At 50.0% G+C, this 138,529-nt stretch overlaps 5 protein-coding genes, 1 long non-coding RNA gene and 1 pseudogene across 19 annotated transcripts; 4 read left to right on the top strand and 3 right to left on the bottom strand.

The window, feature by feature from the left end:
- Positions 1-23,328: 23,328 nt before the first annotated feature.
- Positions 23,329-24,187, bottom strand: LOC110284348 (mitochondrial import inner membrane translocase subunit Tim23 pseudogene; annotated as a pseudogene).
- Positions 24,188-28,722: 4,535 nt separating this feature from the next.
- LOC147000462 (uncharacterized) lies at positions 28,723-33,152 on the bottom strand. Of its 2 annotated transcripts, XR_015045896.1 has the most exons (5): positions 33,013-33,152; positions 32,590-32,782; positions 31,405-31,580; positions 29,640-30,870; positions 28,723-29,152 (listed from the first exon to the last, which is right to left on the bottom strand). It is a non-coding gene; the product is annotated as an uncharacterized LOC147000462 (long non-coding RNA). The 2 variants fall into 2 exon arrangements; XR_015045895.1 differs by lacking the exon at positions 28,723-29,152 and having other exon boundaries at positions 29,340-30,870.
- A 7,698-nt stretch (positions 33,153-40,850) lies between these two features.
- Positions 40,851-58,668, top strand: LOC110283992 (kinesin-like protein KIFC1). The gene is made up of 11 exons (XM_085833276.1): positions 40,851-44,071; positions 47,482-47,610; positions 47,693-47,792; positions 48,480-48,533; positions 49,194-49,244; positions 49,426-49,823; positions 50,568-51,347; positions 52,001-52,291; positions 52,388-52,461; positions 52,789-52,864; positions 58,569-58,668. The coding sequence occupies exons 1-11, from the start codon at positions 44,054-44,056 to the stop codon at positions 58,611-58,613; spliced, it is 2,016 nt and encodes a 671-aa protein (XP_085689402.1). The 5' UTR covers positions 40,851-44,053; the 3' UTR covers positions 58,614-58,668.
- An 877-nt stretch (positions 58,669-59,545) lies between these two features.
- On the top strand, positions 59,546-64,390 carry Phf1 (PHD finger protein 1). 3 transcript variants are annotated; one of them, XM_085833277.1, is made up of 15 exons: positions 59,546-59,730; positions 60,670-60,850; positions 60,936-61,017; positions 61,113-61,208; positions 61,535-61,635; positions 61,726-61,874; positions 62,018-62,113; positions 62,255-62,323; positions 62,423-62,546; positions 62,628-62,695; positions 62,791-62,895; positions 63,014-63,182; positions 63,273-63,367; positions 63,555-63,635; positions 63,781-64,390. In XM_085833277.1, the coding sequence occupies exons 1-15, from the start codon at positions 59,561-59,563 to the stop codon at positions 64,067-64,069; spliced, it is 1,875 nt and encodes a 624-aa protein (XP_085689403.1). In that variant the 5' UTR covers positions 59,546-59,560; the 3' UTR covers positions 64,070-64,390. The 3 variants fall into 3 exon arrangements, with proteins under 3 accessions (XP_085689403.1, XP_029327249.1, XP_021041842.1); XM_029471389.2 differs by lacking the exon at positions 59,546-59,730 and adding an exon at positions 59,769-60,016 and having other exon boundaries at positions 60,676-60,850; positions 63,558-63,635; XM_021186183.3 differs by lacking the exon at positions 59,546-59,730 and adding an exon at positions 59,769-60,016 and having other exon boundaries at positions 60,676-60,850.
- An 80-nt stretch (positions 64,391-64,470) lies between these two features.
- On the bottom strand, positions 64,471-66,090 carry Cuta (cutA divalent cation tolerance homolog). 2 transcript variants are annotated; one of them, XM_021186513.3, is made up of 7 exons: positions 65,934-66,060; positions 65,800-65,851; positions 65,375-65,583; positions 65,214-65,273; positions 65,059-65,104; positions 64,905-64,954; positions 64,471-64,674 (listed from the first exon to the last, which is right to left on the bottom strand). In XM_021186513.3, the coding sequence occupies exons 2-7, from the start codon at positions 65,839-65,841 to the stop codon at positions 64,548-64,550; spliced, it is 534 nt and encodes a 177-aa protein (XP_021042172.1). In that variant the 5' UTR covers positions 65,842-65,851; positions 65,934-66,060; the 3' UTR covers positions 64,471-64,547. The 2 variants fall into 2 exon arrangements, with proteins under 2 accessions (XP_021042172.1, XP_021042173.1); XM_021186514.3 differs by lacking the exon at positions 65,800-65,851 and having other exon boundaries at positions 65,934-66,090.
- Positions 66,091-67,917: 1,827 nt separating this feature from the next.
- Syngap1 (synaptic Ras GTPase activating protein 1) lies at positions 67,918-97,497 on the top strand. Of its 8 annotated transcripts, XR_003835301.2 has the most exons (20): positions 67,918-68,001; positions 71,104-71,225; positions 73,076-73,181; positions 78,972-79,063; positions 79,440-79,561; positions 81,280-81,433; positions 81,627-81,725; positions 83,328-83,951; positions 84,081-84,225; positions 84,424-84,568; positions 85,952-86,188; positions 86,276-86,477; positions 86,686-86,864; positions 87,415-87,456; positions 87,776-88,838; positions 89,254-89,427; positions 91,185-91,396; positions 93,157-93,247; positions 93,954-94,033; positions 96,751-96,887. XR_003835301.2 is itself a non-coding variant. In XM_029471476.2 (19 exons), exons 1-19 carry the CDS (start codon positions 67,935-67,937, stop codon positions 96,895-96,897), a joined length of 4,017 nt encoding a protein of 1,338 aa, XP_029327336.1. In that variant the 5' UTR covers positions 67,918-67,934; the 3' UTR covers positions 96,898-97,497. The 8 variants fall into 8 exon arrangements, 6 of the variants coding, with proteins under 6 accessions (XP_029327336.1, XP_021005176.1, XP_085689398.1 ...); XR_015045988.1 differs by lacking the exon at positions 87,415-87,456 and having other exon boundaries at positions 91,191-91,396; positions 93,144-93,247; XM_029471476.2 differs by lacking the exon at positions 93,954-94,033 and having other exon boundaries at positions 91,191-91,396; positions 96,751-97,497.
- A 1,929-nt stretch (positions 97,498-99,426) lies between these two features.
- Zbtb9 (zinc finger and BTB domain containing 9) lies at positions 99,427-103,596 on the top strand. 3 transcript variants are annotated; one of them, XR_002376880.3, is made up of 3 exons: positions 99,427-99,601; positions 99,800-101,631; positions 101,720-103,595. XR_002376880.3 is itself a non-coding variant. In XM_021149268.3 (2 exons), the coding sequence occupies exon 2, from the start codon at positions 99,867-99,869 to the stop codon at positions 101,262-101,264; it is 1,398 nt and encodes a 465-aa protein (XP_021004927.1). In that variant the 5' UTR covers positions 99,427-99,601; positions 99,800-99,866; the 3' UTR covers positions 101,265-103,595. The 3 variants fall into 3 exon arrangements, 2 of the variants coding, with proteins under 2 accessions (XP_021004927.1, XP_029326707.1); XM_021149268.3 differs by having other exon boundaries at positions 99,800-103,595; XM_029470847.2 differs by having other exon boundaries at positions 99,437-99,556; positions 99,800-103,596.
- The last annotated feature ends 34,933 nt before the right edge of the window (positions 103,597-138,529 follow it).

Raw genomic sequence — 138,529 nt, 5'->3', positions numbered from 1 at the left:
GAGACATGGCTCTAGTAATCTTTCGTTTGTTTGCTTGCTTTTTGTTTTTCGAGGCAGGATCTCTCTACATAACCTGGATGTCCTAGAATTATGTGGACCTGGCTGGCCTCAAACTCACAGAAACAGGCTTGCCTCTGCCTCCTGAGTGCTGGGATTAAAGGTGTGCACTACCACACTTGGCTCTCTAACAATCTCAAAAATAGGGTTTCATTTCTTCTTCCAATACAGAATGTACATACATACATACATACAATATAACTTTTTTTTAATAACTTTTTTAAAAGATTTATTTATTTATTGTATGTAAGTACACTGTAGCTGTCTTCAGACACTCCAGAAGAGGGCGCCAGATCCCGTTACGGATGGTTGTGAGCCACCATGTGGTTGCTGAGATTTGAACTCTGGACCTTCGGAAGAGCAGTCGGGTGCTCTTACCCACTGAGCCATCTCACCAGCCCCACAATATAACTTTTTAAAAAGATTTATTTATTTAATTTATATGAGTACACTGTAGCTGTCATTAGACACAATGGAAAAGGGCATCAGATCTCATTACAGATGATTGTGAGCCACCATGTGGTTGCTGGGAATTAAACTCAGGACCTCTGGAAGAGCAGTCAGTGCTCCTAACTGCTGAACTATCTCTCCAGCCCTAATGTAAGTTTTAATATTTAATTAAATTTCTATTTTCTATTCATATTTTATATAAACATCATATTTCTTTTTATAAATATATATAAACATGTATTTTATATAATGTAGTTTTATATGTAATTAATATATAAAATATTTATTTAAAACATGCTTTATTTTGTTATTATTGTTTTTTTTAAGTCTTTTTTTTTAAGATTTATTTATTTATTATATGTAAGTACACTGTAGCTGTCTTCAGACACTCCAGAAGAGGGCATCAGATTTCGTTATGGATGGTTGTGAGCCACCATGTGGTTGCTGGGATTTGAACTCGGGACCTTTGGAAGAGCAGTCGGCGCTCTTAACCACTGAGCCATCTCACCAGCCCTATTATTGATTTTTTAAAAAGGTTCTCACTATGTAGTCCAGGCTGTCCAGAAACCTGCAATCCTCCTGCCTCATCTTCTGAGTGCTGAGTTTCCATGCCTGTATTTTGTGTGTGTGTGTGTGTGTGTGTGTGTATGGTATTTTGCTTAGATGTGCCTATGCACCCACTGGGCCAGAAGAAGGCATCAGATCTCCCTGAGATTGGATTTCCGGATGGTTCCAAGCCTCTCTGTGAGTGCGAGGAATTGAACCCAGATCCTCTGGAGGACCACAAGTGCTCTTTACCGAGTAACCGCTCCAGTCCTGAAAGTTTGGTTGAAAATATCCAAACCCTAGTGTAGCTTTTCTTAGCTCTAGGCTGTTTGTTTTTATCTAACATATTTTTCTTTTTAATATGTTACTTGAATGGAGTCAGGCTTTTCTTTTTGATTTGATATTTTTAAAAAATATTTTACTCAGAAGGCAGAGGTAGGTGTATTTCTGAGTTCAAGACTGTTGAGGTTTCTAACGCAAGTTCCAGGACAGCCAGGGCCACACAGAGAAACCCTATTTTGAAAAAAAAAACAACAACCACCACAAAAACAACAAAACAAAACAAACAAAACAAAATAAAACAAAACAAAAAGCCAAACAAAATGAAAAACTTAAAAAAGAAAAACAACGAAAAATGTATGATGTACATGTGTATGTATGTACTCATTGTGTATGTGAATGTATGGGTGGGTGTGTTGCCATGTCTTGTGTACAGAGGTCAGAAGACAACTGGTGGAGGCTGGTTCTTAGTCTTTCCTTGTTGGGGCAGGTCTCTGCTCTCTGTGCACTTCAGGCTAGCTGGGCATAAACTTCTGGGCGATTCTCGTGACTCCACCTCCCATATGACTGTCAGGATCCTGGGATTACAGCTCCTCACTGCCACATTTGGCTTTTTATGTTGGTTCTGGGAATTGAACTTGGGTTGACAGCCTGGGGACTGTAGTGTCAGCCACCAAGCCATCTCCCTGGCCCTTTACTGGAAATTTTATTCTAGCCTTGACCCACACAGTTATAGCTGAGCAGTTATAGTCAAGGCAGAAGTGACTGGCAAGGCTCCTCCGAGGAACTCACGTAATGGGGACTTCATGTCAGTGACTATAGACTTAGCAACTAGTAGAAAGCATAGGTCGTGTTTATCTGAGTGAGGTGCCCATTGCTCTCTGTAATCTTTCTTTAAGTCTGTTTTACTTCATCGAGGTCATATAAGCAGTTTTGTCCTGCGTTTTAAAATAGAATGTAATAATTTGGATATAACGTCATAAACATTTGTTCCATGTCATTAAATGTTTCTTTCAAATTTGACCTTGAGGGTTGAGCTTGCTCTGGTGACCTATGGTGACACCCAATGTCATGGACCCTCTTTGGACACAGCCTCTATCTTCAGAGGGCTGATGGGATTCTGAGACTGGCCAGCTGTCTGCCCATTTGCAGCTTGCAGCTTGGGGCCCTGAGCTTTGTGCAGCTCATGTTTGCTTTGCACCGGATACTTACAGTCTCATTAAAGAAAGAGGGCATGGTGGCTCTCCTTTATGCAAGGTTAGGAAACGTGTATCTGATAAAATTATATGAAATGTCACGAGCACCCCAAATCCAGTGTTGTGTATGTGTTGTGTATGTGTTGTGTATGTGTTGTGTATGTGTTGTGTATGTGTTGTGTATGTGTATGTGTTTGTTAGTATGCTCTCCTCAGAATCAGAAAGTGGCTTGTCAGAAACACATCAGGGGTCTTGTTCCATGACACTCCTAGACTTCATGAGGGTGACAAATGTTTCTTGATCACGTTCCTTCTGGTTTGTACTGGGCTGTTCCTCTCACTTTCCCCAGACCTCCAGAGGCTTCTAACAGATTCCGTAAGAGATCAAGTATCTTGGGTGTTCCCAGGAGAAATAATTCTGTGATCCAGATCCCATCCTGCTTCTGCACTCCTCGTGGGTGTGCCTCAGGATATTTTCACGCTGCAGCTCTGGCCAAGCTGCTCCATGGCCAGCCATGATGTCTGCCCTCCTTGTCTGAAAGCGTGTGGCTCAGGAGGGACTTGAGTGCTCAGAATGCTTTTGGGAGCACAGCTGGGCCGTCAGGATGAAGCTCGGAGTGTGTGAGGAAAGACACGCGCTTCAGCTGGACATGGCTTGTCCATCACCGGCAGCTAAAGAGCTAAAGGGCGCACGAGCAGAGCAGAAGCTCCTGAGCATTTGTGCCAGCCTGTGAGCCCTCATTAGATGTTGGTTTGAACAAGATGGCTGAGCACAGCCAAGCCTGTTGGCTTCTTCCAGAGGGCCGCAAGCCATCTTTGGAATGCCATGGGTTAGCACTTTGAGTAGGCGGGTCACTAAAACCGAGCCTATGCGCTTGGTATTGGCAGCCACGGATGGACCATCCCTGTCCTCAGTGCCACAATGACACCTGGTTGGCTCAAAGCTGGAAGCCAATGATGTACCAAGTGTGACTATTAATATCCAGAAGCAAGAGGCACAGGTAAACTCCATGGGCAGGACTTTTTGCTGCTCAAGCACGAGGACCTGTGATCGGATCTTCGATATCCACCTAATGAGTCACATTTGCCTATGACCCCAGCACTGGGGTTCAGAGACGGGAGGATTGTTATGGCTTGCTAGTGTTGTGGCTTGCTAGCCAGCCAGCCTAGACAAAAACCACGAGACCCTATCTCAGGGGACTAAGGAGACACTTCCTCTGGTCTCGATACACAGAGTTAAAAAAAACAAGCCAACCAGCCTCCAAACTTGGATCAATGTGGGCTGTATCCTCACTTGTCAATGCTAAGAGCAGGGAGATCCAGTTCTCGATGGAAGCTCAGATTTTTCATAGGGCTTCTAGAAAAATCATCTTTCTCCCAGAAGAGTGGTGACTAGAGGTGTTTTTCATCAGGTCCCTTTCTTCCAGTTGCTCTTTCTCCTCCTGCTTTATTCTGGCTTAGATTCTCAGCCCAGGCCACCCAGGGGCAGTGGGCCACGGATGGGGGCAGCCCCGCAGCTGCTTCCTCCAAATTCTCTGGGATTCCATGCCGGGCGGGCGCTGGGTGATTACACCACTGTTAACTAGGATTAGCTATTTTCACTCCCTGTATTTATATCATGGAAGCTGCTGTGTGATGCTGCCAGATGCCAGCGTGGGCAAAATGCCCTTCCTCCTGCATGCACCTGCTGCTCTGCTAATGCCCAGCAAGGTGGCAGTTGGTCAGGAACAGACCTGCCAAACTCATATCCCCCTTCCCAAATGTCCGGAGTGGTGACCTGAGTCACGGGCCTAGTCCCAGCTTGGTAGTGACAGACAAAGGCTGCAACGGACTTGGGGGAGGTAAGGGTGGAGGGCTGGCAGCAGTCCCTGCAAAAGATGCCTGTCACCTCCCTAATCCCCTGAAGTCTTCAAGTCTAGGAGCCCTCTTGCCGGTCTCACCCCTGCTCTACCCTGACACACTCTTTGTGTGTCTTCCAGTTTGCCTGTGAAACCTGGAAAGGCCAAGTGCCTCAGAGTCCTGAATGGAAATCTTCCGAGACCATCCTGCCTCTGCTTGCCTAACCTTTGTTAGGTGGAGACCTCTCTCTTCTACCCTGCTTGTCAGCTCAGCTTGCAGGACATGGAAAAGTTTTCTGGAAGGGGGACCTTGCTGTGTGAGGACTGCATGGCACAGCCCAGGGAGGGATAAGCCAGAGAATGGCCTAGAGAGCAGGGCGCTGTTTCAGTGAATCTGAAGCCAGCCCCACCACACCAAGCCAGGTGTCTTCTTTGTGCCCGAGAAGGCCGCTTGCTGATTCTTTTTCTTTCTGGCAAAAATGGATAATGCTGAGCCTTACTATATCAGGAACCACTGCAGATGAGCCTCAGGACTTCCACAGATCCACTTGGCCCCAGACCCAGAAAACCTGCTGAGGGTTTGGGGTGGGTTTCTGCAGTGGCCTGCCAAACCTCTGTGCTCAGTGGACTCTGTCTCTCCCAGAGTCCTTCTCTGTTGTCATCTAATTTATTTCCATATGTGTGTAATGGTCACACATATGGGAATAAATTAGCCTTCCTAGGTATATTTTAAAATGAAAAATTTTAGGGGTCAGTGAGGCTAATAACCTGAGCTCTAGTTCCAAGGTGGCAGGGAAGGACCGACGTCAGAAAGTTGTTCTCGGACCTTAACACATACTCTCTCCATTCTCTCTCTCTCTCTCTCTCTCTCTCTCTCTCTCTCTCTCTCTCTCTCACACACACACACACACACACACACACACACAAATTAAGACATTGTAATTTAAAAAGTTAGGGCTAAAGACAGGAACAGAGCCCTCATGCAAAGTGTTTGAGGCCAGAAGCACTGCAGACATTTTTGGTGTGGTGATGGTGGATTTTGGAATGCTCACATAGACTTTACTGGATGGACATTCTTGCGATAGAAAATGCCCTCAAATCTGAAACTATTAAAATATAATAGTTTTGGATTTTGAGGCATTTTTAGAATAAATCCACTCAGCTTCTTGAATTTAGAGACATATAAAAGTAATAAAGATAAACATTAAATAAACACACTTATTGAAACATGATTTTTTTAACCCCAAATGTTTATTTTCCTTGTCCCATTGAAGATAATCTAAGAAATCATGGATTTGAGGTTTAGATTAATATAATGGACTTAATAGAATTCTTCAAATGCAGCAGAAAGCATCTCATGGTTCATCATGGTGGAAGGCAGGGAGGTGCCACACACGGTTCCATTCCTCTCCTCTGGTACTCGGCTATGCTTCCTTCCCACCATGAGCTTTTCCGACCCTAATTCCTCTCCTCTGGTACTCGGTTATGCTTCCTTCCCACCATGAGCTTTTCGGACCCTAATGCCCCCCAAAGGAAACCTCTGAACACCACAGTGCAATTACATTTCTGCCTTGGTATCTCACAGGGCAGGGGCAGGGGCAGGGGAGATTTGACTCTGGCTTGCTTTACAAGAGGAGCTATGTCTAAACCACAACACCCTTGTCCACAAAGACAAAGACCGTGCCTTTGACAAGTCACCTTAAGTCACAAACATGACTTCCTGGCCCTTTCTGTATGAAGGGGGAATTGGGGAGGAGTAGGCTGAGCAGAGAGGCCACCTGGTCACCTTTGTGGCCTCCCCTGGCATGCTGGGAGCCTTTGCACTGCCATGTGTGCACCAGGGGGTAGCAAGGCCTGAGCTGCAGTTGTGGGTTCCCACACAGACAGAGGAGAGCTATTGGACCAAAGGGCTCATCTTGCCTGGTAGTGCAGCATGCAGGGGCCACAGCTGAGTCAGAGCATCTATGACAGTTCTTCCCTCGAAGCCTTTGGACACAGCATGAACACTTTCATAACTTGGAGTTTAAAAAAACTACATTATTTCTTTGTATGTCTAGACACACATGCTGTAGCATGCACGTGAAGCATGACCTCCCCCCGCCCCACCATGTATGTCCTAGGGATTGAACTCAGGCTGCCAACCTTGGCAGCAAGTGGGCCAGCCCTCTGAGCCATCTTGCTGGCTGTGGGAGCATGTCACACAGCTGAGAACATTCCTGGGCTGCATATACAATGCCTACCCTCCTGGGATGGTTAGCACTGTCTATGAGATTGAGAACTGCTGTGGAAACAGGTCTCTGGGGATGTCTTAGTCAGGGTTTCTATTCCTGCACAAACATCATGACCAAGAAGCAAGTTGGGGAGGAAAGGGTTTATTCAGCTTACACTTCCATACTGCTGTTCATCACCAAAGGAAGTCAGGACTGGAACTCAAGCAGGTCAGAAAGCAGGAGCTGATGCAGAGGCCATGGAGGGATGTTCTTTACTGGCTTGCCTCCTCTGGCTTGCTCAGCCTACTCTCTTATAGAACCCAAGACTACCAACCCAGGGATGATCCCACCCACAAGGGGCCTTTCCCCCTTGATCACTAATTGAGAAAATGCCTTACAGTTGGATCTCATGGAGGCATTTCCTCAACTGAAGCTCCTTTCTCTGTGATAACTCCAGCTGTGTCAAGTTGACACACAAAACCAGCCAGTACAATTGACCCCTTGTCAACTTGACACACAAACACATCACTAGTAAGCCTCAACCCTTACATTCTTATTCATCCCCAAGATCTAAATAACTTTAAAAGTCCCACAGTCTTTACATATTCTTAAAATTTCAATCTCTTTAAAATATCCATCTCTTTTAAAATCCAAAGTCTTTTTACAATTAAAAGTCTCTTAACTGTGGGCTCCACTAAAACAGTTTCTTCCTTCAAGAGGGAAAATATCAGGGCACAGTCACAATCAAAGCAAAAATCAATCTCCAACCGTCCAACGTCTGGGATCCAACTCACGATCTTCTGGGCTCCTCCAAGGGCTTGGGTCACTTCTCCAGCCATGCCCTTTGTAGCACACACGTCGTCCTCTGGGCTCCAGATGCCTGTACTCCACTGCTGCTGCTGCTCTTGGTGGTCATCTCGTGGTACTGGCATCTCCAAAACACTGCATGACCCCTTCAGTCCTGGGCCTGCAATTACAACTGGGGCTGCACCTTCACCAATGGCCTTCCATGGCCTCTCACAGTGCCGAGCCTGAGCTGCTGTGTGACCCCTTCATGCCTTCAAAACCAGTACCACCTGGGTGACCCTTACACATTACCAAGTCCCACTGCAGAAGGAGTACAACCTTGCCTATCTCTGGAACACAGCCTCTTTGTGCTTTCAGAAAATACTTCCCAGAAGATGTCACCTCAACGATGCTGGTCTCTTCTTAATCACCGCTAATTTCTTAGCTCCAGCTAACCAGCATCAATAGTCCCAGTAATGCAAAGTTTTTGCTTTAGTAGTTCTGGTATCTTGTTAATCACAGCTGATTCTTCAGTCCCAGCTAACCAGAACTACAAAATCTTCACAATAAAAACAGCAATGGCCCTGAAGAGAGTCTTTAATTTTCCCCCTGAAATTTCACAAACCAGGCCTCCATCTTCTGCACTGTTCTCAGCATTATCTTCCAGCTCCTACACAACATCTGACAGAGCTCTTAACAACGAATGGATCTTCAAGCCCAAAGTTCCAAAGTCCTTCCACAGTCCTCCCCAAAACATGGTCAGGTTGTCACAGGAATACCCCACTCTGCTGGTACCAATTTGTCTTAGTCAGGGTTTCTATTCCTGCACAAACATCATGACCAAGAAGCAAGTTGGGGAGGAAAGGGTTTATTCAGCTTACACTTCCATACTGCTGTTCATCACCAAAGGAAGTCAGGACTGGAACTCAAGCAGGTCAGAAAGCAGGAGCTGATGCAGAGGCCATGGAGGGATGTTCTTTACTGGCTTGCCTCCTCTGGCTTGCTCAGCCTACTCTCTTATAGAACCCAAGACTACCAGCCCAGGGATGATCCCACCCACAAGGGGCCTTTCCCCCTTGATCACTAATTGAGAAAATGCCTTACAGTTGGATCTCATGGAGGCATTTCCTCAACTGAAGCTCCTTTCTCTGTGATAACTCCAGCTGTGTCAAGTTGACACACAAAACCAGCCAGTACAGGGGATGAGCGTCTTTCCAGAAGGGGTTAACAGAGCAGCAGAACCCCATCCTGGATGTGTCAAGATCCACTGGGGTCTTGAACCAAATACAGAGGAGAGACCAATGGAGCTCCAGTGTGATCCGTATGGCCAGCCACCTCTTATCCCTGCCGCCATGACAGACTGCACTTCAGGCTGTGGGCAGGGATACACTCTCCCTCCAGGAGACTGGAGTTTGGTCAGAGCAAGGAGAAGAACAACCAAGTCCCCCCTTCCAAACTCTTTTTAGAAAATTAATCAAGATTGCCAAGTTCCCCGTCTTGATGCATTAAGAGTTCTTCTTTATTGCTAAAAATAACATTGTTTTTAATATCTTAGTCCATACAGAAAAATGTTTTCTAAATATAGATTCTCAGAAGTAGGAACACTGGGGTGACATGTCAGAGATGGAATGCTGGAGACCGCCTTTTGTGTAACTGGCAACATCTGTGTACACACACACACACACACATGTATGTATGTATGTATGTATGCATGTATGTATGTATACTAACTCAGAGCATTCTTTACCTGAAAAAGACTCTTTTTGTTATTAAAGGGTATTTGTTTTATTTTTACATTTTTCTTTTATGTGTATGGGTATTTTACCTTCATATGTATCTGTGTACCGTGTGTGTGTGTGTGTGTGTGTGTGCATGTGTGCGTGTGTGCGTGCGTGCGTGCGTGTGTGTGTGTGTGCGCGTGCGTGTGTGCGTGTGTGTGTGTGCGTGTGTGCGTGTGTGTGCGTGTGTGTGTGTGTGTGTGTGTGTGTGTGTGCATGCACACATGCATGCGTTGCCCATGGAGGCCAAAAGAGGGCACTTGATATCCAGAGCTAGAGGAGCTAGAGTTGTAACTATTTGTGAGCTGCCGACATGTGGGTTCAGTTCTGGAAGAGCAGCCGAGGCTCCTAACTGCTGAGCCATTTTGCCAGTAGGATTTTACTTTCGAGAGAGGGCACTGTGTAGCAATGGCCATCCTGGAACTTACTATAAAGAGCAGGCTGTCCTCGAAGTCACAAAGATACGACTGCTCCTGGAGTGCTGGGATCAAAGGCGTGTGCCACCATCCCAGCTTTTTCTTGGTCTTTCTGTTTTTGTTTTGTCTTGTTTTGTTTTTGACTGCTGTGACAGCCCTTTTCCTTTCCCTATCCTTGCCATTCTGAAATTCAGAGTCGTGTTTCTTTCATTTAAACGTTGAGGATTATAAAGTCTGGAAACACACTGCGCACAACTTCATGGCGTTTTCTTGTGTTGTCTACTATCATGTCCCTTAGACCTTCTCATCCATCCTCAGATGAAAACTTCTGGGACTCCCAGTGCTTGGATTTTCCATTCAGTTTCCCAAACTGACAGTCTGACTTCTTTTCAACCGTTCTTCACTCGTGGTCATTTCTGTGACTTTTTATTCTTTAATCCTTTGAAATATCCTGTGTCCATTCTTATATTGAAAGATTTGTTTACTCTAGGGACAATTAAACAAGAATGTTTGCTGGGGTGACAGTGAAGAGAAACTTAACATTCTCAACACCCACTGAGCAACTCACAACCATCTATAACTCCAGCCCCATGGGTCCAGTGCCCTCTTCTGGCCTCTGTGGGTACTGCATGCACACAGTGCACAGACATACACAGAGCAGAACAGCCGTACACATAGACTGAAAATAAATAAATATTTTTAGAAGTTTTTTTTTCTGAATAAATTCTTGTTCATGGCTACTTTACTTGTGTTATGGTGTGTGACCCTGGTTCAGTAGGAGCAATACTGTTCCTTCCTGCTCACACATCAGTGGCTGTAACTCAGCATTTTCCAGTGAGCCCTGCATTGTGTCTATCTGCTGGGTCTCATTCTCCAGGAGACATGTTCTGGTCTCTTTCATGGTGTCTAAAGGGGCCAGCAGCCACTGACTTTAGGTTCTTACTGAGAGCTCAGGAAGTAGATTGGAAGCTCTATTTATTTTTAAATAGTAGATAATTCTCATTCCATTAGGGCCACCCTCTCTAAGGCACACACAGTTAGGTGACTTTCTCTAAGTTGTATGACCACTGCTGCTGCCTAATGTGGCACATTTTCACCGTCCCAGAGACAAACACGTACCATTAGGCACCCCTCCTGGCTCCACCCCTAGTCACTGGCATCCACTTATCTACTCTTGGATTTGACTATCTTGGAATTCATATAAATAGCGTCATATGATACGCGCCTTTGTGTTTGGCCTTTCTCTTGGCACATTTTCAGAGCCCATCTCTGTTGTGGCACATGGTCAGTGCTTGGCCTTTTAATTACTTCATAATATTCCATTTTAAGTATATATCAAATTTGGTTCATCCATTTAAGTTAGTTTTTGGGGGGTGGGTGGGGAAATATTTTTAAGCTTCACTGTGTGGGGAATTACAAGAATAATAAATTAAGTCATATATTGAACCAAAATTTCCTTTGTACAAAGTATTAAAATACAATTGCATTTCTAAAATGAAATCCTAGCTATACAGTTGCAGTCATTAAGTAGCTAAAAGCTACACAGTAAAGAGAAACATCAGTAGGGCAAATGAGCGAATGAAGGCACTCCTGAATTCCCCAGTTCTGTTGAGCATCAAACCCACCAATCTTTTAGTTCCTTTCTTGTATGTTATTCTGAACCCACTTTCTCTACATCTGATTAAATTGCTGATTGGGTTTTCTTTAATTTTTGATATGACACTCACCACAAATATATATCATTGACTGATGCTTTGGGAGTTGGATGTCTTTCTGGGTGCCCACTGTTAGTGCCTCTGCAGCTCAAAGAAGCATCCTCTTTCCATGCACACAAAAACTTCTCTAAGTTAGTTAATTTTTATCACTGTTGTAACAAAATACTCAACAAAAAACACTCCAGGAAGGAAGGGTATTGAAAGGTATTTGATCACACTGTGAACCCCAAGATTGCATTATTTATCGAAAAACCCTGTTTAGTTGTGGTATCATTCAGTCCTTAGCACACACTTCTAATCCCTCTGGCTGGAATACAGACAGGTCCTTAGCACATACCTCTAATCCCAAACAATGAAGGTGAGGTTAGTTTAACCATGTTTAAAAGTGATATCTAATTGAGTGTCAGACAAAGTGATGAATCAGTGAAAGATTTGACAGAATAGGATACCCCCAACCCTCAGAGAAGAGAGAGGAAAGGGAAGCTACTTGAGAAAGCAGTGCAGAGAGAGAGAAAGGAAGGAGGTAGTTTTAAGGAGAGAGTTTTACAGAGACAAGTTGAAGAGAGAACGAGCTAGACACAGCTAAAGACAGAACAAGCCAGAGAGTGGGTAGGAGCTAGAAGATTAGAATAGATTGCCAGAGTTAGTTTGTTGGGAAGGCCTGGTAGCAGGCATGGGAGGCAGCTGCACACACTGAGTCCACAGTTGGGGAGTGGCAGGAGATGAAGGCTGACCTTCTGTTTGCTATTTTCTTTTCATCCAATCAAGGGGCTCAGCTAAGGAATGGAACCGCCCACCTTCAGGGTGTGTCTTCCATGCTTAAATAAACCTTTTCTCAAGGGCATGTTACTATGGTGACTCTAAATCCAGTCTGGTAGCGCAGGCCTTTAATCCCAGCACTTGGGAGGCAGAGGCAGGCGGATTTCTGAGTTTGAGGCCAGCCTGGTCTACAGAGTGAGTTCCAGGACAGCCAGGGCTACACAGAGAAACCCTGTCTCGAAAAAAACAAAAACAAAAAACAAAAAACAAAAAAAAAAAAAACCAGTCAAATCCATGGTCAATATTAGCCATGATAACCCTACCCCTCCACACTTAAACATCACTTCATGTCATGATCTTCTGCCACTTTGGGCTCTGAGAGTCTTTTTTTCATTCAAAATGCATATGCGTTTAGTTTGGCTCTAAAAGTTCTTGGAATCTTTGACAATCTCACACTGTTGAGAAGTCCAAAACTGAAGGCTTCTTCTGAGCCACAAGGCGATCTCTTAGCTGGCCGTGAAGCAGTTATACACACCTAAAGACCGTGGTGAGGAATGCACATGGTGCATGTGCATGCCAAAGGCGTTTGCTCAGCAAATATTCCCCTGCTACTTTGTCTGGGTGCTGCGCTAAGCCCTGGGGGATCCTGTGGTATAAAGGCACCCACTCTAGGGATCTTAACCATTAGTTAAGCTTCACTCGTTACTACTGAAGCTAGTCCTGGGCACTGTTCTTCATTGGCTTCTGGGAGGGAGGGAGGGAGGGTGAGAGGGAGGGAGGGAAGGAAGGAGAGAGGGAGGGAGGGTGAGAGGGAGGGAGGGAGGGAAGGAGGGAGGGAGGGAGGGAGGGAGGGAGGGAGGGAGGGAGGGAGGGAGGGAGGGTAGGAGGGAGGGACAGTCTGTTCTGGGACAGCCCTCTGGTTCCTTATTAGTTACTCTGGGACAATGTTCCTGACAGAAAGAACTTCAGGGGCAAAGGCTCATGTGGGCTTATGGTGGAGAGACATCTTGGTTTATCACAGGAAGGAGGAATGACACTGAGCACCCATAGCAGGGACTTTTCGGTGACTCCTTTTCTCATGGTGGCAGGCAGGAGGCAGAGAGCCTGGGTGGGAACCAGAAGTGGGTCTGCCCCTCAGGGGTTAGTTTCTATTGATCCACCTCACCAATCAGGTCATATCTGCAAAGGCTCATGGCCTTCAATGGAGGAAACCTGGTGTTATAAACTGTGATTTAAACTTTTTCCAGCAGATATTCATACCCGTGGCATAACACACTCTCCACTGCATCCTACGCCATCTCTGTGTTGCTTGGAAAGTCTGGGTAAATACTTATTGCTTTGTATTGTTCAGCCTTGTACATACTTAATGCAGACCCAATTTCCCCAATGTCCTTGATCCCTGCTTGTGAATTTGCAGATATTGGTTTGATGTGCAGACCTGGGACCTCTAGCACAAAAGGTTGCCTGAGATTGAGACCTGGGGAATAGGGAGCTGATGGGGTGGGGGTGGGGGCACTTAGCTCAGACTTGGAAGAAGGCTGAGTTCTCCAGAGACCCCCCACATGGTCCCAGACCACTAAGTTCAGAGAGAAAGGTGACCTCACATTTTTAATAATTTCTGTCATGGAGCTGGTTCCCTAGGGCCCGTGAGAGATGGATTGTAAATCTTTGGGCCATTGTCCCAATGCCTGGCTTTGTCTGAGTCATGGACACTATTCTGTGATAACCACTGGTATGGGAAGCCATGGTACTGGGCTAAGGCTTCAAGACAGGCTCACATGGGAGTGTTATGACTCGGCCTTGTTTTCTGGGTAATTCTTAGTTCCAGAATGTACTGGGGAAAAGTCTGTTTGGTCCAGGAACCCTGAGGGCAGAAACCAGGACCAGACATAGGAAAGGCTAGGCTAATGAGTCTAGGAGAGAGATATATGAAATGTCACCAGTTCATCACATCACAAAAGGTTACAAACTCATCTTGTTTGTTTGTTTGTTTGTTTGTTTGAGAAGGATTATGCCATAAAGCCCAAGGTGATCTTGAACTTGGCATCCTCCTGCCCCTAGTCTCACGTGCTATGGGACTCCAGGCTATACCACCACAACTGGTTTTCAACATACACTTTTATATCTTTTCTTCCTGTCCCATGTTCTGTCACCGTAAGATGATAGAGGTCCAACCAAGTCAGGGAAGTGGCCTGACCCAGCTGGGTGCCTGTGTCCTCTCTGGATTCTTGGGATATGCTGAGTGGTGTTGAGACACAGGGGCCAGGAAAGGGAGGATGGAACGCCCTGGGGATGTTAGCAGGAAAGGAGGCCAAGGGCGGAAATAGAGCCGGAGGAGGATGTGTGTCACAGCAGCTGGACTTAGCCAAACATTTTGGGAAGCCATTTCTAATTATGAATGTCTTCATGAAAGAACAAGCCACCTGGTGCAGCCCGGGTGCCATTTGCAGTTTAAGCTGAGGCTGGGAGTTTTAGAGATGTTGGATTAAGTTGTGCTTGCTTGGGTGTCAGTGTCAGTCTTAGTACTGAGAAACCACGTGACTTCTAACCGCTTGTTTAAGAAGGATTATGCTATAAAGCCCAAGGTGATCTTGAACTTGGGGTCCTCCTGCCTCTAGTCTCATGTGCTATGGGACTCCAGGCTATACCACCACAACTGGTTTTCAACATACCCTTTTATATCTTTTAAACAAGTCTGAGTCACAAACCGCTCTCTGTAGCCTTGGGGTTCATGCTTGAAAGGTGAAAGGCGCCACCTTCTAGGCGTTAGGCAAGTCCACCGGGTGACGCTGTGTGTCCTGTGATACTGTGTGTCCTGTGATACTGTGTGTCCTGGGCTACGCTCAGCATCTAATTAACCAGACTGCCTAACACAGAGCAAATATTTACCATAGGTCACAAGGATCAGGGGACTCAAGGCTGTACAAGTAAAGGCCTGAGACTTCGAAAAGCTCAGGAGCGCTCTCTCTCTCTCTCTCTCTCTCTCTCTCTCTCTCTCTCTCTCTCTCTCAATTGCTCAGTCTCTCTCTCTCCACTTTCTCCTCTTCTTTTCCCTCCCTTTGAAATGCAAAATTCCTATAGTCTTTTTCCCAGTTACCATCCCCTGGGAGCCCCTGGAGACCATTTGATGGATGCTGACTCACAGGGTTGTCTTCTGCACACACAGGGGCACCCTTGCCAGCACAGCGGGCACTGTAATGGCATCATGGGCAACCCTACACTTCCTCCAGACAGCGAAAGGATGCTGTGAGCTTAAAGCAGAATCTAGAGGAAGAAATGCCCCTGCTATTTCCCTTAGCAGTTTGTTTTGTTTTTCAAGACAGGTCCTCCATGTTTAGCCCTGGCTGTCCTAGAACTAGCTCTGTAGACCATCGAACTCACAGAGACCTGCGCACCTCTGTCTCCTAAGGGGTTAAGGGTATGCGGCAGTACTGACTGGCCAGCAATTCAGCTTTTATTGCTACCTAGCCAGCATATCCCAGTAAGCCTTCCTCTCGGGGAGTGTGTATTCTCTAGATAGACACACTTCCCGAATTCTTCCAGCCACTTTCCTCAGTGTGCTACATCTCTTTATCATTATAGCGTTAGATACTCCAGTAACCACGTTTGACTTACCTACCTGTGTCATTTATTTATTTTAGAGACAGGGTCTCCTGTAGCCCAGGGTGGCCTCCATCTTACTGTGTTGCTAAGGATGAGATCTTGTTCTGAGCTTCCTGACTGCCCCTCCCGATTACCACTAGACCCCGTTCACTTGGTGCTGGAGACCAAACCCAGGGCCTCTTGCATACTGTGAGCACCATGCCCAGTAAGCTCTCTCTCCAGTCCCTTGTGACCTTTCAACTTCCCTCGCAGGCCGGGGCGGGGCGGCTCCCTCAGGCAGTCTCTGCCTTAATGTTTGGCAGTTTACTAGTTTATTTCCAGGAGCCTGCTTGTTCCCAGCCAACAGCATTCTTGGGCTCAGAGAATTTCCCATCTTTGTTTTGCAATGAGGGAGGCGGCGCGAGCTTTTCCTTTCTCTGGAGTTGCTCTGTGGGTGTCAGGAGCAGGCTGGCTCAGTTTATCTAGGATTTGACAGTCAAGGCTGGGAGAGCCAAAGACAGGTTGTCGTCCAAAGCACAATGTCGCCGACCTGTGAGAGCGTGTAGGAACTGCAAGGCTGGGAGGCGGGGCCTGTGCCACGGGGAAGGCGTGGCGATGAGGAGAAGACCGCTGTCGCTATCCGTTTAGAGATGGGTCTAGGATAGCTAGGCAGCAGTCCCCAAGCTGCTGCTGGTCTCGCTTTAGTTTTGTTTTTAAAAATTCTACTCATATCTCTAGTTTATTTCGTTCTGTGGACAGGGAAGCCGGGTGGGGGGGTGTAATACCCACCACATGGCTGTCTTTTGCTGGATGACTTAAAAGCATCAGTGCTAACTTTCATAGCAAAGATCTTGCAACTGCTGTCTAACAAATGGAAAACCTAAGGCCCAGAGATACCCAGTCCCTGGCCCAACGTCACCCTAGTATCAGATACAGATGGTTTGAATGGAGCTTTGGTGCTTTCTAACCTTGTCCTGTTTGCTATGTCAGGGCCATCTCCAACAAGTCTGTCAGAAAAATGAGGACCGGAGCCCAAGGTGATTGGAACATCCTTTGTGACCCCAGGACCCTGCTACTGTTCCCAGAGCTCTGCCCCTTGACCCTACTGAGGCTCCAACAGACTGGCACCCGGTAGGTACCAAGGCGGCCAGGGCCCCATGCATCCTGGTACCTCAAGGGCAATATTAAGCAATCACAAGGTGCCTGCTGTCCTGTGGCTCAGTTGTGTTTCCCACCCCAGTACCGAACTATCCTCTTGGTAGCAACGTGTGCTTAAAAAACTCAGAAAGTAAGCAAAGGAAAGGCAAGCAAATAAAATGTCCATATTCTTACATCCCAGATATCATCACTCTGTCGCCGCCGCCGCCGCAGTCATCATTATCAGTAACAAATGATAGAATGCATTTAAATGGCAAAACAGTTACCTCAATATCACAGCAAGCAGAAAAAAGAAATAACTTCCTGGGAGTCCTTCCAGAATTTTCTTCAGTCATGGACTTGGGGACATATATTTAAAATATGCCTGTTGGACCGCACTGAGAGCACCTCGTGTCTTCGGTTTTTCTCCCGCGACGTTTGCGGGACCCTGTCCCAGCACAGTTGCCTGGGAAGAGCATGCCACATCGGTTTTCCCCATTTTCTTCCGCATTTGCCGACACATGAGTTCCACGCTCAGCACGTAGGTCCTAAGCAGCACTGCTAGAGAACCAGTTCTGAAGTCCGGGCCCTGCAGTCCAGCTCTGGCGCTGGGGCTGCGGACTGCTGCCCTCTCGTGGCCAGTCAGGGGAACGCCTCGAGAGTCTCAGCCCTCCAGAATCCCACCCATTCCCTCCAGCGGCAGCTCAACAGCCTGCTCTTGGTGCCCGAAAAGGACAGGAATCTTCGTTCTTCATCTCTCATGCTCACCCAGGGGCCAAATCTTGCCTCAGTGTGGCAGCTGTGAAAATTAGTTGGCGCAAGGATGCTTGGCTGGTACTCCTAAGTTGGGGAACTCAGATAGTGCCAGGTACCTGCTGGGTGTCCCGCACAGTGCTAAGAGACAGGGAATTCCTTATGCTTGAATTGTACCAGCAAGGGCAGGCGCACTTGGCTTTGCCGCGTGATTAGCTAAGCTGAATGCTAGCATCTATTACCTTCCCTTCATCTACCCACCTAACTAACTCACCTATCCACTTATCTATATATCTATTCAACTACCCATGGGTCCTTCTTCAGTCATTTACAATTCTTCCCTGATTATCAGCATCCTGAGTGCTGTGTTCTGTCACTTTGGATACGTTTGATGTTCACTTTCCACAAATTTAAACTGCATGTAACAAAAGCTAAGTTAAGAGGTCAGACGAGAAAACAAAATAATGTCCATGAAATCCCTCGAGTACGGGATGCTCTGTGAACGGCATTTATTGGATTGTCACCTTATGGAAGTATCTGCTTTTGTGAGGAAGGCGGGATGCAGGTTCATGCAGCTGGGGCACACACTGTTGTGTGATTGTAAGGCACATAGGAGTAGAGCCATTGTGTGTAGGCCGAAGGCTAACGCAGTGTGAAGGGAGGGCTGAGGGCTTGGTCTGGCATCATTAACCTGACTCGCAAGAGATGGGACTGCAAAACAGAAGAGGAGGTGCCTGGAGAAGGGATATCTCAGCAATGATGATTGTCAGCCATGGAACCCCCCACAGCAGGTGGGCCCCATTCCTGTTGAAGGCTGTAAAACATCAAGAGACCTGATTTGTAAGTTTTTAAAATGATATTATCCAGGAGTCCTCTGTGAAACCAGACAGAAATGACTATCAGCTATTCTCAACCTGTGGGTCGAGACCTCCTTGGAGTCGAGCCACCCTTTCCCAGGGATCACTTAAGGCCACCTGCACATCAGATGCTTGCATATTGTGATTCATACCAGTAGCAAAATTACAGTTATTAAGCAGCAATGAAAATAATACAGGGGTCACCACAACCGACAGCAGAGGAGGAAGTCAAGATTGTGACTGAGCCGGGCGTGGTGGTGCACGCCTTTAATCCCAGCACTCGGGAGGCAGAGGCAGGCGGATTTCTGAGTTCGAGGCCAGCCTGGTCTACAAAGTGAGTTCCAGGACAGCCAGGGCTACACAGAGAAACCCTGTCTCGAAAAACAAACAAACAAACAAACAAAAGAAAGATTCTGACTGAACCAAGCAGGCACCTTCTGCTTGCCAGTGATTATGAAGTGTCCTCTTCTTCATGTGCCTGTGAGGTGGGGCCATTGCACATGTGTTTGAGGAAGAGTCTGAGGGTCAAAGAGGGTAAATAACTCACCCAGGACATCCCAGACTTCTCTCATATTCTTCTTGAAGGTTTAACTCCAGGCAAGAGCTACCTTGCTATGCCTGAGTCTTTCAGGCTGGCCTGAGCTCTTGCTTTCCCAAGACAAGACTTAAGTGGCCCCTCTTTGTCAGGAGTGACTGTCAGGATTTCCTCTCTTTAGAAGGGAACCTGAGCCTCAGCCCAGGCTCCCCCAGCTCTCAAGTCCATTGAGTAAGACGATCCCTGGGGAATTGAGAGGGACAGAGGCATGCTTCCTGCCCTGGGATGTCTGCTGGAGGTTTACTGGCTTTTCTTTGTAAATAACTCTCTGGAAAACTTTAGTATTTCATTTGATTTAATTGCATGTGTGTGACTCATGTGCTGTATGCATTCTGGGGGCCATGCACATTCCTGGGGCCCGTGGAGGACCGCCACATGGACGCTGGGCCCGTGGAGGACTGCCACATGGACGCTGGGCCCGTGGAACTGGGCTCCTCTGCAAGAGTAGTGAGTGCTTTCAGAGTCGTGGCTCCAGCCCCCTTAAAGCAACTCTTTAAAAATCAAAACAATTTGATTTTACAAATAAGAAGTTAAGAGCTCAAGCCGTTATTGCAGATAGATCTGTGTTCCAACAAGTTGTCACGAGGAAGGTGACAGCATCTACATCTAGGCAGGCTGGGAATCTACCTTCATAGGGGTCCTTGGGGGAAGCAGAGGCACGGGGAGTGGACTGCTCTGCGAACCAGGGGGTAGTTGCTGCTCTGTGACTGAGTAAGAAGGCAGGGGCAAAGCCTCCAGCAGACAGAGGGATGGGCACATTGCAGGGAAGGGCTGGGCAGCCTTGATGCAGAGGAGGGTAGCTACAGGAAAACTGGCTATACAGAGGGAGACATTTGATATCTGGGCCTAGGGTAGCAGGGAAGCCACGTGGAGTGAGGAGAGTATGGCTTTCTTAGGGTCCCAGGCAGGCTGCACAGAGGCTCCACCCACCAGCATCCCTAACCCACACATGCCAGGTGGGAGGCATTATCTGACACCCCCACACTGTTTACTTGTATTAGGTAAAAAAAAAAAAAAAAAAAAAAAAAAAAACTCAGAAAACAAAACCCAATGGTTCAGCCCTTCAATTCAGTACTCCTTTCCCTAGAAATTGGTGAAAATTAGTCTCCCAGGTCTAGCGCAGGAATGCTCAAGAAGCTGTGGCAGAAAAGGAGGTGGAAGGGGTGAGGGAGAAAAATGGATCAATGTTTATTTATTTATTGCCCTAGTGAGGAGGACTGGACCTAGGCCCTAAGCATGCTAGGCACACTTCCTGCCCCTGAACTATATGCTTGCCCTTTCTGTCTTGTTACTTTTAGTGTTTTGAGACAGAGTCATTACTAAGTTGCCCAGGCTGGCCTTGAACTTGAGATACTCCTGTCTTAGCCTCCCATGTACCCGTGATTATAGGCCTATGCCACAAGGCCCAGCTAATGTCAAGAACAGAGCCCTCTGTATTCAATGAAGGAAGTCCAGGAGGTAGGTGTGGGTACATCAGACTCTTGTCCCATTAGAACACACCATGAACTCCCCTTTGGGAGAAAGAGTAATGACTCAGCTGAATTTTCACCAATTTATTGATGGGGCTATCAAGATGGAGGTTCTCCTGGTTTTGAACCTAGGAATCCTGTACTATAGAAGGTTGCCTGGCAGTGGCTGATGGACCACGTGGTTGTCCTCCCTCTGAAGGAGCATCAAGGAGTCAGGAGACACCTGGAATGTATGTACAGGCTCTGGAGTGCGAGATAGGAATATGGAAGTTGGAGAAGTGATTTGCTACATGGAATCGGGGTCCTCTTCTTTCTGTTTTTCTGTCTGTCAGTTTGTTTTTTATTTTGTTTGTTTGTTATTGTTTTATCACAGGGTTTCTCTGTGCAGTCTTGAGTGTCCTAGAACTCACTGTGTAGAGTAGGCTGGCTTCGAACTCACAGAGATCCGTCTGCCTCTATCTCACGGGTGCTGGGATTAAAGACATGCCCGGGGGCTGGTGAGATGGCTCAGTGGGTAAGAGCACCCGACTGCTCTTCCAAAGGTCCAGAGTTCTAATCCCAGCAACCACATGGTGGCTCACAACCATCCGTAACAAGATCTGGCGCCCTCTTCTGGAGTGTCTGAAGACAGCTACAGTGTACTTACATATAATAAATAAATAAATCTTAAAAAAAAAAAAAAGACATGCCCGGTATGGCCTATTCTGAGTTTCCTGTAAGTTACCAACAATAGCAATCAGATTTTATGTTGCTATGGTTTGTGTGTCTGCGTCTGGGAACTTGGTCCTCAATAGAGCGGTGTTGAGGTAGGACCTTTGAAAGGTGATGCGGTCCCTTGGGAATGGATCAAAGTATGGATGGCTTATGCAGACACTGCTTTCTGTGACACATATGCAAATCTCACTGTGTGATGATGGCCTACCTCATGATGTGCTGCAGGCCCGTGTCAGAGGCTAACCCCATGCTCCTGGGCTTCCCAGCCTCCAGAGCCAGGAACTAAATATGCCTCTGTTCACAAGATACCAGGTCTAAGCCCCTTAGATACAAGATCATAAAATGAATTAAGACAGGTTAAATCCAGACAGAACCCTCATTTCTGCCATCCCTCAGTTTATGGCCTCCAGGCACCATTGTCCCACGCTCCCTTCTGTCGCTTTCTGCACAGCTTCACTGTGATGTGAAGAGGTGAAATGGAAGTGTCATGGAGCGCCCAGTCAGAACATCCATGCTTCACCTGCACCCCCTGGCTATGTGATGTGGCCAGGTGAGCTGACTCTCTGCTATCAGTTTACATTTCTGAAAAATGGAAGCAACACTAGAGCCTGCTCCAAGGGCCTAACCTGCTATGACTGCTTTCCAATTTCAGGTACAGTTAGGCTGCAGGTAAGTGTTTGGGTCTGTGACAGACTGCAGTATAATGGTGAGCCCCTAAAAGGGCAATGGAAGCCATCAGGACCCAGAGCTAAAGAAGGGTGGGGACACAGTGAAGGCCTTGGCCAGGCTCTGCACACTCTGTGTGCTCTGTCAGAAGTGCAGAAGTGTGCACTGTGGGGCTAGCAGTGTTCACAGGCACATCAGGATGGGCAGAGACCCTGGCCGCCGAGAGCACAGCTCCTATTCAGTGACAGGAGCCTCAGCAGGTCCCCGGGTTTTTGAAGGAGGTGGCTTTCCAAGCACGTTACTGTCCCTGGCTACCTCAGGGAGGCAGACCCTGCCCATCCAGCTGCCCTGTGACCCTGTGTGGAGGGGAAGTCAGCCTGCGCAGCTTTCAACCAGAAAGCTGAACAGGTGGAAAAAATACAAAGTTTCCAAGTGAGGGAAAGCCTGTGACAGAGGAAGAAAGATGTCTTGGTACAGATGCGCAGTTTGTAATTTAGGGTGTTATAAAGCAATCAAGACATTTTAACAAGTAAAACGTTCATGACCTAAAAAACGCTGTAGTAAGTTAAAGGTCACTTGGGGCTAAAGAGAGAGACTTTTTTTTTTTTTTTTTTTTTTTTGGTTTTTTTGAGATAGGGTTTCTCCGTGTAGTCCCGGCTGTCCTGGAACTCACTCTGTAGACCGGGCTGGCCTCCAACTCAGAAATCTGCCTGCCTCTGCCTCCCAAGTGCTGGGATTAAAGGTGTGCACCACCACCATCCAGCTGAGAGAGAGAGATACTTTTTCCATGTGCTTTGGGGTCCAGGTGTGCAGTGCTTTTGATCATTAGTGTTAGCAGAGTCTCGGGCCTGCCCTGCCCTCCATGCTCTTGAATGGACTTACCCGTAGCAGCTCCAGCCCAGCCGTGGGCTCTATTCACTGTGAGTGCCCTAGGTAATGCATCATTTGAAAATCTATCAGTCAGTCAGCTAGTCAGTCTCTGTCTTTCGGTCTGTCTGTCTGTGTGCACAGGACAAGTGTGTCTTTGCCTATTGCTTTCTGTTTTATTGCCTTTAGAGAGGGTCCTCACTGACTGGAAGGTTCCTTGTTTTTGTTAGACTGGCTGGCCAGCAAGCTTGCAAAAGCCACTGTTCTCTGCCACCAACACTGGGACTCCAGGCACGTGCAGCCATGTTTGGCTTTTTTGTGGTTTTGTTTTGTTTTGTTTTGTGACTGGGTCTCCTTATGTAGCCCTGGCTCCCTGGCACTCCTGAAGCTTGTTATGTAGACCTGGCTGGCCTCAAATTTACAAAGGTCAAGCTGCCTCTGCCTCTCAAGTGCTGGGATGAAAAGCACGTGCCAACCACACCTGGCCTTTGAGAATGGCTCTCACTCTAGTTTTACTGTACTTAGGTATGGCTACTACACAGATACAATTATTTTACAGTTACTTCCAGCATTCTTTTTTTTTTTTCTATTTTCACCCTTTATTTGGAAAACAGGGCAACATTTAAGTTTTAGATTTTTTAAATGAATTAACCTGGTAATAAAAAGTATGGCCTGAATTTGGAGAGTAAGTGGTTTTCCAGTTTGGGGTGCAAGATCATCTCCAAAGGAGAAGAGAACATATACTCAGTGAGCCACCAAGGGGTTGGCTTCCACTCACTGAGGGCAAGCAGTGCAGTCCAGGCTAACCATCCATGATCTTTTTCACAGCAAATCAGAGTCTCCAATTGTTCAAAATAACTGTAGATACAAAACAGAAAGCAACTCCAGACTGGCTTATAAATTGATCTGGATGACTATGAAGTGTCCCCCATTCCTGAGGTGCCAAAAATCTTCAGAGTGACTGTTGGAGCAGGGAACCTTTCATGTGCTCCCAGTTGTTATACAGTGCATAGAGACTGGTGTCAGTCCTGCCAGGCCACCGCGTGCTATTCCTCGAAGACCACCTGTACATTTATACAACATCCCAGTCATGGTTCCAGCTGCTACTGTGTTGAGGTCATCTTCTGCACGCCGTGTTTTTTCAATGATAACACCAAAAGCACTATAGAGCAAAGCCAGGGAGCCTAGAGTATTAGTCCAAAGTGCCCCTTGCCTAGTCACCATATTCAAAATCTGTACATTTCTTGGTTTGGACCAGGCCATGCTCTGGGTTTCCTTCAATCCTAAAGGAAGACCGTTCATTGCCCCGAATGCGGCCCCTGTCATGCAACATCCTCCAATGTAAAGAAAGCTAGTTCAAATCTGCCTCGGGTTTTATTAGCTCCAGTTGGCAAAATAAATTCATCAGTATCGCGGGACGCCGGCCAAATCAGCGTTCGAGTAACCCGCTCCTCCCACTCCAAAGAAGCCAGCTAACCCGCTGGTGGATTTGTTGCTACTTCCTCCGCCACCCTCCATGAGGTCGCAGCAAACGGTGGTGGGCTCGCCACCACCACCACGTCAGGCCGGGGACTTGGGGACTTGTGCTCGGCCGTGGCTGCGACAAGCAACAGCAGTCTACTTCCAGCATTCTGTACAGAAACATGCTATGCAGGTTTGGAGCCCAAGTACAGTCCTGGGTCAGACCGTTGGACCTCTCTATCCAGCTTGTCTCCTAGGCTACAGCATGGAGCCTAGATGTACAGCACACTCCATGATGGTTACATAAGAAAGAAAGAATCTTGCAAGGCTAAGGGAAGAGTGCTGGCCTAGCACCCATGAGGCCTGGGTTCTAGTACTGAGAAAGGAAATGCAGTGAGGAGAGAGGGAGGGAGGCAGGAAGGGAGGGGAGAAGGGAGGGAGGGAGAAGAGGAGAGATGGAGGGAGAGAGGGAGGGAGGAAAGAAAAGAGGGAGAGAGGGTGGGAGAGAGAGAAGAAGGGAGGGAAGGAGAAGAGAAAGAAGGAGAGAGGAAAGGAAGATAGAAGGGAGAGAGGGAGGGAGAGAAGGAGGGAGAGATGGAGAGGGGGGAAAAGAAAGGGAGGGAGGGGAGGAAGGAGAGAGGGAGGAAGAAAAGGAGGGAAGAGGGGAGAGATCCTTTACTACAGGATGAAATCTGCCAATTTGCTAACCACAGTCCTCTCAGAGTGTGGACCCATGGAGGATACATGACTATTTGTGTTTCTTGGCTGTGGGACTCCCTTCCAAAATGACCTGTTCTGGCAGATACAAGGTCTGCTGAGAGGGTGAGCATGTCAGAAGGCTGGCCAGGGGAGGCCAGGGGAGGAGGGTCTGGGACCTTTGCCCTCAGCTGTACCTTTGTGAGTTCTGCTGGCTGGGACCTGCCAGGCAGCCTGTCTCTCTGGTCACCAACACCTCAGCCTGTCAGGAGGAGGCTCATTCCCTCTGCTGAGTACAGACACTGCAGCCCCAGGAGGGAGGGAACACAAAGGCCATATCTAGCCCTAGTCTCCTGCTGTGGAGCTGTGTCTACAGTCTGGGCTCAGATGACAGAGACAGAATTGAGCTCTGGATGACAGCTGGACTCGGAGCTGTCAGTCTGTCGGCCAGGGAGGGTGGACACACTCCGGCTTGCTGGTTCTGCCTAGAGAAGCCCGCCCCTGACGCTATGCAGAACCTCTATTTATAATTTCCCGTGATAACAGGCCCATTCATCCCCTCTGCTGGCCCTAATTGCACCGGAGCGAGGGATGACAGCTTAATTATGAATCTCACAAAAATTGAACTTGGGCTGTATCAACAAAGTCCAATTGCTGTCACTCAGGGGTAGCTCTTTGCCCTTCATTGTGGCAAAGGGCACTTGGAAAAAAAAAGAGAAAAAAGAAAAAGAGAAAGAGAAAGAGAAAGGAAAAGCTTGGCCGAGTTCCATTTCCAACAGACTTTTATTTTTCTGGCTCCAAAGCATCGGAGTTTGGGAGACAGAAAGAAGCCCTTTTCTGTTTGCTGGGGGTGGTAGCTGCTGGTCACTGCCTGGTTGGAGTGGTGTTCCCCCGACCCCTGGAGATTCGGGATATGAGGGGTCTTGGGGACTGCTTGTTTGGGATTGAAAACTGGGTGCAGTTCAGCCCACAGATGTTTTATTTGGCAAGCAGAGTTTTTCTTTTTAAACTTTAAAAAACGTTGGGATAAAGTCCACATCACACAAAATTAACCATTTTAGAGCCCGCAGTTCCCTGCTCTGTGACATTTACAGTATGGCCACCAGCTGTCTCCCAAGTGTTTTCACCACCTCAGAAGAAACCTCTGTACCCGTTAAGCCCCAATTTCCTGTTCTATCCCTACAAGGCCCTGGTCAAGGCATTCTGGTCCTGATGTTGTGGATGCAGCCACTGTGACCCTCGGTGTCTGGCTTGGCACCACATCTCTCCCTCCCGAGGGAGGTTCCTTCACACTGTCTCAGCACAGGAGAGGCTTTGCTCTGGTTCCCGGCCGCCTTATGGAGACACAATTCCTGGCTGTGTCGCCCATGAAGCCTTCTCTACTTTCTCTTCCTTGTCCACTGTCATCCATTGTGTCACCATGTCAGAATCAAATGAGTTGTCAACAGCGAGCTGAAGTTCACAGAAGAATGGAACAGCTTTAAAAGCCTATGCATCGCTGTTACCCAGCACTGGGAGTCTGGCTGCCCTGGCTAGACATGAAGGAACAGAGGCTACCCAAGCCACTGTGCTCGTGAAGATCACAGGGTGACAGTGTCTAGGGAGAGCCACCTTCTTGCTCCCCACCACTGTTGGCTTTTTCTGGGGGGGCGGGGGAGAGACAGTAAAGATCAGGATTTCTGTCTTAAGGGAGCTGTGACCACTGCTCATGGGAGGCCCTGCCCTGGCGTTTGGTTATTCTGTGCTTTGGGCCTTTGTGTTTCTCTTGAGAGACACACCAGATACTTTCGTGGTCTTGGTGGGCAGGGCCTGTGCTATATTCTCTTAGGCTGAAGATCTGGCTGTGTTACATTAGGTGCCTAGATCAGGCCCAAAGGACTCCTGTGGGAAAGCCTGCCTGGGCTTCTAAGTAGGGAAGGAGGGATTTGAGCCCTTGATGTGGCTGCACCTGAAACCCTGATGGTTTTCATTTCCTGCTGGAGATGGCAGCCAGGGCCTCACATGCATTGAGGAGCAGTCTTTACTGAGTTGCACCCCCAACCCAGATCTTTCTGTTGTATAACTCAATTTGGCAGCACATTGTGTTGGGAATGTGTTCTGAGACATGCAGTTAGGCAGTTTCATCACCATGGAAACATGCACTTACACAAACCTAGATTGTCTAGGTCAGGCACTAAGCATGAATGACTCCTTGATGCTTCTAGGGAGTGTGCAGTAAATCCAAATGGCTGGGCTGCTGAGAGCATGGCGTGGTGTTATGCACTGGAAGCCAACAGCAGAGACAGAGCTGTGGCAGCCACTTACCAAGCACTGTGTGCAGACCACAATCACAGTGGCTGTCCTTTATAATCCTGCCACTTATGCAGGTTTGTTTACACCAGCACAACTACAAAGTGCAGCCTTGCACTGGCTGTATCCCAACAGGCATGGCCACAAAGGGTGGTAGGGTTTTTTCCTCCTCTTCTACTATATTCCTATGGGACCACCATCACATATATGGGCTTCTTTTCTATTTCTGTGGTAAGACACCATGACCAAGGCAATTTATAGAAGAAAGAACATATTGAGGTCTCTCAGTTTCAGAGGCTGAGTCCATACATAGCATAGCGGGAAGCATGGTGGCAGGCAGGCAGGCATGGTGCTGGAGCTGAGAACTTACATCTGAGAGCCAACCATGCAATAGAGAAAGCTAACCAGGCCTAGCCCATCCTCAGTGACACACCTCCTCCCACAAGGCCACGCCTCCTAAGCCTTTCCAAACACTTCCACCAACTGGGATCAAAGTGTGTAAACCCATGAGAGCTTTCTCATTAAAACCACCATATGGTCCATTTGTCACCTGGAGAACAAGCATACATTTTATCTTTTGTCCCCTTAATGTAGTTTCACTAATCCCCTGAAGTCTACAAAACACGGCTTGCTGTTGTCATAGTTACTGGTCATTTATGGAGGATGGGATGGAGGTTAGGGAGGTGACTCCTATTTTGAGTAGCTGGCCTTGGCATTTAACAAGCATAAACACCTGTGCACTGTGTTTAAAGTATCCAGGAAAGCTGGAAACGTTGGAATACGTAGGGGAATACACTGAGAATCCCATCACTCACAAATCACTATCCCTGAAGCTGTAAAAGAGTTTAAGGTCCATTCACATTTTCTGTAGTTCTGTTTCCCCCTGGCAGAAGTGGAGAGCCGTTCTTAGCATCTCCCTGAGTCCAGGGACATGGGGAGGCCACAGGCTCCAGGCCACTCTGCTGCTAGAACTTTTGTCCTGAAGGCTGCTGTCAGCCTCCTCTTTCACGACGGCCCCCCTTGTTCGTGCTACCACTAGGTGGCGCTGTGGAATACTGACCAGCTCCTCTAGCTGGATGAGAGAGGGAGACTACATGGAAGGACACCTGCTGTGAACACGCAGCTGCTTAAGGTGTGGGTACCACTCAGGGCAAGTAAGGAGGGTGTGGGCCCTGCAGAGAGAGGGCTGAAAGTCGCAAATCAACAAAGGGGTGATCATGGAGAGCTGATAGGAAAGAGGGTGAGACAAGGAGATGGTGGGAGTTCTGGAGTTGCCTGGGGAGGGGTCAGGGGTGAGAGAGGTGAGGTGGTGGGGGCTTGGGTCAAAACTCAGAACAGTAGTATAATGGCAGCAAAAAGCTACCCAGAGGCTGGAACCTGAAGAGGGACTTAATTCCTGTCCTCAGCCTAAGCATGGAGTCTAAGAGACTGAGGCAGGAATGGGCTATTGGGGTAAGCTTAGGGAGTTCACTGAAATAGAAGCATAGATGTGTTTGTGTGTGTGTGTGTGTTTTTTCTGTTTCTGTTGAGTTCAGCATGTCCTGAAGGCAGTGGCTCTTTCCTCCTGTGATGAATTCTAACACACCCTGTGAGGAAGCCCAGATTTATAGGAACCAACCCTGGTTGCCTTACTGTGGACACACAAATAGGGTGGTTAAGTAGGGACCAGTCAGGAAGAATGGTGGAATCTGGTGTGGGAAGGGGGCCATCAAAAGTTGCTAAAATTAAATAGTCAGATCTACAAGGCCATTTGCCGTTTCTGTCCACCCTGGATCCATGTGGCCCCCACCCACTACTTCCTTGCTTTTTGGGGGGTGGATGTGGGAGGGGGTTGTTCTTTTATCAGCTCCTGCTGCCTCACAGTATCAGCAGTCTGACTTCACACCTGAACGTGCCACTCGTCATACTGGGAGCCCTCCCAGGTCTGAAGCCTGAGTGGTCCCTGTCTGTGGCGCTGATGAGGATATAAGGGGGCCTTCACACTTCCTTTCACACTTCCTTGGCTCCTTGTATCCTTCTCCTCCATGGCTCACACGCCTGTGGAGAAAATATAAGATTCAATGCTGTGAGTCTTAGTGTGGCCATTTTTGCATCTCTCCTCTCCGCCCAATACTTTTTGGGTAGCACTGAGATGTCCATGCACTGCAAAGCACCATGGGATAGGAACAGAAGCAGAATGGGGTCAAGAGGCTGGGAAAGCTTTTTAGAGCAGGCAAGTCTTGAGCTGGCCTTCAGAAAACAGGTATCCATCAAAGGAAAGACTAGAATCTGAGAGCTCGGGCTTGGGGTATAGCCTGAGCAGATTCTGGGAGGGGACTTCCTGCCTCCTGGTGCAGGGAGGAGAGACAGAGGAAAGAAGGGCATCTAGGGAGGAAGGGCACCTTCCCCAAAGCTGGGAGAGCTCTGTCAGACTATGCATGTTTGTTTTGTCAGAGAGGCGCTGGGTGCTCAGGTCCAAGAGGCCTGACCAGGGGGCAGTTACCAGAAAAGCCTGTCTTAGAGCTCAATGTTGGTAGACACCTACCAAGTGCAGAGGCTTTCAGGGCAGGCAGTGGACATGGGTACATCTGCACAGGCAGTAGATCTGGTTGCCTAGCTCAGAAGGACGCCAGTGTGGGCACTGTAGTCTACATGTGTAGCTCCTCTTGCTGTTAAGGTTGCCTCGCTGTCATCTCTTAGCCGGGGTGTGTCTGAGAGGTGTTTCGAGAGATGACAATGGCTTATTCCCTTGTTGGATTCAAAATTTGAGGGAACTGAGAGGCAGTGGGATTGTTGAAGGTGAGGCCTGGTGGGAAGACTCAGTCACTGCCTACAAATGCTTCTAGAGGGCTTCCCTTGCCCTGGCTCCTTCCTGTTGCCGTTCTACTGTTTCCTGTCCATTATTGGTAAGAACTCCTTCAGTCATGTGCTCCGGTGGCCATGATTATCTGTCCCAATGTCCTTCCTACCCACGTGCACAGGAAGCAGTGACAGAGCGCTTTGAAAACATCAGCTAAAGCCAACTTTCTCTCCTGGACTTGTTCTTGTCAGATATTTCACTTCAGTGATGTGCAAGTGATGAATCCGTCCTCCATCTGCAGGGCCCAGCAACTTCAACAGAGAGTGTTTGGAAACAAACTGCATCAGTGAAGAGTGCTTGCAGCCTTTCCAGCCTTTCCTCCTGACACTCCTTCAACTCAGCATGGCGGCTGTCTGCAGGGCATCGTAATATCTGAGATAAGCGAGTCATCTAGAAGCGGTGTAAAGTGCACAGGAAGTCCTGCTCACGCCTATGCCTATGTCCGTTTTATAGAAGGAATGTGAGCATCCTACGGTTTGGTAGCCTCAGTTTCCCTGGAATCTATCACATCACATGCATCCTGAGAGATAACCGTGTGTGAATCCAGCCGGGGTGGCCCCCAAACACAAGTACTGAGCATTTCTGTTTCCGGGGATTCCCCACTGCCATACTGAACACGGGTCACACTCAGGAAAGGCCAGCGTTGTGCTGTTAGTTAGGCTGCTGCCATGCTGAACCCGAGGCTCTTTCAAGAGAGGCCCTTGGCACTATCCACAGTAGCCACACTATGGAAGCGGCCTGCGTAACTAACCATCGATGGGCAGATGAAGAGGGTGGACTGTAGATACATAGTAGAATTTATTCATCCGTGAAGAAGAAGGAAATGATATCATTGCAGGAAAATGGGTAAAACAGAAGAGCAAGATGAAATGTCTTACCACAAATGTGGAAACGAGAGGTTGAAGAAAAAGATGACCTGGATATAGAGGAGAAGAGACTTTTAGGGAGCGGCAGGGCCTGGACCAGGGAGCACATGGACAGAAAGAATGTAGAAAGATGAGAAGACATTAATCAATGCTCAATGCCTGTATGAAGATGCAAGAGTACATCCATTTTTGCATAATTAATATGTATTAATAATCATGACAAAAAGTATGGTGGGTCAAAGGTCATAGCATATGCTCATTACAAGGTTTCTCAAACTAGCATATCTTGGTTTCAGGTTCACTTAAAACTATTGAAGAGCCCAGTGAACGTGTGTGTGTGTGTGTGTGTGTGTGTGTGTGTGTGTGTGTGTGTGTGTAAGTATGCTCACAAGTGCATGTGTGCATGCTGTGTGTCTTGGGCATATATCTCAAATAGTTGCCATGTTATGAGAGAAGTTAGAATTTCTATGTACAAATTGTTATTGATTTGTTGCATATTAATTGAATTATAAAAATATACCAATATTAAACATTAACATGGTGTACTATATGAAGAATGAAGGCTCGTTTGGTAAAGCACTCACCTTGCAAATGTGAGGAGCTGAGTTCTATCCCAGCATGCGTGTATAGAGAAAAGCTGGATGTAGCAGTATGCCTGAGATTCCATCAATAGAGAGGCAGAGACGAGAGAGAGGGTCCTGGGGTTCACTGGCAAAGCCAGTCTAGCCAAACTGGCAAGCTCCAGGTTCACTGAAAGAGACTGAGCAAGACCCTCGACATTGATCTTTTGCCTACTGATAAACACACACACACACACACACACACACACACACGTATTTAAAGGATTTTTTTAAAAAGAACTTGCCCTTTGGTCCAAGTCAGGGGTTTTTGCTGTATCTCTGTGGAGTGCTACAGCTTTCCCAGGATTCCTGGCCCCTCCCAACCTGCCCTGTGAGGTGACTGGGCTCAGCCTCTGTCCAGCAGTGGCGTAGTTCACTTCTGTGCTGCCCAGTTCACTGTACTGCCAGTGTGTGGTGAGCCTGTCACCAATCCAGTGACCCCAGGGGACAGTGGTTCTGTGAAGATGGTCACAGTATGAGTGTTCTTGGCTTCTGGACTCTGGCTTGCCTTTATGCTATGGGTTGGATGTTCCCTCAAAACATGTGCTAGAATATAATTGCTGCTGTATAGTGAAGAAGTGGAGCCTTTGGGAAATGATGGATTAATGTTGTTGTTGTGGGAGTGGTTCCCTCTGTGTTTCACATGGGGTCTTTCTCACCACAAGATATCATGCACTAGGTGATGACAGAAGAGGGGAGGGTCCAAGGCCAGCACCACCTTGGCCTTCCCTGCTCTGGAATTCTGAGAAATAACTTTTATCTTTGTAAGTGATTCAGACTTAGGAGTTCTGTGACAGTAGCAGCAGGACAGAGACACCCAAGTTTTTCTCCCAGGAGGATTCCCTGCTGAGTCTGTCCTGAAGGTGTGTGTGTGTGTGTGTGTGTGTGTGTGTGTGTGTGTGTGTATGTGATGACTAAGGAGGGACCAATCCCAGCAGATGTTCATTCATGCAGAGACACAGCTGAAAGACTGTCAGCTTCCTTATCCTGTTTCTGATGCCTGGCCTCTGATTCAGCCTGTCTTTCCCTCTATTCTAAGCCCCCCTGAGCTGGCTTCTGTCCTGAGTTCTGTAAGCTGTGCACACAGTCCTGTCTTTCTGCAGGGTGCAGGCCTGGCCTCCATTGTTGGCATAAGCCTTATGACCTTACCTCACTGGGACTCCATAAAAGCCTTCTCCATCTCTCCTCCCAGATGTTGCCATAAGCCCCACATCCTCCGACAGCTCTGAGGACTCCACACTTTCAGATCTTGTAGGATGGTGCAGGCCGTACAGTGGTGGCTGCTCTCTGCTCTTTCCTATGTAACTCCAGCCTGACAGTGGGCGCTCCTGGGACCTCTCCCCTGCAAATCAGACATTCTGCCTCAGAGCCTGTGTCTAAAGACCATAGGGTTAAAGAGAGTCTGTCACAGGCAGGCATCTTGGCCAGCTTCAACAGCAACCTCTTCTAGGTCCCATGGCCTGGGTCTCAGACCCTGTGATGAATTGTATATACTTGACCTAGGGAGTGGCACTGTTGGGAGGTGTGGCCTTGTTGAAGTAGCTATGGCCTTGTGGATGTGGGCTTTAATACCTTTGTTGTAGTTGCCTGGAAGTCAGTATTCTGCTTGCAGCCTTCAGATGAAGTTGTAGAGCTCTCAGCTCCTCCTGCACCATGCCTGCCTGGATGCTGCCATGCTCCCACGTTGATAACAATGGACTGAACCTCTGAGCCTGTAAGCAAGACCCGATTAAATGTTGTCCTTTATAAGATGCTTTGCATTGGTCATGGTGTCTGCTCACAGCAGTAACACCCTAGACAGCCCCGTCTTGAGCATGGTTCACACTGAGTGCACGCCCTGGGACTGCAAGGAGGGACAGGACCACATGGACTGAGCAGAGTTGCTGGCAACTGATGTGCTTGAGAAAAGATATCAAGTTTTCTACAAAGAAAGGAGGTTGGACAACTAAGGATTTTTTTTTTCTTGAAAATGCTGCCATTTTATTATAACACTTAAGCTCACTGACTATGATACATAACGAAGTCATTCACAGAGCTGCCTAAATGCTCCTTGGCAAATCCCTTAGGACAGCCAGCATAGAGCCAATGAAAACAAACTCGCTCATAGCAATAATACTTCTCAAAAAAATTGTCGAGCCTTTTCAAATATTTTAAAGAACCCTAAAGAGGTTTTCATAAGTAGATTTTCTTTTAGCATCCAGGAATTAACTAGATAGTGAAAGTTTCAGTTTTTTAGTTTTCACCAATAAGTGTTAATGTTCTCACTCTATACAACACTTAGGCTATCTAAACTGTAACCACAAAGGTCTCCTGAGTTCCCAAAGTCACTTCTATCTAAAATTCAGGGCAAGGCTTTATTTACCATGTCGTAACATCCTAATCTATGAAACAATGGAATATTTTAATTTTTTTCTACCTGATAAATACTTACTGGAGTTTTGAGAAATAAAGTTAGCTCTAATTGTATGTTTAAGTGAAACAAAACTGTTTTGTAACCAATATCAAAGACAGTTACTCCCCTCCTTGCCCATAGAGAAGTCTGTGATATAAATATTTATACTTACTGTTCATTTCTTTTAAAATCATAATATTAGTTAAGAGTTCAATCTCAAAAATATTGAAGATTTTTCTGCAAACAGGAATATTCTGATGTGAAACCCAGAAAAACAAACCTCTCCCCTCTGCTCTGCCCTCCTTGCTTTAGCTTCTCCCTCTCTGAGTACTCCATACTGTGACCATTATTCATGGTTTCTAGAAGACAAAGGTTAATATATTCCATTATTCGGTTAATATTTAGTATCTGTTATGCTCTCAGATACATGTTTTGAATCCAATATATTTGTTGTCCAACGAAACATATATTTCTCTTTTTTAAAAAATTAATTAATTTATTTATATTCCAGTCATTGATCCCCCTCTCACTCCCCCCTCCCACAGTTCTTCATACCATTCTGCCTCCACTATGCCTCTGAGACGGTGTTCCCTTCCCTCCCAACATCCTTCTCAGGGGCCTCAAGTCTGTACAGAATTAAGCACATCCTTTCCTACTGAGGCCAGACAAGGCAGTCCTCTGCATTATAAATGTGGGGGCCTTGAACCAGCCCATGTATGCTCTTTGGTTGATGGCTTGTTCTCTTGGAGCTCTCAGAGATCCAGGTTAGCTGAAGCAATTGGTCTTCCAATGGGGTTGCCATAAATGTGAGAAACTGCTATTTTGACTCAAGAAGCTATAAAAGAAAGGAAGGAAGGAAGAGAGAAAGGAAGAAAGGAAGGAAGAAAAAATAAAAGAGCGGGGCATGGTGGCTCATGCCTTTAATCCCAGCACTTGGGAGGCAGAGGCAGGCAGATTTCTGAGTTCGAGGCCAGCCTGGTCTACAAAGTGAGTTCCAGGACAGCCAGAGCTTCAGAGAAACCCTGTCTTGAAAACCAAAAACCAAAAAACAAAAAACAACAAAAGGGCTTGAGAGATGGCTCAGTGGTTAAAGACACTGACTGCTCTTCCAAAGGTCCTGAGTTCAAATCCCAGCAACCACATGGTGGCTCACAACCATCTGTAATGGGATCAGATGCCTTCTTCTGGTGTGTCTGAAGACAGCAACAGTGTACTTACATATAATAAATAAATAAATCCTTAAAAAAAAGAAGAAAGAAAGAAAGAAAGAAAAAAGGAAGAAAGAAGAAAGGAAGGAAGAAGAAAGGAAGGAAGGAAAGAAGGTCATAGGTAATAAAAATGAAACAAAAACTCTAAACCCAGGTTCATAGAATGCTGAAGCCTTGCTATATGCAAGGAGAAAATAAGAATTTTCTGCTAAAATGAAGGATGAAAGTAGTATGATAACAAAAATTGAATTACTATCTTGTATTTTTTGGTGAGAAGTCTGGTGACAGAAATCATTTCAGAGAAAGCAAACAGAGCATCAAGCTTCTGTCTGTAATTCACCCTGATTGTAATCTCGTGAGGAATTGGACTTTCTGGAGTCTAGATGGTGGTTAGTGCTCACTTGTGGAGTATAAGCATTGCTACTACCTGAAGGAACAATGAATCCTTGGGCTACTTTTCATATTCTCTTTGAATAAATCATCCACAGTGAAATCGGTAGCAGAAGTAAAGAGAGGCAGAGTCCTCAGCAATCAAAGGTCATTACTGGGGCTTATTAACCCTCACCTAGGAACCAAAACCAATAATTTACAATATGTGTGTTTACTAGCGAGTTTTACTCTGATTAACAAAAACGAACAAACAAACAAACTTTTTTTGGGGGGAGAGGGGTGTTTCTCTGTGTAGCCCTGGCTGTCCTGGAACTCACTCTGTAGACCAGGCTGGCCTCGAACTCAGAAATCCGCCTGCCTCTGCCTCCCAAGTGCTGGGATTAAGGCATGCGCCACCACTGCCCAGCTTGTTTTAATTTTTAAAAATTTTTTATTTTACTTTATGTGTATGTACCTGAGAACGCATGCAGGCACGCGCACATGCACGGGCACTGGATCCTCTGGAGCTAGAGTTACAGTGGCTTGAGGCTTCTGACAGGGATGATGGGAGCCAGGCCTGAGGTCTGTGAGATCAGCAGGTGCTCAGCCTGCTCAGCCAGCTTTGTGGGTTTTGATAATTTTCCACTGTGGCTCACATGGGCCCCCTAGTGCTCGGGGACAGGTGTGTCCTAGGTCCTATTTGTCCAGCCTTTAACTCCATGTCCATTCTACTTCTCTAGTGCTGAGGAGCCAGAAGCCAGCTCCCGCTGCTCCTGCCCAGAAGCCTGGCAGTAGGTGGCATATAAACCTTGGGTGAGAGGTGGGGGTGGGGGGAGGGGAGGTGGGAGTGCCCAGGAAGCTTCATCTTCTATCTTCCTGTCAGGAGAGAAAAGAGGTAGCTGAGGGCTGAAGACTGAAGGATAGAAGGCCAAGGCTCCTGACCTGTGTTTGCCCGTTGTGTGCCCATGTTAGCATCCACTGCTCCTGTGGTGGTAGGGAAGAGACCTGGCAAACGCCCTGCCTGGGACCTGAAGGGCCAGTTGTGTGACCTCAGTGAAGAGTTGGGAGAAGACTCAAACGCTGGAACTGGAGAACCGGGGTCTTCTGGAACAACTCAGAGAGATCCAGGAGCAAGCCACGACCCTGGGGACAGAGCAGAGCACCCTGGAAGGGGAGCTGGCCAGTGTACGCAGCGCAGCCGAGCTGAGCAGGACCAGCAGAGGCTGGAGACGCTGAGTGCCCGTGTCTTGGAGCTGGAGGAAAGTCTGGGTACCAGGGAAAGGCTGCTTCAGGAGCTTCAGAGAGAGCGGCTGCAGTTGCAGGAGGAGCGGAGCACACTGAGCACCCAGCTGGAGGAGCAGGAGGTAAGGCCAGCCTCACAGGTGACCCTCCCTAGCAGGGGCTAGGGAAGGTCACTCCCTACCCCTCACTCGCTCACCTCGCGGATCCTGTCTCCCTCCCTCTTCCCATGTGTGTGAGCTCTGCTGAGCACCAGGAGGCTGTGTGGTTTGGCTTGGCTGCCTCTCAGGCACTTGGGAAGAGCATGCCCGCCTTACCTAGCTCACTCCTGTGTCTTAGTGTTGCTCTGAGAGCGCTTCCTAGATGGCCCCTTCCCACTCCTCCTAGTGGTGGGACTTTGTTTTCTTCTCTTTCTCTCCTGGCAGCCGGGCTGGGGATTACCGAAGCTCACTTCTCTGCCTGGGCCAGCCAGGTCCCGGGATCTTCCCGCCTCTGATCCTCAGCTCTGGGATTACAAGTACACATAGCCAGGCCTAGCTTCTTTTTCTTTTTAAAATCATGGGTGCTAGGAATTTTAACTTAGGTCCTTCTGCTTTTACATCAAGTGTAAGATCACTGAGAGATCTCTGAAGTCCATGGGACACACACACCCCTGCCTCGCCCCCTATTTTCTTACCTCTTTCTTTCCCAGACTGCGAAGTCCATGTGCCCCATCTTGGCACAAGACTTGCTCTAACTGTTTGCATCCCACCCTCTGTCTCTCTGCTCTGAACACAGGAGGTTTCAGGCCTCAGAAGCAGCTCTGTCAAGCAGCCAAGAAGAGGTGGTGTGTCTTCTGCAGAAGACTGAAGCCCAGGTGATCTTGCTGGCTGAGCAAGGAGACTGGCTCTAGGGGTTAGAGATGGAGTGGTGTGTGAGCCCTTTCCTCGCAGGGGAATCTACTCCATCTCCTGGCTTCCCAGGGATCTGCCTGTCTCTGCCTCTGCCTCTGCCTCCTGAAATAACACCCCTGTGGGGTCTACCTCACATGCCCCTCCAGAAAAGGCAGGTGCACTCAACCTGGCCTAGAGAAGGGTTTCTGGCAACCACCAGAATTCCTGGAGAACTTGTGAAACCTGCTCCCCTCTGGCAAAAAGAAGCCATTTCTCTTACCTCTGGCAGAAGGGACAAATGGCTCTCCATAAACAAGTATCTGTGGGTGCCCAGCAAAGCCCATGCTGGCCTCCAGGCACCATCTGTCCCTATTCACACAAGTTCTGTTATCCAGAGTCCCTACCCTGGCATCCTGGCCCCTTCCTCACCTCAGACTGCCATCGCTCCCCTCCCCTCCCCCATATCTACACTAAAAACCATCCCTGATGATGTAACAGTCATGTTGAAGAGGTCAGCTCATAAACGTTGGAAAATTACACCAGACCCCTCCCCTCCTGGAAGCGAAAGATCATAAGGAACTTAGGCACCCCTCCCCTCCGGAAGGGAGGGACTAATTACGTTCCTCAGACCACAGGGAGGAGGGACCGACCACCAGCTACCTGTGGGTAGGGGAGGCCCAGAGCTTGTAGACACATTCTGCAACTGTTGGCCACCTACCTCATTCCCAAAAGACCAATCAGTTTAAAAGTCACACTGTTCTGACAGTCACATTGTGCCTAATGGCTGCTGCCTGGAGAACTGTATAAAGGCTGGATGGATGCGCTGGGCAGAGCTGTTCTCTCTCTCCATGTGCAGGGTGACCCCAACATGTTGGAATAATAAATTCCTCTTGCTTTTTGCATCAATTCCTGGCTCTGAGTTGTTCACTCAGGGATTCCCCAGTAAGCTAAGGCTCGCCAGAGTCTTACAATGTCAGCCTTTTCTTCCTTTCTATTTCTTTTTTAAGATTTATTATATTATATTATTAAGAATGGCACTTGCATCCTAGAGCCAGTAGTGCTTAGGTCTGGAGACCTCCTAAGTCCTGGGGCTTGTTTCACAGGCTCCATCTCTAGCCTTACTGGGACCCTGTCACATGGAAAGGGACACCTTGGCCAGTTGGAACATTTCTCTCTCTGACAGGTCTCTCAGTCCACTTGGGGACACCCTGAATTGAAATTCTTGCTGACAGGATGCTTACCCTTCTCTGTCCCATCCTTGCTGGTCCCTTTCCTAAAGTCACTCCCATCTCCTCCTTCTCTGCCCCAGGCTCCCTCCTCACTGGTCCCTCAGCTTGTTCCTGGAGCTGAGATCCTCAGGCTCATAATCTCTTTCCCTCCTCAGACACTGAGACTCAGAGATGTCGCTAAAGCCTCCCTGTTTTACTGCTTGGCTCCAGAACATTCAGTCTCCAAATTCTGGTACATTGTGACAACCTTTACCCCTGAGAATCTCTTATCTCTAAACTCTCACCACTCCTTACATCCTTCTGTCCCAGCCTTCCCTGCTCCATGCTCGCATCTCTAAACTCTCACCACTCCTTATATCCTTCTGTCCCGACGAGCCTTCCCTGCTCCATGCTCGCACTAGTTCTGCCCTCAAGATCACTAACTTCAGTCTTACAAAGATTCACACTGCTTTTCCATATGGATAATATTTTAAAAATTGTTTTATGCTGCTCTACTCTATAAAAAGGCTGACTCTGGAGTTAGGTCATGGCCCTGGCTTTCTCCAGAACCAAGCTTGCTTGTTTCAAAGTTTCCTCCAAAATCTCTGTCCCGGGTGAGGCGGGGCACCCGACTCTGAGACAGGGTGAAAGAGAGCAAAGCAGAAAGGGCCAAGAAAGACGCTGTGTGCTCGAAATCAGCTAAAAAGTAAAGTATTCCCCACAGCTTAGAGCTGCATAGCCCACACTCCTCGGCTTGAATTCTCTCTCTGAATCACTCTGTTCTCTTAGAGCTCCAGAACTTCTGCTAAAGTATAAACTTTATCTCAGTACTTGTGAGACCATTGTGTGATAAGCTCTCTGTTTCCCAGGGTAAGCTCGTAGGGTGTGGCTAAAATCAAGAACAGCACACAGATAGCTTAAGACTTGGAACAGCAGGCTTGTATGCAACCTGGAGCCCACTCTTGTTTAGGAAAATAGATTTTGTTGTTGTTTATCACCAGCTGTCTCCCCAGCCAGCTTCCTAAGTGATGACACCGGGACTTCTCATCAGTTATGAAAGCTGGGCCCCAGCTTAGGCTTGTTGCCCACTAGTTGGTATGACTTAAACTCACCTATTTCTATTAGACTACATTCTGCCACAGGCTGTGTTACCTCAATCAGCTTTGTATGAAACCAATCAGAAGGGGTTGGAGGGAGTGTGTACAAGATGCAGCTTTAAGAATAAAATACCAAAGACGACGACCTTTACACAATGCACAAAAGGATCGCCCCCAACAGTCTTTGTGGTTGAAAGAGTGTGTGCCTCAAGGTCTCATCTTAGCTTACATAGCAACTATCAGGTTGCAGCTATAGAGTAAACTAATTAAGGAAAACCAATCAGACGTTTTAGTCCTATCGATCCCTCTCTAAGCCAAATAGTCAACAGCAAGTCTTCAAAATATTTTGGATTATGATGGATTCTTTTATGAGTTTTTTCCCTAGGGGTAATAAAATGAGGACGAACGCATGAACAAGGTTTATGAAAAATAGGACAGAGATGGTTCAGCGGTTAAGAGCACTGACTGCTCTGCCAGAGGTCCGGAGTTCAATTCCCAGCAACCACATGGTGGCTCATGACCATCTATAAAGGGATCTGACGCCCTCTTCTGGCCTTCATGTGTATGTACAGACAGCACTCCTACTTAAAAAACAAAAACAAAAGGGCTGGTGAGATGACTCAGTGGTTAAGAGAGCCAACTGCTCTTCTGAAGGTCCCGAGTTCAAATCCCAGCAACCACATGGTGGCTCACAACCACCCGTAACAAAATCTGATGCCCTCTTCTGGAGTATCTGAGGATAGCTACAGTGTACTTACATATAATAAATAAATAAATCTTAAAAACAAAACAAAAACAAACAAACAACATACATACATATATATGTACATACAAAATTGTAAAACACCAACCTATATTTAATGGTTAAAGTTTATAAGTTCCCAAAGTTATAAAAGTTAACAGAAACTGACTCACTCATGTCCATCTAACCACTCATGTCTCTGATGTGTTCAACACCAGGTTTCTAAAAAAATGTAGATAAGGAACAAGTTGGATGAATAAAGTTTATGGATTCCTAAGGCCCACTCAGGACAGCAAGAACTAACCTGAAGTTGTGTGTCTGAGGCCTTTGCCTTTGCTGACTGGCAAAGGGAGCTGGGGCTGGCTTACAGGTCAGAGGTTCAGACCATTATCATCAAAACAGGAACATGTCGACATCACGGCAGGCATGCTGCAGGAGGCACTGAGAGTTCTGCATCTTCATCTGAAGGCTACTAGCACCATACTGACTGACAGGCAGCTAGGAGTAGGGTCTTAAAGCCCACACCCACAGTGACATGCCTACTCCAACAAGGCCACACCTCCAAATAGTGCCACTTCCTGGACCAAGCATATACAAACCATCACATTTCACTCCCTGGCCCCCATAGGCTTGTTCAAACATATGAGTCTATGGGGGCCATACCTAAACAGAACATAATGCAAAAATACATTTAGTCCACTTCAAAAGCCCCATAGTTTATAGCAGTCTCAACAATATTAAAAGTCCAAAGTTCAAGGTCTCTTCTGAAATTCATCCAATCACTTAACTGTGATCCCTGAATCAAGACAGGAAACCAGCTGGGCAGACTCCAAACTCTGCATCTCTATGGCTGATGTCAAAGCAGTCTTCAGATCTCCAACTCCTTTTTCATCTTTGTTGACTGCAACAAACTTCTTTCTCCTGGGCTGGTTCCACTCCCTGTTAGCAGCTTTCCTCAGCAGATAGCCCATGGCTCTGGCATCTCAAACATCTTGGGGCCTCCAAGGCAACTTCAGTGTTATAGCTTCTTGTTCCCGAGTGTGGGATCCACACAAGACCTTGGGCTCCTCCAAAGGGCTCGGAGCTCTTTCACAGCTCTGCCCTCTGTAGCACTCTAAGCTCAGTTGATCCATCCCACTGCTGCTGTTCCTGGTGATCATCCCATGGCACTGACATCTCCAACACACTGGGGGCTTCTTTGCACCTGGGCTTCACAGGAGCCTCTCATAGGCTCTCTTCATGGTGCCAAGCCTCAAATCCTTTTCGTGACCCCTTCAGTCCTGGGCTGTCAACTACAACCGAGGCTGCACCATCACCTATGTCCTTCCATGGCCTCTCACAGTGCCAAACTGCAGCTGTTCTTCATGACTTCTCCATACCTTCAAAACAGGTACCACCTGGGTGACACTTACACATTACCAAGCACAGCTACAGCACAAGGTTCAAGTTGGCTATCTCTGGAACATGGCTTCTTTGTGCTCTCAAGAAACACTTCCCAGAAGATTTCACCTTAGTGATGCTGTTTCACCAAGGTGAGTCCGTTGTCCCAAGTTCCTTCTCTGCAGAAAAATCTCTCAGACCTTCTGGGCGTGGCTGCTGCAGTCCTGGGCTGCTCTGCCTGACAGCTGAAGACTGACCTAGCCCTCAACGAAGCCACTGAGGTCACCTAATGTGAGGATCTTGGGATGGCTTGGGGTAAGCCTCTGTTATTCTAATTGATACATAAGGAGGATATTTGTTTTCCCTTTGCTGTCCAGATGTATCCTTCTCAGAGCTAATGGCCTTGGAGCTCTGGCTGCATCAGAGTCCTTCCTGATCCAGCTCCTATCCCAAGGCTGCAGGGGCCAAGTCAGTCCATCCCATGTGTAAAATCTCACAGGTTGGTTTACCTTGCTGTCAAGCTTCATGCCAAGAAAGAGAAACTCCCAAAACAGATTTCAGTAGAAGACAAACTCATATTCTGTCACACACTAAAACTTTTGCCTTTTTTTCTAGAAAGTCAATAGGGAAATACTGTCTAGTTTAAAATTATAACCAGTTTGGAAATTTATAACCAGAAATTTTCTAGTGTCCCCCATTAACATTTGTAGACTTGGAAACATCTCAAGTAAGATCTTTGGGGGCTGTAGATTTACAACTTGGTGTCAAGAAACATACTGTTTATTTACTCAGTTATGTATGTATGTGTGTATGTATGTATGTATGCAGGTATGTATATGTGTATTTCTTTATTTAAGACAGGGTCTCTCTACAAAGCCCTGGCTGCCCTGGAATTTACTTTGTAGACCTGGTTGGCCTTGAACTCAAGAGATCTGTCTGCCTCTGCATTCTGAGTACTGGGAACTGGGATTAAAGGCGTATGCCACCAAGCCTGGCTTCTAGTTTTGTTTTGATTTTTTAATCTAAAAGATTGTTTATTGACCTGGGCATGGTGGCACAGGGTAGCCCTGGCATCTCTGAGTTCAAAGCCAGCCTGTTCTACAAATAGAATTCCAAGACAGTCAGGGCTACACAGAGAAACTCAATCTTGAAAAAACAAAATAAATATATATGTAGTTTATGTGTTATTTATATATATTATATATGCTTATATATAATAGGTATTGAGTGTATATTATTTATATGTGTAAAGATATATGTTTATGTATATAATACATATTGTTTATGTATAATATATATTGTTGGAGGCAGGAGGGGCACAGAAAACTTTGTGGCGAATTAGTTTTCACCTTCCACATTATATGAGTTTCAGTGATAACCAGTTTGCTATCCTCCCGGACCTGCTCTAGATTTATGACTTTATTACATCTCCAGATATGGGCTCCACTTTTTTCTTTTACTTTTTTTCTTTTTTGAGGACAGGTCAGCGCCATCAACCAGCTCCCACTTTTCGGACCTGAGAAAGCGGACCAAGAGCGACCTCAGTGGAACAGGCTCCAGTCTACAGGGTTGGCGAGGAGGTGTGCAGGTTCAGCAGCACCCGCTAGGTGGCGGTCGCTCCGCCCCGACACCGCTCAGGCACCTTTGCACATGCGTATTGCCTCTCCCACGCCACTCCTCCACACACGCGCACTTCTGACGCAACCAGAGACCTCAGGAAGCCGAGCTCCGCGCTCCGGAGGGGGAGAGGGAGAAAAGAGGAAGAGCGGATCCGGAAGTAGGCTCCAAGGGGTCTAGTTCTCTTGCTCCGGCGGACTAGAACAGTCGCGACTCAGGGGGCGTGGCCCAGGAGGCGGAGGGCACCGTGATTGGCTCGCGACCGCGGCGCCGGCGCGGATTGGCTTCTGCGGATTGAAGCGCGTTGACTGCGCGGAGGTTGAAATTCAAAAGTGGCTGGTGTGGCGGATTGGCCTGGCCGATTGGCCTGGCGGATTGTCCTGGCTCCTGGACAGCTTGGCTCCGGCGTTTTGCGGCGCGAGCCCTTGAGAGGACGCGGGTCTCGTCACCCTGCCTGCTGCCTTTGCATCCCTTCCTGTGCGGACCACCATGGACGTGCAGGCGCAGGTGAGTGCGGCGGAGACGGCCTGGCGCCAAGATCGGAGGACGCAGGCCGGCCGCCCGGAGACCTGCGTCCCGGGGACAGGTCGGGGCAAGCCGTCCTGCAGGGGAGGGTCGCACCGCCTCGCACCCAGGACACCAACGGCCGAGTCAGTGAGGGCGACACACACGGCGAGGCCCCAGGATGGTCGCTGCGACGTTGGCCCGCCATTCCTGTCGTGCAGGCGCGACCATCCCGTGTCCCTTATCCCCCTCCAGTGTTTCCCATTTCGAATTCTCAAGCGGATTCGACATGTCTGTGCTTCTCAGTTCTTACAGATCGCCTTGTGGGAGAAGCGAGGGTTCTTGAGAGAGGCCTTGTCGCTTGTCCGCAAAGTACATTTCTTGCTGATGTCCTGTTGTGTTGCTGCTGGATAGGGATAGAGGAAGAGGAGAGGAGAAATGGGGGCATCGACCCAAAGGATCTTTGTTCCCTCGCCTGCCTCTTTCTTTTGCTCATTTGGACTGCTGACTAGTTTATGGGTGCCCTTCTCCACCACAAGCATCTGAGGTGTATGTGTGTGGCAATTAATGGACTGATCTCTCTGGTGTCAGGAAAGGCCGGCCTGCATTCTTTGTTTACCAGTATTTCAGTCTAGACTGACTCACAGTCGGTGTTCAGCTTGAAGAGACTTTCTGGTATACACAGCCAAAAGGGAGGGCACTGCACTGTGACAGGTGACAGTAAAAAAAAAAAAAAAAAAAGTTTTTTCGGTTTTTCTTAGATTTGTTCCTGCAGTATTTGCCAAGCATCTTCTGGCCCTGCACAGCTGTACTTATGTAGGAGACAGGAGTCCTAGCTACCAGTGAGCTGACACTCCCTGGGGAGACAGACATAATACAATTTGTATCTCTATTGGGAGGGAGTGAAGGACTGTAAAGATTCAAGCAGATGGAAGGGGAAGAAGAAAGCTAGGAGGAGCAACATTAAGGTATGAGTTAAAACTGGAAGGAAGAGGTCTGTGGTGCAGTGCTAGGCGAGCATCCAAGAAACACACCTGGGTCTATAATGCCCTGAACCAAAAGCAACAAACCATCCTGAGGTCAGAGGTCACCTGTGCGCAGGCTCAGACCAGAGCTTGGAGATTCAGGCCAGTGATACATTGTCTCCAAAAAAAAAAAAGAGGAAAACAAACCCAAAAGAAACAATATAAATTTGATCTAGTAACCTGAAGCAGGTAGCATGCCCAAGAATAGCAGGGTTTGCTTGCTGATTTGTTGTTGTTGTTTTTGTTGTTGTTTTTTTTGGGGGGGGCGGTAGTTGTTTTCCCTGTGTAGCCCTGGCTGTCCTGGAACTCACTCTGTAGACAAGGCTGGCCTCGAACTCAGAAATCCGCCTGCCTCTGCCTCCCGAGTGCTGGGATCAAAGGCGTGCTCCACCACGCCCGCCCGGCTGGTAGTGCTTTTCAATTACTCAGTAATAATGTTGGGTTTTTGTTTTTTGAAATAGGGTCTTGCCATGTTACTTTGGCTAGTCTAGAACTGGCTAGAACAGGTCTACCCACTGCTTCTGCCTCCAGAGGGTTGGGGGTCACTGCTCCTGGCTTTGTTGTTGTTTACTTTCTTTTTAGGAAAATGTATGAGAACCAATTTAGTGAAAATCTTTTTTTTTTTTTTTTTTTAAACATCACTGTCAAGGTGTGACTTTTGACATTATGGTGTAACATTGTTCTCTACAAACTCTCCCACATAGCTTAGCCTGGGATGCATATGGCTGTGGCAGCTAAGGAATTGGTTACTGTAATTGGTTACTGTACTGGCTAGTTTGTGTCAACTTGACACAGGCTGGAGTTATCACAGAGAAAGGAGCTTCAGTTGGGGAAATGCCTCCACGAGATCCAGCTGTAAGGCATTTTCTTAACTAGTGATCAAGGGGGGAGGTCACCTTGTGGGTGGTGCCATCTCTGGGCTGGTAGTCCTGGGTTCTATAAGAAAGCAAGCTGAGTAAGCCAGAGGAAGCAAGCCAGTAAGGAACATCCCTCCATGGCCTCTGCATTAGCTCCTGCTTCCTGACCTGCTTGAGTTCCAGTCCTGACTTCCTTGGTGATGAACAGTGGTATGGAAGTGTAAACTGAATAAACCCTTTCCTCCCTAACTTGCTTCTTGGTCATGATGCTTGTGCAGGAATAGAAACCCTGACTAAGACAGTTACTTTATAAGTTATAGAGATGCTGCAACCCCTTGTCCTGTCTCTAACCCCATCTATGCAGCCCAGACTGACCTGGAATTTTATGTAGCTATGGATGGATGGCCAGGACAGCTTTTAATGCTTCTACCCAGAGAGTCAGTGAGTTGAGTGCAAAGTTTAAAGTGCACACGAGCTGAGGGAGACTGGAAACAGTGGTGGGTCCATGCCCATGTTCACTGCCAGACAGTTCAAGTAATGCTGCAGCTATCAGCTTGGAGAGCTTAGGATTTGCAACCAAAGCTGTCTGTTTACTTACTCTGGGGTGTGTGTGGCTGCCAGCGAGTGCCCTTATCTCCTGAGCTCCCTAACCAGCCTTTCTGTTTTTGTGCTAGGATTGAATGGTTCTCGCCACATAATTCTACTCACAGGCTATCTCCCAAGTCTCTTTTGTTCATTTGTCCAATTGTAGTTAAACAGCCTTGCTAAGTTGCCTAGGCCAGCCTCAAGCTTGGAATCTTTCTGCCTCACCCTCTCCAATAGCTGGGATTATAGGCATCTGCCATCAATCATGCTTAACCAAGATCGTTATCCCGAAGCTGGACCAAAAGCAGTTAGTTCATTAGGCTTTGTAATATGTGCAGGGACCAGGTGTGGGGCATATGTATGTAGTCCCAGCACTAGGGAGGCAGAGGCAGGTGGATCTCCATGAGTTGGAGGCCTGGATAGTCTGTCTACACTGTGAGTTCCAGGACAGCCAGGGCACAGAGAAACCTTGTCTCAATGCCCCTCCTCCAATAATATGTGCAGGGGTACATGAATGCTAAGGCAGTTCAAAACTTGGTCTTATCAAAATGCATTATTGCAGGACTCCCATCTTAATGACCTGTGTCTTTTTTTTTCTTCTTCTCTGAGACAGGGTTTCTCTGTGTAGCCCTGGCTGTTCTAGAACTCACTCTGTAGACCAGGCTGGCCTCGAACTCAGAAATCCACCTGCCTTTGCCTCCCAAGTGCTGGGATTAAAGGTGTGTGCCACCATGCCCGGCCTGTCTTGTTCTTAAGAGTCTCTTTGCCAGCAGGATGTGGTGGTGCACACCTTTAATCCAGGGGCTTGGGAGGCAGAGGCAGATGGATCTATGTGAAATTGAGGCCAGCCTGGGCTGCAGAGCAAGTTCCAGGACAGCCAGGGCTTCACAGTGAAACCCTGTCTCAAAAAAGAAAAAAAGACTTTGTCTTTTTTTTCTCAACAAAGGGAAGGGAAGTGAAGAGGAACGTAGAACTGAAGGCCACCCTGGTCAAGTCCTCCTCCCGACTGCCCCTGTCAGCGAGCAGCCTCAAGAGGGGTCCTGACCAGATGGAGGATGCCTTGGAGCCTGCAAAGGTGAGATATATTTTGAATGCAGAGAGTAAGAAAGGCGGGGAGAGATAAAGACTCATGGAAACTCATCTTTATCTCTCATCAGAAACGGACACGAGTCATGGGTGCAGTGACCAAAGTTGACACATCCCGTCCCAGAGGACCCCGCCTCAGCACAGTGTCACAGACGCAGGGCCACACTGCAGGTGGGCTGTGGGGGTGGGGTGGGACCGAGTGTGAAGTGTCCTGCTGTCTCCCTCTTTTTTCTTTCCGTTTGTATCGTTTCTGAGTGGAAAATCCCCTTTCACTTAGTTCAGAGCTCCAAAGGCACAAAGGTCGTTCGGTGGAGTTTGTCCTTCCCAGCTCTTGTCCTGGACGCCTGCTTCTTCCAGGCTGCTGTGCACGCTAGGGAAGAGGCTGAGTAGACGAGGGTGAGGGAGCAAGTGTGAACTGCTAACAGCACGCTGCAGGCACTGCACGGCCGGCTTAGGCTTCTCACTCATTCGGTTTGGGCATAGTGAGTCGTTACTGGTCCTAGATGGGCATCAGGAGCTGGACAGACACTGTAAGGACAAGGACAGGAGAGTCCTTTTTTTTAAAAAAAAAAAATAGGAATCACTTATTTCTTTTATGTATGTGAGTACACTGCTGCTCTCTTCAGACTCAACAGGAGAGGGCATCAGATCCCATTACACATGGTTGTGAGCCACCAAATGCTTGCTGGGAATTGAACTCAGGACGTCTGGAAGAGCAGTCAGTGCTTTAAACCTCCAAGCCAGCTCTCCAGCCCCCAAGGAGAGTCATCCTGTTTCCAACCCTTTAACGTACATACATACCAGTGCATGCCACCTAAATAAGTGTTGTACCATCTCATTTTTCCCATCCTCGGACAGCTCAGAAAGGCTCTAAGAAGACAGGACCTCGTGGGTGCTCTACTGTTGGTGCAGGTAATAGTGCTTAAGCTGGGCTGACCAGGGAGGACTCTGGTCCTTCCTTGTAACGGCAATAGTGATGGAGGGGCTCTGGTCCTACAAGTCTTTTAGGGGAGGGATCGTGTTGGGATCACATCCGGGGACTTGCACATTAGGAAACACAGTCCTTGAGTCTGTTAGTTTGGGGTTTTGGTTTTGGTTTTTTTTTTTTTTTTTTTTTTTTTTTTTTTTTGGTTTTTTGAGACATGGTTTCTCTGTGTAGCCCTGGCCGTCCTGGAACTCACTTTGTAGACCAGGCTGGCCTCAAACTCAGAAATCCGCCTGCCTCTGCCTCCTGAGTGCTGGGATTAAAGGCGTGCACCACCACACCTGGCTTGTTTTAAATTTTTTTTTTTTTTTTACTTTTTATTTTACTTTATGTGTATGTACCTGAGAATGCACGCAGGCACGCGCACACGCACGCGCACTGGATCCTCTGGAGCTAGAGTTACAGTGGCTTGAGGCTCTTGACAGGGATGATGGGAGAGAGATCTGTGAGATCAGCAGGTGCTCAGCCAGCTTTGTGGTTTTGATATTTTCCACTGTGGCTCACATGGGCCCCCTAGTGCTCGGGGACAGGTGTGTCCTAGGTCCTATTTGTCCAGCCTTTAACTCCATGTCATTCTACTTCTCTAGTGCTGAGGAGCCAGAAGCCAGCTCCCGCTGCTCCTGCCCAGAAGCCTGGCAGTAGGTGGCATATAAACCTTGGGTGAGAGGTGGGGGTGGGGGGAGGGGAGGTGGGAGTGCCCAGGAAGCTTCATCTTCTATCTTCCTGTCAGGAGAGGAAAGAGGTAGCTGAGGGCTGAAGACTGACGGGTAGAAGGCCAAGGCTCCTGACCTGTGTTTGCCCGTTGTGTGCCCATGTTAGCATCCACTGCTCCTGTGGTGGTAGGGAAGAGACCTGGCAAACGCCCTGCCTGGGACCTGAAGGGCCAGTTGTGTGACCTCAATGAAGAGTTGAAACGTTATCGGGAGAAGACTCAAACGCTGGAACTGGAGAACCGGGGTCTTCAGGAGCAACTCAGAGAGGTCCAGGAGCAGGCCACGACCCTGGGGACAGAGCAGAGCACCCTGGAAGGGGAGCTGGCCAGTGTACGCAGCCGAGCTGAGCAGGACCAGCAGAGGCTGGAGACGCTGAGTGCCCGTGTCTTGGAGCTGGAGGAAAGTCTGGGTACCAGGGAAAGGCTGCTTCAGGATCTTCAGAGAGAGCGGCTGCAGTTGCAGGAGGAGCGGAGCACACTGAGCACCCAGCTGGAGGAGCAGGAGGTAAGGCCAGCCTCACAGGTGACCCTCCCTAGCAGGGGCCACGCTCGCTCCCTCCCTCGGGCTCCCCTGAAGCTTCAGAGGGCCTGTGCTCCTCTCTCTGCAGCAGAGTCCACTGGGCCTGAGCAGCTTCTCACACTGCTGCCCTTGCCCCTCATTCCTCACTCGCTCGCCTCATGGCTCCTGTCTCCCTCCCTCTTCCCATGTGTGTGAGCTCTGCTGAGCACCAGGAGGCTGTGTGGTGTGGCTTGGCTGCCTCTCAGGCACTTGGGAAGAGCATGCCCGCCTTACCTAGCTCACTCCTGTGTCTTAGTGTTGCTCTGAGAGCACTTCCTAGATGGCCCCTTCCCACTCCTCCTAGCGCTGGGACTTTGTTTTCCTCTCTTTCTCTCCTGGCAGCCGGGCTGGGGATTACCGAAGCTCACTCCTCTGCCTGGGCCAGCCAGGTCCCGGGATCTTCCCGCCTCTGATCCTCAGCTCTGGGATTACAAGTACACATAGCTAGGCCTAGCTTCTTTTTCTTTTTAAAATCATGGGTGCTAGGAATTTTTACTTAGGTCCTTCTGCTTTTACATCAAGTGTAAGATCACTGTGAGATCTCTGAAGTCCGTGGGACACACACACCCGCCCCGCCCCCTATTTTCTTACCTCTTTCTTTCCCAGACTGCGAAGTCCATGTGCCCCATCTTGGCACAAGACTTGCTCTAACCGTTTGCATCCCACCCTCTGTCTCTCTGCTCTGAACAGAGGAGGTTTCAGGTCACAGAAGCAGCTCTGTCAAGCAGCCAAGAAGAGGTGGTGTGTCTTCGGCAGAAGACTGAAGCCCAGGTGACCTTGCTGGCTGAGCAAGGAGACCGGCTCTATGAGTTAGAGATGGAGCGGCGGCGACTCCACAACCAGCTGCAGGAACTGAAGGGCAATATCCGGGTGTTCTGCCGTGTGCGCCCTGTCCTCACAGGGGAATCCACTCCATCTCCTGGCTTCCTTGTGTTTCCTCCTGGCCCTGCTGGACCCTCTGATCCCCCGACTGGCCTTAGCCTCTCACGATCTGATGATCGGCGCTCCACCCTGACTGGGGCCCCAGCACCCACTCTCCGCCATGATTTCTCCTTTGATCGGGTGTTCCCGCCGGGAAGCAAGCAGGAGGAAGTGTTTGAAGAGATCGCCATGCTTGTCCAGTCAGCACTGGATGGCTACCCTGTGTGCATTTTTGCCTATGGACAGACAGGCAGTGGCAAGACCTTCACTATGGAAGGAGGGCCTAGGGGAGACCCCCAATTGGAAGGGCTGATCCCTCGGGCCATGCGGCATCTGTTCTCTGTGGCCCAGGAGATGAGCGGCCAGGGCTGGACATACAGTTTTGTGGCGAGTTACGTAGAGATCTACAATGAGACCGTTCGAGACCTGCTAGCTACTGGGCCCCGCAAGGGACAAGGGGGCGAGTGTGAGATCCGTCGCGCAAGCCCAGGGAGTGAGGAGCTTACTGTCACCAATGCCCGCTATGTCCCTGTTTCCTGTGAGAAAGAGGCAAGTAGGAACTGAGCTGGGGGAGCGGGCAGAAGCTCAGCAGGGACGGAGGATGGGCTGTGAGAGTGGCAGCGCCTCCGACTGAGAGGGTGGACTGCGAGGAGGAGTGGAGAGGGGTGACACACTCTGCCAGGTGAGTCTCAGGACTCACTTCCTGCCACTAACATTGCCAGGTCACCCTAGCCGGGATGCTTACCTGACGACTGTTCTGTCTCAGGGCTCAATTGCGCCTCTGGAGGTCTTCGGGCAGTGAGGCTTCTTGGGTTGTCTGTCCTTTTATTCTTTTTGAGAGCATTGCACTGTAGCCCTGGCTGCCTTAGAGCTCAAGACAGACCTGTCTCAGCCTCCGGAGTGCCGGGATTATAGGCCTAAGCCACTACACCTGGCCTGTTTTTATTAAGAGCCATGGTTTCACAAGAACCCTTGAGATACTCCCTCTGTATCTCAAGGAGGTTTCAAATGTCTAGTTCTTGTCCTTCAGCCTCCCAAGCAGCTGGGATTACAGGCTTGTGTGTTTAGACCCAGTCTGGGTTCTGTCTAAGTGTGCACACACTCATTCTGCTGCTCTGCGATTTTGCTCCAGAAGGGCAAGGACACCTCGCCAGCATGTCCCAGCTCTGAGCGCCTATCCCTCTTATCAATCCCATCCCTAGGTGGAGGCTCTGCTCCATTTGGCTCATCAGAACCGGGCTGTGGCCCACACTGCCCAGAATAAGAGATCATCACGCAGTCATAGTGTGTTCCAGCTGCAGATTTCTGGAGAGCATGCAGCCCGAGGCCTGCAGTGTGGCGCTCCCCTCAACCTTGTGGACCTAGCTGGGAGTGAGCGGCTAGACCCTGGCTTACCCCTAGGCCCTGGGGAGCGTGATCGTCTTCGGGAAACACAGGCCATTAACAGCAGTCTGTCTACACTGGGACTGGTCATAATGGCCCTGAGCAATAAGGTACGAATAGATGTATGGGCAGGTAAGGTGAGGGGGCCATGGCGTAGCTGTGAGAACCCTGCTGTGTCCCAACTGACTGTGCCCTTAACCCTCCAGGAGTCCCACGTGCCTTACCGAAACAGCAAGCTCACCTACTTGCTGCAGAACTCTCTGGGTGGCAGTGCCAAGATGTGAGTAGAAGGGAGACATTGAAAGGACTGTAAGGGGGCTGGAGAGATGGCTAGCAGTTAAGAGCACTGACTGCTCTTCCAGAGGTCCTGAGTTCAATACCCAGCAACCACATGTTGGTTCACAACTATCTGTAATGGGATCTGATGCCCTCTTCTGGTGTGTCTGAAGACAGTTACAGTGTACTTAAATAGATAAAAATAAATCTTTTTAAAAAGAAAAAAAAAAAAGGAAGGACTGTAGGACTCCAGTCTTAAGATGAGGAGAGAGACTCTGTGTATGGGCTTGGCAGACCACTGACGTGGGCTTGGACCCTTTTCTTTCCACAGGCTTATGTTTGTGAATATTTCTCCTCTGGAAGAGAATGTCTCCGAGTCTCTGAATTCACTACGCTTTGCTTCCAAGGTACAATGACTATTCTGCATAGTTTTCTATTCTTGTGACAAGACATTGTGACCAAGGAACTTAGAGTTTACTGGGGACTTACAGTTTCAGAGGGTTAGAGCCCATGACTATCATGGTAATGGAACAAGGCAGTAGGCAGGCAGGCAAGGTTGGAACAGTAGCTGAAGCTCACATCTTGAGACCCAACCATGAGGCAGAGAGACTGGGAGTTAAATGCATTCAGAGCCCCCTCCTCCCCACAAGCACACATACCCTTCTCTGGGAAGGCCACACCTCCTAATCCTCTCCAAACAGTCTCCGCTTCTCTCCACCAACTGGGGCCTGAGTATTCAATACATGAGCCTATGGGGCCGTTCTTCTGTGAACCGTCACATCTGCCCATACTGCAGCATCTCCATCATGCCTCCTGATCAAACTAGGGCACATCTATCCAGAAAGGATTTAAACTTGCTAGGCATCTTGGGTACTGCCCACCTGATTCCTTTTTTTTTTTGGTTTTTCGAGACAGGGTTTCTCTGAATAGCCCTGGCTATCCTGGAACTCACTCTGTAGACCAGGCTGGCCTCGAACTCAAAAATCTGCCTGCCTCTGCCTCCTGAGTGCTGAGATTAAAGGCATGCATCCCCACGCCCGGCTCTGATTCCATTTTTAACGTCTTGAACCAGGTCCTCGTCACAGTAAGCATGAGCTATGTGACGAGCCTAACTTCTCAAAGCTAATGAGCAGGTTTGAGCCATATATGGTGGCACACATTTTTTGTCCCAGTACTTGGTAGGCTGAGGCAGGCTGATGTCTGTAAGTTTAAGGTCATCGTGGTCTTACTGGGTCCAGTATCTGGTCCAGGACAGCCAGAATGATTTAGAGAGATACTGTCTCAAAAACGGGGTGGGGGACAGCTTTAAAGTGTTTTACAGGTTCCACAGATGGCTCGGTGGTTAAGAAAACTTGATGTTCTTGCAGAGGACCTGAGTCCCACCCAGCGCCTGACATCTAGCTCTAGAGACTGCTATACCCTCTGCAGGCACCAGGCATCTTACACATAAAATAAATGAATCTTAAATTAAGTTATTTTGTGTGTGGTTAGAGGATAACTTGTAGGATTACAGGACTTGTTTTCTCTCCTTCCTTGTGGGCCCTGGAGATCAAACTTAGGTTTCATGTCATCAGATTTGATGGCAAGCATCCTTTCTAGCTGAGCTATTTTGCTGCCCCCAACCCTAACATCCTATATGTTTTTTTTTTTTTTTTTTTGGTTTTTCGAGACAGGGTTTCTCTTTATACCTCTGGCTGTCCTGGAGCTCACTTTGTAGACCAGGCTGGCCTCGAACTCAGAAATCCGCCTGCCTCTGCCTCTCGAGTGCTGGGACTAAAGGCGTGCGCCACCACGCCCGGCTAACATCCTATATGTTAATGTCAGCCCTGTATGAGGCAGGAGGGATGTTAAGTCGGCTTCTCATGCTTTTGACGATTTCTTTATTTTTATTTTATGTGTATTGGTGCTTTGCCTGCATGTATGTTTGAAGGTACCAGATCGCCTAGAATTAGAGCTACAGACAGTGGTGAACTGTGATGTAGGTGCTGGGAATTGAACCCAGGTCCTCTGGAAGAGCAGCTAGTGCTCTTAACCACTGAGCCATCTCTCCAGCTCCTAAATAGAACTTTTTTTTTTTTTGGTTTTTGAAGACAGGGTTTCTCTGTGTAGCCCTGGCCGTCCTGGAACTCACTCTGTCGACCAGGCTGGCCTCGAACTCAGAAATCCACCTGCCTCTGCCTCCCGAGTGCTGGGATTAAAGGCGTGCGCCACCACGCCCAGCCTAAATAGAACTTTTATTCTCCTGTTGTCTCTGGGGTTTACTGCCTCGTCTGCTAACCTGGTCCTGGCCCTGGAAGCTTCTAGCCTTCCTTCAGTCTGCTCTAGGCCTAGAATGATTTCAGCTCCTGAGACTCAATGCTGAGTAAAGTCCACCCTTTCTGGTTCTTTCTGAGATCTGGCCGGCTGGTTCAACTCACTGTTGTGGCTGAAACTCCTCTCCATGCTGACTGATCAATCTGGCTTCTCTCAGCCTTTCCTAAATTGACTCTGCTTGGCCTGCTCATACTAAATCTGGCAATCCCTTGGAATCTTTTGGTTCGTTCTCATTCTCTGGCTCGTCTGTCTTCACCTGTGTCTAGCTTGTTCTCTTTCTGCAACCATCTCTGTAAAACTGTCCCAGTAAAGTTACCTTTCTCCACTTCTCTCTCTGCACTGCCCCTCTTAAGTAGCCCCCTTTTCCTCTCTCTTCTCCTGAGTTGGGCAGATCCTATTCTATCAAATCTTTCTCTGATTTGTCACTTTGTCTGCCACTCAATTAGACATCACTTTCAAACATGGGTGCTTCCTTCTACAAACAAACTTCACCTTCATTGTTTGAGATTAAAAGAGTGTACTAAGGGCATTCCAGCCAGAGGGAGTAGAGGTGTGTGCAAAGGCTGAGCCACACCTCAACTAAACAGGTTCTTTTCAGTAAATCAGACAATCTGTGGGTTCATAGAGTGATGAAATCCTGCGGTCCTGATCTTCTACCTCCACCTCCCAAGTGCTGGAGGTAGTGCTGCTTCCCTGGCCGTACTCATGTCGTGATGTCCACTTCAGTCTCCCCCAGCCACCTCAGAAGGTCCGTGCGTGCGTTAGGTGTGTCGTGTGTGGGCATTCCTCTGGGTCTGTTTGCTGGGAATACTTGTTCACTGTACTGTGTTGTGAGGCTGTGCCTCATGTAGCTGTATTTATTTGAGGTAGAATGTCCGTGTCCTGTTAATACACCATATTCAGACTCTGGTTGCTCACTCTTCCCCTCAGCGTTTTGCTCTTTGGTAGTTAGAGATTTGGTTTGGTTAGATTGGTAATTCTAGTTCAAATTCTTGACCTGTTTAATAGCTGGGACAATTGGTGTAATGTTACATCATAAGTACCCAGTCTAGTTCTACATTTATTAAGTATTTGCTTAACTTTTTCTCTCTTCTTTCTTTTTTGGTGGTGTTAGAGATCTCCCAGAGAGCCTTGTGTGTGTTCAGCAAGTGCTCTTTCCCTGAGCTGCCTCCTCCGCTGCCACTGCCATCTCCTCTCTCTTTTATTTCCTGTTTGAGGCAGGTCCCAGGCAGCCTAGGCTCGCCTGGAGCTCATCTCCTGCCTGCCTGTCGGTTGCTGAGGCCGAGTCCTGTGTCCAGGCTCATTGGTTCTCAGGAGTGAGTTAATGAAATAGTAATGCTACATCCATTATTTTGTTAGAGGGCTTTAGAATGGTGATTTCTAATCAGTATTCATTACCACTGACTTTTTTACAAAGACGCCCTTACCAAGTAAAAGCATTCCTCAGATGCTGTTGTGGGTCAGTCTGTGAACACGTGAAGCAGAGGCCTGAGGTGTGCATATCAGAGTTAGAATAGCTGTAGCCTGTTAAGCGTTAAAGGTATGGACTAACTGTAAAATACATAATTGCTAAAAATGTGGGAAAGATTACCTAACTATTGGGGAAAAAATGGCACCAACTAGACTTGTCCAATGCAGGGTTAGCACAAACCTTCAGTTGGTCAAGGACACATTGTGAAGGACGCTGACATGGGAATGTGCTGTGCCGAGGTGGACATGCACGAGGTGTAGGGAAACATGCATGCAGACATGCTGTATAGGAAAAGGTGCATGCAGCTCTTTTTTTTTGATAAGTATTTTGTGTGCTTGTGTATCTGTGCACTATATGTGCCTGGTGCCTAAGGAAGCCAGAAGAGAAAGCTGCATTCCCTGGTGCTGGAGTCATAGACAGCGCTGAGCTGCTGTGTGGTTCCAAGGTCCTTTGGAATTCAGCCTGTGCTCTCAATCTCAGAACCGCTTCTCCAGCCCCAAAATAATGGGTTTATTTATTTATTTATTTATTAATATTTAGCGTGTGTGGTGGCACATGCCCTTAATCCCAGCACCTAAGAGGCAGAGACAGACAGATTTCTGAGTTTGAGGCTACCTGGATTTACAGAGTGAGTTCCAGGACAGCCAGGGCTACACACAGAAATCCTGTCTCAAAAAGAAAAAAAAGAAAAAAGAAATAAAAGTTGTATTTCATGTGACTGTTTTGCCTGCGGAGGAATGTTTGCACATTTGTACTTGGTATCTGAGGAGGTTAGAAGAGGGCATTGGATTTCCTGGAACTGGAGTGGGTTGTTGTGAGCCACCATATAGGTGCTAACAACTGAATCCAGGTCCTCTGCAAGAGCTAGTGCTTTTAAATACTGAGTCATCTCTCCAGCCTCAAGATGCTGAGTCCTCTATAGGTGTTCATTATTGACACAGTAGCCGGTGTCATGTTGACATAAAAACTAGCCAGCACTATAAAGCGTCCTTCACAATGTGTCCTTGACCAACTGAAGGTTTGTGCTAACCCTGCATTGGACAAGTCTAGTTGGTGCCATTTTTTCCCCAATAGTTAGGTAATCTTTCCCACATTTTTAGCAATTAAATAGGAACTCAGTTCCTATCCTGAGTGACTCCATATGTGCCCATAAGCTTTTATGAGGAGGGCAGGCATTATAGGTGCTTACATACTTGACACCCATCCGTCTTTCCACTTACTCTTCCTGATCATCACAGTGCTACACCTTCAAGTTAGCTCCTGTCTCATTTCTTTGGGTTAGGCAAGCTCTCTACCACTAAATAAAAATCCCACCGCTCATGTGTCCTTTGATCTGTATCTAGTAGTCTATGTCTCCAATTCTCTTCTGTGGTGATTTTTTTCTCAGGAGCCCTAGTTTTTTTTTTCTTTCTTTCTTTCTTTCTTTCTTTCTTTCTTTCTTTCTTTCTTTCTTCTTCTTTCTTCTTTCTTTCTTCTTTCTTCTTCTTTCTTTCTTAGATTTATTTCCTGTATGTAAGTGTACTGTCACTGACACACCAGAAGAGGGCATCAGATCTCATTACAAATGGTTGTGAGCCACCATGTGGTTACTGGGAATTGAACTCAGGACCTCTGGCAGAACAGTCAGTGCTCTTAACCGCTGAGCCATCTCACCAGCCCCAGGAGCCCTAGTTTTCAAAGGAGTTTAATGTCTTGACAGGATTTTGTAGGAGAGCTTTGGTGTGTCTAGTCCAGGGTGTTGCTGAAAATGGCAACCTCTCTGCTACTGTAGTTTTTGTGTAGGTGTCTCAGTTAGCTTTCTAATAATGTGATAAAACTCCATGATCAAAAACAAGGTGAAATAGAAAGGGCTAGTCCATGTCCAGGGATGTCAGATCAGTAACTCCATAATGGAGTGCTGTTTACTGCTTGCTCCTCTTGGCTTCCGCAGCTGGTTTTCTTACACACCTCATTAGGGAACCACCTTTCAGGGGAGGCAGTGGCCCACATAGGGTTGGGTCCTTCAATATCAATCATTGATTAAGAAAAGGCTTGCTCACAGGCCAATCTGATGGGATATTTTCTCAATTGAGGTCCCCTCTTCTCAAATGAAGAGTAGCCGGTGTCATGTTGACATAAAAACTAGCCAGCACTATAAAGCTTCGACTTTTCAGACTTCTGGTCTCTTCCAGGCTTAGTGGACATAGCATCACCATCCCTCCAGGGGAGCAGGCTGAACCTGCTTCCATAGCCAGAGATTCAGATGGTGGGCCCAGCGCAGGGGCAGGATGGGAAGGCTTCTGATCTGTAAACCTTGATCTTGTGTAACCCTGTTTATCGGTCCACAGGTGAACCAGTGTGTCATTGGTACTGCTCAGGCTAATAAGAAGTGAAGTCGGAACCAGAGCCTGATTCCCTTGCAAGCCAGTGCGCATGCGTCTCTGTTTTAGTGTGTATTTATTCGGTGGGGGGTGGGTGGGGGTTGAGACATGATTTTATTGGGTATTTATTATGTAATAAATAAAGAATAATCTTTTGTACGTTAATCTTTTTCTTAATCTTAGATTTTAAAAAATTGTGTACAGTTGTTTTGCCTGAGTGTATGCATGCACCATGTGCATGTCTCCTGCTCCTTGAGTTCAGAACAGGGCTTCAGGTCCTTCAGGAACTGGGATTATGGAATCCATGTGGGTCCTCTACAAAATCAGTCAGTGCTCTTAACCGCCCAGCCATCTTCCCAGCCCGGCCCTTGTTACAGCTCTTAACGGTTTTATTAACTTAACGGTTTTAGCTGCCAAAGGAAGGTATTGTAAGTAAATACCGTAAGCACGTACAAATGTCCGTTGTGATGTGTTTTGCAGAGTGAGGCTATGGGCTTTCACTTGGTGGGGCACACTTTGCCGTCCTGATGCCTCTTCTCTACCCTTCAGCACCCGGCCCTCTTAACAATTTCTCAGGACTGCCAGGCCCCAGCCCCAGCCCCAGCCCCGAACAGGAATGCTCTTGTCTGGTGTGAGTGCCAGTGCACTCCACAATCTCTTCCTTTCCTTGCCCACCGGTTCGAACCATGGTTCCGTACCGCCTAGTGCCTATTGGCTGGTGTGGGCACGTCACCAACTCAGTACTAGTTCCCAATAGCCCCTTGTCCTTTCCCTCCCTGGAGGAGCACAGCTACACCAGTGCTCTCGCGGCCGGAGGAGTGGCCGTGTGCCCAGGTGCGGCGCGCAGGCGGGGTTACGCGTGCGCAGAAGGGCGGGGCGACAGGAAGCGTGAATGGGGAGGGCGGTGCCGCGTGCGGAGGCGGAGCTTGGAGTGGCCACGGGGGCGGGGCAGCTAACGGATGTGGCATGGGGCGGGGCCCGGCCCTGACCTGCAGGCTAGCTGCCAAGAAGGTTATTTCCTGCTGACCTCAGAGCAAGCCTCCCATCCGAAAAAGGGGCTGCAGGGATTTCCTCGACCTCCGCGACCGGCCGCGCCCCCAACAGCGCAGCGCCCTCCGGGCCCGCTGGAGGTGAGGGAGGTGCTGCCTGCCCGTCCCTCTGTCTTCTCCTCCCCCTGGTGCTCCCCACCCTCCACTCTCCTCCCTCCTTCTGTCGACTCCTCCTGCCGCTGCTGCTGCTTTGGCTGCTGCGTCATACGCCCCAGAGCCGCCAGGACGGAGGGGCTGGGCCCGGGGACCCCCTGGCCTCCGCCTGCACGCCCCCCGGCGCTCACACTCAGTCTTCCCGCACCGGAGACTCATCCAGGTCTCTTGAGTCTGACCCTACCTGGCTTCCAGCTGCCCCGGCTGTCACCGGTAAGGAGAAGGCGGGAGGCCTGGAGAGGGGGGCAGGGAGCTGGGGGTCGGTGAGGAAGAAGGGGTGGAGAGCCTCCTGGTCTCAGCTTAGGGTCTGTGCTGGGGCGACTCAAGTCCCTCCTTGGACTGACAGTGTAGGGGAGTAGAGACTTGGACAGGGACACGCCCCCCTCCTGGGGCACTCAAGGGAAGTTCTAATCCCGGGTCAGAGAATCCCAAATTTGAGGGTGACCTAACATAACCTGGCACCAGGGTGGTGGTTCTAAATAAGACACACAGGCCTGGGGAGGCAGCTGTTTCTACTCGGGAAATGTCTTCGGAAAAGCTCCCAAAACATCTCTGGGCAACAGATTGCCCCATTTAGGATCCCTGTAAACAGCTGGGCAAGGTGAAGCTAAGCGGTAACCTTGATTCTGCAAACATCTTTTCACCTGAGTTCCTAGGAGCTGGGAAACTACAGAACGAGGCAGAGGAGATGGAAAGGAGTTGAGTCTAGAAGCTAACCAGAGCGACCCACCTCTATAGGGCTCAGGATTAAAAGACTGGGGCGGTTGGAGCTGCTCCATCAGGAACAGGGTTTCTTTATCCATAACAGAAAACAACGAGCTCAGGGAAGCTTTCTCAGCACCCAGAACTCTAACCATCCTGTCTTGGAATAGGCCCCCCCAGGATGCAATGGCGCAGCTCCCCCGGCTGAGCCGTTTGGGTGCCCCCTCTCTTTGGGATCCGGCTTCCCCTGCTCCCACCTCAGGCCCCAGGCCTCGGCTTTGGGAAGGCCAAGATGTGCTGGCCAGATGGACTGATGGGCTGCTGTACTTGGGTACCATCAAAAAGGTAAGACTTACCTCTGATCTCACTGCCTTCCCAGTCTCCAGTCAGTTCTCATTCCCATTTTAGCATCACTGGGCATCCATTCCAGGTGGACAGTGCTCGAGAGGTGTGTCTGGTCCAGTTTGAGGACGATTCCCAGTTTCTGGTTCTATGGAAGGATATCAGCCCAGGTGAGACCTTCAGACTGAAGCCTGTGACAGCCGAAGCTGGAGTGGGTGGGGACACTGGTTGTTGGTAGGCCTCCTGACACTTTGTTCCCTCACAGCTGCCCTCCCTGGGGAGGAGCTGCTCTGTTGTGTGTGTCGCTCTGAGACCGTGGTCCCTGGGAACCGGCTGGTCAGCTGTGAGAAGTGTCGCCATGGTGAGAGGCCAGGATACTTAGGTGGTGCAGTCTGCCCTGGGTCTTCTGGGTCGCCACTAGCCCTGCCTTATAGCATGAGTTATGTCTCCTGTCCTGGCCAGTCTTCACCCTGTCACCACATCTCTCAGAACAGGGCGAGGGAGCCACAGATCAGGTGACCCAGGCCATGCAAAGCTGAGAGGCTTACATTACCTTTCTAACCGGGCTTCCTTGGGCTAGGCCCTCAGCTGTGAGGAGCCTGTTGACTCACCTGCAGTGTCAGGATAACACACACAGCAGGACTTAGATGAACACAGTGGTCTACCCTCAACATTGTCCTTATTCAGCTTATCACCAGGACTGTCACGTTCCCAGGGCCCCGGCCCCTGGAGAAGGAGAGGGTGCATCCTGGGTGTGCCGCCAGTGTGTCTTTGCAATCGCCACTAAGGTAAAGGCGCCTCTCTGCCCCTGTGTGGGAGCCTCCTGTGGTCTCTCCTCCTTCCTGCCTCTCTGAGGTCTCCCATCTGTCCCTCTGCAGAGGGGAGGCGCACTGAAGAAAGGTCCCTATGCCCGGGCCATGCTGGGCATGAAGCTCTCCCTGCCATACGGATTAAAAGGGCTGGACTGGGATGCTGCACATTTGAGCAACAGACAGCAGAGCTACTGCTACTGTGGAGGCCCTGGAGAGTGCGTGGAAAGGGTGTTGTCAAGCTATGGGATGGGGGGGTGTTGTGGTGGCAGAGCCCGGGACAAATGGGTGAACAGGGCAAGGGGGCCCTGTGGTTTCAAGAAGGCTGTCTGAGGGCCACAAGTGCTGTCTTCCCCTCCAGGTGGAACCTGAAAATGCTGCAGTGCCGGAGCTGCCTCCAGTGGTTCCATGAGGCCTGCACCCAGTGTCTGAGCAAGCCCCTCCTCTACGGAGACAGGTAAGACACGCAAGACACGCACGCATGCTCAGGAGTCTAGGATGCTCTCCTGCCTCCATCCACCCGTGCTCTCCCGCAGTCCTCTGCAGCCTGGGTCGGAGGGCTGAGTGAGGTACATCCTCTGTCCTGGCCCATGTACAGATTCTATGAATTTGAGTGCTGTGTGTGCCGGGGTGGCCCTGAGAAGGTCCGGAGGCTGCAGCTTCGCTGGTGAGATGGGTTGGGATTCAGTTCTGTTGTCCACCATGTTACCCTATGACCCCTGACTTTGATAGCGCCGCCGCTGCTGACAATTCCATGCTCCTCCAGGGTGGATGTGGCCCATCTTGTCCTCTACCACCTCAGCGTTTGCTGTAAGAAGAAATATTTTGATTTTGACCGAGAGATCCTCCCCTTCACCTCTGAGAATTGGGACAGTCTGCTCCTGGGGGAGGTAAGGGTTCTAAAGTGTGGGAACTGGGGTGGGAGGGACAAGGAATGTCTGCTTCCTTGACCCATTTACCCTCTTCTTCAGCTCTCAGACACTCCCAAGGGAGAGCGCTCTTCCCAGCTCCTTTCTGCTCTTAACAGCCACAAGGACCGGTGAGTCAAAAGAGGGAGGCTTAGGGGTGAGGTGCTAGTCTGGATGAGGGGAACTTTGCTACAGCATGGACCTGCCGACATTCCCCTTGTCCCAGTTTCATTTCAGGGAGGGAGATTAAAAAGAGGAAATGTCTTTTTGGTCTCCATGCTCGGACCCCTCCTCCTGTGGAGCTTCTCACTGGAGATGGAGCCCCCACCAGGTCACTGGTCCAGGGGGGATGGGGAAAATTCTCAAGGATCTGTTTGGGGGTGCATATAAAGAAATGGGGGTCTGGGGTGCCTGGGAGGGGGCTGGGGGGATAAAGAGGCCTCTTACAGCTTCCCTTCAGGGCAGGGCCCTGGGGGAGGGGTCTCACGTCCCCTGGGGAAACGATGGAGGTCGGAGCCAGAACCCTTGAGGAGGAGGCAGAAGGGGAAAGTGGAGGAACTGGGGCCACCCACGGCAGCGCACAGTCGGCATGGGTCCCGGGAGCAGAGGGCCCTGCAGGTACACGGGCAGGGAATTTCCATGAGGCAAACCGGAGGGGGTGTGAAGGAACCCAGGGTCACCTCACAGCCCCTCTGCCTTCTCCTACAGGCCTCGGTGTCTCCACCACCCCCCAGCCCTAACCAGAGCTATGAGGGCAGCAGCGGCTACAACTTCCGGCCCACAGACGCCCGCTGTCTGCCCAGGTGAGTGCCTGGTCCAGATGTGCCCCAGTCATTCCAGACTCTGTCACCTGCAACTCTTTTCCCTTTCCGCCTTCACTTGTGGGTTGTTGTTCCAAAGAGCCTTGCAGAGGCAGCCTCTGCCCAGCTCTGAGTATGTGAGCACTGCGCTTCCCTGCTCGAGGTGTTGACTTGCCTGTCCCAACCTCAGCAGCCCCATCCGGATGTTTGCCTCCTTCCACCCTTCTGCCAGCACTGCAGGGACCTCTGGGGACAGTGAACCCCCAGATAGGTGAGTCTATCCCGTCGACACCAGTTCCCTCCTTTCAGGCTTTTAGTCCGCTGAAGCCCAGTGGAGCATTAGTCCTGCCTGCCCGCCTGCCACCCACCCACACCTCTCCAGCCTGTCTGGTTACTGTTTGTCCTCTGTCTTCCAGGTCACCTCTGGGACTTCACATTGACTTCCCCACAGACACCCCTAAAAGCTCACCCCACTCAGTGGCGGCCTCGTCTTCCTCGGTCCCAGCCCTGACCCCAGGACTTTCCAGACATTCACTACCCCCTTCTCCATTGTGCCGTAGTCTGTCTCCGGGGACTGGGGGAGGAGTCCGAGGTGGGGTTAGCTACCTGTCCCGGGGGGACCCTGTCAGGGTCCTTGCTCGAAGAGTGCGGCCTGACGGCTCTGTGCAGTACCTAGTTGAGTGGGGAGGGGGGGGCATCTTCTGACAGCCTGCTTCTGCTCCCCTCCCCATTCACACTGGCACTTTCATGCCCTGACCTCTGACCTCACCTACAGCTGGGATGTACCTGGAGAGACAGGGAGTGGTTCTCCCTCCTGCCCAGGCTGGAATCCAGGGGAGTGAAGAGGTCCTCTTCTCTGCCCCTTCATGACTCCTAATGCCCCCCTCATTTCCTTTGATGTTATTTTGTTACAGCTTTTGAGATATTTTTTAAGACTATTTAACCCCTGGGATTAGAGATTGGGGGCGGGGGTTGGGTGGTCCAGGATTCCAGACTGTATGACTGTAATAAAGCTAAATAAACCTAGTAGGCATGAGTCATTTGGAACGATTGACAAGAGGCGCTCTCGATCTTCCAGACCACATCCATGTCACAGAGAAAAGGCATCAGGAGCAGGAGAGGATTTATTGGGGGTTCAGTCATCACATGGAAGCCAGGGGGCATTAAAACAGAGGAACAGGACTCATGGTAGGGCTGTGCCAGAACCTGAAACCGATTCTGTGACCTGGTGCACCCAGTGCAGATACGGGGGATTTCCCTGCTCCACGGGCAGTGCAATCACCTCAGCAACTTCATAAGGGTGCACAGATCTGCGAAGTGATAGGGTGAGGTTATTCGGACACCCAAAGATACACCCACTAAGACACCAGCCCTGGACTCCCCAGTAAGTCCCACCACACAGTGTCCACCTCAGAGCTTTGGGGGGGAGGCGGGGAGCGGGGTTTCTCACTCAGTGGCAGAGTGTGTGTCTGGAATACTCAAGGCCCTGCCTGGTTCGTCCCCCAACCCCACCACCAAAAGAAAATCTCAAAGTTCTTACCGAACAAACTCTGTCAGAGCAGGGACCAGGGAGCTTTGGGTTTTAATCATCTAAAGGGCAAAGACAGACATAGTTCAACCAACGGGGTGGAGAACTGGTGTCAGGAGAGGGCCAGAGTTGTCAAAGGAGCCAGGCAGGCAGGGAATTTTCTCACCATCAGCACCTCACTATCTTCCTCGATCTTTCCTTTCCATTCATAGCTGAAGAGGTCAGAGAAAGAAGGGAACAAAGTCTTGGGAAAGGAAGATTTCTCCCAGAAAAAGCTCTCAGCCCCTCCAGGTAGATTTCCGTTTCTAACTGACAACTCACATGGATGTGATCTGCGGGATGAGGTTGACGCAGGCTGCCAGGCGCTTCTCTACCACTGCCCTGAGGGGGAAGCGAGATCAGAGTGCGCACGCACGGCCCGGAGACAGCACCCTTCCCCTAACCCCAACACTCCCTCTAGGTCATCTGGCCGAGGTCCCCACCTGGCGATCTCCTTGGCGACTTTTTCGTTGGGACAAGTGACAAAGGCTGCAGAGACTGATCCTGGAACGTAGCCGGAGCCCGAGGCCAGAGGGGGCTGGGACGGAGGGCTTCCAGAAGCCATGGACAGCAGAGCTCGGGGTAGCAACAGAAGGCGGGAAGCCACCGGCAGTAGCGCTGGCATCCAAAGAAACGACAGGAGCAGCGTGGCCTGGAGCAGGGGGGAGGGCGGATTCAGTGTCCCCACAACTGCCCCAGGAAATTGCACCCGGGCTGCCTTCTGGGGCCGACACCAAGCCTCTGCCCTGCCTTTTCTGCACCAGGAAGAAAAAAAAAAAAAAAGGCCCAGAAACTTGGGACAGCTCCTCTGTTCCGCGGCAGAAGCTCGGTGAGACTTCGAGACCGGAAAAGGCGGGGCCAGACTCACCCCTCCGCCGAGCAAAACGCCGGGCGCCCGCCCCCAGTTCATGCAGCCCGCGCTGGTAGAGAAAAGAAGAAATCAATGGCCGCTCATTGCACGGACGAAGGACCCCGAGCCCCGGCGGAGCGGCCTCTTCTTACCTGCAGTAGCCACGTTACGCGAAAACAGTGCGCACCACGTGACAGGAGCAGCCCTGCCTTCTCGGAGTCTCCAGACCTGGCCAATCCCGGCTCTCAAGTGGCCTCATAGCCCCGCCCTCCTAAGGGGGCGTGGCGCCGAGCCCTCCGACCAATCGGCAGCTTTATCTGAGGTCGTGCGCCCCAGCGGCCCGCCCATTTCCGTGAATCCTCAGCCGGTTGCTGGCAGGGTTCGCCGCTGCGGCGACCCGCCGTCACGTGACAAGGCCTGTCCTTTCAGGTGGCGCCGCCTCAGGAGCAGCGAGCCGAGGCCAATTGCCGGCCGGCCTCGGGGGCCACGTGACGCGAGACCTGGCGACCCGCGCTGTCGCTGCGTCAGGCTGGGGCCGGGGAGTTGTCCTGAGCTCCGGAGTGTGCCTAGTAACAGCCCCCCTCCCTCCCCGCGCTGACAGGCAGCCTTGGGTGGGGACAGTGCGCCCCCCCCCCCCCGCCACCGCCCTTGCGTTAGCACCGAGCTGAGAAGCCAGCTGTCCCTGGGTAGGGGGCAGTGATCAGGCAGGCTCAGACCTGACACTGCCGTGGCTGGGTGAGGAAAGACACCTTTCAAAGCACTGGGTGACACCTGTAAATGGGCTAGTGGGTGATGGAAGATACCCAGAGCCCAAAGCTTTAGACAGACTGACAAATGAGAGGGGAGGAGCAATGAGAGTTGCTGGTTAGAGTTCAGAGTGATGGCCCTGTTCATTCCCCCTTGCTGACTCTTCTCCCCAGGACTGGCCCACCTCTCGGTCTTGGGTCTCCTTACCTTCATCCATTCCCCCAAGGAGCCAGGACCTGCCCTACATAACCTCCCTGGAGCCTAAACACATCCAGTGACCCAAAAATGGAGAGGGGACCAGTGAGAGGCCAGAGAAGAGGGAGGAGACAGAAAGAAAAAGGGCTCTGCCTCCCAAATATTAGCCCTCCCTCCAAGGTCTGGGGTCCTTGGCATAGGTGGCTCCTGTTAGGCTTCTGCATTTTCTTGAGTTGGGGGGGGGTCTCAGAGATCCTTGTGTGTGTAGGTGAGGGGGTGGGGGTCCAATATTTGCGTCCTGTAGGTGAGGGGGTGGGGGTCCAATATTTGGGCCCTTCCTAGGGTCTGAGTTACCTGGGGAGTTGTTTCAGGAAATTGAACCTCACAATCGGTTTAACTCACATCTTAGATGTAATGTATTTTAGGTCTCTATGTGGTCATCTTCATCTTTGGGTCAGCCAAATGTCTTCTCCTTCATCCCCAAGTTTGCAGTTTCTTTGAGATACGAATGTGGGGTTTCTTACCTCTAGCTAGATTCTAAAATTTAATTCTGGCCTGGGGCTCTTTCTAATATTGGCTTCATCTTTTTCTTTGGGTCTAGGTCTCTGTTTTGGGTCTCCCAAACTACAAGTCCAGGGTTCGAATAAGATTTACGTGGGTCTGGAGAACCTTGCTGACACTAGAGTCTCATATTCTGGTCCCTGACTCCTTTCTTTAATTTAGGGGGGTGGGGTCTGAGCCCAGAGGTCTCTTTCCTTCTAGATTTGGATCTGTGAGACCCAATTTGTTGAGTATGGAGGTGGGGGGGGTGAGCTGATGAAGTATCTTTCTCTGGGTCTGGGGTCTGTCTGAGGGTCTTGGGTCAGCTTCTACGGGACTTCCCTGGTGTGTATGAGTCAGGGGGTCCCTCGTTCTATCCTTTTCCGGGTCTCCCTGGGTAGGGGTGGGGGCTGCAGTCTCTCCCTCCTCCTCCTGCTCTCTCCTCTCTAGCTCGCTTCCCCCGCCCCCCCTCTCTCTGCTGCCGCTGCTGCCGTTGGCTCTTATTCTCCTCCTCCTCCTCCTCTCTCCTCCTCTCTGCTCCTCTCCGCTCCTCTCTCCTCCTCTCTCCTCCTCCTCCTCCTCCACCACCTCCTCCTTCTCCCCCTTTCTCTCCCCCTCTTTCTCTCTTCTTTTTCTCCCCCCGTCCCCCCGCCCCCTCCCCCTCAGGCCTGATGAGCAGGTCTCGAGCCTCCATCCATCGGGGGAGCATCCCCGCGATGTCCTATGCCCCCTTCAGAGGTACGGTGGTGGTAAGGGGAGGGGAGGGCCAAATGGGGGGGTAAGAGGGGGAGGGGCAGCGGGCGGGGGAGGGCCGGGGCCACCGAGGGGAAGGAGCGGCTGAAATGGAGGGAGAGGGGAGGGCTGGGAAGGCAGAGGTGGGAACAGTGGGAAAGGAGGGATTAGAGGCATAGGGGTAGGATAGAGGGGCTGGGACACGGGCCTTTTCAAGGGGGCTTAGGGGAAGATGATGGAGGGGAAAGCGCGTCAGAAAGGGATGAATGAGAAGGGAGGACTGAGTTTGGGGAAAGGCTGCAGAAATGGTTTGGATTGGGAGCAGAGTGAGGAAGAAATTACCAAGGAAATAGAGGCACGGTCTTGGGAGAGGGTAGGGGGAAAATGAAAACACAGGCGGCGTGAGAGACCAAGAAGGTGGGAAGGGAATGTGGTGAGGGGCTTAGGGTGGTAGGACTTAGGAAAAGAGAGGAGGATGGAGGGAGGGAAGGGGCCAGATGGAGAAAGAAGGTGGCAGTAGGGGGGTGGGGGGTCCAGATGGAGGGAAGAGAGGAGAGAGAGAAAGGGTTGGGGGAGGGGACACCAGAGAAGGGGGAGGATCAAGTGGTTTTTTGTTTTCTTTGGTTTGGTGGGGGGGAGATGCAAGTAAGATTGAGGGGTGGGGACAAGGGCCGGGTAGAAATCCTGAGGGTGACTGGCCCTCATTAGGACTCTGGAGAAGTGAGATGCAATCCCTGGGTCTCATTTGCTTTCTTCACTTAATCGCTTTGACCCCTTCCCCCACCCCACCTCTTCTTTCCAGTCCCCCTCCCTGCCTCTGCTGTCCATCACTTATATCTTTCCCCCCATATGGTGTCCGTTTCTTATATGAGTCCCCCTTCTGTTCTTCCCCTGTATTGGTCCCTATTTCATATCTCTTCTCTTTCCCTCCCTCTCTTCTAATAACTACCTTAATACACCACTGCTGCTCCTGGGCCCCGTGTCTCAGACCCCCTGACAGGTCTCTCTCACTCCCTCTGCCCCATGTTGGCTGAAACCTTCTGGTCCATTCCCTTGCCCTAGGCAAGCAACCACCATCTTTACCATCTTCCTTTTCTCTTAGGTTCACGCTGTTACTTGTCCCTCAGCTCACCCTCTGTTTCCTATCCCACTTCCCATCTTGTCACATGGTCTGTGCTTATTTCCTCTTATTCCCCAACCTGGTGATTCCTCTCTTCTTGTCCCCTCTGCTTCCTGGGGTAATGGAGATTTGGGGGGTTACCAAAACACAGGTTTTGATCCTTGGAACAGGGCTCTAAGGAATTCCCCCATCTTGGACCCTTGTGGAACTTCTCATTCCAGTAAAAATTTCCCATTTCCCTGTCCTCTGCCATGTTCCATTGCCTCCTAGGGTCATTAGCATTCTTAACTATAGACTCGTGTGTGTGTGTGTGTGTGTGTGTGTGTGTGTGTGTTTTGTACCTAAGCTAAGATTCCCTGTGTCCCTTTCCTGTTCCCAGTAGAACAGTGTCCCTTGAGGTCTAACCTGCTTGCCCCAGCTGCAGCCTGGAGCAGCTCCTCTGTTGTGTTTTGGTTATATGTATCAACAGATTTTTCCCCTGGACACACCATGCGTTGGGATGTGCTAGGCCTCAAGTGTTTATGATCTAAGTTATGGACGGTTGTTGTTGCTGTTGTTGAGCTGGGGCTTTGAATCCTAGTGGGGTTTTTTGTTGGTGGTGGTTTTGGGTTTTTTTGTTGTCATTATTGTTTTGGTTTTTTTCCCCTACCACTGAGCTATAATGACCAGCCCTGTCAGTGACCTTTGATATTTAGAAAATATGAGTAGAGTTTCCAAGAAAGCATTGAGACAGTGAAATTTTGAAAGCATTGTGAGGTCTAGGCACAATTCCCAGGTGTTCATCTTTCTGTCTGACCTGCAATTTGGGTAAATTTGAGAATGGTGGCCATCATCAGTAAGGGGATGGAGTTTCCTAAAGTTACTCTAGGGCCTGGAACAAAGCTCAAAGGCAAGTTCTCCTGAAACATGCCCAAGTTAATTACCCTGCACAGGTGATAGCCCTGGACTTTTCTTCCTGTGAACATCCTCCAGTTGATCCCTTAAGCCTCGTTTTATCACTCCAATATCACCAATCTAACTCTTCTGACTCCCTTAAGGCCTTTCCTTCACCGTGTCCCCATAAATGGTATGTGGCAACGATGCTACCGAGACAGCAAAGATGGAGCACCTGAGTGTGCATAACTGTTGATCCCCCCCTTTTTTTTTCTGAAATGTGTTTCTCGTCAGATTTCATCTTGGGAAGTTCCTCTGCCGTGAGGGGTGGCTGTTCCATTCCTTCTAAGTCCCTCAATGTGCCCAGTGACAGCCAGGTGCAGCTGTCGGCTTGTAGAGTCGGTTCCTCCTATCTATGAAGATTGGGTGGGGAGAGGAGGGCTGACTCTGGAGCCTGCTGTGGACAGAGAGGCCAGACCAGTCTCTGGTCATCAGAGCAGATCCCTGATCCCTGCACAGCCAGATGCAAAGAAGAGCTACCTTCCCCCTGGTAACGTCTCCCAAAGGGTGGCCAGGGTAGGAGTAGGGAATTAAGGGAAGAAGAGAGGGGAGGCCTCACGCCTCTCTGAACATATAAGACCCCCGCCCCATCCCTTTCTTTCTTCTTAATGTTTAGTTCTCAGAATCTCATGACTCAAATATGCTTCAGTACACCCTCTTCTTTTCCACAGCTGGGTACCTCATATTCTCCTAAATGTGTGAGGCCGCATCCATTGTAAGCAGCTTATTAATGTCCTTCCTCTCTGTGTCTTTTGCCAGTTTCATAAATCTCTACCCCTCAACACTAGTGAACAGGCCGAGTTTTCCCCTTCCTTCTCCTGCCCCTAGTAAAGTCCCTCTCTGTCATGTGACGAATTCTCATCTTTGAAGCCATGCTCGTCCCCTCCCTGGAGCCTCCCATGATGCCGCTCAGCATGAAGGACCATCTCCCGACCCAAGATCTCTCCAGGCGGGTGCTGTTCCCTTTCCCTCTCTGCAGACTCTCCTTCCCACTTTAGGTTTCTACACCCAGCGTATAGACCCTCCCTCACTGTCTGTGTGTCTCTGTCCCCCAGATGTACGGGGACCCCCTATGCACCGAACCCAATACGTTCATTCCCCGTACGATCGTCCTGGCTGGAACCCTCGGTTCTGCATCATCTCGGGGAACCAGCTGCTCATGCTGGATGAGGATGAGGTGAGCGGGGTGAGGAGGAGGTGGGGCAAGCGGAAGACCAACCTCAGAGAGGACGATGGGGAGAGTCCTCTTCAATGAGCGGGAGAGAGAGAGAGAGCCCTAAGAACTGGAAGGAAGAGAGACGAGGTGGGAGGAGGGCGGCCATTGGGGTTGTTGTACACAGCCAAGGTGTTAAGAAGATAGACAGCCTTTCTTTGACTTCCACTAGAAGGTCTTTGAGGCCATTGGCAGTGCTGTGGAGGAGCTATGGTTCTGAAGACTTGAGGGTGCCTACTGATTGCACCCCATCCATATTATGGGGGAAGGAAAGTAAAGAGCTTAAAGCAAGTGGGGCCTTCCTTCCTCCAAAGGGGTCCTCAGCTTTCTCCTCCCCTGCCTCTCCTAGCTCTTCATCACAGGGCACAGTGCAGGCTAAGACTGGGTGATCCTGAGGAAAGTCAGGAGAAGTGGGAGCGGCTGGAGGGACTGACAGACCACAGGGGTCACTGGATTTTGGCATGAAAGGGAATGAAAATGGTGTGAGCTTCAGACTAGGTTTCCTTACGCCTCTACAGGGCAGGTTGGGTTTCAGGAGAGTACATGGAAGGAAGAGGTAGGCAACTGTAGTGTGGGGACCATGTACAGGAGCAGAACTTGGACTAGCCAGAGTGAGGAGGTGGAATGGCCAGGGTGTCTGGAAGGAGATAGTTAGTGGTCACGTGAGGTCTAAGAGTCCAAAGGGTGTTGGTTCCATAGTAGGAATGGGCCCAATTCTGAAGGGTGAGGCCCCCAGGTGTGATTTGGGGAGTCATCTTCAGAGAGTGTAGGGTGCCCCAGGAGAGGCAATGAGAGTTGTGCCTAAACACTGTGGGGGCTGGGCTGGATTTGGGGCTAACCAGGGTGTAGAGGAGCCTTGAGGTCAGGTGGAAATGTGGACAGAGAATGTCCAGATCATGAAGTACAAGTGTCTGACAGGGAGAGTGGTAACTGGCCGCTGGAGAGGTGGCCTGGTGGACCTAAGTTTGGAGTACTGGAAGGCCTTTGAGTGATTTGCTGTTGGTCATCAGCCTTGACTAAAGATTTGAAGTCCATTGGGTGGTCTGGGAAAAAGAGAGCCGATGGGAGTGGGAAGTGAAGCAGTGAGAAGGAAGGAATCAGACATGGAGACAGGGGACCCACTAGCCACCCGAGGCCAACAGGAATAGCCTGTCTGGTAGGAAGGTGGGAGTGGGAAGACGAAGATGGAGCTGGAAGAATGAAGGCCCTTGGGAGCTAGAATTGGGCGGATGGTGGGGCTGGGGCCTCGTGGGAGTCTAGCTTCTGGTAGGGGTGGAGGTTAGGATGACGACTCCCAGGGGGAGCTGAGGTGAGGCCTAGGGAAAGGTAGAGCTGAGGGGAAGAGGGTAAAGAAAGAAGATGCAAAGGGGGGGAGGTGACCAGGGCTTTTTGGGGGAGGGGAGGTTGGGTCCCAGTCTGGCCGCAAGCCGGGCTGTGGGAGGGAGACAAGCTGTGGAACTGATTATAAATGCAGCTGTGACAAGCTTGAGAGAGAGAAGGGGGCGAGGAAGGTAGGAGGTTGGGAGGAAAGCGGGGAAAATGGACGAACTGAAGGTCACAGGGAAACCAGACTCAAGAGGTAGCTAACTCCTGTGGATTTGCTGGAAGCGATAGTGGGGTTTGGGAGAATTCTCTAAACTGTTTGAAGAGAAATGGAGGGAGAGCAAGGAACGAGAAGTCCCCTCACCAGGGCCAAGGGAAATGGGCAGGGGTGGAAGGGGCAAGTGGGCTGGCAAGGGGGCCGGCCTTCCATGGAAGGGGAAAGGAGGGACGGCTCAGGCCCGTGAGGTCTGACACACTCCCCAATCCCCTAGATACACCCCCTTCTGATCCGCGACCGGAGGAGCGAGTCCAGCCGAAACAAACTGCTGAGACGCACCGTCTCTGTGCCAGTGGAGGGGCGGCCCCACGGCGAGCATGGTACGGCGGCCGAGCAGGCTCGTGCCCCGGACAGTCGCGGGGAGCGCGGGCGGGGGCGGAGAGCAGCCGTGATCCCGATCCGGATCCCGAGGACAGGGCGCCCTCGTCCGGGCTGCGCGGGGTACCGGGGCTGTTGGTGAGCGGCCCCCGCGCGTCCATACACTGCTTAGCTTTGCTCCCCTTTCCTCTCCAGCAGTGAAGTTTGACTGTTTCCCTGGTGCTTGTAAAAATAATCTGCTTAGATCTTTAGTCTCCTGTCTGTGCTCCTGGCCCGGGCCCTCGCATCCTCCTTCTGAGAACTTGGAATGACCTATTCCCTGCCCTCCCCCAGACCCGTGTCCAGCTCGCGAGCTCCCATCTTTTTCCAGATCTTCAGCCTGTGGCCTTTCCTTCTTCTTTCCCCCTCAATTGATTCCATTTTCTGCAGTCGTAACACTCCCTATTTTCTTGTTTTTCCCCATTCTCATTTTCCATTCCCCCTTGATCCCTGTGTTCCTCCCCTCTGCTCTGGAAACTCCGTCAGACCCCCATCTCCTCACTGTCTCTCCAACTCTCTCCCTCTCTCCATCTGTCTCTTCCCCTTCCTCCTCCCTTCTGCCCCCCCACCCCCCTCTTTAGTCATTTAAAAAAAGATTTTTGTCTTCCTCTGAGAAGTTCGCTTAAAAGGTTTCCATGGGAACAGTGAGGGGAGATGAAGGCAGAGAACAGGGATCTGCAGCCAAGGTGCAGAGAGACGCCCTCAGTCCCCGGAAGCCCCCTGCCACTGCCCAGTTCCTCAGCATTTCCCTTCCATGACGCCCACCCAACCCCATGAGACCCCTTTATCCCACCATTTCTTTCTCCCCAGGGTTACAGGCTTCCTTAGAGAACCAGAAGCCCGTGTGTTATCCAGCCAGCTGCCTGCTGATAGGCCTAGGCCTCACTGCCCTTGGGGGCCAGCTTTGGCACCCCAGGCCGGTGGTCAGGGATGTATGTCACTGTCATGGAAACTGACATGAGGGTGTAGGTAGCAAGCTGAGGCTAACCAGGAGGTCGCCGTGGTGAAGAGTGTATAGAGAATGGGTGATGTCTGTTTGTCGCGTCCATGTCCGGCATTGTTTTTGTTTGTGCAGTGTGTACCTGTGTGCACTGGAATGGTAACATGCTCACAGAGCGTGTTTGTCATGTTTCCTGCGGTTGGCCGGTTGGCCGCTCTGCCCACACAGTTCTGTTTCCTTAGAGTCCTCAGAGTGCCGAGGCCTTTGGTGTGGGTCTCCTGTGTTTAGGGTGAAGTTAAGGTGGCCTGTAAAGGTTACTGACTGTATTGGGGCTTAGTAAAGGCTGGGAATGTTTCGGAGATACATATGTATATCTCTGAAACATTCCCAGCCTTTACTTTATATATAGGCAGGGTTTATTAGAAGTTAGTAGGTGGTGAGCGTTTGGAATCTTCTGAGGAAAATAGAATGTGTAGAGGGCATGGAGGATGTGCAGGGGACATTAAGGGTTTTGGGATTTGGGGGGGCTCCACTTTGCAAAGGTGTTTGCTGAGGCTGTGGCCGCTCCAGCCCGGGAGAGGTCGCCGGACCTTTGAGGGCATTGGAATCTAGGGCTCCTCCTCTGCTGGGTGGAGCTGCAAACCCTCACTCCCTTCAAGGGTTTCTAGCTCTCTCTTTCTCTCTCTTTTTGGGGGTGGGGGTCCTGTTCACGAGGCGATGATGGGAGGCCTAGTTGGTTTTGGGGGTCCCTCTGTCCCCCTCCCCCGTCTCTCTCGCGCTGTCTCCGGGCGACGGGGCTCGTGACAGAGGCGGCCACGGCAGCAGCGGTCGCCTAGCAACGGCGGCGGGGCCCGGGCAACGGCGGCAGCGGCGGGAGCGGCGGCGGAGGGAGCCGTTCCCGCGGCTGTCACCGCGCGGCCGTCCAGGCCGTCCCGGGCCCCGCCGCCGCCCCACCGCGTCGGGCGGCGCGAGCCGGGCCGCCGCCCCCTCTCCCTCTGCACCCGCCCCTCCCCCGCGCAGAGCGGGCCCCTCCCCCATCGGGGACACCCTCGACCCCCCGGGGGGCGGTGCGAGGTAAGGGCGGGGCCGGGCGGACGAAGCGCGCGCGTGGGGGGCTGCGCGCGTGGGGCGGGGGCGCGCGTGTGCGTGGGTACGGGAGGGGCCTGGGGAGGCCGCGGTGGCGGCGGCGGCGGCAGCTGCTCCCTCCGCATGTTCTCGCTGCATCTTCCGAGTGGGGGGAGTTATGGTAATCGGAGCAGGGGGGGCAGTAGAGGTCGGGAGGGAGGGGGTCTGGGCAGCTTCCTGCTTGTTACTGCGCATGGGGGCGGCTGGTGTGAAGGGGTCTTGGAGCCCTACTGGAGGGCTAGCCCTGGTGTTTGCGTATGTGATCTTGACCGTGGTTGAGCCCCTGTGTGTCGGTGCATGTGCACATGGGGACCAAATCCTCTTGCACACGTGTAGCCAGCACTGTGCAGGTATGTCCTGTCTTGCCCCGCCTCTGCCAGTTAACAGCCTGAGGGCCTGTGGGGCCAGCCACCGGTTTATGGGGCAGTCTATGGCCATACTAATTCATGTCACCTCTGACCCTGAGTGTGCATGTCCCCGGTTGAGGTTGATGTGTAGGAATGTGTGGCTGGCCAAATGAGAATTTTCAGTGTCCCTGGTGGCAGGTGTGTGTCTTTGCATGTGTGTTCCAACACTGGCCTGAGAATCTGTGTCAGTCCCAGCATGGGTGTCCAGGGCGTGTCTGGATGTGGGTGGTGGTATGCCGGTGTTCCGGTGGTGAGGACAAAGTGTGTGAATGGTTCCTTACAGTCTGACTGCATGAAACACCTTTGGACTAGGCAGATATGAGCCTCTCTGCCTGGCCCCTAGATGGGGCCAGAAAAGCTTGAAGGGAAAGAAGTGAAGGGGTAGAGGGAAGTAAGGATGAGAGTCACCAAGAGGAGGAGAGCAAAGAGCAAGGGAGAGAGAATGCCTGGAGAATGAGAATCTAAGAGCACTGAGCTGGACTTAGAGAAAAGAGGGCAGAGGACAGGGAAGTTGGGAGGTAGCTGAAGAGCCAGACCTCTCTGTGGAGCAGTCTGAGAGGGTGGATGCAGGAGGGCCTAGGCTGCCCCGTCTGTAGGAGGCTATCCAGTCACAGAGGCTGGTTCCCAGTGAGGCCTGTCACCAAGGAGACTGCAGAGCGTGCCCTCCCCCCAGCTTCTCTGCTCCCTCTCTAGCCCAGCTCCTCATCTTCCTCTGGCACCCTCTCTCCCTGGCTCCCTTTGAGAGCTGTCAGCTGGATATGGAGAAGAAAGGCTACACATAGGGTAGGGATTTGGGGGATTGGAGGGTAGGAGAAATGTTTGTGGGTGATGTCAAGATTAGAGACATTGGAGAGGCGGAGTCCAAGCCCTTGCTGTGTGTGTGTGTGTGTGTGTGTGTGCAGGGTGTGTACTGTGTGGGTGTATGCACAATGCCTATGTTACGGGTCTGTGTAGGTGGCTGTTGTGTGTGTGCTTGAGTGTATCTATCATGCAGGGATGGGACATAGAGACCCAGCATGGCAGTGTGTGCTTTTCAGGTTTGCTGTGTGCACATGGCTGTGTGCTTTTCTCTGTCTATGTCACTGCAGGCAGCACTAATGACAGGACACCCCATGTTCCTGTCAGTCTGCCCTCTCCTGTGCTTTTGCCTCATTCTTGTGTCAGAGTCCTTGGGAACATGTGTGTGGCCTCCATGCACCTGTGACTTATTTTTGAGGTCCTGGCATGGTGTGTCTTTCCTCCAGAAGCTGTACAAGGCAATTAGCTGATTTTGCCCCCTCTGCGAATGCTTGTAGTTCCAAAAGAAGGTTTTAGTGAATTTAAACTTAAGGCCTCTATGCCTTTATTAGAGATGCATGTGTGTGAAAATAATGGCTGACCCAGGTTCCCTGGAGTGAGAGTAAGGCAGCCATACCTGAGAGATGCAGAAGAGTGGATGAGGAGGGAGCCGTGTGGGGCTCTGGGTGACACAAGGCTCACTAACACATTTGCTCCTCATTTTTTTTTTTTGTTTGTTTTGTTTTATTTGTTCTGTTTTCCTGGTAGTCATCACAGATGCTGGTGATTAGAGTCATGGAAAAGCTAGAAGAAAGCTGGGGTGGGGGGGTGTTGAGAGGAGGGAGCTGTCCCAAGTCAATGAATGTGTCTGTACTGTTAATGTGAAGGTTGAGTGTTTGTGCTTTATCTGACCATGGTCAGGATGTCTGTGTTCACGGTGCAGGGGTGACCCAGGGGGCCACAGCCTACTTAAGCATGTGTCTCAAGGTTTACACTGACATGCTCCTGCCTCTGGGCATGACTCGTCCTCGGGTTCCATGTCCATTTATGTAGTGTACTGCCCATATGATGGCCGCAGAGTCCACTCCAGCAGTTCTCATGTGGCTGTCTGAGTTCAAGTGTGTCTACCCCATGGCAGTGCTCACAAATGTCTAGGCATGTGGGGGTCCCCATGCTCAAGACTGTCTGTACGTCTCCCCAAAGCACATACTATTATTTCTCCTAATGCGGCTGTGATATACATGGTTCCCCACTGCTTGCTGTATTTTTGTGCTCTACACACGATTCCTGGGAGACCGAGAGGGTTCTCGTGTCTCGGGATCCAGACTTGCTTGTGTGTGCAAACCTGAGTCTGTCCGTAAAAGGAGCAGGGAAGGACCGGCTCTGAGGCAGTGGTCAGTCTGGAAGCAGACATGAAAATGTAGTGGGGCTTTCACTGTTTTCTTCTGGAACCTAGCGGGTTAACAAGCCATTCTTCCGGTCGCACCCCCCCCCCAGCCTGTAGCTTCTTGTTGCCATGGAGATGGTGGCCCCGCCCCTGATGCAGCACCAGCCCCCCCATTGGCTGCAGTGGTGACTGTGGGGCTGAGGGGGGAGCCCAGGCCTGGGCAGCCATTCTGGAGCTGGAGCCGGAGCTTGGCATCCCCCCACTTTCATTCTCCTTCAGCCCTTCGGCCCCTCCAAATTCCCTAGCAGCAGACCTTCGGCTCCCTTCCTCTAAGCTCCTGTTCCTTCGATTCTTGGCAGGCTGAGCTTCATCCGCATTCACCTCCCCCCCTCCCCTTCTCGCCAGCCTTTACTTGGGAGTCCCCAGAATCCCACTGCCCTTCCTCCCCACTCCCCTGCATTCTTTTCTTCTCCTCTTCAACCATTCACTAGCACTGCAGTGCACGTGGAACCGGCTCCTTCTGCCCGCTCCTCATCGGTCCCTTCCTCCGATCTTCTGTTCCCCTCACTCAGCACAGGTCTCTTCTGAGACCTCCCCCTCCAGTCCTGGGAGGGGGTCATGGGAGGCAGCCCTGGACCTCCAGACAGACAGGGTCTCTGGGAGGTGTGGAGCAGGGGGAGGATGTGCCTAGCTGGGAAAAGAGGAAAGCCCATCCATGGGCAATGACCTTTAACCTATCTCCCCAAGCAAGCCCCTTCTTTTGGGTGGGGGACAGGCAAACTGAGGCTCCCTGGGCCTTGGGTAATCTTCATTAGGGAGGTTTCACTGACCCTCCTGACTATGCCCCCCTGCTGACTGACTGCCTATCCCAGTCATGGGCTTAAGGCCTCCCACCCCGACCCCGTCAGGGGGCTCTGGCTCAGGTTCCTTGCCCCCTCCTTCCCACCGCCAGCCTCTCCGCCGCCGCTGCTCTTCTTGCTGCTTTCCGGGGGGTAGGTGAGGCCGGAGCTGAGGGATCGAGGGAGGTGGCTAATACACTGGCCCTGGGTGGAAGTCGGAACTCATAGTTCCTCAGCCCCTTCCCCAACTTTCCGTTGGGCCCTTTCCTCCCCTCCAGAATACCACTTGGGTCGCTCGAGGAGGAAGAGTGTCCCAGGGGGGAAACAGTACAGCATGGAGGCCGCCCCCGCTGCGCCCTTCCGGCCCTCGGTGAGTGAATGAATGCCAGTGCCTGCCAGATGTGGCTCAGCCTGACCCCATCTCTCCCAGCCCCAGCTGGAGCCCCATGGTTCTGAAAGAGAGGACCAAGGAAGAGTGTGCATGTATCCCCACCTCTTTGGTTTACCCCTTCTTGGCTCTGCCCCCTACGTCTTGGACCAGCCCTCCCACCTTTTCCAGCTAGTTTGTGTGTTTGTGTATCTGCTCACATCATAAAGCACCCGTGGGAGCAAGGAAGACAAACTAGTGTCAGGGCTCCTGGCCCCTTTCCTCTTCTCCATGATCTTCCAGGGATTCCCTGCCAGCTGAGGGTGTCCAGGGAGACTCTGAGCCGCCCCAGTCACCCCTATTCCCATTTGCTCCCCAGCAAGGCTTCCTGAGCCGGAGGCTAAAAAGCTCTATCAAACGTACAAAGTCACAACCCAAACTTGACCGGACCAGCAGCTTTCGACAGATCCTGCCTCGCTTCCGAAGTGCTGACCATGACCGGTAGGTACTGGACCTGAAACGAGATGGGGACTGAGCGGAGTGGGGGATTCCCTGAGAACAAAGGTTAATGGGCTCATGTTGGTCGGGGTGCAAGAGACATCTGAGAGGAGCTGGCCTAAGCCATGGGTAACCAGAAAGAAGTGACAAGGAAGAACCTGCTGAGGCAGGGAAGGAGGTGAAGGTGAAGCCAAGGAGGGCAGGAGGACTCGTGGGGAGGAAGGAAGGGTGGCTCCCACCCTGGGTAGGACTAGTGAGAGCTTACTGGGTGGTGAGAAGGAGCCAATAGGACCCAGGTGGGAGATGCGGAAGGGCAGGGATTAGGGGCAGCAGGCTGGACATGGGTAGCTGGTGTGCACTGATGAGGATGAGGGCTCTGAGGTCCTAGTAGCAGGGCCAGTGGGGAGCAAGAGAACAATAGGAAAGGTAGCATCTGCTATGCAGGTAACAGAATGGGGACAAAGGCTGGGGTTAATCCAGGGCCTGAGGAATAAGGAAGGAGACCTGGCTGTTTGCCTTTGTCCTTCTGTGGGCTTCCCCTAGTCCAGTCACTCCCTGGAGAGAGAGTCTGTCCTTTTCCCTTGTGTCTGGCTGTCCTAGGGACTGAGCAGAGTAGGAAGGGTTGGGATCAGGTGAATCACACCTTTCCCTGTCCCCTTCCAAATAACCAGTGCTGGATTTGGGGCTGGAGGGGGGGTGAGGGCATGGTATTCCTGGCCGCGGGGGCGGGGGGGGGGGCCGGGGGAGCGTGGTGCTGACGGCAGCCAGAGCCTGTGATGACGGGGCTGCTATAAATAACTTCATGGAGGCTCCCACACCCGAGCTCCCCTCCTGCTTCCCCATGCTCTCCATCTTGGTCCCCTACCCATTTCCACACCACTTGCTATCTATCCTTTCTCCCCTTGCTGAGTACCTCAGCCCCGCTTGTCCTGTGCTCCCGCGCAGCTTGGCGCAGCGCAGCGCTGTCCACAGTGCGCACGCTTGCTCTTCCTTAGCCTTCCTGCGCCTGCTTTTGCCCCCTGCTTGCTGTTCTGCCTCCCCTTCTTCCCAAGTCTGCTCTCCAGCCTCTGACCTTTACTCTGCCCTGTCTGCTCCTTTATTTGCCTAGGCCTTTCTCTCTATCTCCTGGTTGTACTAAAAACTTACTTCATTTATAGTTTGAATCATAAAATGTTTATTAGGCACTGTGTGCCAGGTCCAAACCAGACATTATTGTATTTCCTCTGTGACTCGAGTCTTTGCTTCCAATTTTCCCCTTTATATTGAGATTCTCATTTCTGGCGTTACCTAGACATGTCCAGGCCATTTTGTTTTTTCTTTTTCTTTTCTTTTTTTGTTTTTGTTGTTGTTGTTTTGTTTTTGACATGGTTTGTGTTTGTTTTTAAAGATAAGGTCTCACTGTGTGACCCTGACTAGCCTGGGGCCTGCTATGTAGACCAGGCTGGCCTCAGACTTAATAGGGATCTACCTGTCTCTGCCTCTTGAGTGTTGGGATTAAAGGTGTGTGTTACTATGCCCAGCAGTTCTGAGTTATTTCTAGGTATCCTGAGTATGAGTTGATGCAGATAGGTCTCTTGAAGGGTTTTGGTTCCCCCCTGCCCCCCACCCCCACCCCATACCTCCCACATCCACAGGAGGAGCCTGGGCTTCCTCTGGTGAGCAGAGTCCTCAGTGAGGAGAGAGGGCCTTCCCTGATGTTTCTCTGACCCCTGTGCTGCCAGGGCCCGGCTGATGCAGAGCTTCAAGGAGTCACATTCCCACGAGTCCCTGCTGAGTCCCAGTAGTGCTGCTGAGGCCTTGGAGCTCAACCTGGATGAAGACTCCATTATCAAGCCAGTACACAGCTCCATCCTGGGTCAGGAGTTCTGCTTTGAGGTAGTAGCCTTTGTGCTGAGATGGACTGAGAGGGCAGGGATGCAGGAGGGTGGGGCCTCGAGGGCCTGGAGTAGGGGCATGTGGAGCTGTCAGGGAAACAGAGCTGGACCAGGGAGGAAGGTGTGGCATAGTCTCCAGCCTCTAGGAATCACCCCTCCTTGGAGCCCCACCTCAAATCCACACTCCTCTCCAGGTAACAACATCATCTGGAACAAAATGCTTTGCCTGTCGGTCTGCAGCTGAAAGGGACAAATGGATTGAGAATCTGCAGAGGGCTGTAAAACCCAACAAGGTACTGGGGAAGAGGGGAACCAAGGAGGCCGGGGGCCTAGTGAGCTAAAGGGTGGGGATTTGGAAGGAGGGCCCTGGGGTGATTTCCATTATTCAGAATTCCCCTGTATTCCCTTTCTCCCCCAACTGCTACCTTCCATCACGCTCTGCTTCCCTGCCATGAAAGCCATGAGCCAGGGATCTGACGGAAGGCCTCGCTCACACCTCACACCTAATGGGTGGTCATCCAGCTGCACTCGCAGTGCTTTGTGAACCCTGGCTCTCTTTATAAAGTCTACCAAGTACGGTTGGACTCGGTGACCTCAGGGTCCCCTTGACAGAGCCAAGACTTATGTTCCCTGAGAAGAAGCTGCCAATCTGTCAGCTGGTCTGACTCCGGTTTATAGCAGGCTCACAGTCCTGGCCATCTTCCTCTTTTTCCCCCAGAGCCTTTATTAAGAAATCCCACTTAAAATGCTAGACACAATCTGAACCACACAGGGTCCAGGTACCACGCTGCTTTCAACATACTGCCATAGCATGTGACTCTCACCAGGAGCTTGGGCCCTCCTCAATTCGGCCCTCAGCTCCCACTTTTTTTTTTTTTTTTTTTGAGACAGGGTTTCTCTGTGTAACCCTGGCTGTCCTGGAACTCACTCTGTAGACCAGGCTGGCCTTGAACTCAGAAATCCACCTGCCTCTGCCTCCCAAGTGCTCGGATTAAAGGCGTGAGCCACCACGCCCAGCTGTTGGCCCTATACTTAACGAAAGTATTATTTTATTTTGTAACATCTGATGTTTCTGTGGGACTTTCTCATTCACATCTTTGAGGTCTTCCTTACTTTAAAAAAAAAAAAAAATGTTGCTGGCCATGGTGGCGTAGGCCTTAATCCCAGCACGGAAGCAGGTGGATTTCGGTGAGTCCAAATCCAGAGTGAGTTCCAAGATAGTCAAAGCTGTGTGGAGCGATCCTGTTTCAAAAAAACCAAAAGTAAATAATCTTAAAAACTTCCACATTTATTTGTAGGGGGGAAGAAGGGGGAGGGCACAGTGCCCACGTGGAGGCCAGAGCCCCTCCCACTCTGCTGTGGGTCCTAAGGCTCACACTCACACTGGGCACCTTCGCCAAGGAAGCCATCTTGCTGGCCCTCAGTGCATTTGACTCATCACCTAAGCATCTCCCAGCATTAATCCTGTAGGAATTCCCTTCTCTGTTAGCGTCCAAGGCTGCTGTAAAACAGTCACTGTGAACTGAGCCAGCCAAAGCTCCTCTCTCACAGATCAGGGGTCTAAAGTCCAAGATGAGCAAGGCCATGTCAGTTCTGAAGCTGTCACCTTCAGTCCGTCCCTCTTTACATGGCTAGCTTCCTTCTGTATGTCTCTAATGTGATAAAGTCACCAATTGCTGGATTAAGAGATGACATTAATCAAGTATGCCCTCATCTGAATTGACATCTGCCAGGACACTATTTCTCAGATTCTAGAGAGAAATAATTCGCCACTATTCGAGCCCAGTATACTTACTGCTCTCCTTACGGCCACCATCTTGATACCATGTGCTCACTGTCTTTCTGGTGTGTCTGTCTTCACCCTTTTATCTGCCCCAACCACTTCCTCATGCTAGGACAACAGCCGCCGGGTAGATAATGTGCTGAAGCTATGGATCATAGAGGCTCGAGAGCTGCCCCCCAAGAAGAGATATTACTGTGAGCTGTGCCTGGACGACATGCTGTATGCACGGACCACCTCCAAGCCCCGCTCGGCTTCAGGAGACACCGTCTTTTGGGGCGAGCACTTTGAGTTTAACAACCTGCCTGCCGTCCGGGCCCTTCGGCTGCATCTGTACCGTGACTCAGACAAAAAGCGGAAGAAGGACAAGGCGGGCTACGTTGGCCTGGTGACTGTTCCGGTGGCCACCCTGGCTGGGCGCCACTTCACAGAGCAGTGGTACCCCGTGACCTTGCCGACAGGCAGTGGGGGCTCTGGGGGTATGGGCTCGGGAGGAGGAGGAGGGTCAGGGGGTGGCTCAGGGGGCAAAGGGAAAGGAGGTTGTCCAGCTGTGAGACTGAAAGCCCGTTACCAGACGATGAGCATCCTGCCCATGGAGCTGTATAAGGAGTTTGCAGAGTATGTGACCAACCATTACCGGATGCTGTGTGCAGTGCTGGAACCTGCCCTGAATGTCAAAGGCAAGGAGGAGGTGGCCAGTGCACTGGTTCACATCCTGCAGAGCACAGGCAAGGCCAAGGTGAGCACTATGGCCCCAGGGAGAGCTGGCTTGAGCATGGCCGCCAGCTTGTGGGCGGTGAAGAGAGAATAATAAGATCATGAGGTTGGACTCTGTAGAGGCTGACCCTGGGGTTTTCCTGGGCTCCAGGACTTCCTTTCAGACATGGCCATGTCAGAGGTAGACCGATTCATGGAGCGGGAACACCTCATATTCCGCGAGAACACGCTCGCCACTAAAGCCATAGAAGAGTATATGAGACTGATTGGCCAGAAATACCTCAAGGATGCCATTGGTACTTCAGGCCTTCTTCCTGAACCTCCTTGTGCCCCCCCACCACCCCTAAACCTGGCTTCCCAGACCCCATATCTACCTTCCTCAGAGTCCCAGGACCCCAGCCTCCAACCATCTGATTCTGCCATTCCTCCAACCCAGGGAGCCCCTGTCCCTGCCCTTGGAAAGTGTGACCGCTCCCTGTTGTACATCCTCCCAGGGGAGTTCATCCGTGCTCTGTATGAATCTGAGGAGAACTGTGAAGTAGACCCCATCAAGTGCACAGCGTCCAGTCTGGCAGAGCACCAGGCCAACCTGCGGATGTGCTGTGAGTTGGCCCTGTGCAAGGTGGTCAACTCCCATTGGTGAGACTGGGAACGCTGGGCTGGGGGGCCAGGGCTGGGCAGTTGTGTGTTCATCTGTTCATCCATCTGTCCATCCTCAGAGGACTGAGCATCAGTACGGGCAAAGCATTTTCTGGGGTGTCATAGAACAGAAAGAGGTGAATGAGGGCTGGTTCCTGACCTCAGATGGCCTCTAACCAAAATGAGCAGGGACACACGAGATGCAAGAAAAGCCACAGAGCCATTATGATGTGTGTTAAGGGAGGGTCCCTGAGTAGATAGAGCAGTGATGAGGTGCCCAGGGCTGGGCTGTGAGGACCGGCTCAGGGGCTGGCATCTGTACACAGTAGGCAAAGGACATTTCCAGGGCTGTGAGATAGCACAGGTGTGATGTGAGGAGGCCTTTGAGCTTCAGAGGATGGCTGGCAGCTGGTGCACATGGCTCTAGTAGAGGCAATAGGAGAGAGCTGTGCTTTGGGAATGAGAGAATCTGGAAGTCCGGGGCTCAGGAGTCTGCAACTGTCAGAATGGGGTAGCCTTGAAGGTGTTGGCACCAGGAGGAAGCATGACTGAGACTGGATCACAAGTCAGTGACCTATATGGGGAGGGAGAGAAAGCAGCCCAGACCATTGGAGGCTCTGCTCCAGGTGTGGAAACCAGATGTTGGATCAGGGTGTAGTTAGAAGGCCTAGAAAGGGTCTGCTCAAGGCCAGCTAGAGGAAGGATCAAATCAGTAGGGGTCGTCTGAGGGGTTGTGTGGGAGTCAGGATGACTCAAGAGGTCATGAGACTGTAGTGCTTAGGAGACCCACAGCCTCATTGACAGAACCAGGGAGTCAGAAGGAGGAGCCAGCTGGCAGTGTGGGGGCGATGGTGAGCTCTGTTTTACACTAGTCAAGTTTAAGGTGTCAGTAGGACATCGAAGTAGCACTGGGAGGCGGGAAAGAGTGAGCTGAGCCATTCCAGAGACTGGGGATCATGCCTGGGGCAGTCCATCCCCATTTCCCTGGAATCCAGAAGAGTTGGGGGGTCCGAGCTCCCTGTACCTCAAGTGACCCTCCATCTCTCTCCCATCTCTGTCTCTTCCCTGGTGTCTGTTTTTCTTCTCCTCCTCTCCTTGTCTCTCTCCCACCCTCCGTCTCTCTCCCACGTGTCTATCTCCCCTCACCCCTTTCCCCCTCTCCATTTCTCTCTCCAGAATCTGTTCCTCTACTGTGGCCCTCTTCTTCAGCAGCCTCCTGTCTTTCTCCTGCAGTCCCTCCCTCCCGGTCTCTCTCACCTGTCTCCACACCCTCACCTTCTACCACCCCCTCAGCATGTTCCCTGAAAGCTGAGGGTCTCTGGGGCTCAGTCCCGGTCTCTCTTTCTCTCTTTCTCTCTCTGTCTCCCCACCCCTTCCCCCCAGCGTGTTCCCGAGGGAGCTGAAGGAGGTGTTTGCATCTTGGCGGCTGCGCTGCGCAGAGCGGGGCCGGGAGGACATTGCTGACAGGCTGATCAGCGCCTCGCTCTTCCTGCGCTTCCTCTGCCCGGCCATTATGTCGCCCAGTCTATTTGGGCTTATGCAGGAGTACCCAGATGAGCAGACCTCACGAACCCTCACCCTCATCGCCAAGGTCATCCAGAACCTGGCCAACTTTTCCAAGTGAGGGGAAACTTCAGGAAGGGTGGGATGACCGTGGGCTTCTGGAAGGGTCTCCCAAGTCACCACAGCATCTGTGCCCCTGTCCAGGTTTACCTCAAAGGAGGACTTCCTGGGCTTCATGAATGAGTTTCTGGAGCTGGAGTGGGGCTCTATGCAGCAGTTCTTGTATGAGATATCCAACCTGGACACCTTGACCAACAGCAGCAGTTTTGAGGGCTATATAGACTTGGGCCGAGAGCTCTCCACACTTCACGCCCTGCTCTGGGAGGTGCTGCCCCAGCTCAGCAAGGTCAGTGGAGGTCCCCTCTGTCCCATCCCCAGGTACTTCCAGAGGCACCTGGGCTGAGAGATTATCTCTGCACAGAACTCCTGTCACCTTCCTGTTCCCAGAAATGTCACCACCACTTCCAGTACATATCACAAAACCTCTACCGTGGCCTCTGAGGCCCTCTTAGAACCGGGCACTTACTCATCAAGTGACAGCCTTGTCCTTCCAGGAAGCCCTCCTGAAGCTGGGCCCACTGCCCCGGCTCCTCAATGACATCAGCACAGCCCTGAGGAACCCTAACATCCAAAGGCAGCCAAGCCGCCAGAGTGAACGGACTCGGTCTCAGCCCATGGTGCTGCGAGGGCCATCAGCCGAGATGCAGGGCTACATGATGCGGGACCTCAATAGGTGAGCACCCTGCTTCCATGCTGCTATGCTCTGGGAGCCTGAATACTCCTGGATGCTTCTCGCTGGGCCTGTCTGTATCTCTCTAGTACTCAGAAGGGAAGAAGGGAAAGTTCTTAGGGACAGTGGTAAGGGTGCAGGCAGTGGGACCCTGCCATAGCTGGCTCACTTGGTTCCCTTGCCAACCCACTGCTTGTCCTTAGGCTGTGGCTCAGCCACGTGGTACCTAAGTCATCAGGTGTCTCTAAGAGACCTAAGCCCCTGCTCCCTCATACCACCTTGCCCCAGAGAGCTCTCCATGATCCAGCATTCAGAGAAGCAGCAGGTGGAGCCGAGAGGGCCCTGGAGCCCGGCATCCAATTTGATGGGGGAGGGCAGGGAGGGCCTGGGCCTCGGCTCCGGACGGTGTCCTTCATCTTGTGATCACTCTGCTGTTCCCCACCCGTGTCTTCCGTGTACACCACCACGCCCTCCCTCCCGCCACTCCTTCTATCATCTGTCCACACCGCTCTCCTTCTCCTGTCTGCGCTTGCCCCTTTGCATCTCTCTCCAGCTCCATCGACCTTCAATCCTTCATGGCTCGAGGCCTCAACAGGTGAGGGCTCTGTGCTCCCCACCCTCTGTCCTGCTGCACTGGCCTTCACCCACCTCTGCTCCTGTCCTTCACAGTGCACCTCATCTCCTCCACGCCTGCCCAGACCAGCCCTCACTCCTCCTTCTCCAGGCCTTAACACCCTTCCTAGGCCTTGTCCCTTCCCTTCTCCCATCCTCCCGGCCTGCCTCTTCAGGGCTGCCACCACTAGCTCTCGGCCCTCCTCCCCCGTGGGCCCCGCTTTCACCTAAGGCCAGCACCAGCCCACAGGTGCCAGTTGTCCTGGCCTCACTCTGCCTGTGTCCCCCTTTGCTTCCAACAGCTCTATGGACATGGCTCGCCTCCCCTCCCCAACCAAGGAAAAACCACCACCACCACCACCTGGTGGGGGTAAAGACCTGTTTTATGTGAGCCGGCCACCACTGGCCCGCTCATCCCCAGCATACTGCACGAGCAGCTCGGACATCACAGAGCCAGAGCAGAAGATGCTGAGTGTCAACAAGAGTGTGTCCATGCTGGACCTTCAGGGCGACGGGCCTGGAGGCCGCCTTAACAGTAGCAGTGTTTCCAACCTGGCAGCTGTTGGGGACTTGTTGCACTCCAGCCAGGCCTCGCTGACAGCAGCCTTGGGGTTGCGGCCTGCACCTGCCGGGCGCCTCTCCCAGGGGAGTGGCTCTTCCATCACAGCAGCTGGCATGCGCCTCAGCCAGATGGGGGTCACTACAGATGGTGTCCCCGCCCAGCAACTGCGCATCCCCCTTTCCTTCCAGAACCCTCTCTTCCATATGGCTGCTGATGGGCCAGGGCCCCCAGCAGGCCATGGAGGGAGCAGTGGTCATGGTCCACCCTCCTCCCATCACCACCACCACCACCATCACCACCACCGAGGGGGAGAACCCCCAGGGGACACTTTTGCCCCATTCCATGGCTATAGCAAGAGCGAGGACCTCTCTTCAGGGGTCCCTAAGCCCCCTGCCGCCTCCATCCTTCATAGCCACAGCTACAGCGACGAGTTTGGACCCTCTGGCACTGATTTTACCCGCCGGCAGCTCTCGCTTCAGGACAGTCTACAGCACATGCTGTCCCCTCCCCAGATTACCATCGGTCCCCAGAGGCCAGCTCCCTCAGGGCCGGGAGGGGGCAGCGGCGGGGGCAGCGGTGGGGGCCAGCCACCCCCCTTGCAGAGGGGCAAGTCTCAGCAGTTGACAGTGAGTGCCGCCCAGAAACCTCGGCCGTCCAGCGGGAACCTGTTGCAGTCCCCTGAGCCAAGCTACGGTCCTGCCCGTCCTCGGCAACAGAGCCTCAGCAAAGAGGGCAGCATTGGGGGCAGCGGGGGCAGCGGGGGCGGAGGGGGTGGGGGGCTCAAGCCCTCCATCACCAAGCAGGTAGGTGAGGGCAGGGTGAGGTGGGGCGGGTGACAAGCAGGGAGGGAAGCAACAGTGTAGTCTGGTGTAACAAATCTCCTCCTTTGTGGCCCGTAGTCCTACCACTCAAGAGGCAAGATGGAAGGAAGCTAGGGCTAGGTAGTGAAATTGTCTCTAAACAAACAAAAATCTCAGAAACATAAGAGGGCCCTCAGCAATGTCCCATGAAGTGTTGAAGTGCCAAGGATGTGTAGATGAACAGTTGGGGACCCCAGCCTTAGCACTTCCCCCAGGCAGGCAGCGTAACTTCACTAGTTCAGACAGAGAAGGGCTAAGGCAGGGGAGCAGGAGTGGGGGGATCATTTGTGTTTTCTTCCTCTGAGCATGCCCTCCCTCTCCCACCTTTCTGCTGTCTGCCCTTCCTTGCTGGTCTCAGCATTCCCAGACTCCATCCACGCTTAACCCCACGATGCCAGCCTCGGAGCGGACCGTAGCCTGGGTCTCCAACATGCCTCACCTGTCGGCTGACATCGAGAGCGCACACATTGAGCGAGAAGAGTACAAGCTCAAGGAGTACTCCAAGTCCATGGATGAAAGCCGGCTGGACAGGGTACGCTGGCCTTCCCTCTGCCCATCCCTCTACCATGCCGGGGGAGGAAGGCCATCAGTGCTTCCAAGGGAAAACACCCATGCTTAGTCAACAGGGTAAAAAGAAGCAGACAGCCCTCTTTTCTATTGAGAGTAGAAAGAGTCTTTTAGTCCAACTCTCTCTGTGGGTTATCTATACTATCTCTACTATAGATGGAGAGAGCTGTTTCGTTTCAGCTCTGAGGAAGAGAATTGCTCCAGGATTAGGGCATATGTGGAAACCACCCAAGCTGAGCCTGCTGGCACAGGCTTGTGAACTGTTTTGTTACTCAGGAGGCTGAGGCAGGCAATGTCAGCTCAAGGCCAGCTTGGACAACCTAAGGAGACCCTGCTTCAAAATAAAAAGTGAAAAGAAACCTGTGGGGCAGATGTTTGCTAGGACGACGCATGAGGCCCTAGGTATCAGCAAGTTCTACCAGAGGGCTAAGCACTTTTGTCCCAAGGCAGCCATCTATCCCAGGCCGTGAATTCCCTCTCTTGTTCACCTAGAATGGTGTAGCTTAGAAGTAGGCCTTCAGAGCATGGTAAAGGCCTCTTTTTTGTTTTTTTGTTTTGTTTTGTTTTGTTTTTTGAGACAGGGTTTCTCTGTGTAGCCCTGGCTGTCCTGGAACTCACTCTGTAGACCAGGCAGGCCTCAAACTCAGAAATCCACCTGCCTCTGCCTCCTGAGTGCTGGGATTAAAGGCGTGCACCACCACGCCCGGCCTTCTTTTTTTTTAAAAAAAAAAGATTTATTATTATACATAAGTACACTGTAGCTGACTTCAAATACACCAGAAGAGGGCATCAGATCTCATTACGGGTGGTTGTGAGCCACCATGTGGTTGCTGGGATTTGAACTTGGGACCTTCAGAAGAGCAGACAGTGCTCTTACCCACTGAGCCATCTTGCCAGCCCGGTAAAGGGCTCTTAGGTCGCCTCTCCCAGCCGTATAGCAGATGAGGAAAGCCCAGTCCAGCACTACACACAAGAGCTTCTAGAAGGGACAATCAGCTGGGAAGATGCATACCTATGGCTAGTGGTACCCCGTGTGACCCCTGTGTGTGCCGCTGCAATTCAGGAGCTAAAGCTTTAGCGTTATTTAACTGCTGAGCAGCTATGTGTAAGCTGGGAAGAGAGATTAGTAGTGGGGCTTTGGGTTTGATCCCTAGCACCAGAAAAAAACAGAGCATACAAGTACTACATGTACTGACTATATTAAGCCACATGGAAATGAAGAGCCTGGTCTGAGCTCGTCTGTTCCTGGAATAGTTGTATTCTCAGTCTGGGAGCCCCTTGACTTCTTGTCTGTAGGACAGGACTAGGGAGGGAGTCACACCCGAGACAGCACCTGCCCCCACCTCACCCAGTGTGGCTTGGGTTTTCCCCCCTATCCCCATGTGCTCAATATTGCTTTGGAATGTTTGTCCCACTGGCTTTAATCTGTAGAGAAGCTTCTCAGGGCGTGTCCAGGAGTCTTGACAGACCCTGTAGCCCCATATGCCCCACGCATGCGTGAGAGCAGGGCACACCTCAAAGGTGTGGGACTGACTTTGCACCACCTTGAAGAAGCCTCAGTATTATTTCAGAGCTTTCTTAAAAGCAGAGAAGTGTGTTCAGTAGGCAGAGAAAGGATGGGGGTACTCCTTTGCCATGGCTGAAGTGACAGGGATGGGAGTGGGCTGGTAAAGCCAAGGCTGAGCGCCTCTCACAGTACGGGGTCATGTGCCCGGCGGGCAGGTGAAGGAGTACGAGGAGGAGATACATTCGCTGAAGGAGAGGCTACACATGTCCAACCGGAAGCTGGAAGAATATGAGCGGAGGTTGCTGTCCCAGGAAGAACAGACCAGCAAGATCCTGATGCAGTACCAAGCCCGCCTGGAGCAGAGTGAGAAGCGCTTGAGACAGCAGCAGGTGGAGAAGGACTCCCAGATCAAGAGCATCATTGGCAGGTGAGGGGCGGCCCGGGGAGGGAGGAGGGGCTGAGGCTGCAGGGAGAGGGAGAGGGGGAAACCTGCTTAAGGCATTGAGCTGCTCTTACTGCGGCCCGGCACTGCTTGCACACTAACTCCTGAAGCCCTAGAGATACACCAGTGACTGTAGCCTAGCCACCAGTGTCTGGACTTAGGCCTGGACTCCCTACCAGTTCTTCATAGCCCAGCCTGTGGGGCTCACCACAGAGCTAAGAGGCAGTCCCTGGCTCAGGCTTAGAATGAGTTCCATTAGAGGGCTTTTAGCTTGTCAGTGTTCCAAAGGACCTGCCTTCTCAGGGGCTACCACAGCCAGAGCCAGCTGCACCCAGATCTATTGTAATGTTTTGAGTGAGATTTAGTTAGAAGAAAATGGTCTCTGCCTGAGACACTTGAAGTCCATGGCAAGGACTCTCTTATGAGATGAGTCCTCAGTGACTCGTGCATGGTGCATGGGGCCCAGAAGCTCCGTCTCTGCACACAGGGTCTCTAGGAGGCCGGCTGAGCTGGGGGATCTGACTGGCAGGAGACTTTGAGATACAGAAACCTAGCTGTACAGAGTTGTGCACACTTTTGTGGTTTTTCCAGACAGGGTTTCTCTGTGTAGCCCTGGCTGTCCTGGAACTCACTCTGTAGACCAGGCTGGCCTTGAACTCTGCCTCCTGAGTGCTGGGATTAAAGGCGTGCACCCACACCATCTGTTTACTTGTGCACACTTTGAATCCAAGCTTTCAGGTGACAGAAGCAGGTGGATCTCTGAGAGTGTGAGGCCAGCCTGGGCTACATAGAGAGTTCTAGCCAGGGCTACATAGAGAAACCTTGTCTCAACAAACAAACAAACCAACCAAACAAAACAGACAAACAATGACATAGAAATCTCACCAGGAGTACCCATGTCTGTAATCCCAATGTTTAGGAGGCTGAGGCAGGAGGATACAGCTACACAGGACGTTCAAGGCTTCCCTGCCTAGAATGTGAGACACTATCTGAAAACCACAAATCAAGTCTATTTTCATGAGTTTGAGGGATGAACTCAAGTGCTTAAGAGGATATACAGCTCTTCTAGAGAATCTGAGTCAAATCCCCAGCACCCACTTCAGGTAGCTTATAATTGTCTGGAACTCTAGCTACTGGCGCATCTCACACATCTGGCCTCTGCAGGCTCCTGAACTCGTGTGCACAGACCCACACACAGATACACACAATGAAAAATATATATAGGCTTGGTGGTGGTGGTGACACAAGCCTTTAACCCCAGCACTCTGGAGGCAGAGGCAGGCAGATCTCTGAGTTTGAGGCCAGCTTGGTCTAATAGAGTGAGTTCTAGGACAGCCAGGGCTACACAGAGAAACCCTGTCTTGAAAAACAAAGCTGGATGTGGTGACACATGCCTTTAATTCTATCACATGGGAGGCAAAAGCAGGCAGATCTCAGTCTAAGGTCAGCCTGTCTACATAATGAGTTCCAGGCCAGCCAAAGATACACAGTAAGACTGCCCCCCCCCCAAAAAAAAAAACCAACCAACATACATACATACATTCATACATATCTTTAAAAAGCCCCCCAGAAGGTAGCAAGACTCTGGTGACAGGCATCTTTTAGGTAATGGGGGAAGAGGAATTCTGCGAGAAGAAATGTCATAGATTTTTCCAGATTTGCAGGGGTTCCCCAGGGTCAAGAGTACCTCAGGTGGGCTCTGAGTCTGTGCCCGCCACTAACCCCACTGAAGCCCGTCCCTTCAGGCTGATGCTGGTGGAGGAGGAGCTGCGCCGGGACCACCCCGCCATGGCTGAGCCGCTGCCTGAGCCCAAGAAGAGGCTGCTCGACGCTCAGGTGGAAATTACAATGTCATTTATCTTCTCCGTGTCCCATCCCCATCCATCCCACCGTCTCTGTGCTCTCACCGCCGCGCCGCCCTGGCCCCATCACCGTCTGTCTGTCTCCTGTTGTCCTGTCTGTCTATTCATCTGCATCCCGTTGTCTGTGCCTCCGTCACTCCTGGCAGAGCCAGCCTTACTCCTGTGCCTTCCTGTCCTGTCTTCCCACTCTTGCCTGCATCTCAGGACCGCCTGCCACCAGAGCCTCAGCCTCTCAGCTCCCCTGCCTCCTCCTAGCCCACTCCTGTCTGCTCCCTCAGCTCTTCTTAGCCAGAAGGCTGAAGGTTGTCCTGGATAGAACGGAGCATACTATAATCTGAGCTGTCATTTATCTAGCCCTGGGTACCCTAGAGACTCAAGGTTCTCTTGACTTCCCATTCTGACTCTTCAGATCCTAAAGGCCTCTCCTGGAGACCCCTTTCCATAGTTGAAGTTCAACCTCCCTTTAACCTCTGGTGTTTCCCGAGGCTACGTCTAACTCCTTGTGGCCACCCTCTCTGCTCCTCAGCTAGCTTCCAGGCCTTTCTGCACCCTGGCCCCTGCTTCCCTTAGATCCTGCTCTTTCCTATCCATACTCCTCCTCCCTTTGCTCTAACCACCAGGCATCCCTGCCACCACCACCAAGCTTCCTGACCCCATGACCCCACTCTCTCCCCCTGCAGCTCCTCATCAGGTAATTCTCCTGGTTCCGCTTTGACCACGGGCGGAGGACACTGGGGGAGGTGACTCCGGACCACTGCAGGTTGGTGGTGAAGCCCACCCCCTCCAACTCTCTGGAGCCTCTCCCCTCTCACTGCTGTGCACCACACCCAGAGACCCTCCACAGACCCCTCCCTCCCGACACCTCCTGCACAGACCCCTTCCCAAGGTACAACCAGAGCTCACCTGCTGACACTCCACACCTACCCTTTGATGCCTAGTAGTACCAAATTGGACCCTTAGAAAGACCAAGCAGAGTTACAGGTTTCCCAGTTCTCTCCAGACTGGCCCACCAGCCACCTCCTGGCACCACCCTCCTTTCCTCTACCTATCCAGTGTCTGTCTGTCACCCCCCATTTCACCAGAGCGTCCTTGGGAGCTGGGATGTTGGAGTGGGTGGGACAGGGTGGAGGGATACTGCGCTGGGGCCAGGCTAGAGGGCTGTGCTGACTCCAGCAGGTAGATCAGGTTCCTGCTTCCTCTCCTGATCCCTCACCCCCTCCTGCTGTGGCCTTCTTTGCTCCTTCTCCTTTGCACCTGTGAGGCAGAAGGAATCTGAGGCCTCCTTAGTTCTGCTGGGTGGAAGCCCTGGAAGAACTGCTGTTGAGATGTCCTGGCAGTGACAGAGTAGGCAGCACAGGCGAGCAAGGGTCCTGGGCAGATTTGAGGCTAGACTGTGAGTCAGAAGTAAGGGGAAACTGCTCCCTAGAATGTAGTCAGGGGCTCAGTAGCCAGATTTAGTACCAGGCAGGGACACCAGGAACAGCATGTTAAATAGCCTCTTCCGGCAGAGCCCAAGTTCCTGTTGGTAATGCCACTCATCTCTCCCCACTGCCGCCCAGGAGCCTTTCAGGACACATAATCCTACCTAAAAGCCAGTGAATAGGGAGCTGTCAGGTACACCTGTCCCAAGACACGTTTCTGTGGGAAGGATCTGTGGTGGGCAGTGGCTCTGCAGTGTAATTTTTACTCTCTGCCTGCCTGGCCCCTGTCACTGTTGTCAGTGATCTGTAAATAAATGCCGAGAGACACCAAGGAGCCTCACCATTTAAAGAGGACTCCTGCAGTGAATTCTTTTGTAAAATGAATAATGGCACCCTAATTTATCCAGTTTCTAAATTTGGGTTCATGAGGGCGTAGGGGGCATGCCCATGTGTCGTCATGAGCAGACAAGCAGAGTGGAGACGATCTGGGGTTCCTTCCCTGCTCTCCAGCTGTGTGTGCTCAGGGTCTTCCACGACTGACTGCCTGGGACATACCCTTGAGCCCAGAGGGTAGCTTGTCTAAGGTTATATTTGGGGTGGCCTTGTAACAACAGGTGAGTCTTTGATTCTGATATGGAGGTGGGGGAAGCTGATCTCGGGAGGCTGCATTTTTTTTTGTGTGTGTCCTTTGGAGATAGGGTCAGATATAACTACATGCTGCCCTACCTAAATGTCTTGTAGCTTAGACAGTAATTTGGTTATTTGTTCCAAACTGTTTGTAGGCTTTGATCTCACTGCAGCCCAGCTGCTACTTAAACCTAATAGAATTCATTTTAAGTTGGATTTAAAGGCCAAGTACGTGTCCAACATTGTGGGGCCACACGGCCCCCTCTCCCAGCACACAGAAGGCTGCGTTGAGGGGAGGAGCCATGAAGTGGGTAAAAAGCCATAGAAGCTTCTGAAAATAGGTCCAAGAGTGGCCTAGGGTCTGCTACTCAAGCTGGAAACCTGGGGAGAGGAACCAAGGCAGAAGGATGGAGGGTTGGGGGGAAGGGACAGCCAGTCTGGGAATTCAATCTGGGCACAGTGAATGGCTTTAACCAGTGGTTCTCAACCTGGGGGTCGTCTAACAAGCCCTTTACAGGGGTTCCCACATCCGATATGTACATTATGATTCATAACGGTAGCAAAAGTACAGTTCTGAAGCAGCGACAAAATAATTGGACGGTTGGGGTGATCACATGAGGAACTCTATTAAAGGGCCGCAGCATTAGGAAGGCGAGGGCCACTGCTCTAATACTGGGAGTCTTCCTACAAGATGTCGCTCCACATCACCTCTCAAATCCCTTCCTGTTTCCACTACAGTCAAACCTAGTTTGGGATGTTATATTTGAAAGGTCCACTCTGATAGCTGACAAAACTGAATGACAATGTCTATTTAGGGCAATGCCTGTCTTCCAAACACAGTAAGTAGAACTCTGTGCACAAGGCTTCCTGCCACACAGGCCCTCAGGGAGCACACATAAAGAATGGAGTCTGTTTGCTGGTGGAGGTTAAGTCCCCTCCCACAGACATGTTTTCCACCAATTTGTTTAGCACACTCTTTTTTTTCACAGATAAAGGAAAACTCAAGTCCCGGTTTTGTTCAAATTATTAACAAACTTCCAGATCTGTAGGGGTTTGCACTAATGAGGTTTCACTGTACTGCCTCCTCTGTTTCCTCAGTGCGTTCTGGGAAGTTCCTGCCTGGGGTGGAGGGTGCTGGGAGGGGGCTCCATGGGAGGGGGCTGGGAAGTGGGGGTCCAGTTCCTGAAGTGGGCGTTATATTGGGGGGAAGGGAAGAGCTCGCAGGTTTTGAGCTGGTTTTCTGGTGTAAGTCTGGTTCAAAGGCTCCTGGTAGGAGTTGGGGTGAGGTTTCATGGAGGTGAGAAACAAACAGGAGAGGGGTGGACATGGCTGTGGCTGGGCTGGGTTCGGGTGAGCACAGCTTGGGGCCACATCCTGGCCCCGCGAAGCGTCTCAATAAGTCCGCGCTCTCCTCTTTGGTGTCTTGCAGGAGAGGCAGCTTCCCCCCTTGGGTCCAACAAACCCGCGTGTGACGCTGGCCCCACCTTGGAACGGCCTGGCCCCCCCAGCCCCACCCCCCCCACCCCGGCTGCAGATCACAGAGAACGGCGAGTTCCGGAACACCGCAGACCACTAGCCCACCCAGCATCACAGACCTCCTTCCCTGTGCACCCTACCCCAGCCCACCCAGCGTCACAGACCTCCTTCCTTGTGCACCCCACCCTGGAACATCACCAACCACCAGGACTGGACGTCGCCAAGGGACAGCGGGATTGTCTCCCTTAATGCCTCCTTGGGGCACCCATCTGCCGACCCCACTGCTCCATTCTAGGAGGGAGAGTGGGACCCTCAGCTGCCCTCTTTCACCCCAGGACACCACCTACCCCACACAGACCCCTTCACTCTGGGGTGCTATCCCTGTCCTCTGCCTCATAGTTCCCCTGAGCACTGGGGGACAGACCCTCACCCCACACTGGGGGTGTGGCACCTCCAAACTTTCAACTTCAGGGTGATTTTTTAGCAGTAACCAGAGCTGACAATCTATAACTCCCCTCTACCACCCCATTTTGGCCTCCCCTGCCCCCCCTTGTTATGGGGAGGGGACCCCGGGTGAGGGGGCCCTATTACCCCTTGATTTCTCAGGAGCGTCTGGGGGGGCTCAGCACGCACAAACTCCTTCTCTTTCCACTCTTACATTAACTCTCCCCACCCAGAACCCAGATGGGGTGGAGGGGGCCACCGGGGCAGGGAGGGGGCGGCAAGGGGGGAATGGGAGTTGCCTCCCCTTCTTCCCACACCTGATCTGCTCTTGGCTGGTCCCAGAGCGGGGTGAGGGGGCTTATGCCCCCCCCTCCCCCAGTGTGTTGGGTGGGGTGGAATTGAGGTTTGGATGAGGGGGTTAGGGTATAGGAGGCCATGTGTGTTGGGTTGTGGAGGACAGACTAGCTGATCTGCCCTACCCTGACACGCAGCCAGCCCTCTACCCCTTCCCTCTCTTGTCTCTACTCCCATGGGGAGGGGGGAACTTACTCTAGGAAAAGCCATGTCTCTCTCCCCCAGGATGGGGGGACCTGTGTTGGAGGATGGGTGTTTGGGGGCCCCCTTACATGACTCTGTCCCCTGGGGGAGGTAGGACAGGGCTGGGCTTCCCTCTCACCCTCACCCTCACCCAGTCTCCCTCCCTCCCGCCAGCTCCATGCTTTTTCGGTGTTTTTCTGTACATAGCTCTCTGGCGGAATAGGGGAGGTAGGATGGATGGGGTTTGGGGTGGGTAGGCCATGGAAGGGGAGAAACCCCTCCCGGGTACCCCCTCTTCTCTGACTGCTGCCCCCTACCCAGCCTTGTCTCTTCACTCCTTGCGTTTGGTATTGAGAATTCTTCCCAGACTCCAGACTCGATCTTTCTTTTGTATGGACAGCTCTCCTTCGGTCTAACCCTCTACATACACCCACCCAGCCGGGGCCAAATTTATACTTATATAAAAGTTGTAAATATGTGAAATTTTATCCCATGCCCTTTCCTCTGCTTTCCCCATCAGGCCTTACCCTTGGACCTCCTCCCTTCTCTTTGGCTGTTGTAATTATCTGGGGTTTGTACTGTACATAATTGGGGTGGGGGGCTGGGAGGCGACCCCTCTGTACAGAGCTTCCTGGCTCCCTAGCCCCACCCCTCACTTCCCTCCCCACCCACCACCTTAAGAGTAGGGAGAAGATCTTCTTACTCATTTTTTTTTTTTTTTTTTTGCTGTTTGTTTACTCGTTCTCCTTCCTGCCCCTGCTCCCAGACTCTTGGTCCCCCACCACTGCCCCCCCTTTTCTCCCACTCCCAGGCCCATTTGATTTTTTTTTTTTTTCTGGAGTGTGTGGTGAAACAGAAAAATCATGTTTAATAAACGGAGATTGTTCTTTTATCACTGGGCTGACTTTTATTTATTTTTGGATTTTCAAGACAGAGAGAGTCTCCTTGTGTGGCTCTGGCTGTCCTGGAACTCTGTATACCAGGGTGGCCTTGATTGAACTCAAGAGATCTGCCTGCCCCTGCCTCCAAAGTACTGGGACTAAGTGCCGCCTCCCCCGGTGTTGGGCCGACTTTTTAGCCTGGGGTCTCCAGAACGACCTGAAGGGTGACAGGGACTACTTTTGGAAAGAACAGTCCTCTTACATTACACACTATACCACCCAGTCAGGAGAACAATATATACCGCAGGGTGTTCCTGGTGAAACTTACACTCCCGCTCTCTCTCCGCCGCAGCACTCGACCCGCTTTAGCGCCCGAAAAAAGACTCCAAGTGCAGGGTCTGTGCAAAACCCTCTCGACTTAGGGCTTAATTGTGAGGACGCTCCTCTGCGAAATGGAGGAAAGGACCCAGGTCCTCAGCAAGCGTGCGCTCCAGACTTCAGACCCGGCTGACCCGCGTGCACGCGGAGGGCAGCAGCACCTACCTCGCGCGGCGGGACCGGGGACGCACGCCGCGCTGCGGAACCCGTGGCTCCCCCTCACCGCAACTCCAGAACCGAGGGAACCGCCCTCCACCTCCGCCGCCCTCCCCAATCCCCGGCCTTCCGTCCGTACAGCCAATGAGGAGACGGCTTGTAGGCTGCCGCTCTCCCATTGGCTGCAGAACTGGCCCCGCCCTCCGTGCCTGGCCGCATTGGCGTCCGGCGGAACTGCGGCAGCTTCCGGCCTGCCAGGCGCACTGGTGGTTGAGGTGCTCCGACGCGGTCGCGCGTGCGGTGGGGGCGTGTCGGTGGGAAGTCGCGGGGCCGGAGCTTACGGAGCCGGCCGGGGCGAGCACGGTGAGGAGGGGCGAGCGGCGGCGGAGGGCGACCGGAGCCGGCGAGGTGAGGAGCCATCCCTTCCCTCCTTAGTCCGCTGGGCCTGGAGGTGTAAACCCTGGTTAGTGTTTTGTTGGGTTTCCTGGTGGGCGCAACTAATGTACAGAAGCTTGTCACCGAAGAGTTTTCAAGGGTCGGTGGCGAGCGGCTTGAGACAGGTCTCATACCCCGAACTTGTGTGACCCCAGTCTCTTTCCTCCGCAGCCTTCACCCCGTATAGAACCCTGCACTGCCCGACTCCCCAGGATTTATTTCTCTTCCCGAGGTAGCCATGGATGCTTCGACTCCTTTGCCTCCCGCATCCTCTTCTCCGAGATGCAATCCAGCCCCACAGACGATCCACATTGAGTTCCCTCATCATAGCTCTTCGCTGCTGGAATCCCTGAACCGCCACAGGCTGGAGGGAAAGTTCTGTGATGTGTCCCTCCTGGTTCAGGGCAGGGAACTTAGGGCTCACAAAGCAGTCTTGGCTGCTGCCTCTCCTTACTTCCATGACAAGCTGCTTTTGGGGGATGCGCCCCGACTGACTTTACCGAATGTCATCGAGGCCGATGCGTTCGAGGGACTGCTTCAGCTCATTTATTCAGGAAGCCTCCATCTGCCTCTGGACGCCCTCCCTGCCCATCTCCTTGTAGCCAGTGGCCTTCAGATGTGGCAAGTGGTAGATCGGTGCTCAGAGATTCTTCGAGAACTAGAAACGTCTGGTGGGATTTCAGCCAGTGGAGGAGCCTCCAGCCTCACACTTATTTCCACAACATCTTCAGGAGGCTGGTGCATTCGCTCTTCCCCTTTCCAGAACCCAGTACGCTCCTCTGCTTCTACAGAGAATTCTGTTTCTCCTGAGAGCCCCGCTGGAGGGGAGGGGAGTGAACTAGAAGGAACATTACAGATTCAGGTGAAAGTAGAGGAGGAAGAGGAGCAGGGGTCAGCAGCCCCACTCTTTCAGACTCCTCAGCCCGCGAGAGTGTCAGGAGGGGTTTCCCAAGCTTGTGGATCCCACCCATTGCCTACACCTGCTCTTCCCAGCAAGCCTTCAGAGGATGAGAACTCAACAGTAGATCCTCCTGCCCCTCCTGTACAAGCTTCCCAAATCTTATATGTGAATCAGGAAAACGTTGAGTGTAAGGAGGAGATAGCAAGAGGCAAGGCTCCGTCTGGAGGATCAAAGGAAAAGACCAAAGTACTATCCGGAGAGGACTCTGAGGAGAAGGGGGAGCTGAGATACTTGCTGTCCTCAGGAGGAGGGGAAACGTCTGGGGCAGGAGATCCATCGTGGAAACCAGTGGATCTTCATGGGAATGAAATCCTGTCAGGGGGTGGAGGACCTGGAGGAACAGGGCAGGCTATGCATGGGCCTGTGAAGCTAGGAGGGACACCCCCTGCAGATGGGAAGTGCTTTGCTTGCTTGTGTGGAAAACGGTTTGCAGTAAAGCCGAAACGAGACCGACACATCATGTTGACGTTCAGCCTTCGCCCTTTTGGATGTGGCATCTGTAATAAACGTTTCAAGTTGAAGCATCATCTGACAGAGCACATGAAGACCCATGCGAGAGCTCTGCATGCGTGTCCCCATTGTGGCCGTCGGTTCCGTGTCCAGGCCTTCTTCCTTCGCCACCGGGACTTATGCAAGGGCCAGGGCTGGCCCACTTACCACTGGACTTACAAATGACTCCTGGTGCTCTCTAGTGATTTCTAGGACAAGATAGCCCCTGCTGCTGCTGCTGGACTCTTACCTTCACCACCTCAGTCCTGGATTGTATAATCATTTCAAGAGATTATATATATATTGTCACGAACCCCTTCCTCTTGGGCATGGGTCTCACCCTGGTAGTCCAGGTTTAGACAGACTTTAGAAAATCATGCTTCTGATCACTTAACCTAAATGGCCCTTTTTGTATTGATAGCCAGTGAGGGAACTGCTGACCTCAGATTAGTGAGAGAAGAGCTGGAGCATTGCCAGACTAAGGTCTGAGCGGCCTCTCCCTCCCTGTCAGCAGTATTCTGTTCCTGTACTTTGTCATTTTTTTCCTTTTTAGGTTCTAGCATTGCCAGACTAAGGTCTGAGCGGCCTCTCCCTGTCAGCAGTATTCTGTTCCTGTACTTTGTCATTTTTTTCCTTTTTAGGTTCTCACCAGTAGACACCTCTCCCAAATATCCTTTTAAAAATACTTGAGTGGGGCTGGAGAGATGGCTCAGTTGTTAAAAGCACTCTCTGCTCTTCTAGAAGTCCTGAGTTCAATTCCCAGCAACCACATGGTAGCTCACAACCATCTAAAATGGATCTGATGCCCTCTTCTGGCATGCAGGCATACATGCAGACAGAGCATTCATACATTTAAGAAAAATGTATTTGAACATGCAACAAGTGTGGTGCACACATTTAATTACAACACAGAGGAGGCAGAGGCAGGTGGATCTCTTCTAAGTTCAAGACCAGCCAGGGCTACACGTGGTGAGACCCTATCTTTAGGGGTAAAAATAGTACTTGAGCACTTTAGCAAACTGAGCATTTCATGTTCTGTTCTGAAAGTCCATAGTAGAGGGTATTCCCTCAGCAGCCTTCACCTTGTCCGCCTTTCACTACCACTGATAACCTGCTTATGAACACAATGACAGATAGGACCCACGAACTCAGGAGAGGGCAGGTGACCTACAAAGCTCTCAGGGTGGCATTTGCTCTCTGAGCAGATCGCCCTGCTTAGAGGAACTCAGGGTTGAAACCACACGTGGTGAAGTCTGCAGAGGAGCTACAGTGGGACCGTACTGCTTTCTTTACCATCTCACCCACACTTGGTAGAGGTAGAGGGGTAGATAGTAGAATGGAGGTGAAGGGAAATTTAAGGTTATTAATAAACTCTGCCCTGAAACCTAAGCTGACCGTAGACTGGCTTGAGTGATTGCTGTGGAAGAGATGTGAGAGCAGAGCTGCAGGGGATGAGTGTGTTCCTTTCACAGCCAGTGACATCGATGGAAGAAGAGTGAGCTGGTATCACAGAGGCTTGACATGGACAGTGCTATCCTGGACTCGGGCAGGCCCTGCTGCTGCTGCTGCTGCTGCTGCTGCTGCTGCTGCTGCTGCTGCTGAGGATCCTCAGGTGAGTTACTTTATGTCTCAGAGTCTGACCTGCTACTGCTTGGTTCTTTGTCTTGGTTTGTTGAGATCTTGTCTTACTATGTAGCCCAGACTGGCCACAAACTCAGGATCCTCCTTCCTCAGCCTGTGGAATACTAGGATTACAAGCACATATTGACATGTCAGGTTTATGTCCACCTTTTGAAAGGCTTGGGGTCATAATAATATTAGCTTAAATTATTTCCTAATTTCTGGCAATATGCATAATGTTAGATGGCACTTTGATTTATTCTATAAATACTTAGAACAGAGCAGTGTGCGAGCCCCTGGTTTTCCCTCATTGGAACAGTGTCTCAGTGAGTAAGAGTACTCAGTGCCCAAACATGAAGACCTGAGTTCAGATCCTAGCACTCACGGAAAAAAGCCAGGTATTGGGCTGACCAGAGGGTTCCACAGGCACCTACTGACAAGCCTGACACCTTGAGTTTGCTCCCCAGAACCCACATGGTGGAAGGAGAGAACCTGCTGGGGGCAGCAGGGCAGCCTGCACAGCAGAGGAGGAGTGGGTGAGTGGAGGGAGGGACTCAGGCATGGGTAGTCCATGTGGTTCACAGCTCTTGACTGACTAGCAATCAGGTGCCTCTTTATTTATATAGGTTTCACAGAACACAGACAGATTTAATGATTATCCAAGAAGTACAGATTATGTGTTTGATTTTTCATTACATGTCCAGGGCTACAAGTTCAGTCACCATTAGAAAACACAAAGAGAACAGATTTTAATAAACCTATTTATTTATTTTGGTTTTCTAAGACAGGGTTTCTCTGTATCCCCCTGGCTGTCCTGGAACTCTGTATACTAGGCTGACCTTGAGCTCAGAGATCCACCTGCCTCTGCCTCTGCCTCTGCCTCCCAAGTGCTAGAATTAAAAGGTATGGGTCATCACCTAGTGTCTTGGTTTTTTTTGTTTTGTTTTGTTTGATTGGTTTTGGTGCTAGAGATTGAATCCAAAACCTCACACTTGGAATTATGAATCTCACAAGCGAGCTACAAACCCAGCTAAGTCTTGTTCTTGTGGCACTGGACTGAAAATAAATTTCTCAGGGTTAGATTTTTCTAAACTTAATTTAATAAGGTTTCTTACACACTTTAACCTCCCTTCTAGCCCACCACCACCAGAGGGAGTGGAAAGGAAAGGTTAACAGGGCAAAGGAGGGACATGGGCCTGTTTAGAAATAGTTCTTTCCAGGTGGTGGTGGCACACACCTTTAATCCTAGCACTTGGGAGGCAGAGGCAGGTAGATTTCTGAGTTCAAGGCCAGCCTGGTCTACAAAGTGAGTTCCAGGACAGCCAGGGCTACACAGAGAAACCCTGTCTCAAAAACAAACAAACAAACAAACGAAAGCAAAAGAAATCGTTCTTTTGGGCAATTCCAATCTTCATTGTCAGGATATTGCCAGTTCAGTTCATAGGGAGCAGCAGCAGCAGGAGCTCGATCCACTCACAAACACCATTCACGAATCAACAATGGCAGTTTGATCCAGAAGAAACCATGAGGCTCTGCCAATCGCCCTGAGTCCATGGAAGCGGCAAGAATTACCAGAAGTTCTTTGGTGTGTTTCTCTCTACAAACTCATAACAAACAATGGTCAGCAAAGAAGGCAAGGCTAACCAATGCCTCAACATCATCAGTGAAGACCAGCATCAGCAAAGTCCAATAAAGACCAGCAAAGAGTGGCAAGGCAAGCCAATGCCACACAGTCATCTGTGGTCTGTTGGGTTATTTATACCCTTTCCAAACATGTGTCCTCTTCCCCCCCCCCCCCCCCGACAGGGTTTCTCTGTAACCCTGGCTGTCCTGGAACTCACTTTGTAGACCAGGCTGACCTAGAACTGAGAAATCCACCTGCCTCTGCCTCCCAAGTGACATGTGTCCTCGTAAGTATCTGCTCTAGCAAAACACATGCCCTTTTCCCAGGCAGCTTCCAGAAAAACACCATATGTCCTCAGCAAAACCCTTCCACATAAGACAGTTTCCAGAAAAACATCACATGACACAACTGAGCTGCCAAAGAAACCAGAAATTTCCACTTTAGGCATGGGTTGAGGATGTAAGTTAGTGGTAGATGCTTGCCTAGCAAGTACAAAAGGTCCACAAAATAAGTAAATCTCAACAAGCTTTCAGGGTCATACCTATCCTCAGCCAGAGCATCCATGCCTCAGTGTGACTGCAGTCTTGAAGGAAATGAAGTCCCGAGTAGAAGAGGAAAGCGTGAGTATAGTTCAGCAGAGACCCACTGATAACAGTTTTCCACCTGTGACCCATCCGGGATACCTTAGAATCTCAATGTTGTAGAAATTTTAAACCAAAACTAGGGTTTCTACCTTTAACCATTTAGTTCCCAGATAAAACACACACAACCTTTATAATAAGCCTTAATCAGCCAGCACAAGAGCTGGGCAGATATCTATCCTCTATGTTCTTAGGTCTATTTCCCAGCCAGTAATCTCATATAATTTGCCATGTTTCTTCTCTGCTGCTCTTAATTCCAGTTAGCCAACCCACATGGCCGTTATTTTAAGATTCTTACCCCCATGGCAGTTTCTCCTCTATCACCTTCTCTCACTTCATGGTTCTCCTGACTCCAAGCCCAGGAACTATAAACCCCACCCATGTCTGTTCTGCCCAGCTATTTGCTGTCAGCATCTTTATTCATCAGTCAGGGATAACTTGGGGAACAAGGCCACATGGTATCACTGGGTCTACATGTGGTCTCTGGGAGCAACCAGTATTTAGCACAGCAAAACACCTCAGTATATGTAGCATATACTTGAGTATTGAAGAAAGGTTGAGCCTGCCCAGCTACCTCCATTTGGCCTGTAAATTTTAAGGCAGGGTCAATGTTTATTTGTTTTGAGCGTCTCTGGCTGTCCTCGAATTTGATTTGTAGACCAAGCTGGTCAGGAACCTACAGAGATCCTCCTGTCTCTGCCTCCTGAGTAGTGGGATTAAAGGTGTGCCTGACACTCTTTAATCTTTATAATACTTGGTTGTCATGTGAGACAGATGCTGTGTTTAATCATTACCTGATATTGTCTTTTTGTTCTGGACACATCTTTGCTGAGCCCCTCAGCAATCTTACCTGTTAGTTACGTGGAAAAATTAAATTGGGACTGGAAAGGTGACAGTTAACACTTCCTGCTCTTACAGACAACTCAGGTTCAATGCCCAGCACCCACATGATGGCCTATAACTCTCGTCCCAAGGGACCCAACTTCCTCTTCTGGCCTCCTGTGGCACCAGGCATGCACATGGTGCACAGATATACAAGCAGAAGGAACACTCATACACATAAATGAAAATTTAATAAATAAAGATAAACTAGGCATCGTTGACACGTGGCTTTAATCCCAGCACTCTGGAGGCAGAGGCAGGTAGATCTCTGAGTTCAAGACTAGTGTGGTCTACAGAGCAAGTTCCAGGACAGTCAAGGCTACACAGAGAAACTGTCTCGAAAAGCCAAAAATAAAAAGAATAAAAACAAAACTGCAAGTATAGATTGAGATTGTTGGGCTGAGCTGAACGTGGTGATGCAGAAGGAGCAGTAATTCAAAGTCAGCTTCAGCAAAGTCACCTTAAAACACAGTTTAATGACATCCTGAGCTATACAACACTGTGTAAAGACAAAAAGAAAAGAAACTTTTGCCAGATCCCTTTTCAAAACAGCACCCCAAGAGATCAGTTGCTTTCATGAAAAGTGACTTGGATAAACTACCTATGTCCTTCATGGCAAAAATCAAGAGGTCATGTGACCCTTATCTTGACTCCTTAACCATTGTTGACATACAAGGCATATATTTTAAAACTGTGTATGTGTGTATGAGTGCATGCTGCTTGCGTGTGGAGGTCAGGGCAGCTTGCAGAGTCAGTCCTCTTCTGCCACATCAGTGTGGAGCTCTAACTCAGGTTGTCAGCCTCAGCAGCAGCACCTTTGTCCACTGAGCCATCTTGCCAGACCCCTGACCTGCTGTGTGACATGTACTTCCCTCCCTGTGCTTACAGGACTGTTAGTCATAGTCACGTCATCCCATACCTTCATCCCTGTGTCTGGTGTGTATCACTTGAAGTGAGAACACACAAGGAGATGTGTCCCTTGGTTACTGTGCCTCCATAGGAACACTGCAGAATGCTTATGCAACCCCGAGTGCTGTGTGGAATGTACTCGTGTGAGAACCTGTGTGGCTGAAGACGTGGCACATGCCTGTGACATTCTTACACTGTGGAAACTACTCACCTTCCATATAGTCCCGTGGAGTTCAGCCTGATCTCAGGCTCACCAACGATGGTCTTGAACTCCTGATCCTGATTCCACTTCCGGTGCATGGATGGCACTCCTAGCTCATTCCCACCCCCAAAGGGTATGGTGTTTTTCCTGTTGCTGTGACCAAATACCTGGCAACCTACAGGTTTATTTTTGGTTTCCAATTTGAGGAGACACAGTTCATCCTGCTGAGGGTTGAGGAGGGGGTGGGAGGCAGCACATGGTGACTGGATGCTGCATTACAGTTGGAGCAAGAAGAGGTAGGTTCTGTTATTCCTTGTGATCAGAACTTCAGCCTGTGGAGTGACACTGCCTACACCAGCGTGCTTCCCCCCACCCCCATGTCAGTAGAACCTCTCTGGAAAGCCTCAGGCTTGTGTCCTAGGTAATTCTAAATCCTATCAAGTTGACTATCTTAACTGTCACAGATGTGAAGGGAACTCTAACACACTCCATGACACTATGAACCACTGAGATATTCTGCTACAGGAAATGAACCAGCCACACAAGCACAGATGATTTTCTTCTGTAACTGGCAAAGTGACAAACGCCTTTGAAAACCTGTAGAGGCTGTTTAAACTCAGAGACCAAGCACTGTGCATGCTAGAGAACAGTAAGAGGGCTTTTGGCTCATAGGTGTGTGGCTTCTGTTTCAACAGAGGACAAAGCTCTGGAAGTGGGTGGATGGTGGTGATAATTTCACGGCTGTGCGAACACGTTTAATGTCAAAACTATACACAGACAAAATGGATAAAAATGGTAAACATTATTAGCTGGAATTAAAAAAAAAGAGCCCCCAGTAAATGAATGGATGAAGGCATTAACGTCAGTGGCTGCTACATCGCAAAAAGACAAGCAGACATTATGTTCCACTTGCAGAAAATGCCACCACCACATAGAAGTTAGTATTGCCAAAAATATCCACAGTGAAAATGATGAAGCCTTAAATGCTAACACACACACAAAAATGTCTAGGGCCAGGAAGCATGATAAGTCAACAAGCAAAGCTCTTGAAACTGAGGACAGGCAGCTTAGCTTGACAAATGCAAAAGTGCTTTGCAAGAAGGGAAAGGATGGATTTAAAAGAATTTTGGTGGCTGGCTGTGATGGCATCCACCTCTGATCTCTGCTCGGAGAAGGATCTCTGAGAGTTACAGGCCCACGTATATATAGCAAGTTGCAGGTCAGTGAGGCCTGAATAATAAGAACCTGCCTTAAAAATAAGCACAGAGGAATGTTAGTGGCTGTAGAGATGACTCAGGTGGTGGTGGGCAGAATGCTGTGCTGGTGTGAGCTCAGATCCCCAGCATTTGAGAAAAGCTGTATGTGGCCTTTAATCCCAGTACTTGGGAGGCAGTGGCAGGTAGGTCTCTGAGCTCAAGGCCAGCCTGGTCTACAGAGTGAGTTCCAGGACAGCCAGGGCTACACAGAGAAATACTCAGAGAAATACTGTCTCAAAAAACCTAAAGAAGTGCTGGGCAGTGGGGACATATGCCTTTAATCTTGGGAGGCAGAGGCAGGCAGATTTCAGAGTTGGAGGCCAGCCTGGTCTGCAGAGTGAGTTCCAAGACAGCCAGGGATACACAGAGAAACCCTGTCTCAAAAGAAAAAAGAAAACGTAAAAGTGTGCACCACCACTGCCCGGCATGGATCATAGTCTAAGAAATTATTGTTGTTATTATTATTATTATTTTACCCGAGACAAGGTCTTCTCCTGCAGTCTAAGTTGGCTTTGTAATTGCCCAAGATCCTCCTGCTTCTTCCTTCCTAGCACTATAACCGGAGTCATGTACCACAAAGACTAGTGCAAAAGTGGGTTTTCTTTCTTATTTTTTGAAACAGAATCACCCAGGCTTGCACTGAGAGTGGAAATCCTTCTTCCTAGCTGCCTAAGAGTTGTAGTTCGAAGTGTGAGTTGTCAAAGCCAGCTTTAAAATTATATGAATATACATAATTTTATATGTATATATGTATATTACAAAACCCTGGTATTAGAACAAGGACTTATCTGATTGGTAGAGAACATGCTGAGTGCATTCAACACCAGCTAACGTGAGCTTAAGCCTGGCTGCTGAAGATGAAAGGATGAGAAGATAAACAGGTTAGAAGGGCCACGAGGAGGCCATGGTCACCGTGGGTTCACCCAGGAGTAATGACATTCAGTAAATGGCTATAGAAGGCGCAAGGGAGACAAGTGAACCTCAGGCATCCAACCACATCCAAGTCTAAGAAGCTGTTGAGCTTCTTTGCTTAGCAGGAGTCTCCACGCGTGGAAGCAGCTGCTTGAACTCTGACAAAGCATGACACACTCCCGGTGGACAAGTGGTGCACTTGGCTGCCTGTTTTCTGCAGGTTATGCAGAATACAGCACCAAACTAGGTGCCACCGAATGTTCCTTAACCTGTGTCCAGTTCAGAGACACACTGTGTTGCTAAAGTAACTTTTATCTCCTGATGTAATTGTCATCTCTGAGGCTTCGTGTCTCAGTCAGCTAACCTAGGCCCAGTCCACAAAGCTTCTAGCCTCCGTACAATCTAATCTAGGCCTAGAATGTTTTCAGCCTCTGAGACTTGCTGCGGAATAAGCTCACCCTTTGTAGTTCTTTCTGAGCTCTGGCTGGCTGGTTCAACTCAGCTGTTCTGGCTCAAACTCCTCTCCAAGCTGACTGATTCAATCTGGTTTCTCTTTCAGCCTCTGACTTTTTGCTCTTCCTGGTCTCAAAATATGGCCAACTGTTCTAATCTTCCGGTTCCTTCTCATTCTCTGGCTTGTTCTATCTTTACCTATGTCTGTCTTTGTAAGGAGCCATCCTCACATTCGCCATTACAAGATGGCGCTGATGGCACTGACACCCGTGTTCTAAGTAGTAAACAAGCAAGCTGCGCATGTGCCGGGGTAGCTTTCCACGCCATGTGCTCTGCCTTTCCCGTGACGACAACTCCGGCCGATGGGCTGCAGCCAATCAGGGAGCGACACGTCCGAGGCGGAGGACAGTCCTCCATAAAAGGGAGAGGGCTCCGCCATCTCTCTCTCTCTCTCTCTGGCTCTCTCTCTGGCTCCTTTCTCCACTGGCTCCTGATGGGGTAAGCAATAAAGCTTGTGCTGCAGAAGATTCCGGTTGCCCTGAGCGTGTTCTTACCAGGGGGACACACAAAAGCGCGGGCAATAAATGGTGCCGAAACCCGGGATCGAAACAGGGAATGTCCAATAGTCCTACAATGTGCCAACTTTATGTGCAAGAAGCTCTTTTGCCAGTGAGGGAACAATTCCCCTCTTTAATTTTGCTTCTTTACATGGATGACATCCTTCTATGCCATAAAAACCTTACCATACTACAAAAGGCATATCCTTTTCTACTTAAGACTTTAAGTCAGTGGGGTTTACAGATAGCCACAGAAAAGGTCCAAATTTCTGATACAGGACAATTTTTGGGCTCTGTGGTGTCCCCAAATAAAATTGTGCCCCAAAAGGTAGAGATAAGAAGAGATCACCTCCATACCTTAAATGATTTTCAAAAGCTGTTAGGGGATATTAACTGGCTCAGACCTTTTCTGAAGATTCCTTCCGCTGAGTTAAGGCCTTTGTTTGATATTTTAGAAGGAGATTCTCATATCTCCTCCCCTAGGGCTCTTACTCTAGCTGCTAGCCAGGCCTTACAAAAGGTGGAAGATGCCTTACAGAATGCACAATTACAACGTATTGAGGATTCGCAGCCTTTTAGTTTATGTGTCTTTAAGACAGCACAATTGCCAACCGCAGTTTTGTGGCAGAATGGGCCATTGTTGTGGATCCATCCAAATTTATCTCCAGCTAAAATAATAAATTGGTATCCTGATGCAATTGCACAGCTCGCCCTTAAAGGCCTAAAAGCAGCGATCACCCATTTTGGACGAAATCCCTATCTTTTATTTGTACCTTATACCGCTGCACAGGTTCAGACCTTGGCAGCCACATCTAATGATTGGGCAGTTTTAGTTACCTCCTTTTCAGGACAAATAGATAACCATTATCCAAAACATCCAATTTTACAGTTCGCCCAAAATCAATCTGTTGTGTTTCCACAAATAACAGTAAGAAACCCACTTAAAAATGGGATTGTGGTATATACTGATGGATCAAAAACTGGCATAGGTGTCTATGTGGCTAATGGTGAAGTAGTATCCAAACAATATAATGAAAATTCACCTCAAGTGGTAAAATGTTTAGTGGTTTTAGAAGTTTTAAAAACCTTTTTAGAACCCCTCAATTTTTTAGAAGTGGCTGGAGTGATTAAGCCTTCCAGTAAAGTTGCCAATATTTTTCAGTAAATACAATTAGTTTTGTTTGCCTCTCCTTTAACTGGAGAAAAGGCCTCACATGTGATTCAACATTGTCTTGAGGCATGGAGTGCTTGGGGGAAACCCAAACTCCTTAAGACTGATAATGGACCAGCTTATACATCTCAAAAATTCCAACAGTTCTGCTGTCAGAAGGACGTGACCCACCTGACTGGACTTCCATCTAATAAAACAGAAAGGGGGAGTCGAGGAGGCTCTACCCTGAGTACCAAGAGTGTCTGTGTCTACAGCACTTTTTACACTCAATTTTTAAAATCTTGATGCTCATGGCCATACGGCGGCTGAACGTCATTGTTCAGAGCCAGATAGGCCCAAAGAGATGGTTAAATGGAAAGATGTTTTAAGTAACAAATGGAAAGGACCGGATCCTATTTTGATAAGATCCAGGGGAGCTGTTTGTGTTTTTCCACAGAATGAAGACAACCCATTTTGGATACCAGAAAGACTCACCCGAAAAATCCAGACTGACCAAGGGAATACTGATGTCCCTCGTCTTGGTGATGTCCAGTGCGATAACAACAAAGGGAAAGCAGCGTTGGGAGATACAGAATTGGACGGCTAAATTTGAACAGACCCTTTGAAAATTGAGACTTGCCCCACGCACTTGGACCTGTCCCTGACCTAAGGACTATCTTTTCAACATTTTCCTTCTTTAAAGAATGGGTGGGGGTGGAATTATTTGGAGCTGTTCTTTGCTGTGGATTAGTGTTGCTTCTCTGATTGGTCTGTAAGCTTAAGGCCCAAACTAGGAGAGACAAAGTGGTTACTTCCCAGGCGCTTGCAGCACTAGAACATGGTGCTTCCCCTGATATATGGTTATCTATGCTTAAGCTATAGGTCGCTGGCCACTCAGCTCTTGCACCCCACGAGGCTAGTCTCATTGCACGGGATAGAGTGAGTGTGCTTCAGCAGCCCGAGAGAGTTGCACGACTAAGCACTGCAGTAGAAGGGCTCTGTGGCATATATGAGCCTATTCTAGGGAGACATGTCATCTTTCAAGAAGGTTGAGTGTCCAAGTGTCCTTCCCCCAGGAAAAACGACACGGGAGCGGACCAAGACCCCTTCGGGTGATGAGCCTGGGAGGAGGTTTTGTGTAAAGCCCCTATTTTACACACTGGGGATTTGACCTCTATCTCCACTCTCATTAAAATGGGTGGCCTATTGCTCTTAAATAAAAGAAAAGGGGGAGATGTAAGGAGCCATCCTCACATTCGCCATTACAAGATGGCGCTGATGGCACTGACACCCGTGTTCTAAGTAGTAAACAAGCAAGCTGCGCATGTGCCGGGGTAGCTTTCCACGCCATGTGCTCTGCCTTTCCCGTGACGACAACTCCGGCCGATGGGCTGCAGCCAATCAGGGAGCGACACGTCCGAGGCGGAGGACAGTCCTCCATAAAAGGGAGAGGGCTCCGCCATCTCTCTCTCTCTCTCTCTGGCTCTCTCTCTGGCTCCTTTCTCCACTGGCTCCTGATGGGGTAAGCAATAAAGCTTGTGCTGCAGAAGATTCCGGTTGCCCTGAGCGTGTTCTTACCAGGGGGACACACAAAAGCGCGGGCAATATGTCTTGTTCTCTCTTCAACCTGTCTCTGCACAACTCTCCCAGTTAAAACTGTCTCCTGGGGGCTGGTGAGATGGCTCAGTGGGTAAGAGCACCCGACTGCTCTTCAGAAGGTCCAGAGTTCAAATCCCAGCAACCACATGGTGGCTCACAACCATCCGCAACGAGATCTCGTGCCCTCTTCTGGAGTGTCTGAAGACAGCTACAGTGTACTTACATATAATAAATAAATCTTTAAAAAAAAAAAAACTGTCTCCTGCTCTCTCTCCACTGCCCCTCAAGTAGCTTCCCTTTCTTCTCTCTTCTCTGAGTTGGGCATATCCCATTCTGTCAAATCTTTCTCTGATTCATCACTTTGTCTGCCACTCAATTAGACATCACTTTCAAACATGGCTGCTTCCTTCTACAAACTCACTTACCCTTCACTGTTTGGGAGTAAAGGCGTGTGCTGAGGCTGAGCCAACTCAGAAACAGTTGATTGCATATCTTTATCAAATATCTTGCAACACTATGTAGTAATTTAAACATTGTAGCTTAATATAATCAGTTAGCTCTGTGGTAGAGTACTTGTCAACATGTACAAGCATTTATTTTAACTCCCAGCAAAAACAAAATAAAACACACCTGAAATACTTCTCCCTGTGAACTTTTATTGTTGTTCATTCCTATAACCCTAGCATCTAGGCAGCTGAGGCAGGAATACTGTGGGTTTAAGGCCAGCCTGGGCTACATAGCAGGACTCAAAGGGGAAAAATGAAGAGGGTAGTGAGGAAGGAAGGTTAATTAAATGTTGCTAGAGTTGTAACAGAGAGGAGGAGCACGCTAAAAGGGAGTACTCTAGAGCAGAGGAGGCATTCGTTTATGCCCATCGTTCAATCTTATTGGAGAGAATATGGAGGGTAGAACTTAGCTAGGTTGTCCAGATGCCAAGAAAAGAGCCCCCAGGAGAAGCCAAGTCGGGTGGGACCTTGAACTTGGGCTCCCAGTTCCAGAACTGTTATGGGAAGCACTAGAACAGCGGTTTATACCTTTAATCCAAGCACTTGGGAGGCAGAGACAGTTTTGAATCGGAAGCTATCCTGGTCTACAAAGAAAGTTGCAGGCCAACTAGGGCTACATAGGATAATGAGACCTTGTCTCCTAAAAAATTAAAAAAAAAAAAAAAAAGCTGGGCAGTGGTGGCCCACGCCTTTAATCCCAGCACTTGGGAGGCAGAGGCAGGCGGATTTCTGAGTTCCAGGACAGCCAGGGCTACACTGAGAAACCCTGTCTCAAAAAACAAAAAACAACAACAAAAAAAAAGATTTAGATTTATTTATTCATTTTATGTATATGAGCAGACCTATGGTTCCAGCAACCACAAAACCTAAGACGACAGAGTTGCCTTATTTGAGGCCAGTCTGGGTCTCAGGTGAGCCTGGGCTGCACCTCAAGGTTGAGATCAACCTGAGCTACTTAAGGCTGAAAAAAAAAAAAACCCACAAAAAATCAGTCCCAGAAAATAAACAATAGGGGCTGGAATGATGGTACAGCAGTTAGGAGCATGGGCTGCTCTTCTGGAGGACCCAGGTTCAATTCCCAGCACCCACATGGTGGTTCACAGCCATCTGTAATGGGCTCCAATCCCCTCTTCTGGTGTCTGAAGACAGCTACAGTGTGCTCACACACATAAAATAAATAAATCTAAAAACAAACAAAAAACAGGTGACAAGAAAAAGAGCTGCAGTGGTCATAGTTTTCTCTTCCCAGCAATAAAACCTTAACTAAGACACTCATGTTCTCTGTTCCAGTCAGAGGGTAGGAGCCTGGCAAGGACTGCCTGTGTCCGCAAAGCTGAGACTGCTGAAAAGCAAATATGAATTATCTAGGTTGCCAAATTATCGTGGTCTTGCTGCCTTTCAGACACTGTCCTTGTTTTTTGTCAACTTGGCTCAATCAAGCTATAGTCATTTGAGAAGAGGGACACCCCTCACCCTGCCCAGTTGAGAAAAAATGTTCCCACCACATTGGCCTGTAAGCAAGCCTGTGTAGGCATTCTCTTGATTAATGATTGATGTGGGAGGGCCTAGCTCACTGTGGGTGGGCCTGAGGTGTGGAATAAAGCAACCCAAGCAAACTCTGAGGAGTGGGCAAACCAGTGCACTGCAAACCTGTGAGAGTTCCTGCCTGGGCTCTGTCAGTCTTGGACCGGTGCCTGGAAGTATAAGTGAGACAAACTCTTTTTTCCAAGTTGTTTTGTTTGTTTGTTTGATTGATTGTTTGTTTTGGTCACGGTATTTTATCACACAGTAGAAACCCTAACTAGACAGAAGTCGATCTGGAAAGAATGGAACCCTGAACCCTCTGGTGACTGTGATCCTGAGGCCGGACCCAGCATCATGAGCCTTTGCAAGCACTGTGTCACTTGGTGACATCAACAACCTCAGAACCCAAACCTGAAAGTCCAGATGTCACAAATGAATTAAGGTTTAAACAACTACTGATCAAACCCTAATTGTCCGCGGGGGGATCTGCCTGCCATTGTAGACCAGGGATCCACTTGTAAGGTGGCCCCCAAGGAGCCGCTTTATGGGAAGTGACTTGTCCTTTGGTGTCAGGATAACGGCTCTCTTCTGCACAAAAACTTAAGATAATAAACTGGGCATGGTGTGCTGCCTCCATTCAGGAGCTAGCAGGAGAATTTGGAATTGAGGAGCAGGTTCACCCTCAGACAGAGTTTGAGGCAAGCTGCACTACCTGAGTTTGTCTCAAGAAACAAGCCAGACTTCACCTGAGGCCAGAACCTTAAAGGGTACTTGCCTCCAGACCCATAAGCTCTGTTGCCAGTAGATCTGTAAGCAACCCCAAGCCTTAGCATGTGGTGTGGAGGGGGTTGCTCTGTAACTCAGCAGCAGTGGCACTAGAAGCATCAGAACTGTGCTACTAGATCCTAGCCACAACCCCAGCAGCATGTGTGAAATGGATTCCGTGTGAGCCTCCCCTTCCTGTGGCAAATGCTGAGACAACCCGTTTAGAAACGGGAAAGGTGATTTTTGTTTGTCTTTGGTCCACAGCTCTTGAGGCTTCAGCCTATAGTTGGCCCTGCTGTTCTTAGGCAGGTGGCGTGCAGTATGTCCTGGTGGGTGGCATGTTGTGAGCCATCATCAGGGTCCTCTGCAACAACAACAACTTCTCCTAACTGCAGAGTACTCTCTCCAGTCTTGAACTGATCGCTTTGCTTTGCTTTCTTTGCTTTTTTTAATGGAAACAAGGTCTCACTATGTAACTCTGTCAGCTTGCAACTCACTGTGTAGACCAGTAAGGCCTTGAACTCATGGAGATCTGCCTGCCTCTGCCTCCTGAGTGCTGGGATTAAAGTTGTGTGTGCTGCCATGCCCAGCTAGCAAAATAAATGCTTAGAAAAATGAAGAAGCTGGAAATGGTAACGCAGAACTTTTAGTTCCAGCACTTGGGAGGCAGAGGCAGGTGGAGCGCCATGAGTTTGAGGCCAGCCATGGCTACACAGTGAAGTGGAAACTTAAAGGTTCTTTGGAAAGTTGGTTGGAGGGTGGTGTGCTGGGGCAAACACGCGAAGGAATGTTTAGCTGAAGCAAACACAGGAGAGAGCTAAATCAAGCACATGAAAGGACACGTGATGAAGGATTCTTTGCTAACAACACGCATGTATTGGGCCGCCTTACACTTCATAGTTGAACAGCATTTGTCAGGACTCCATAGAGAGAAACTCACTAAAAATTTCCTGGTGGCGTGCTGCAGTTTCTCAGTACGTCTTCAGACTTGGACAGATTGGCAGAGTGATGTCCGCTGAGACAGACTCAAGTGCTGAGGCAGGACCCCTGGAGAACAACAGACAGTGAGGGTGACTGGGCTTGGCTTACTTATAGAGCTAGCTTGTGAGTCTGGAGTCTTCGCTGATCTTCCGTTCTCTGAGAAAGGCACAGCCAAGAACTTCTGGCGTTCCTCCTGGTCCCTCCTGCTGGCTCACGTCAAGGCTGAGGCTGGCTGTCTCTGCTAGGTCATGCCACCGCTGTTGATTCGTGTTTGCTATCCCGACTCTTACTGAGCTGGACTGCTGGTGTATCCGTGAAGTGTTTGCGAGTGGATGGAGCTGCTGCTACTGACCTGTGAACTGAACTGCGGATTTCTAGACAACACAGGAGTTGCTGCAAAGAACCTTTCTAAACAGGTTCGCTTCCCCTGTATCCTTTCTTTCCCACTACCTCTGGTGGGTGGTGGGCTACAAGAGAGGTTAAAGCGTTTAAGAACCATCATTAAAACTAGGAATTGAAAAAATTAAGGTTACAACCCAGGGAGGCTTTTTTCTATGTGCTGGGGTTGAATATAGGCTTCACACACTAGACAAGTGCTTTATGACAAGCCACATTCTCAGCCCAGTAACAGTTCCTTTTGTGGTGTTGGCTAATATGAGAATGTATGGAATGTGTGTGAGGCAAGTCCTTGCCTCTATATGCCAGCTGTTCTGAGAGGAGCCTACAGCAGTCCCATGGGCACTGTGCTGTGAGGACCAGGGAACACCCAGGCTGTGGGGATCGTCAGACATTGGCTCTGGATATAGTGTGTTTGTGCCTGTGCTTATGTGGGTCCATGTATGTGTGTGCAAGTGTGTATGCATGTACACATGTGTGTGTATGTGGTGTGTGTGAGGTGCATGTATGCAAATGTGCATGTTTGGGTACACATGTATATGTGTGTGTACACACATGCATATTATGTGTGCATGCATGTGTGTGCAAACATACATATGCACATATATGTGTGCAGTATGTTTGTGTGCATATATATGCACACATACATGTGCACATATGTGTTTGTGCCTGTGCATGTGGGTACATATATGTGTGTATGCATGTGCACAAATGTGTGTGGAGTATATGTTTGCATTGGTGTGTGTACATACATATTCATACCTGTGCATGTGTAAGTACACATATGCGTGTGTGTCCACATGTGTGTGGAAGCCAGAGGTCCATGTCATTGTCTTCTTCAATTGCTTCTTCAATTTTTGTTTCAGTGAGTGCACATGGCCTGTTTGTGTACATGTGTGCCCCAGTACACATGTGAGTGTGAGAGGGCTTTGTGAAGTTTGGCTCTCCCTTCCATCTTCACGTGTGTTCTGGAAATCAAACTCAGGTTTTCAGACTCACACAGCAAGCAGATTTACCCACTGAGCCATCTCACTACCTTCATTTTTTGAAACAGGGTCTCTTACTGAACTTGGAACTCATGGATTAGGCTAGACCAGCTGCACCGCAAGCCCCAGCGGTCTTCCTGTCTCTGCTTTCCCGGGGCTGGGATTGCAAGTGCATGCAGCCACAGCCAGCTTCCTCTGCACACTGCTGGAGATCTGAGCTCAGTGCCTCATGCTGTCTCCTTAGCCCTGCTCATAGACTTATTTTCGATAGGGTCTCTTACTGTGTAGCCCAGGCTGGCCCCCCATTTATAACCCTCCTACCTCTTGCACTGTCGTGCCTGGCTTCTTTATTTAATTAATTTTTTAAAGATTTTATTGAATGTGTATGGGTGTTTGTCTGTATGTCTGTCTCTGCCCCACTTTCATGTCTGAGCCCTCAAAAGCCAGAAGAAGAGTTTTTTCTGAGGCAGGGTCTCACTATAGCTCTGGCTGGCCCAGACTTTTCTGTGTAGACCAGGTTGACCTGAAACTCCGACGTCTGCCTGCTTCTGTCTCCCAAGTGCTAGGATTAAAGACGTTAGGTTTTTTCATTTTAATTGTGAATGCCATGATGCAACAACTTCTTTTTTTAAGTCCCAGTGAGGCAGCTGGGGAGGTCAGCAGTTGAGAGCAGTTGTGACTCTTCCTGAGTACCTGAGTTCAGTTCTCAGCATCCTGGCAGTACCCACATGGTGGCTCACAGCTGCCTCTGACTCTAGACCTGGAGGATCTCAGTCCCTCTTCGGCCTCCGAGGGCACCAGGCATGCAGACAATGCACAGGCGTACATACAGACCAAACACCCATATTCAATATCAAATAATGGAGTCTGTAAAAGAACATACTTAACTACTGAAAGACCCACAACGTGAGGACTCCCCCACGTTCTGACTCAGGAGAGGCGACACCCCAAAATCACCCACAAGAAACGGTCTTGCTGCAACTGCAAGAGGATTTTTATTCGAGAGCGTTCTCGGGCCCATGGTCATACACCACGCAGGGGTAGAGGACCATGGCGCCCCGAGTAGCTGAGTAAGGGGGTATTTAAAGGAAGAAACCACAACTCAAGGAAGTGGGGAGGGCGTTGTTGGAAAAATACCAAAGATACCAGTTAAGAGTCATAAGGAAGTGTAAAGTCACAAGAGTCACAGAGAATACCTGGTAATTGTTTTGGTTAACTCTCAGTTTCTAAGAGCCCCTAACAATAGCACATTTGCATGGCAGTTTCCGGTGTTGGTCAGGGTGACTTTCTTTGAATGAACACTCTTTGAACCCAGGAAGCAGGTAGGTGGAGGAAGGAATGTCGCTATCAAGGTATGATTAGCATACCTTGGAGCAATGAGTTACATTCCCAAGCCTCGACCTAAAGGCCTAGAATTTTGTTACTTCTTCATTCCCCCCTTTTTTTTTTTGTTAATAGTTCTAATCTTAGAACTAGACACTATCTTTTCTCTGACATATTTGATCCTTTAGGGCATAGTACTGTTGTCTCAAAACTAAAAGCCGCACTGCACTAATTCTTGTTCTAATAAAGGTGACTTGTCTATTTAACACACATGCACCTATAATTAAAAGCAGAAGCAAAATCAAAAGGGGTATCATAAAGGTAGAAAGTAGGGTGGTCAAGAGTACAAGATAAGGGCCTTTCCACCGGAGTCTCAAGGTTTTCTGTGCAGAGACGTCTAATGTAGCAGGTCTTCTTCTCTTGAGTAGGCCTTCTGGAGCTGCTTTTTTTGCTCGCTGTCTCACTCACTGGAGCACCTTGAGCCTAGAGAACAAAGGCTGGGAAAGCAGCATGTCAGCACTATGTACAGAGGCTGTTTTTACCAGTGGAGGGGGCCCCCTGTAGAGTAATTCATAAGGGGGTCAGTCTAAACTGTCCAGGGGTGTTTTTAACCCTGAAGAGCAAAGGGTAGGAGAGCTATCCAATCATTAGCGCCAGTCTCTGTTGTCAATTTGGTAAGGGTCTCTTAATGGTTCTATTTATTTTTTCTACCTGTCCTGAGCTTTGCGGCCTGCATGCACAATGTAACTTTTAACCGATCTCTAATATCTTGGCCAGTCCCTGATTTACCTGGGCAAAAAAGGCAGGTCCATTACCTTGGGAAGATTTCTTTTAAGATCTTCAGTCCTGGTAGGAAAAGCTTCTATCCATCTTGAAACGGTGTCTATAAACACTAACAAGTACTTGTTGCAATATCTAGCTGGCTTAATTTCTGTAAATTCTACCTCGTCATAGCACAGGCCTTGCAGCTTTTGACTATTTCTTCTGCCAAGTCAGAGAGTCCTGTAACATAGTAGTCAAAGGACCTAACCACACCTTTGAATTTTTTGGCCCCCAGGTGGGTCAAATACTGTCCAAACTTGATAGTGCTCAGGGGTGTATCTAAAGCTGGTCTCTCTGATGTCATAATAATCTTTAGGCTCCTTGACTGCCAGGATCATTGCTCCTTGAGTCACCTGTTTGGCAGTTAGATCTGCTATCTGATTTTCTTTAGCCACAGCATCTTAGGTCTTTTTCTGCAGATGTCAACAGCCCTCTTTGTCTGTATATTGCTCCGGACAGTGGCAAAAGCATACCTGCTGTCAGTGTAGACTTTTCTTTTGCCATTTATGGACCTTGTCTCAAAGTCACAAGTTCAGCTTTCTGGGCCGACGTCCCTTCAGGGAGGCTGCTGGCCTAGATTACTTGCTTTCTGTCCACCACCATACTGCTGTCCCCGCCTTCTGCTTACCTTTAACCTTGAGGCTGCTGTCATCAGTGTACCAGCTCGAACCCTCAGGCCAAGGCTGATCTGATCCTTCAGATCATTTCAGCGCAGTGGTGAGTAGGTGCAGTCTCACACAGTGGGACAGCAGGTGGAACGAAGCGAAAGTCACTCGTTCAGTCAACAAAAAGCTCTGATGTGTCACAGGAGCGTTGGTAGTCATTCATCAGTCAGGGGGCTTTCAGATAATGCTTTCAAGAGCGTGGGATGCCATTACAGCTAGTTGCTGTCCCAGAGTGAGCTTATCAGCATCCTTGACAAGCAGATTATGGCAGTAATAGCTTACAGGCAAGAAAACCACCCGCTGGCAACAGGGTGTAACTTCTTGGTTAGGTAAGCCACTGGCCTTTTTCAAAGTCCCAAAGTCTGAGCAAGAACTCCTCTGGCGACCCCTGATCTCTCTTCCACATAAAGAGTGAAAGGCTTGGTTAGGTCAGGCAAAGGCTGGCCATCAAGAGGGCCTTTTTAATTTTTTAAAGGCTTTCTGGCAATCCGGGATCCACAAAACACCTCCCCTTTTTTGGTTAGGGGGTACAACAAGGCAGCTAAGGTCGCCAACCCAGGTGTCTAGAGTCTGTAGAAGCCAGCAGTACCCAAGAATTTTCTTACTTGCCTTGGTGTAGTTAGCCACTACTTCCCGTCTCGAAGGGTGTCTCTCAAATAAGTAACTTCAGTCTGACACAGCTGAGCCTTTTTAGCTGAGGCTCGGTCTTCAGTTGCCCAGGTTTCCTGTCTAGATCCTGTCTTTTTCTTTCTCTCCTATCACTGTGGCCAAGATTCTAGTCAAATTTTTCTCTTGTCTATGATCCCTCCTGTTTTCTCTTTCTTCTGCCTCCCGCCTCTCTCTCTCACACACACACACTTTCTCTGCCTCTTTCACTAGATTGCCTAACTGTCTCCCTCTTTTCTCTGAAGCTTCTTTCTGATATCGGGGGCCAACTGCCTTATGAAGGCCAGCCAGGCCACTGAGGCCTTCTGGGCTTCCGAGGTAAGATTAAAGGGAGTGAACTGCCTGAAGGCTTTCATAAGTCTTTCAAGGAACATTGAGGGAGGTTCGATCGGCCCCTGCATTACCTCTTACCTTAGCCAAATTAGTGGGCCCATCTTGAGGCACCTTGGAGACCAGAGCCTGGCGTTAGATTTTCAAGCTCTCCTTACCTTCAGCCATGTCGCAGTCGCAACTGGGGCGAGTCAAAAGGAATCCCATGTCGATCTCATTTTGTAGCTGTGTAGACCTCCGTTGGCTTCCGGGCCATTTTTCTAGCCTCTAACAGAATTCTCTCTTGCTCTTCGGTTGTTAAGAGCATCTGCAACAGCTGTTGATAATCATCTCAAGTAGGCTGATGAGAAAACATAAGGAACTCTACCAACCCTGTGAGGCGTTGGGGATCCTGAGAAAGGGGGTGGTTAGTTTTTCAGTTATAAATACCAACAGAGGAAAATGACCAGTACTGAAGGGTTTAAAGTTTGGGCGGGTCCACCAGAGTCCGCCCGGACTCTGTGCTCTGCAGTTCCATGTACCCGCAGCGGTCCGCCTCTCGACACCCCGAGGGGTTTAGGGTTCCCTCGGCAGCTGGCTTTGAGGCTGTGGATAAGGGGAAGGTTGTGGACTAGGCCACTCAGGAGGCTTCATAGGGAGCCGAATTGGCTGGTGGCTGCGATTTGGGAGAAACCTTTAATTTCTCTTGTAACATAAGAGTACAACCACAATTTTGAGAAACAAAACCCAATTTTAACAGTGAAAACAATCTAGTTTTTTTTAAATGAACTCTAAAAACATTACTTGCTACAAAGTTTGGCTGTCCGTTCCTGCACACAAACACAAGAAGGTGTAGTCGCCAATATTTCAAAAAGACACTACCCTAAATCTTATCTTTTATAAATCGGATTTCTAGGATAAGAATTACATAGAATATTACTCAATTTAGGCGTATCTTTAGAGACCTGTTCCCATGGATTGTCTCATGCTGCATGTTGTAGTTCTAAATTACTCTAACCCAGAGTTACCAGTTTTAAGTCAACTTTTTGTTACCAATGTTACAAATTTTTAATCATAACTAATAACTTATGAGCCACTAATCTATAACCAAGACATATAAAAACATATTTATACTTTTGAAACTATTTAGAAACAAAAATGAAATGGCCGCATACATTTGCTCATTTAAACCAACCAAAATTCTTAATTTTTCTAGCTATAATTTCAAGAGAGGAGCACCTTGTCACCTGATGAATCCAATAATCACAAGCACAGAGATTTTTGTAGAACTTGAGAAGCTGCTGGTCCTTATAAGAGCAGCGTTTATAATCAGCTCCTAGCAGGGCTTCTCTAGCCACACTAGATTCCTAACTACAGGTGCAGGGCCCCAAAGACCAATTAATACTGTTTATTTTATTTTATTTTTTACCAAATTATCTCCAGATAGTCGGAGAGTACTGCTTTTCTCAAAACCCATTCTCTCACATCTCAGGTGTAAACTATCTCTAGTCAGGGTATAAAGCACCTATGAGAATTACCTTTGCTTTTCTAGATTTTCACATAGCTCTAAACACATACACAAAAACACATAAAACAGAAACCAACAGATCCAGACACATTCGACCCTTTCTTGTCCTCTACAAGCAGGCAAGAGAATTAGACGATTTTGGAGGGGGAAGCTTCCGCTTCAACAGAACTCGGTCCCTCTGACCGATCCGGAGACGGCCAGGCGTCCCTGGCTCTCCTTACCTCCCAGGGCGTCCCCCGGGGCCACAGCCTGTGGTCCTCCTAGCACGTCTGCCGACCACAGTCCTCCGGTCCTTACGGCCCAAAAGGACAGCTGCAAATACCGACCGCGCGCGCATTTCAGACCCCATCACCCCATCGTCTACAAACACCAGCATCCATTTTTACCTAGACGACCAAAACCAGAGAAGCACACTTGTTCCTCACTCTGCCAGGTGTAAAACCAAGGCACGAGGTGGGACTCGAACCCACGATCTCGCAACCCAAAAACCAAGACACAAATTTCACTCTGCCAGGTGTAAAACCAAGGCACGAGGTGGGACTCGAACCCACGATCTCGCAACCCGAAAACCAAGACACAAATTTAATAAACTCAGATGGATCCGAACTCAGACTTCGCCATGCTTCAGAAACATAGGACAAGACACAAACAACCCAACACAACAAGCACATGTTCCAATGTTCGTTTCAGAAAACAGACACTCAAAACAGAGACACCGGCCGGCACACACACAAGAGGGGATCCCCATACCTCCAAGTCGGTTCTCGGGTGTGAGGGGTGGTCGCGTTTCCCGGCCAACGCACCAAATGAAAGACCCACAACGTGAGGACTCCCCCACGTTCTGACTCAGGAGAGGCGACACCCCAAAATCACCCACAAGAAACGGTTTTGCTGCAACTGCAAGAGGATTTTTATTCGAGAGCGTTCTCGGGCCCATGGTCATACACCACGCAGGGGTAGAGGACCATGGCGCCCCGAGTAGCTGAGTAAGGGGGTATTTAAAGGAAGAAACCACAACTCAAGGAAGTGGGGAGGGCGTTGTTGGAAAAATACCAAAGATACCAGTTAAGAGTCATAAGGAAGTGTAAAGTCACAAGAGTCACAGAGAATACCTGGTAATTGTTTTGGTTAACTCTCAGTTTCTAAGAGCCCCTAACAATAGCACATTTGCATGGCAGTTTCCGGTGTTGGTCAGGGTGACTTTCTTTGAATGAACACTCTTTGAACCCAGGAAGCAGGTAGGTGGAGGAAGGAATGTCGCTATCAAGGTATGATTAGCATACCTTGGAGCAATGAGTTACATTCCCAAGCCTTGACCTAAAGGCCTAGAATTTTGTTACTTCTTCACTACAATGTTATAGTTACTAAAAATAATTCCTTATTACAAGTACCACTGTCTAGATCCATGCTTGCCTGCTGGCGTTCAGGTTCCGCTCACTCTCAAGCGGCTTGTTAGTTCCAGGTGGTTGCTCAGTTACCAGACACTTCCTGCAAGCGCCGTGAAGGACTAGGGGTCGAGCTTGTCCTAGTGTATTCCAAGCTTGTGTGTTTACAAAAAGATAAAGAAAGAATGAAGGGTGGGTGACATGTCTTAGCAGTTAAGAGCACCGACTGCTCTTCTGAAGGTCCTGAGCTCAAATCCCAGCAACCACATGGTGGCTCACAACCATCTGTAACGAAATCTGGTGCCCTCTTCTGGAGGCAGTCAGTGCTCTTAACCGCTGAGCTCTCTCTCCTGCCCAGACCCAGACCTAGACCCAGACCCAGACCCAGCCTCTGCTCTTAATTGTTCTAAGAGTCAGGAATGGCGCCTGGTGCAAGGCGTGCCGGAAACAGTTGTTGAACAAACTTGTAAACAATGCCTCATCCCCTCTCCCTTCCCCCTGCGTATCCTTGAGACATTTTGGAACAGCCCCCTTTACCCTCCAGATCTCTTCTTTTGTGGGAGGCAGGTGGTCCAGTCTGACTAAGACTTGCTGTGTACCAGGGTGACCTTGAACTGAGTGCTGGAGCACAGGCATGGTCACCATGCCCAGCCTTTGTTGCGCCTTGAGACTCTGAAGGGCTTTGCACGGTTTCAACTTTCTGTTTGTTGTACAAGCATACTCTTAACTCCTAGAGGGTTAATTCCTTGTGCATGGCCCCTGACTGCCCCAAGATAAGGCCTCATTATGTAGCCCTGACTGGCCTAGAATTAATTCACTGTGTAGACCAGGCTCGCCTCATATTCACATGGGTCCATCTGCCTCTGCCCCCTGAATGCTGTGACTAAAGGCCTGGGCCCTGTGTGCTTTCTGAGTTCAGATTATGAGCTTGTGTTGATGACCTTGGGACAGACTGTCTTAAGCTATTACAGGGTTCTGTTGGCTTCAATTTTTTTTTTTTAAGATTTATTTCTTTATTATATGTAAGAAGTCTGGACTTCAGACACTCCAGAAGAGGGAGTCAGATCTCGTTACGGATGGTTGTGAGCCACCATGTGGTTGCTGGGATTTGAATTCCGGACCTTCGGAAGAGCATTCGAGTGCTCTTACCCACTGAGCCATCTCACCAGCCCTGTTGGCTTCATTTTTATGAGTGTGTGTCAAGTCTGTTGAGAAATGAAATCACATGGATAAGAATTTGAAGTAAGATAAGCAAGGCCTAAGTTATGTAAGAGACACTTCTGTGTTTATAGAAGTCCACTGGAGCTTCAGGGGTGAGCTATCAAACCTTCAGGAGCCAGCACAATACACGGCAAAAGACACCTTAAGGAGTCTCAGGAGGCTGCCTGTGGTGGCCACAACTTTAATCCTTGCGCTCAGGAGGGAGAGGCAGGAGGATCAGTGTAAGTCTGAGGCCATCCTGGTCTACAGAGTGAGTTCCAGGACAGCCAGGGCTACACAGAGAAACCCTGCCTCAAAAACCAAAACCACAAACAAACAAAATCCCTAAGAGCAGCAGAGATGGCTCAGTGCCTAAGAACATGGGCAGAGAACCCGAGTTTAGTTCCCAGCGCCCAAGCCCTATGTCTCCAGCTCCAGAGGATCCAGGGCAAAATCCCTCCTCAGGAATCTGTAATTACACACACACACACACACACACACACACACACACACACACACCTCCACCTAATCAGAAACCAATCTTAACAACAGAGACTGGAGAAACAGTGGTGCTCTCACAAAGGACCTGAGTTCAGTTCCCAGCACACATGTCAGACAGCTCACGACCACCTATATAACTCGAGCGCCAGAGGACCTGATGCCCTCTCTTGGCCTTTGTGGGCACCTGCACACACGTGGTAATACATCCTCAAACACATGCACGTGAATAGGAAGAAATCTTTTTTGTTGTTGTTTGTTTGTTTGTTTGTTTTTTCAAGACAGGGTTTCTCTGTGTAGCCCTGGCTGTCCTGGAACTCACTTTGTAGACCAGGCTGGCCTTGAACTCAGAAATCTGCCTGCCTCTGCCTCCCGAGTGCTGGGATTAAAGGTGTGTGCCACCATGCCCAGCAAGAGGAAATCTTAAAGGAGGCTAGAGAGGTGGCACAATGGTTAAGAGCACTAGCTTCACTTCCAAAAGACTCAGGTTCAGTTCCCAGCACCCACGCGGCAGCTCACAACTGTGTGCAACTCCAGTTCCAGAGGACCTGACACCCTCACACAGACATATATACAGGCAAAACACCAATGCACAGGAAATAAATATAGATAAATTTCAAAAGCCTTATGTAAAAGATCCGGCTGTGAGATGACCAGTGGTTAAGAGTGCTGGCTGGCACCAGCCGGGCGAGGTGGCTCACGCCTTTAATCCCAGAACTCGGGAGGCAGAGGCAGGCAGATTTCTGAGTTCGAGGCCAGTCTGGTCTACAAAGTGAGTTCCAGGACAGCCAGGGCTATACAGAGAAACCCTGTCTCGAAAAACCAAAAAAAAAAAAAAAACCAAAAAAAAAAAAAAAAAAGAGTATTGGCTGGCTCCATCCCTACCATACATGTGGCCACTCAGAGCTGTCTGTAACTCAGCCCCAGGGGATTTAAATTCTCTTCTGGCCTCCTCTGGCACCAGGTACACATGTGGTGCACAGGCATACACGCGGGCAAATGTACGAATATATCTGTACAAATACTTTAAAAACTCTCTCTCTCCCTCTCTCTCTCTCTGAGTTCTTTGGTGTCTTCGTAATAGATGCGAGAGAAGCAGTGTGTGGAATTGCTGGGCACTGGCTGCAAGGAGACCATTAGCCAGAGAACCCCACTTAGAACCAGGGCGGAGGCCTGTCACACTCATCCCTTTCCTACAGGACTCCCAGAGGAGAACACACACCACTCTCTGGCTCACGTTGTATTTTTTCCCAGTTTTAATTTTGAATTAGGCCAATTACTTCCATGGATCATACAGATGTATTAAATAATTGAAGGAATGGGGAAAGGATGCATAAAACCACAAAGGAATTACCATCTTAAGTAGAGAAATTTTCATATTTTATTTTCTCACGCGCTTTTTTTTTTCCAATTTGGGGTTTTGTTAATAGACCAGGGAAAGCGATGATATAGGCAGCTTACTGTATTTGAGAAGCCCCCAGAGCCTCCACAACCCAGCAAAGTAGATCTGTGCTGGGCACCTGGCACTTAGCACACCCCGGTGGCTCTAAGCTGCTAAAAGGGAGCTGGGAAACGCAGCCTCACGGAAATGAGCCATCTCAGCTGACGGCCGTGCTGTGTGAGCCCGGACGGGCCGTGGCCTGTGTCCGCCTGTATCCACTCGGCTTGCTGGCTCTGGACGCCTCTGTGTGTAGCTCTTTTGGGGATCATCTCCCTCAGAAGAGGGACAGGGAGGCCTGGGGCACCCAGGAGTCATATACAGGTTTTGTTGTTGTGGGACTTAAATTTTTTATTTGTAATGGTGTGTGTGTATGTGTATGTGTGAGGGTGCACATGTGCATGTATGTGTATACCCATTAGAAAATGGCATTGGGGCTGGTGAGATGGTTCAGTGGGTAAGAGCACCCGACTGCTCTTCCGAAGGTCCAGAGTTCAAATCCCAGCAACCACATGGTGGCTCACAACCATCCATAATGAGATCTGACTCCCTCTTCTGGAGTGTCTGAAGACACACTACAGTGTACTTACATATAATAAATAAATCTTAAAAAAAAAAAGAAAAGAAAAGGGCATTGGATCTCTTGAAGCTGAAGGTTCAGGTGGTCGTGAGCCTCCTGACGTGGATGCTGAGAACCAAACTTGAATTTTTAAAAGAACAGTAAGTTCTTACCCACTGAGCCTTGGTTTTTTTGTTTTGTTTTGTTTTGTTTTTAAAGATTTATTTATTTATTATATGTAAGTACACTGTAGCTGTCTTCAGACACACCAGCAGTCAGATCAGATGGTTGTGAGCCACCATGTGGTTGCTGGGATTTGAACTAAGGACCTTTGGAAGAGCAGTCAGGTGCTCTTACCTGCTGAGCCATCTCACCAGCCCCCACTGAGCCTTGTTATTGTTTTTTGCATTGAGACAAGGGCTCACTAGCTCTCGCTAGCCTGGGTCTTGCTACATAGACCAAGATGAACTAGAACTCACAGAAATCCTCCTGCCTCTGCCTGGTTCTGATTTGTTCTGCTTTTTTTTTTTTTTTTTTTTTTTTTTGGTTTTTCGAGACAGGGTTTCTCTGTGTAGCCCTGGCTGTCCTGGAACTCACTTTGTAGACCAGGCTGGCCTCGAACTCAGAAATCCACCTGCCTCTGCCTCCCGAGTGCTGGGATTAAAGGCGTGCGCCACCACGCCCGGCTCGATTTGTTCTGCTTTTAACTTTAAAGTATTTTTAAGATTTATTTATATGTGTATTGAGTGTATTGTCTGCATGTGTGTGTGTGTGTACCACATGTGTGTCTGATGCCCTCAGAGGTCAGAAGAAGGCTCTGGGTCCCCTGGAACTTGAGTTACTGATGGTTGTGAGCCATTGTGTGTCCTGGAAACTGAACCTGGGAATTGAACTCAGGTTCTCTGGAAGAGCAGTCAGTGCTCTTAACCACTGAGCCACCTCTCCAGCCCTTAAAATTACTTTTATATATTTTTACATCCGGACTGAGGTTTGCCCTCACTGTTTTTCTCCCAGGCCCTTCATCTGCCTCCTTTTCCCACCATCCACCCCTCCTCACTTTCTTTTCAGAAAATGGCTGAAAGGCCAGCTCCCCACCACCACCACACACACACACACACACACACACACACACCAGCCATGACATATCAAGTTGCAGGAAGAGTAGGAGGAGGGAGGAAGGATTTTTCTTTCTTTTTAAAAAAAGTTTGTGGGCTGGAGAGATGGCTCAGTGGTTAAGAGCACCGACTGCTCTTCCAAAGGTCCTGAGTTCAAATCCCAGCAACCGCATTGTGGCTCACAACCGTCCATAACAAGATCTGATGCCCTCTTCTGTACTGTCCAAAGATAGCTACATAGCTGCAGTGTACTTACATATAATAAATAAAAATAAATCTTTAAAAAAAAGTTTAGCCAGGTGTGGTGGTGCACGCCTTTAATCCCAGCACTTGGGAGGCAGTGGCAGGCAGATTTCTGAGTTCCAGGCCAGCCTGGTCTACATAGTGAGTTCCAGGACAGCCAGGGCTACACAGAGAAACCCTGTCTAGAAAAAAAAAAAAAAGTGTGTGTGTGCGTGCGTGTTATGTATGATATATATAAACACAGTCCATCCATGTGCCATGGTATGGGAGGTTGAGAGGACACTTTTTGGGAGTCAATATTCTTCTTCCATTGTGGTTTAGCCTAGGGTAGTGTGGGCATATATTTTTCTTTTTTTTTTTTTTTTTAAGATTTATTTATTGGTTATATGTAAGCACACTGTAGTTGTCTTCAGACACTCCAGAAGAGGGAGTCAGATCTTGTTACGGATGGTTGTGAGCCACCATGTGGTTGCTGGGATTTGAACTCCAGACCTTTGGAAGAGCAGTCGGGTACTCTTACCCACTGAGCCACCTCACCAGCCCTGGGCATATATTTTTCACAACCTACTTTAGTAAGCGTTTAGCCTCTCCTCTGGCCCACCACCAACCAGACGCCGTGGAAGAGAAAAGTTATCAGGATGCAGGGGAGTGGACTGTCCTGTTTAATAATAGTTCTTCGGGGACAAGCTCAAACTTCTTTGTCAGGATATCAGCAGTCCAGTCCTCTCGGCAGACACCACTCACCAGCCAGGGCAGTTCATCAGTCCGCAGGAAGCTGCAAGGTTCGCCAACTGGCCAGGATCCAAGTGAGCTGCAAGAGGTCGCAGGACCTCTCTAGAAGTTCTTTGGTGAGCTTCTCTCAGAGGCGTCACCACAATCAGAGCTCAGCAACTCGCCCAATGAAAGGTGAACCAGTCCACGAGTGTACTTCACGAAGAATAACGAGGCGGAGCAGAGCAAGCCAGTGCTCTCTCCCACTGTCTGTGGGGTCATATTTATAATCCTCATCACTTGTCCTTCCATGCGTCTGCTATAGCAAAACTTCCTTTCCAAAAACATCCCTTCACTTGTGTCTGCTTCAGGAAAATATCATTTGACATGACTTGACTTTCCAAAGAAACCAGAAGTTTCCCACTTCCAGGTAGGGAGAGAAACAAAGAGGGTGGAGTCTCCAAAGTCGAGTGTGAGCTGTAGCGTGCTGTGGATGCGTCTTAGTTAGGGTTTCATTGCTGTGAACAGACACCATGACCAAGGCGACTCTTAGAATGGGCAACATGTAATTGGAGCTGGCTTATAGGTTCAGAGGTTCAGTCCATTATCATCAAGGCAGGAGCATGGCAGCATCCAGGCAGACGTGGTACTGGAGAAGGAGCCGAGAGTACTAGATCTTGATCCAAAGACAGCCAGGAAGGGGGGGGGGGGTCTCTTCCACACTGGGCAGAGTCTAAGCATAGATTTCAAAGCCCGCCCCCACACTGACGCACTTCCTCCAACAAGGCCACGCCCACGATATTGGCACTTCCACGATATTGGCGGCCAACGACTTTAAAGGACCCCAGGGCGCTCCTATATGTGTTTCCTCTGAGAAGCTGGGGGATGCCCTCAGGGTTCGAAACCTCTTCCAATCTGCCACCTCTCTACTCAGCTCAACCCAGTGTCCAGGATGAGAGAACTGCTTCTCGTACAGTCTTGGAAGAATGATGTCAGGAATTCACCAGTGAGACCTAGATGATCTGGGAGTGCAGGCCAGGGCTGTGGTCTTCATCCTTTCTTGCTCAGCCTTCCGAGAGGATGCCGTGGAAATGGATGACATATAATCAAAGTTTCAGATGTCAGGAAACTGGGGCAGTCAAAGTGCTGGATGACAGAATAGCGGTCCAAAAATAACCGAGTAGCCTAGAATGGGGGGCTGAGCGAAGATGAGAAAAAACAAGGGAGCTTTGCTGGCTGTACTGCCTGCCTTGGCCCTCCCGTATGCAGGATAAGAGTGTGTGGTCAGCCCTCCTGTGTGCAAGCTGAGGGGTGTGGTCATCCCTTGTACAGGCTGAGAGAAGTGGTTTCACAGTCTCATTGCTTGTGAGGAGTACATGGGCTTTCTTTTCCTTTTTTGTTTAGATTATTTCACTTTATCTTTTGCATAGGAGTGTTTTGCCTTGGCCAGGCGGTGGTGGCACACGTGGAGGTCAGAAGGGAGTATCGGATCCCCCGGGACTGGCGTTACACATGGTTGTGAGCCACCGTGTGCATGCTGTGAGCTGAACTGAAGTATTCTGCAAAAGCAGGGAACGCCCTTACCCACTGAACCATCTCTCTAGATATACGGCTTATGGGTTTTATAGGGAGTCTATAAGTGAAGTCATATTGATGGGCCACAGAACAGCTGTTCCCAGCCTGTCTTTGACTGTGGGTCAGATCCCTGCTGAACACAGGCATGCTCATCATTCGCGAGACAACCGAGTCACTAAGGAAACTTTTATAGCATTCTGTTCTAGACCCTGGACTCTGCAAGGTCACCCTGTAATGAGAGCACCCTCTCACTGGAGAAATTAGCCTTGAAGAAAACTGGGGCTGCCCCTCTCCTTCGTGGACACTGGACTGTCTCCTCAGATTAGTACCTCTCCAGAATCTCCCTGCAGAGAGGCAGCACTACTGCTCCTTCCTGGTTCTTCCATGGTTAAAAGTCTGAAGCTCCAGACCCAGAAAATGGCTTCCAGGTTTGGTCTTCCTCCTTTCAAAATGGCCACTCTGATTAAAACAGTTTCCTATCTTTCGACCTTCCTTTTGTCTGCTTTCTGCTTTTGAGACCAGGGTCACATGTAGCCGTAGCATGATGACCTAGGAAACTCTCTGTGGGTAAGATGGCCCTGGACTTTTGATCCTCCTGCCTGCACCTCCTCAGAACTGGGGTTATGGGTGTGCCCCACTACTCCTGGGGTCTGCAGTGCTAGGCATGGAACCCAGGGCTTTGGGTGTGCTAGGCCAATTTGCAACACCTAAACTGTTCAAGAGTGAGGACAACTACCTGGTGGAGAGCAGCTGGGCTGTGGAGAGCTGCTGAGACCTGGGTGGGGAGCAGCTGGGCTGTGGAGAGCTGCTGAGACCTGGTGGAGAGCAGCTGGGCTGTGGAGAGCTGCTGAGACCTGGGTGGGGAGCAGCTGAGCTGTGGAGAGCTGCTGAGACCTGTTCTTTGCCACTTTGTGGGTTCTTCTTTCTTCCACCCCCATTAGCAACACCCACCACAGGCAGCCCACAGCACCCGCCACTCCAGCTTCAGGGGGTAAGATACTTTCTGCTCTAACATACACACACACACACACACACACACACACACACACACACACAGCTCTGCATGGTAGTGCACACCTTTAACCTCAGCACTTGGGCAGCAGAGGCAGGCAGATCCCTCTTATTTTGAGGCCAGCCTGGTCTACATAGTGAGTTCTGAGGCTCCGCAGTGAGACTCCATTTCAAAGAAAACAATAACTATTGCTATTTTTAAAAAATGCCTGTGTCTGTTCCCAAGCACCCATAAACCAGGTGTAGTAATGCGGACATGAAATTCCAGCAGCTGTCAGTAAGGTCAAAAGGTCAAGGTCATCCTCTGCTACAAAGTGAGTGAGAGGCCATCCTGGGCTACACAGGAACCTGACTCAGAAAAAATATATTTTGCCAGTTATGGTGCCGTGTTGTGAATGGGCCTGGTGCTGTCTGTATTTTGATGTTAATTCTGCTCTCCTAGGAGGGGTTGAGAATGAGGAGTGAGTCACGTACTCAGGTGACTTCCTGTAAACCATCCCCTAATGAATAAAGGAGCCAATCACTGGGCGAGTAGGGAGAACTTCCGGGTTGGATAGGGGAAGAGAGGAAGAGGAGAGAGAGAGAGGGTCCTTTTTGGACAGGGATAGCGACAGGACAAGATGTAGCTACAAGTGTCTACGGGTTTCAATCGTGGGTCCATCAGGATTTGCTACTGGGGGATTTAGATTTAATATTGAAAGAACCCAGTGGGGAAACCCCCACTCAACCCCCGATTCAGCGTGCACCCAAGAATCACGAACAGAACAGAACGCCTTGATGTAAAAACACGAGGTAGTTTAATGTCAGAGCTCTGGGTCGAAACGTACCCCACACAGGAGACAGTGGATTCGACCACGAGGCTTGGAAGCTAGGAGTTTTTATAGAAAAGGGGCTGGGGCTAGGGGAGGAATTGGCGAGGTTTCACATGATTGGTTCATTTAAACATCAGCAGGGAGGAATTGGCTCGGTTACACATGATTGGTCCACTTAAACATCAGCAGACTGTACATGCAGATAACATTTAACTTAGGTCAGAAGGGCGGGAGATAGGGAGGTGCCCGGCCAGTCCGGACATGTCATTCTCTTTATCTTTATGGCCAAGCAGCCTCAGGAATGTCTTAACAACGGGCCTGCCTGGGCATGTCCTGGCCTGTTCTGCTGGCCTGTTCTGCTATGTTCTCAGCCCCAGGTTTCAAAGCTCACAAACAATTCTTTGGGCTATTTGACATAAATTACATGAATCACAGGTCTGAAGTTTTATTTTCTTTCAATATGGCTTACAAGATTAGGATTCCAGTTATTGCACCCAGTAATTGAGTTTCCATCGTTTCTTAACTAAGTTTGTGTTATGTTTTCCTTCACACTGTGGCTTGTTCAAGAGAGAAAGATACGTCGTCAAAGTGTGGGTTTGCCTGTGTGGTTTGCCACAGAGGCTGTGGGGGATTTGAAGCACGGGGCTGGCGTGGTATCCACCCGCCAGTGGGAACTTATCGAGCTGGGTGGAGAGATTTTGGAGCTCTGAATCAGAGTCTCCATGAGATAAGAGGTGGCCAGGCTTGAGAGTAGCAAGGTGTAGTGGGGGAACTTGGAGTTCTTGTAATATTTCCCGGAAGATTGTTGTATGCCTGTAACCCTTTGACAACGAGAGGCTAAGGGGAAAAGAATTTGAGTTCCAGGTCAGCCTGGGTGACACAGTAAGAACTTGCGTAAAAAAAAATCCAGGGGAGCCAGGCAGTGGTGGTGCATGCCTTTAATCCCAGCACTTGGGAGGCAGAGGCAAGTGGATTTCTGAGTTTGAGGCCAGCCTGGTCTACAGAGTGAGTTCCAGGACAGCCAGGGCTATAAAGAGAAACCCTGTCTCGAAAAAACAAACAAACAAATAATAAATAAATAAATAAATAAAATCCAGGGAAGGGCTAGAGAGATGTCCCAGTGGTTAAGAGCACTGGCTACTTTTCCAGAGCTCCTGAGTTCAATTCCCAGCAACCACATGGTGGGTCACAACCATCTGTAATGGGATCTGATGCCCTCTTCTGGTGTGTCTTAAGACCGTGACAGCCTGGTCTACAAAGTGAGTGCCAGGACAGCCAGGGCTACACAGAGAAACCCTGTCTCGAAAAAACCAAAAAAAAAAAAAAAAAAAAGACCGTGACAGTTTACTCCCATGAAATAACTAAGTTCCCAGCTTGGAAACAGGTAAGGTTAGAATGGAAGCAAGTTCATCATGCCTGTCACCTAAGCACTTGGGTGCTGAAGCAGGGGGTCCCAATTGCGTTTAGCTTGTTACAGCACGGGCACAAGCAGGTGAATGACTTAAGATTGATCAGAAGGACTCTGGTGGGTGAGTGGGCACAGAGTCAGGAGCTGTGTGGGTAGCGGGAAACAATCAAATCCCTTCTCTCGTTTGGTTAAAGAAAAAAGAACATGTGCATGCACATGTGTGTACATGTGTGTGAGGAGACCAGAGGAGGGTGTTTGATCCCTAAAGCTAGAGTGACAGGGACTCGTGAGCCACCCAGGGGTGCTAGGAAGCAGATTTGAGCACTCCAGGAGAGCAGTAGCGGCTCTTAGCCACTGAGCCATCTCTTCTGCCCCTCTCTTTTGATTCTCACTACATTAAAAAAAAATATTTATTTCATGTCTGTGAGTACACTGTTGCTGTCTTCAGACACACCAGAAGAGGGCATCAGATCCCATTACAGATGGCTATAAGCCACCATGTGGTTGCTAGGATTTGAATTCAGGACCTCTGGAAGAGCAGCCAGTGCTCTTAACCATTGAGCCATCTCTCCAGCCCAAATGTGTAACCCAGGCTGGCCTTGAACTCGTGATCCTCCTCCCTCTGCCTCCTTCAGCAAATCCTATGAGCGTGTGCCACCACAATAGGCTCTTACTACCTTCTTATCATCTGTGTGTGTGTGTGTGTGTGTGTGTGTGTGTGTGTGTGTGTGTGTGTGTTCATGAGGCAGAGCGTCTGTACAGGTCAGAGGACATCTCTCAGGAGTCAGTTCTCTCCTCCCACCTCATGGATCCAGAGGAGCAAACTCAGGCTGTCAGGCTTTATGACAAGCCATCTTCACCAGCAGCATTTGTGCATTCTTCTCCCCTACCCCTGTTCATGAGTGACTCCAAGAACTTCCTGACTGTGAAGACATGACAGCAGGCAGGACCCACCTCCTCGGGTTGTGACAGGGATGAAAGGAAATGGCAAGCTCAACTCACCCTGCTCAGGACCTGGCTCCTGAGGCATTCCAAGGGGATATGACTGTCTACCTCTTCAGATCCGCTCATGTGCACGCTCGCGGGCCCATTCTCCCCGTCTTTCCCGGCGCTATTAATTTCACTTTCCACTTACTATTTTTGGCACTTCAGAGGAGGAGTCTGTGGCTTTCTAGCAATTCTGGATATTACGGTGTTCTCTCTCACCTCTCACGGGGTTTCAAGGCTCATAAACCTCCCCCTCCGGGCTTGCTGCCTTATTTCTGGCAATTTGGAAGGCAGTGCTGTGCCATCCTGCCCACACTTGACTGTTGAGGATCCCCCCTCCCCCAGCCTTTGCTTAAGAGGAGGGTCTTATGAAGGCTTTATTTTTAAGACTCTCTACCTCCATTTCCCCTGCCCCCATGCTTCAACCTTCTCTCCTGCTCTCCTGTGAGGGTGGAGGTGCTTCCATCCCCCTTCCTTTCCTTTCTCCCCGCACTCTCTGGATTTCGAGATCAGCCTGACCCAGGGAAGGGGCAAATGGACCACATATATGCTGGGGTAGCCACACAAAGACCAGCAGAAATGGCTCACTCCATCCTCACTCATTCATACGAGAGTTGGGATGTTATAGGCCACTGGTAAGGCTGGGTGTGACGGCGCACACAACTGTAATCCGAGCAGTCAGAAACAGGAGTGCTACAAGTTCGATGCTAGCCCAGTACACACGGCCTGTTCTAGGGTAGCCACCCTGTCTCAGAAAACAAAACAAAAAGCCGCGTGTAGCTTTCAAGCCAGACTGGAAAGACAGCCTCTCCTCCCGCGTGCCCTGTCTTCCCCTGTGCCCCCAACCTTGGTTTCAAATAGAACTGCAAATGGAAACCTGGCCAACTCTGGCTGAAGCCCTCTTCCCAAGACCTTCCTTCTTTATCCTGAGGTGGCCTCAACCCACCATTCCCCAAAGCACACCACACATCTGTGTCTCTAAGTGTAAAACTGCAGGATGGACCGCACAGACACCCTGCATTCAACAAGGCCTGTGTCTTTCGCTCCAAGATGGGTTCAGCTACCCAGGGAAGACAACAATGAGTGTCCACCCAGCCCAGTGCAGCCACGGACGGGAAGCAATTCCATCTCCATAAGTCTACAGTGCCCCCTTCAGGAACAGACAACAGGAAAGGGGGTCACCACCTGCAGGCAACCTCCTAGGCCTGGCCAATCCAGGCTGCTCTCTCTGCCTCTTGTCCATTGCCCATGGCACTGCTGTTCCAACTCCTGATGGTCAACTCCTTTGGCCACTAAAAGCCTAGAGACAGCTGGGTGTGTTGGCGCACACTTTTTTTTTTTTTTTTTTTTTTCGAGACAGGGTTTCTCTGTGTAGTCGTGGCTGTCCTGGAACTCACTCTGTAGCCCAGGCTGGCCTCGAACTCAGAAATCTGCCTGCCTCTGCCTCCCTAGTGCTGGGATTAAAGGTGTGTGCCACCACGCCCGGCTTGGCGCACACCTTTAATCCCAGCACTCCAGAGGCATATTGGAGGTCAGCCTGGTCTACACAGAGAGAGTTCCAGCACAGCCAGGGCTACACAAAGAAACCTTGTCTGCAAAGTGGTGGGGAAGACCTAGAGACCTTGAAGAAATTACCTGTCGAAATGGTGGATTCCAGAAAGACAGAGACCAAAGCCTGGTAATTGGAGTCACGTGATACAGATCCCTCCCTCCTGCCTAGGAGGGAACAAGTGTGGCCCGAACTGAGTTGATGGGTTCCCGTTGCACAGATCCTCCTGGGAAGACATGAACAAACATCTGCTTGCCCAAGGTGGGCGACCAACTCGTCACCAAGGAGGAATTCCACCCAAGGCTGAGTGCTGAGCCGGTGAGCTCTCTGAGAGTAGGAAGGGAGACAACTGAGCTGCTAACTCTCTGAGAAGAAGGCTCCAGCACAGCAAAGACTCATGAAAACTGCACCCAGGAAGTGCTTACTGCTCATGTCTGTCTCTTGGACAGGTCCCCTTCTTTAGAGAGTTATATTATTTTCAGTTATATGGACAGGCATCTGTAAATGCAGTACCCTTGGTGGCCAGAAGAGGGCGCTGGATTTCTCTGGCGCTGGAGTTAGAGGAGAGGAGCTGCCGGAAAGGGACTGGGAACCAAATTCTGGTCCTTTGGGAGACCTGCACGTGCTCCTACTGCTAAGCCATCTCTCCAGCCTCTATTGTCAAGCCTTACAAGACTCCTTCCT

The sequence above is a fragment of the Mus caroli genome, unplaced genomic scaffold, assembly GCF_978045245.1.
Source record: "Mus caroli unplaced genomic scaffold, Mus_caroli_1 scaffold_18, whole genome shotgun sequence".
Taxonomy (NCBI): domain Eukaryota; kingdom Metazoa; phylum Chordata; class Mammalia; order Rodentia; family Muridae; genus Mus; species Mus caroli.
The sequence above is the reverse complement of the archived record's forward strand: the minus strand, read 5'-3'. Positions and strand labels throughout refer to the sequence as shown.

What these genes read in the sequence shown, in the direction of transcription:
- Syngap1 (XM_021149517.3), top strand. Translation starts at nt 67,935, where the DNA reads ATGAGCAGGTCTCGAGCCTCCATCCATCGGGGGAGCATCCCCGCGATG. An exon ending in GGGCTGTAAAACCCAACAAG is followed by an intron (nt 81,726 to 83,327) that starts GTACTGGGGAAG and finishes TCCTCATGCTAG; the next exon opens with GACAACAGCCGCCGGGTAGA. An exon ending in ATGAAAGCCGGCTGGACAGG is followed by an intron (nt 89,428 to 91,184) that starts GTACGCTGGCCT and finishes CCCGGCGGGCAG; the next exon opens with GTGAAGGAGTACGAGGAGGA.
- Cuta (XM_021186513.3), bottom strand. Translation starts at nt 65,841, where the DNA reads ATGAACTGGGGGCGGGCGCCCGGCGTTTTGCTCGGCGGAGGG. An exon ending in ATCCCGCAGATCACATCCAT is followed by an intron (nt 65,105 to 65,213) that starts GTGAGTTGTCAG and finishes TGACCTCTTCAG; the next exon opens with CTATGAATGGAAAGGAAAGA. An exon ending in GCTCTGACAGAGTTTGTTCG is followed by an intron (nt 64,675 to 64,904) that starts GTAAGAACTTTG and finishes ATCACTTCGCAG; the next exon opens with ATCTGTGCACCCTTATGAAG.
- Zbtb9 (XM_029470847.2), top strand. Translation starts at nt 99,867, where the DNA reads ATGGATGCTTCGACTCCTTTGCCTCCCGCATCCTCTTCTCCGAGATGC.
- LOC110283992 (XM_085833276.1), top strand. An exon ending in TCCTGCCCAGAAGCCTGGCA is followed by an intron (nt 49,245 to 49,425) that starts GTAGGTGGCATA and finishes TGCCCATGTTAG; the next exon opens with CATCCACTGCTCCTGTGGTG. An exon ending in CACTACGCTTTGCTTCCAAG is followed by an intron (nt 52,865 to 58,568) that starts GTACAATGACTA and finishes ATCGGTCCACAG; the next exon opens with GTGAACCAGTGTGTCATTGG.
- Phf1 (XM_085833277.1), top strand. Translation starts at nt 59,561, where the DNA reads ATGTGGCATGGGGCGGGGCCCGGCCCTGACCTGCAGGCTAGCTGCCAA. An exon ending in CCCCTCCTCTACGGAGACAG is followed by an intron (nt 62,114 to 62,254) that starts GTAAGACACGCA and finishes GCCCATGTACAG; the next exon opens with ATTCTATGAATTTGAGTGCT. An exon ending in GACGCCCGCTGTCTGCCCAG is followed by an intron (nt 63,368 to 63,554) that starts GTGAGTGCCTGG and finishes TCCCAACCTCAG; the next exon opens with CAGCCCCATCCGGATGTTTG.